This window comes from Triticum urartu, chromosome 4A (assembly GCF_056163025.1).
Source record: "Triticum urartu cultivar PI428250 chromosome 4A, HENAU_Tu73, whole genome shotgun sequence".
Lineage (NCBI taxonomy): Eukaryota > Viridiplantae > Streptophyta > Magnoliopsida > Poales > Poaceae > Triticum > Triticum urartu.
Window position 1 is genome coordinate 264418142 of NC_141876.1, and position 144179 is coordinate 264562320.

The 144179-nt window shown below is 43.7% G+C and overlaps 1 long non-coding RNA gene across 7 annotated transcripts in view; it reads right to left on the minus strand.

Annotated features, from left to right (window-relative positions):
* Window positions 1–143028: 143028 nt before the first annotated feature.
* Window positions 143029–144179, minus strand: part of LOC125551514 (uncharacterized) — a 4349-nt gene continuing 3198 nt past the window's right edge. For 5 of the 7 annotated variants that reach the window (XR_015600900.1, XR_015600901.1, XR_015600899.1 and 2 more), the window contains exon 5: window positions 143029–144179. This exon is cut by the window's right edge and continues 665 nt beyond it. This is a non-coding gene — a long non-coding RNA (uncharacterized LOC125551514). The other 2 variants (XR_007302749.2, XR_015600902.1) reach the window with 2 other exon arrangements.

A 144179-nucleotide genomic window follows, 5' to 3' on the forward strand; every position in this document is an offset into this window, starting at 1 on the left:
GATGGCAAGCGCGAGGGGAACAAGAACGGAGTTGCAAGTGATGATTTCAAGACTATGAAGCCACCATAAGGAGTGCATGAAGCCTTGGACAAAATATACAAGATGCCACTTCATAAATTTCTTCCAGAGGCTATTCTAGGTGCTGCGTCACCTTATTATTGGGCCAGGCCCATGTAATTCCGAAATACTTAAGAATAGGCTATTTTTAGAGTCCGTGTGTGTGGGGAAACAATAGTTAGGGTTGGTTTTGTACCCCTCCTCCAAGGGCCATGAAATCCCCCCCCCCTCTTCCTCCATATATAGAGCCCTTAGGGCGTCGTTTAGACTTTGGGTTTTGTTTAGATTAAAGTTCGCCATAGCTGCAACTTCGCGTACTTCGTTTGTGTTCAACGACCAGACAAAGGCATCACAGAACCCCACCTTGATCAATAAAGATTTCCTCTTATAATCACAATATCCAGATTGCAATTTTAGTTTCTTGCTCGTTCGTCGTTTGCCTGCAGGAAACAGACCTTCATGGTTAGGTTGATCGTACTCCGGCGTGGTCAACAACCTCTCGGAGTTGGATTAGCGGTTGCTAAGGCGCGACGTCCTCGCACGTTCGTAGTCGGATCATCAAAGTTGACTTCCTCCAAAATGATAGCCACCATCTCATCGAAAGACGAGACACTTTTGCCTCTATCAAGTGGTATCAGATTTCCAGGTTGCTCGGTGAGATTTTTACAGTTTTTCGTAGTTTAGATCGAGTCTGTTCTTCATACCTACAGTCCACGCAAAAGCCAAAAAAATTATGGTTAGTTCATCCTATCTGAACCCATCTGAGCCTTTGCATAATCTTTTCTATATTTGCTTTGTTGATTTTGCGGTTGTATCATCGTGTCAAGTTGCTGGTCTTAGCGTCTAGTCCTTTAGAGTTTCGAGTTCTGTTCACAGGTTGTCACGTCGCCGCTGCCATATATCACCATCGCATCATCATCATCGCTCCTGTCGTATACCACCACCGCACCAACTTCATCACCGCTGCCATATACCACCACAACATATTCATCGCCAATCCGAGTCCATATACGCCACCACATATCCGCCACCATCACGCCAATCCGAGTTCACCTGCAATATATACCCGCCACCAGTCAGAGTTCCACCAGATTCATCGCCGCCACCAGTCCAAGTTCCACCAGATTCATCTCCGCCACCATTCCTAGTCCGAATCTAGTATTTGTTGCTTTGTTTTTCAGTTCCAGATCACGCGATACTTTGAGTCGTGACAGAGTAGGACTCCCGAGATTCCGTGCTACCCACAGTAGAAAAATAGTTCCAAACTCAAAAAAAAATTCTGGCTAGGCAGTTTTTAGACCATTTGTAGACTTTTTCGAAAAAATTGTTGCGGAGCAAAAAAAAGAGGAAAAAAGTGCAAAAAAGAGAAAAAAATTCAGAGTATGCTCCTCCCTTGTTTACGTGCAGCGTCGTGATTTTGTTAGTGTTCTAGGCTCGCGTCTCTAGCACGGTCTAGCCTAGGACCAGCACAGTACCGTCGTTGAGCGTTTATTCAACTTTGCATCTCTGAATTGATTATTGCTGACCCTTTTTGCTACCATACTATAAGCCTTCCCAGCTCCACATACATCTACGTCGTGCGTTTGACTCTCCCTGGCAATCGCTCTATTCAAGCTTTTGAGAGTTTTTGACTACAACGGTTGCCGATCACCGCCTGCTGCTGGGTAAGAACTGGTAAGAATTTGAGATTTGCTTGACAGATTTGTGACACCCGCCACCACCACCACTTGTTAGTAGTCTGTAGGATCATATTCTTGTGTGTTTCTATTGCTGCTAACCATGGCAGGATCACAAGCCGACGAGACTGATTGGGAGAACATGACGAATAAGGAGTTGCATGATAAATTTCAGTAAATGATGAGTGGACAGGTGCAAGATGTGCTAAACAGATTTGAAGAAGACATGGAGAAGATAGATGGCATGGAGAAGACGTTCGAAACAAAGCTCGATAACAAGTTTAATGAATTGCTCGCGCGTCTTCCACCACCACCACCTGCTGCACCTAACGCACCTCTACAACAACAACAACAACAAAAATGACTACCTCCACGTCGCGAAACAGCCCTCCGCCGAGCGAGCCGTGTTCCTCTTGTGCCTGGCCAAAATATTGGTGCTATTGTTGATACTTCTGTGGCTCCTACTGCTGATGCGGAGGAGGATGATTATGCAGGAGAGTACGAGGATGAGGTTGATCAAAATCAGAACTACGTGCAACCAACAGCACCACAACCACTAGGTCATCCACATGCAAATAATGGCAATGGTTGGGCTCCCCCTCAGGTATGAGATCATGACCATCTCCCCAAACTGAAATTGAATATTCCACCATTTGAGGGTAGATTTGTTCCTGATATATATCTTACTTGTGAGTTAGAAACTGAACAACAATTTACATGTTTACAATATCCTAAGGAGAGACGTGTTCCGGCTGCTGTTTGTGCTTTCACTAGCTTTGCATGTGTTTGGTGGTCTGAACATTGTAGATTATATCTTATTCCAGCTACTTGGGCTTCTTTGAAAACTACTATGCGTACTAGTTGGGTTCCACCATATTATCTACATGAATTAATTCAAAAATTGCAGCGTTTAAGACAAGGAAAAAATTCTCTAGAATAATATTATCAGGAATTACGAACTGGAACGATTGGATGTGGTATTGTTGAGGAGAATGAAGCTATGCTTGCACATTTTATGGGTGGATTAAATAGAGAGATTCAGACCATTCTAGAGTATAAGGATCGATAGGCATTGGTGCGAACTAACTTTTTTGCAGGTCGATCTTCATCATGGACACCACGTGCATCCTCTACTTCCACTACACTAGCACCTCCATCAGGTGCCACCTCCAGCCGTGATACAAGAAAGCAGGCACAACCACCACTATCTGCCAAGAGCACACCTGCCGGATCTACACAGAGCTCTTCTTCTACCATGGCATCAACAAGGCACATACGTGATATTATTTGTCGTCGTTGTAAAGGAAGAGGACATTTTGTGAGAGAATGCAAATCTTAGTGTGTGACCATTGCTACTTAGGATGGTGGGTATGAGTCCGCTAGTGACTATGATGAGGAGACTTTGGCTCTTATTACACATGAAGAACACGGTGGAGCTGATTCTGATCATGAGACGCAATACATGGCTGCTGAAGATGCTGACAGGTATGAATGTTTAGTTGCTCAACGTATTTTGAGTGTGCAGGTCACACAAGCTGAGCAAAATCAGAGGCATAATTTGTTCCATACAAAGGGAGTTGTGAAGGAATGTTTTGTTCGCGTCATCATAGATTGAGGGAGTTGCAACAACTTGGCTAGCATGGAGATGGTGGAGAAGCTATCTCTCACCACAAGACCACATCCACATCCTTATTATATCCAATGGTTCAATAACAGCGGCAAGGTTAAGGTAACACGCACTGTTCGTGTGAATTTAAGTATCTCTACATATGCTGATTATGTTGATTGTGATGTGGTACCTATGCAAGCATGTTCCTTATTGCTTGGTAGACCATGGCAATTTGATAAAAATTATGTACACCACGATAGAACTAATCAGTATACTCTTGTTCATAAGGACAACAATATTACTTTGCTTCCTATGACTCCTGATTCCATTTTGAAAGATAATATTAATAGAGCTAACAAAGCAAAACATGAGCAAAATAACAGTGAAAATCATATTGTGGCAAAAGAATTTGAGCAACAAAGGAAGCCTAATAATAAACCATCTAGTGTTGCTTCTGAAATTAAATTCAAAAGTGCATGTTTACTTGCCACCCAATATGATATTGATGATCTAGATTTTAGCATATCTGTTTGCTACGCTTTTGTGTGCAAAGAGGCATTATTTTCATTCGAGGACATGCCTTCCTCTTTGCCTCCTGCTTTCAGTAGCATTTTGTAGGAGTTTGCTGACGTCTTTCCACAAGACGTGCCACCGGGATTACCACCTATTCGAGGGATTGAGCATCAAATTGACTTAATTCCCGGTGCATCATTACCCAACCGTGCGCCATACCGTACCAATCTAGAGGAGACAAAGGAGATTATGTGTCAAGTATAGGAGCTGCCCAGCAAAGGTTATATATGTGAATCCCTTAGTCCTTGTGCTATTCCTATCATTTTAGTGCCGAAAAAGGATGGTACGTCGCGTATGTGTGTTGATTGTAGAGGCATTAATAATATTACTATTCATTATCATCATCCTATTCCTAGGCTAGACGGCATGCTTCATGAATTGAGTGGCTCTACAATATTCTCCAAAGTTGATTTGCGTAGTGGATACCATCAAATTTGTATGAAATTGGGAGATGAATGGAAAATAACATTTAAAACTAAGTTTGGATAATATGAGTGGTTAGTCATGCCTTTTGGGTTAACTAATGCACCTAGTACTTTCATGAGATTAATGAACAAAGTTTTACGTGCTTTCATTGGACGATTTGTGGTAGTCTATTTTGATGATATATTGATTTATAGCAGATCTCTGGAGGAACATTTGGAACATTTACGTGTTGTTTTTATTGCTCTACGTGATGCACGTTTGTTTGGTAACCTTGGGAAGTGCATCTTCTGCAACGACCGAGTATCTTTTCTTGGCTATGTTATTACTCCACAGGGAATTGAAGTTGATAAAGCCAAGATTGAAGCTATTGAGAGTTGGCTGCAGCGCAAAACGGTCACACAAGTGAGGATTTTTCTTGGCCTTGCTGGATTCCATAGGCGTTTTGTGAGAGATTTCAGCACCATTGTTGCACCTCTCAATGAGCTTACAAAGAAGGATGTACCTTTTGTTTGGGGTACCGCACAGGAAGAAGCCTTCACGGCATTGAAAGATAAGTTGACACATGCTCCTTTACTCCAACTTCCTGATTTTAATAAGACTTTTGAGCTAGAATGTGATGCTAGAGGAATTGGATTAGGAGGTGTGTTATTACAAGATGGCAAACCTATTGCATACTTTTCTGAAAAATTGAGTGTCCCTAGTCTGAATTATTCTACTTATGATAAAGAATTATATGCTCTTGTTCAGACATTAGAAACATGGCAACATTATTTATGGCCCAAAGAATTTGTTATACATTCTGATCATGAATCTTTGAAACATATTAAAAGCCAAGCTAAACTGAATCGTAGACATGCTAAATGGGTTGAATTCATTGAGACTTTCCCTTATGTCATTAAACACAAGAAGGGTAAAGAAAATGTTATTGCTGATGCATTGTCTCGTCGCTATACTATGCTTTCGCAACTTGACTTCAAAATATTTGGTTTGGAGACCATCAAAGATCAATATGTGCATGATGCTGAATTTAAAGATGTATTGCAGAATTGTAAGGAAGGTATAACTTGGCACAAGTTCGTTCTTAACGATGGATTTGTGTTTCGTGCTAACAAGCTATGCATTCCAGCTAGCTCCGTTGGTCTTTTGTTGTTGCAGGAGGCGCATGGAGGAGGATTAATGGGACACTTTGGCGTGAAGAAGACGGAGGATATACTTGCTACACATTTCTTTTGGCCAAAGATGAGAAGGTATGTTGAGCATTTTGTTGCTCGCTGCACTACTTGTCAAAGAGCTAAGTCACGACTAAATCCTCATGGTTTATATATGCCTTTGCCTGTACCTAGTGTTCCTTGGGAGGATATATTTATGGACTTTGTTTTAGGTTTACCTCGAACAAAGAAGGGGAGGGATAGCATATTTGTTGTCGTGGATAGATTCTCGAAAATGGCACACTTTATACCATGTCATAAAAGCGATGATGCTGTTAATGTTGCTGATTTGTTTTTTCGTGAAATTATTTGCTTGCATGGTGTGCCAAATACTATTGTTTCATATTGTGATACTAAATTTCTTAGCCACTTTTGGAGATGTTTATGGGCTAAGTTGGGGACTAAACTGCTTTTTAGTACTACTTGTCACCCACAAACTGATGGACAAACGGAAGTAGTCAATAGAACATTGTCTACTATGCTTAGGGCAGTTTTGAACAATAATAAGAAAATGTGGGAAGAATGCTTGCTTCATATCGAATTTGCTTATAATCGTTCATTGCATTCTACTACTAACTTGTGTATGGTTTCCTACCTCGTGCACCTATTGATTTGTTGCCTCTTCCATCTTCGAAGAAGGTTAATTTTTATACTAAAGAACGTGCTGAATTGATTTTAAAAATGCATGAGTTAACTAAGGAAAACATTGAGTGTATGAATGCTAAATATAAACTTGCTGGAGATAAGGGTAGAAAACATGTTGTGTTTGCACCTGGAGATCTTGTTTGGTTACATTTGCGTAAGGATAGATTTCATAAGTTGCGTAAATCAAAGCTAATGCCTCGTGCTGATGGTCCTTTTAAGGTGTTAGAGAAAATAAATGATAATGCATATAAACTTGAGCTGCCTGTAGATTTTGGGGTTAGTCCCACTTTTAACATTGCAGATTTGAAGCCTTATTTGGGCGAGGAATATGAGCTTCCGTCGAGGACGACTTCATTTCAAGAAGGGGAGGATGATGAGGACATCAATACCATTGTTACACCCACAGCCCCTGCTGCTACATATACTAGACCAATTACTAGAGCTCGCGCATGCCAATTAAATTATCAGGTACTTTCGTTTCTTGGTAATGATTCTAATGTTCATGACAATATGATGCTGCCTAAATTGGATAAAAAAATTTCTTACAAATGAAGGGCCTAACATGGATAAGAGGGATGAACACTGGAGCCAGACCAAGCATGGAGATGATGGCAAGTGTGAGGGGAACAAGAACGGAGTTGCAAATGATGATTTCAGGACTTTGAAGCCACCATAAGGAGTGCATGAAGCCTTGGACAAAATATACAAGATGCCACTTCATAAATTTCGTCCAGAGGCTATTCTAGGTGCTGCGTCACCTTATTATTGGGCCAGGCCCATGTAATTCTGAAATACTTAAGTATAGGCTGTTTTTAGGGTCCGTATGTGTGGGGAAACAAGAGTTAGGGTTGGTTTCGGACCCCTCCTCCAAGGGCCACAAATCCCCCCCCCCCCCCGTCTTCCTCCATATATACAACCCTTAGGCATCGTTTAGACTTTGGGTTTCGTTTAGATTAAAGTTCACCATAGCTGCAACTTCGCGTACTTAATTTGTGTTCAACGACCATACAAAGTCATCACAGAACCCCACCTTAATCAATGAAGCTTTCCTCTTATATTCGCAATATCCATATTGCAATATTAGTTTCTTGCTCGTTCTTCGTTTGCCTGCAGGAAACAGACCTTCATGGTCAGGTTGATCGGGCTCCGGCGTGTTCAATAACCTCTCGGAGTTGGTTTTGTGATTGTTAAGGCGCGACGTCCTCGCACGTTCGTAGTCGGATCATCAAAGTCGACTTCCTCCAAAACGATAGCAACCATCTCATCGAAAGACAGGACACCTTTGCCTCTATCATTGGTTGATCACGAATTTTGAGACCCTACCCTTGACTTCTAGCCTTGTTTTGTTGTGTTCTTCCCCAAATTCGAAAATCCCCACAAAAATACCCCCCCCCAATTTTTTTCTGATTTGTTGGTGTGATGAAGTTTTGTTGGATTTGATCTGCGGATTTCGTGTGTAGCAGGTAGATCTAGCTTCTCCTAAATTTTCTCCCAATTCCATCCACAAAATCTCTCGAATTTTACCCCAGAATTTCGATTTCCCCACGAGTTCATCGAGTTCATCCACGGATCCCGAGCCCGGACATCCAGCCACATCCAGCCCCTGACAGCATCATTTCCACCCGCCGCTCCGTTTCCCGCTTAACTCTAGCCAAATTTGACCGGGCATACCACCATTACTTCCACATACCACCACCGCTTTCCGCAACCATCATCGCTTACACACTATCAACTCCAACAATTTTTCCACGTTTTATTTTGAGAATTTAGGTTGTGGTTCCCGTGTCCTATTGTGTTTCGGCTATATAGGTAAGGTTCGACATAAACATCACCACCGCTTGTCTTCTCCACGGACTCGTCATCGACAACAACCGCTCAACAATTTTGACACCCGCAACCGTAGCCCAATTTTGGTCTACTCCTTGCCACTACATTGATAACCACCATAGCCCAATTTTGCGTATCTTGCCTATCGAGACTAGCCTTTGAGTATTGCCGGCAACGTGAGTTGTGCACATTAGTGATCATAGCTCCCATAGCATACTTACCATATCATCTTGGTACATATCTTTGTGTCATCTCTTGTGCCACAAGGTTGTCATCGCATACACAATTGCTATCTTGGTTCGTGAAGTTTTGCATGAGAAAGAGCCAGACAAGCTTTTAAGCAAAAGAGAAAGATAAGCAAAGAGCTTTTAAGCAAGAACCATAGCATAATACTACATTAAGATTGTCATATTCGTTCATCTTGGATCATATCACCGGAACACCATACATATAGCATACTTGGGATAGAAGTCGTTGCATTTTTGCTTTGTAGGTTGTGCACAAGTTTCGTATCCACCTATTGTGCAATCGTGCTAGCCTCTCTCTAGAGTTGTGCAACAAGAGCATTTTCCATGGATTCCACATTTTCCGTTCATTTTTGGTTTGCACAACCCCATTTATCTATTTGCTTGTCTGTTTCTATGTACTTCAATTTTGCTATTCGTCTACTTGTTGCATTTTGCAAATTTGCAAATGTTCTCCAACATTATTGAGTCTCACTAACAATTGCATCAAATTGTGTGCCCCCATCCTAGCCGAGCTCCACTATAAGCTTCTACTTGTGTAGGTGTGAGAACCGCCAAGAATTGGTACCAATTGTGCTATTCCCTTGTTACACATTTGAGTGATCATTGATCCATCCTCAACATCGGTCAAGGTACATTCGGTATAAGTTCTTCTCCTTCTCCCACTCACATATTTGCATGGAATGATGGATAGGCCAGGTTCTTCTACCAACCCACTCTTCATCGAACAAGACGACGACCCGAACAACCACGTCACCAAGAACCACCTCTTTGGTACACAAAGAGCATTGCATCAAGAACAACAAGCATTGTGCGACCACATCGACAACCTCGCCACCTACTTGCATCTCCCCGAGCAACGTACGAGGGACTACTTCCACAAAAAGCTTGACAAACACAAACAAGAGAACGATGCAAGAATGGACAAGATTCGTGCCTTATTGGTCAACTGCTCTTCTACCACTTCCTCATACTCAAGATGGAGCCACTCAAGTTGACACTCGTCCGACAACTCAAGTACACCGATGTCGAACACTCTTCGTCAAGCCGCGCGCCAAGACCATCAAGCAAACCGCAATCCTCTACACGACAATCCTACACAAGAGCATCTTGATGAGCAAGCAAATCGGCACGCCAAATTCAAGCTAGCTTTGCGCAAGCACAAGAACGACAATGTCTACACCAAGACGAACAAGATGCCAAGGCACAACGGCGAGAAGCTCAAGCACTTGAGGCGCAATGTGCACTCCACGACACAAGTCGCGCCATTGCTGCACGCAACTGCCATAGGCGCGAGCAAGAAGAAGCACTTCGTGACTAAGTTCAAGAGAGGATTTATCAATCATGTTTGCAACAACAAGTTCCTCAAGCTCCTCCACAATCTAGACGAGCTCCCCCACAAGCTCGACAAGAATGTCAAGTTCACCAAGAGCAAGAAGACAATGGAAACCCCACATGACAAGAGAAAGTTGGGGGAGACAATCCTCCTTGTCAAGGACGTCATCACCCTTGACTCCAACACAATGAAGAGCAACACTACGGCAAGCTAAAGTTCACCATGCCCAAGCAGAAGCAATGATCCCGAAGAGTACCTTTCATGGGCATTGAAAAGGTTGACAAAATCTTCCGCTTGCACAACTATGAGGAAGAGAAGAAGATCACTATGGCATCCCTTGAGTTCCAAGATTACGTCCTCATTTGGTGGGAACAATTCATTGAGCGCTGAGAGGCAAGAGGTTAACCACCCATCACAACTTGGGCGCAAATGAAGGATGTTATGAGAGCATGTTTCGTGCCAACCTCTGCAACCGCGACCTCTTCAAGAAACTCCAACTACTCAAGCAAGGAACAAAGAGCGTTGAAGAGTACTACAAGGATATGGAGATTGCCATGATAAGAGCCAATGTCACAGAAGATGATGAGCAAACTATGACACGTTTCTTGAATGGACTCAATCATCCTGTCAGGAAGATCACCGACTTCCAACCATACTCGAACCTCATCGAGCTAGTGCACCAAGCTACCAAGGCAGAACGTCAAGTGCAAGATGACTTCAAGTTTGCCAAGTTCTCATCCAAGTCCTATGGTTCCTCCAACACCCAAGCTTCAACGACTCCAACACCTTCTACCTCAACAAAGCCTTCTACCAGCAATGGCGACAAGTCAAGCTACAAGAAAACTCCGACTACCTCAAGTCGTTCTCCTACTACAAGCATCTTCAAGCCGAGAGTGTAACATCCCAAATTTTCAATTTGGAATGTTATACACTAGATCATCATTGCATATCATATTTTATTGCATTTTGGTTGATCCTAGAAATTTCACGCAACTCAAGGACCCTCGGAGAGAGTTGGGGATTTTTTTATTTTCATATTTGAGTTGTCTCAAATTTTGAAAATAGGATCATTTGATTTTATTTATTTTATCATCAATTATTTCTATTACAAAAATTATGAGAGAGGGAATAAAATGACTTTCCCAAAATAAAGAAATATTGAGGATTTAATAAAAAATCAAATAAGATTTTATTTGGATTTATTTGCTATTTTATTTGAATTTAGAAAAAATGCGCGTTTTTCAAAATTGCATTTAGGCCCCAAATAAATGTTCATCCTGTGCGGCTTGATTTTAGAAGCCGGGGAAAATTTATTTCGGGATTTTTGGAGTCCGTTTAGTATTTCTTTTGTTTTTTTTTCGAGCGAAATTATTAAAAAAAAAGTCCGAACCAACCTTGGGCCGTAACCGACCAGGACTCTCCTGGCCGGGCCTCTTATAAGCCGCCGCCCCGCCCCATCCGAAGCCCAAGTCGCTGCCCCGCCCTAACCCTAGCGCCGCTGCCTCGCCGCGCCGCCCCGCTGCCGCACCGCCACCGCCTCGCCGCTCCGCCGCCGTCGCCGGAGTTGCCGGAGGTATTTTTCGCCTCCGGTTTTTCTGACGGTTTTGTTCGTTTTTTTTAGTTTCGATTTTTTTAAAATAGATCGGTTTTTCCAATTTATATAAATAGTGAGCGTTCGTCCGTTCGTTCGTTCTAACGAATGTTCGTCATTTTTCTTTTTCTCGGATTAAATCCGTGATTTTTCTGATCGCGATCTCTGATCCGATTTTCTTTTTGTTTAACTTTTCGCTCGTTTATCGTAATCAGGCGATTCAAGCGCCTGGAGTATTGTCTCGGAACCCTCTTTCCGTTTAACCAACTCAAACAAGTTTTTGTCACTGTAAAAATTGCCTTAGATCCAGAATAGTAACGAAGCTTATTTATTTTCCCGTTTGTCTTTCGTTGCTTCGTTCGATTTGATTCTTTTTGCCAACCAAAGTTCTTAAGTTGAATTTTCTGGTTAGATCTCTTATTTGGGTTTTACTTGTGCATTAGACGAGTACTTATTGTATGCTTGTTTGTTTGCGATAGAGTACCCGGAGTGTGCCACTTGCTACTTCGAATCGCTAGGTTTCCCGGATCATCAGCAAGGCAAGTAACACTTTGATCATGCTTTCCCTCTACCCAGTTTTATTGCATTAGATCAACCCTCACACATTGCATGATTAGGATCTAAATAAATTGTGGGTTTGGGAAGTGGTTGAGGTAGTACCTATTACCTGTTTATTATCAAACCTTTGGGAGTTACTTCTACGATTACTTATATTGCTATGATATGCTAGTAGACGTGGATTGGGTGAGTGTATCCATGACAGATGTGAGATTGTTAATTAATGGTTTATCTAAGGTGGCAACTTAAACACACATCTGGGTGGATTGAGGTACCTGGGTATTCCAGGATTGCCTGTTTTCTTTTGGACCGCCACCCAGGCTCAAAGGGATCATGAGATTATTCATGCTAGAAACTTCCGTGTGCAGCCACAAGCTATTATGGGCTCTAGCATAGTTGACTAAGTTGTGCGAACTCTTACAGTGGTAGACTAGCAGATGTAGGGGAAAGTAGGTGTAACGGTCTACCCAATCGTAAGGTGCTAGCGCTTCTGAAAGACTATATCTTGGTCATCCGTCTTCTCAAACACCATGAAGTGCGAGAAACCAAATGGAGGCGATCCAGTCTTGTGGGGAGAAGTGCGCAAACCTCTGCAGAGTGTATAAACTAATCATGATTAGCCGTGTCCCCGGTTATGGACATCTTGAGTATCTAGTACCTGGATTATCATGTGAATCTCAACATGTTACTCTAAAATTTAATTTTGCTGGGTTTTGTCTAATGATGATGCTTAATTGGGATTGAGAATGGTGTCAACCATTCTCAATGTTTAACAACTACCATGATAGTTAAATAAATTTATTCCTTTGCAGTAGGGAAAAATTGGCTTTACGCAAAACTGTAACCATAGAGCTTTCCACCAGCCAAATATGCATGTAGAATAGCTGTTTCATTCCATTACTCTCTATGTGTTACTTTGCCAGCATATTCCATGTGCTGCCCGTTTCGGGCTGCAACATTAATGTTACAGACTTTTCAGACGATGATTAAGGAGTTTTTAGGTCGTGGTTCTATACTCAGTGATGCCGTGGAGTTGATGGACTCACTTATATTCCAAGCCTTCCGCTGTTATCGTTATTAGATGGCCTTAAGCCATATCTATTGTAATAAGTTCTCTTTTGAGACATTCGATGTAATAAGTGTGTGATTGCTATTTTGTTATAAATCCTTCAAGTACTGTGTGGTGTCAGCATTACTGATCCAGGGATGACACCTGAGCACAGAGATTGGACCGTTTGAGGTCCGGTCGCTACAAGATGGTATCAGAGCACACGCTGACTGTAGGACACGACCACTAAGCTAAAGACCTAGATCACTACTCACTCTCTTCTCTTTTCTGACTTCTCATCTTTTCTACTCTTTTAGGATGGCGGATGCAAGGAACAAGTTCATGCAACCGGATGAAGATACAACCTTTGGACGTCACTTGAAGGAAGTCACTAGATACCTAAACATAGGAGTACCAAGCTTCACCGGAACCTACAATGCCACTTTACCTGAAAAAGAGCGCTGGATGATTCAAGTTCAAGTTCCAGGAAGGACGTTCATGTCAGTCACTGAGCCCATAGAGTTTTCATTTGATGCACCAACTTGGAGTCTAGGAAAGAGCATGGCAGCTCACATCGCCATGGGACGCATTGGAGAAGTCTACCGCAATGATCTCAAGGATACTATCTACCAGATTTGTGGGCGCCGAGATGAGCACTGGAAGATGATCAGCACCAGAAAGGATAGATCAGTTGAAGCTTTTATCCAGGAGTTAAACCAGCACATTCGACGTCAGGAGAACCAGATGTGCGCCGACATGATAGACCTGAAGAAGGCAAAGACAAGAATCAAGGAACTGGAGGAAGAACTTAAGGCTACACGTGAAGATTATGAAGAGGAAATAGAAGTATTAGTGGACAAGAATGCCGAACTAACAATGAAGATTGGAATATTCATGGGAGGCCCTACACCGGTAGAAGAAGACGAAGAACCCAAGGAGATTCGCCCGGAAGACTACATCATCATCGACGACACCGACTCAGATCCAGATGATAGCGATGATGACTATGTTGATGAAGCTGGAGCAGATATCATGGAGTCTGCAACCGAAGAATATTTCTAGTAGACCACCTCATCAGTAGTAGTAGTCCACCATGTAAATATAGTAGTCCAATCACTTTTGCGATAGTTAGATCATTTGTATGCCCTTGTTTGATTGGTTGAATGAAGTGAATTGTTTGCTTTTGCCTCATGAGCATATGGGTAGTGTTTTCTCTTTAGACCCCTCTCTATTCTTAAATCTCATCTTTTCTAAACCCTCGGATGCCTCCGAGACGTGACCCCGGATTTACCTTCCCACCGGAGCTCACCCAGTTGATCCTGCAACAGAACACGTTGATGTAGTTGCTAGTCAAGAATCAGAATCAGGGGAACAACAACAACAACCCACCACCACCACCACCTGTTGATCACTTAGCCCATTTTCTTAGGCTGAATCCTCCGGTGTTTTCCAGTAGCACCGAGCCGATAGTAGCAGATGATTGGCTCCGCAAAACAGCTAGAGAGTTAACCACAGTAGGATGCACGGATGCGGAAAAGGTGAAGTTTGCCGCGCATCAGCCGGAAGGACCGGTGGCATCATGGTGGGAGAATTTCAGAGCCACTTTCCCTGTCGACATTGTCACGTGGGACTAGTTTCAGCAGGCTTTTCGAACTGCCCATGTTTCAGCAGGAGCTATGGCCATAAAGAAGCGAGAGTTTCGCAACTTGCACCAAGGAGGACGGACAGTTGGCCAGTATGTGGAGGACTTTAGTAAATTAGCACGTTATGCCCCAGATGACATTGCTACGGATGCAGCTAAGCAGGAGAAGTTTCTGGAAGGACTGAATGATAAGTTGAGCATGCAGTTGATGGTAGCAACCTTCAAAAACTACCAGGAGTTGGTAGATCCTGCTCTTATGATTGAAGGGAAGCAGCAGCAGATTGAGAATCGCAAGAGGAAGTATGGACAAGGGAAGCACACTTCAGGAGCTCAGCAGAAGCCACGTTTTACCCCTAGACCGGGAGGACATTTTCAGCATACCCATGGAGGAGGTAGCTCGCACAATCACAATGGCACCAAGAATGGTAATGGGAATGGAGGAAGCAACGGCCAGAACCGCGCCAACCCATCGACCCCAGCCAAGAGAGACCTGAGCCAAGTCACTTGTTTTAAGTGCCAGAAGACCAGACATTATGCCAATGAATGTCCTAAATCATAGAATGGTAATGGCAATGCAAGCTCTGGGAAGAAGCCAAACCCTTTCAACAGGGGACAAGTGAACCACGTTAACGTGGAGGAGGTTGAAGAGCAGCCGGATGCAGTAATCGGTAAGTTTTTGGTTAAGTCATTTACTGCACTTGTTCTTTTCGATACTGGTGCATCGCATTCATACATATCAAGGGGATTTGTGGATAAGTACAACCTGCCCACCAAAGTACTTAGAACACCTATGTTAGTAAGCTCACCAGGAGCGGAGTATATGGCTAGCCAAGGATGTTTTCAAGTGCCATTAAGTATAGGTAGGCATGTGTTTCCCTCGGATTTGATAATATTGGAATCACAAGGTTTGGATGTAATTCTGGATATGGATTGGTTGTCGATGTATGGAGGAAACATCAATTGCGCCAGTAAGTCAATCTTGCTTACCACCCCAGAAGGGAGATGGATCAAGTATGTATCACGGCATGTGCCGAAGAGGACTCAAGTAAATTGTTTAACAGGAGTTGTGCAGGAGGAAGTACCAGTAGTGAAGGATTTCCCTGATGTATTTCCAGAGGAGTTGCCAGGCATGCCACCGGATAGAGATATTGAATTTTTGATTGAGCTTTTGCCAGGCACAGGGCCAATATCAAAGAGACCATATAGGATGCCTGCAAAGGATTTGGTGGAGATTAAGAAGCAAATTAAGGAGTTACTGGATGAAGGGTATATTCGCCCAAGTTCTTCGCCTTGGGGATCGCCAATACTTCTAGTGGAGAAGAAGGATGGATCATTAAGGATGTTGTTGATTATCGAGGATTGAATTAAGTAACCATCAAGAACAAGTACCCACTACCAATGATCAATGATCTGTTTGATCGATTGCAAGGAGCGAAGGTGTTTTCCAAGATTGATCTACGATCAGGATACCACCAGTTGAAGATTCGAGAATAGGATATACCCAAGACGGCTTTTACCACCAGGTATGGGCTGTACGAGTATACCGTTATGTCATTTGGTCTGACTAACGCACCTGCATATTCTATGAACATGATGAACAAAGTGTTTATGGTGTTCTTGGATAAGTTCGTCATAGTGTTCATTGATGATATCATGGTTTACTCGAAGAATGAAGAGGAGCATAAGGAGCATTTGCGTTTGGTTCTTGGAAAGCTCAGAGAACATCAATTATATGCCAAATTTAGAAAATGTGAGTTTTGGTTGAAAGAAGTTGGATTTCTTGGACACGTTATATCCGGAGAAGGTATAGCAGTAGACCCCACTAAAGTTGATACCATGACCAAGTGGGAAGCGCCAACCACAGTTGGAGAGATCCGGAGTTTTCTTGGACTCGTAGGATACTACCGTAGGTTCATTGAGAATTTCTCAAAGATTGCGAAGCCTATGACGGAGTTGTTGAAGAAGGATACCAAGTTCATATGGACTGAGGAATGTGAGGCTAGTTTTCAGGAGTTGAAGAAACATTTGGTTACCTCACAAGTGTTGATTTTACCGGATCAGACCAAGGATTATGAGGTGTATTGTGACGCTTCACGTCGAGGACTTGGAGCAGTGCTTAGGCAGGAAGGAAGAGTTGTTTCATATGCCTCGCGACAGCTTAAGCCCCATGAGTTAAATTATGCTAGGCATGATTTGGAGTTAGCAGCCGTAGTGCATGCATTGAAGACTTGGAGACATTTTCTGATTGGAAACCATTGTGAGGTGTATACGGATCACAAGAGTCTGAAGTATATTTTCACAGAGAAGGAGTTGAACCTCAGACAAAGGAGATGGTTGGAGCTCATCAAAGATTATGATATTAAATTGCATTATCACCCCGGAAAGGCTAACGTAGTAGCTGATGCATTGAGCCGCAAGAGTCATGTCAACACCCTAATGACGGGAGATTTACCAAGGGAGTTAGCCAAAAATCTTCGAGAGCTATGTTTGGAAATAGTCCCGAAAGGTTATCTAGCAGCATTGGAGATTCAATCTACGTTGATGGATAAGATCAGAGAAGCTCAAAAGACTGACAAGGAGATTTCTTCTACTAAGGAGAAAATGAGCAAAGGAAAAGCTAAGGGATTTCGTGAGGATGAGCACGACACCCTATGGTTTGAAGACCGTGTTTATGTGCCTAATGACTCGTTGATCAGGAAGTTAATTTTACAAGAGGCCCATGATTCACCATATTCGATTCACTCAGGAAATACCAAGATGTATTTGGATTTGAAGGATATTTTCTGGTGGACCCGAATGAAGAAGGATATCACGGAATATGTAGCAGTTTGCGACGTATGCCAGAGAGTAAAGGCAGAGCATCAGAAGCTAGCAGGATTGCTACAGCCATTGCCGATACCCGAATGGAAGTGGGATAAGTTAGGCATGCATTTTATCACAGGATTGCCCAGAACACGTTCAGGCTATGGCTCGATATGGGTTGTAGTCGATCATTTGACAAAGGTAGCTCATTTCATTCCAGTGAAGACTACCTATACCAGTGCAAAGTTGGCAAAGATATACATGACTAGAATCGTATGTCTGCATGGAGTTCCAAGGAGCATAGTATCAGACAGAGGAACCCAGTTTACCTCAAAGTTCCGGAATCAGTTGCATGAGACCTTGGGAACCAGACTAGAGTTTAGCACAACTTTCCACCCACAGACAAATGGACAGACTGAGAGAGTCAATCAGATTTTGGAGGATATGCTAAGAGCTTGTGCGCTAGATTACGGATCTAGTTGGAATGAGAATTTGCCATATGCAGAGTTCTCATACAACAACAGCTATCAATCCAGTTTGAAGATGGCCCCTTTCGAAGCCTTGTACGGAAGGAGGTGCAGGACCCCACTGTCCTGGGATGAAGTTGGAGACCGCCAGTTGTTTGGACCGGATCTGATAAAGGAGTCTGAACAGAAAGTGAAATTGATTCGCGATAGGCTCAAGGTAGCCCAATCCAGGCAGAAGAGCTACGCAGATTCTAAACGCAAGGAGACAGTTTATGAAGTCGGAGACCGAGTTTATCTTCGAGTATCTCCACTTCGAGGAGTTAAGTGCTTTGGAGTTAAGGGAAAGTTAGCGCCACGTTTTGTAGGCCCATACAAGGTTTTGGAACGTATGGGAGAAGTTGCCTATAAGTTGGAATTGCCCGAAGGATTGTCAGGAGTTCACGATGTGTTCCATGTTTCCCAGTTGAAGAAGTGCCACACAGAGATGGCTGATATACCAATGAGAGATACGGTACCACTGGAAGCAATTCAGTTGGACAGTGATTTGACCTATGAGGAGAAACCAGTTAAGATTCTAGAGTATGCCAGTCGAGTCACCCGCAGCAAGGTTATCAAGTTTTGCAAGGTTCAGTGGAGCCACCACATGGAGGATGAAGCCACCTGGGAACGAGAGGAAGATTTGCTGAAGGACCACCCTCACCTATTTTCTAGCCAATCCGAATCTCGAGGGCGAGATTCATCTTAAGGGGGGTAGGTTTGTAACATCCCAAATTTTCAATTTGGAATGTTATACACTAGATCATCATTGCATATCATATTTTATTGCATTTTGGTTGATCCTAGAAATTTCATGCAACTCAAGGACCCTCGGAGAGAGTTGGGGATTTCGTTATTTTCATATTTGAGTTGTCTCAAATTTTGAAAATAGGATCATTTGATTTTATTTATTTTATCATCAATTATTTCTATTACAAAAATTATGAGAGAGGGAATAAAATGACTTTCCCAAAATAAAGAAATATTGAGGATTTAATAAAAACTCAAATAAGATTTTATTTGGATTTATTTTCTATTTTATTTGAATTTAGGAAAAATACGTGTTTATCAAAATTGCATTTAGGCCCCAAATAAATGTTCATCATGTGCAGCTTGATTTTAGAAGCCGGGGAAAATTTATTTCGAGATTTTTGGAGTTCGTTTAGTATTTCTTTTGTTTTTTTCTCGAGCGAAATTATTTAAAAAAAACGTCCGAAACGACCTTGGGCCGTAACCGACCAGGACTCTCCTGGTCGGGCCTCTTACAAGCCGCCGCCCCGCCCCGGCCAAAGCCCAAGTCGCCGCCCTACCCAAACTCTAGCGCTGCCGCGCCGCCGCCGCGCCGCGCCGCCCCACCGCCGCACCGCCGCCGCCTCGCCACTCCGTCGCCGCCGCGCCGCCGCCTCCCCGCCCCGCCGCCGTCGCCGGAGTTGCCGGAGGTATTTTTCGCCTCCGTTTTTTCTCAAAAAACCGTTTGGTTTTTCCGACGGTTTTGTTCGTGTTTTTAGGTTCGGTTTTTTAAATAGATCGGTTTTTCCGGTTTATTTAAATAGTGAGCGTTCGTCTGTTCATTCGTTTTAACGATCGTTCGTCGTTTTTCTTTTTCTCGGATTAAATCCGTGATTTTTCTGATCGCGATCTATGATCCGATTTTCGTTTTAGTTTAACTTTTCGCTCGTTTATCGGAATCAGGCGATTCACGCGCCTGGAGTTTCGTCTCGAAACCCTCTTTCCGTTTAACCAACTCAAACTAGTTTTTGCCGCTGTAAAAATTGCCTTAGATAAATAATAGTAAATGAAGCTTGTTTCTTTTGCCGTTTGTCTTTAGTTGCTTCGTTCGATTTGATTCTTTTTGCCAACCGAAGTTCTTAAGTTGAATTTTCTGGTTAGATCTATTATTTGGGTTTTACCTGTGCATTAGATGAGTACTTATTGTATGCTTGTTTGTTTGTGATAGAGTACCCGGAGTGCGCCGCTTGCTACTTCAATTCGCTAGGTTTCCCGAATCATCAGCTAGGCAAGTAACACTTTGATCATGATTTCCCTCTACCCAGTTTTATTGCATTAGATCAACCCTCACACATTGCATGATTATGACCTAAATAAATTTTGGGTTTGGGAAGTAGTTGAGGTAGTACCTATTACCTGTTTATTATCAAACCTTTGGGAGTTACTTCTACGTTTGCTTATATTGCTATGCTATGCTAGTAGACGTGGATTGGGTGAGTGTATCCATGACAGATGTGATATTGTTAATTAATGGTTAATCTAAGGTGGCAACTTAAACACACATCTGGGTGGATTGAGGTACCTGGGTATTCCAGGATTGCCTGTTTTCTTTTGGACCGCCACCCAGGCTCAAAGGGATCATGAGATTGTTCATGCTAGAAACTTCCGTGTGCAGCCACAAGCTATTATGGGCTCTAGCATAGTTGACTAAGTTGTGCGAACTCTTACAGTGGTAGACTAGCAGATGTAGAGGAAAGTAGGTGTAACGGTCTACCCGATCGTAAGGTGCTAGCGCTGAAAGACTATGTCTCGGTCATCTGTCTTCTCAAACACCATGAAGTGCGAGAAACCAAACGGAGGCGATCGAGTCTTGAGGGGAAAAGTGCGCAAACCTCTGCAGAGTGTATAAACTAATCATGATTAGCCGTGTCCCCGGTTATGGACATCTTGAGTATCTAGTACCTAGATTATCATGTGATTCTCAACATGTTACTCTATAATTTAATTTTGCTGGGTTTTGTCTAATGATGATGCTTAATTGGGATTGAGAATGCTGCCAACCATTCTCAATGTTTAACAACTACCATTATAGTTAAATAAATTTATTCCTTTGCAGTAGGGAAAAATTGGCTTTACGTAAAACTGTAACCATAGAGCTTTCCACCAGCCAAATATGCATGTAGAATAGCTGTTTCATTCCATTACTCTCTATGTGTTACTTTGCCAGCATATTCCATGTGCTGGCCCGTTTCGGGCTGCAACGTTAATATTGCAGACTTTTCAGACGATGATTAAGGAGTTTTTATGTCATGGTTCTATACTCAGTGATGTTGTTGGAGTTGATGGACTCACTTATATTCCAAGCCTTCCGCTGTTATCGTTATTAGATGGCCTTAAGCCATATCTATTGCAATAAGTTCTCTTTTGAGACATTCGATGTAATAAGTGTGTGATTGCTACTCTGTTATAAATCCTTCAAGTACTGTGTGGTGTCAGCATTACTGATCCAGGGATGACACCTGAGCACAGAGATTGGACCGTTTGAGGTCTGGTCGCTACAGAGAGCTTCATCATCATCTACTCCAACCGACGAGACCATCAAGACAAGTTCAATCAAGTGCTTCACATGCGGAGGCCGAGGCCACAAGTCCTTTCAGTGTACCACCAAGTGCACCATGGTAATAGAGGCAAAGATGTCCCATCTTTCGATGAGATGGTGGCTATCGTTTTGGAGGAAGTCGTCTTTGACGATCTGACTACGAACGTGCGAGGACGCCGCGCCTTAGCAATCGCTAAACCAACTCCGAGAGGTTATTCACCATGCGGGAGCACGATACCTGACCACGAAGGTCTATTTCCTGCAGGCAATCAAAGAACAAGCAAGAAACTAAGATTGCAATCTGGATATTGTGAATATAAGAGGAAAACTTTATTGATCAAGGTGGGGTTCTGTGACGCCTTTGTCTGGTCGTTGAACACAAATGAAGTACGTGAAGTTGCTGCCATGGCGAACTTTAATATAAACAAAACCCGAAGTCTAAACGACGCCCTATGGGCTGTATATATGGAGGAAGAGGGGGGGATTTCGTGGCCGTTGGAGGAGGGATCCGAAACCAACCCTAACTCTTGTTTCCCCACACATACGGACTCTAAAAACAGCCTATACTTAAGTATTTCGAAATTACATGGGCCTGGCCCAATAATAATGTGACGCAGCACCTAGAATAGCCTCTGGACGAAATGTATGAAGTGGTATCTTGTATATTCCATCCAAGGCTTCATGCCCTCCTTATGGTGGCTTCAAAGTCCTGAAATCATCACTTGCAACTCCGTTCTTGTTCCCCTTGCGCATGCCATCATCTCCATGCTTGGTCTTGCTCCAGTGTTCATCCGTCTTATCCATGCCAGGCCCTTCATTTGTAAGCAAAACAATATATCCAATTTAGGCAGCATCATATTGTCATTAACATTAGAATCATTACCAAGAAACGTAAGTACCTGATAATTTAATTGGCGTGCACGAGCTCTAGTAATTGGTCCAGTATATGTAGTAGTAGGGGTTGTGGGTGTAACAATGGTATTGATGTCCTCATCATCCTCCCCTTCTTGAAATGAAGTCGTTCTCGATGGAAGGTCATCTCCCTCGCCCAAATAAGGCTTCAAATCTGCAATGTTAAAAGTGGGACTAACCCCAAAATCTGCAGGCAGCTCAAGTTTATATGCATTATCATTTATTTTCTCTAACACCTTAAAAGGACCATCAACACGTTGCATTAGCTTTGATTTGCACAAATTAGGAAATCTATCCTTATGCAAATGTAACCAAACAATATCTCTAGGTGTAAACACAACATGTTTTCTACCCATATCTCTAGAAAGTTTATATTTAGCATTCATACGCTCAATGTTTTCCTTAGTTAACTCATGCATTTTTAAAATAAATTCAACACGTTGTTTAGCATCAAAATTAACCTTCTCCGGAGTTGGAAGAGGCAACAAATCAATAGGAGCACGAGGTATGAAACCATACACAATTTTAAAATGGCACATCTTAGTAGTAGAATGCAATGACCGATTATAAGCAAATTCAATATGAGGCAAGCATTCTTCCCACATTTTCTTATTGATCTTCAAAACAGCCCTAAGCATAGTTGACAATGTTCTATTGCCTTCTTCAGTTTGTCCATCAGTTTGGGGGTGACAAGTAATACTAAAAAGCAGTTTAGTCCCCAACTTAGCCAATAAACATCTCCAAAAGTGGCTAAGGAATTTAGTATCACGATCTGAAACAATAGTATTTGGCACACCATGCAAGCGAATAATTTCACGAAAGAAAAAATCAGCAACATTAACAACATCATCGCTTTTATGACATGGTATAAAGTGTGCCATTTTCGAGAACCTATCCACGACAACAAATATGCTATCCCTCCCCTTCTTTGTTCGAGGTAAACCTAAAACAAAGTCCATAGATATATCCTCCCAAGGAACACTAGGTACATGCAAAGGCATATATAAACCATGAGGATTGAGTCGTGACTTAGCTTTTTGACATGTAGTGCAGCGAGCAACAAAACGCTCAACATCCCATCTCATCTTTGGCCAAAATAAATGTGTAGCGGGTACGTCCTCCGTCTTCTTCACGCCAAAGTGTCCCATTAGTCCTCCTCCATGCGCCTCCTGCAACAACAAAAGACGAACGGAGCTAGATGGAATGCATAGCTTATTAGCACGGAACACAAATCCATCATTCACGACGAACTTGTTCCATGTTCTTCCTTCTTTACAATTCTGCATTACATCTTTAAAATCAGCATCATGCACATATTGATCTTTGATGGTCTCCAAACCAAATATTTTGAAGTCAAGTTGTGAAAGCATAGTATAGCGACGAGACAATGCATCAGCAATAAAATTTTCTATACCCTTATTGTGTTTAATAACATAAGGGAAAGTCTCAATGAGTTCAACCCATTTAGCATGTCTACGATGCAGTTTTGCTTGACTTGTAATATGTTTCAAAGATTCATGACCAGAATGTATAACAAATTCTTATGGCCATAAATAATGTTGACATGTCTCTAAAGTCCGAATAAGAGCATATAATTCTTTATCATAACAAGAATAAGTTAGACTAGGCCCACTCAATTTTTCAGAAAAGTATGCAACAGGTTTGCCATCTTGTAATAACACACCTCCTAATCCAATTCCACTAGCATCACATTCAAGCTCAAAAGTCTTATTAAAATCAGGAAGTTGGAGTAAAGGAGCATGTGTCAACTTATCTTTCAATACCGTGAAGGCTTCTTCCTGTGCGGTACCCCAAACAAAAGGCACATCCTTCTTTGTAATTTCATTGAGAGGTGCAGTAATGGTGCTGAAATCCCTCACAAAACTCCAATAAAAACCAGCAAGGCCAAGGAAACTCCTCGCTGAAGTGACCGTTTTGGGCTGCGGCCAACTCTCAATAGCTTCCATCTTGGCTTTATCAACCTCAGTTCCCTGTGGAGTAACAACATAGCCGAGAAAAGATACTCGGTCGGTGCAAAAGGTGCACTTTCCAAGGTTACCAAACAAACATGCATCACGTAGAGCAATAAAAACAACACATAAATGTTCCAAATGTTCCTCCAAAGATTTACTATAAATCAGTATATCATCAAAATAGACTACCACAAATCGTCCAATGAAAGCACGTAAAACTTCGTACATTAATCTAATGAAAGTACTAGGTGCATTAGTTAACCCAAAAGGCATGACTAACCACTCATATAAACCAAACTTAGTTTTAACTGTTGTTTTCCATTCATCTCCCAATTTCATATGAATTTGATGGTATCCACTACGAAAATCAACTTTGGAGAATATTGTAGAGCCACTCAATTCATCAAGCATATCATCTAGCCTAGGAATAGGATGTCGATAACGATAGTAATATTATTAATGCCTCTACAATCAACACACATATGCGATGTACCATCCTTTTTCGGCACTAGAATAATAGGAACAACACAAGGACTAAGGGATTCGCGAATATAACCTTTGTCAAGCAGCTCCTGGACTTGATGCATGATATCCTTCGTCTCCTGTAGATTGGTACGGTATGGTGCATGGTTGGGTAGCGAAACACCGAGAATTGAGTCAATATGATGCTCAATCCCTCGAATAGGTGGTAATCCTAGTGGCTCGTCTTGTGGAAAGACGTCAGCGAACTCCTGCAAAATGTTAGTAATAGCAGGAGGCAAAGAGGAAGGCACGTCCTCGAATGAAAATAATGCCTCTTTGGACACAAAAGCATAGCAAACAGATTTGCTAAAATCTAGATCATCAATATCAGATTTGGTGGCAAGTAAACATGCACTTTTCAATTTAATTTCAGAAGCAACACTAGACGCTTTATTATTAGGCTTCATTTGTTGCTCAAATTCTTTTGCCACAATCTGATTTTCACTCTTATTTTTCTCCTGTTTTGCTTTATTAGCTCTATTAATATCATCTTTCAAAATGGAATCAGGAGTCATAGGAAGCAAAGTAATATTTTTGTCCTTATGGACAAGAGTATACTGATTGTTTCTACCATGGTGTACAGAATTTTTATCAAATTGCCATGGTCTACCAAGTAGTAAGGAACATGCTTGCATAGGTACGACATCACAATCAATATAATTAGCATATGTAGAGATACTAAAATGAACACGAACAGTCTGTGTTACCTTAAACTTCCCGCTGTTGTTGAACCATTGGATGTCATAAGGATGTGGATGTGGTCTTGTGGTGTGAGATAGCCAAGTTGTTGCAGCTCCTTCCATCTATGATGACGCGAACAGAACATTCCTTCACAACTCCCTTTGTATAGAACAAATTATGCCTCTGATTTTGCTCAGCTTGTGTAACCTGCACACTCAAAACACGTTGAGAAACTAAACATTCATACCTGTAAGCATCTTCAGCAGCCAGGTATTGCGTCTCATGATCAGAATCATCTCCACCGTGTTCTTGATGTGTAATAAGAGCCAAAGTGTCCTCATCATAGTCACTAGAGGACTCATACCCACCATCCTCAGTAGCAATCATCACACGCTGAGATTTGCATTCTCCCGCAAAATGTCCTCTTCCCTTACAACGATGACAAATAATATCACTTGTGTGCCCTGTTGATGCCATGGAAGAAGAAGAACTCTATGCGGGCTTGATAGGTGTGCTATTGGCAGATAATGGTGGTTGTGCCTACTTCCTCTTATCACGGCTGGAGGTAACAGCTGATGGAGGTGTCGGTGCAGTAGAATGTGTGGAAGTAGAGGATGTACGCGGTGTCCATGATGAAGGTTGACCTGCAGAAAACTTAGTCTGTGCCAATGCCTGTCGATCCTGCACTTCATGTTCAGCTTTACAAGCAAGATGAAATAAACGAGTGATATTATTATACTCCTTATACTCTAAAATGGTCTGAATCTCTCTATTTAATCCACCCATAAAACGTGCAAGCGTAGCTTCATTCTCCTCAACAATACCACATCTAATCATGCCAGTTTGGAATTCCTGATAATATTCTTCTACAGAATTTTTTCCTTGTCTTAAGCGCTGCAATTTTTGAAGTAATTCACGTTGATAATATGGTGGAACCCAACGAGTACACATAGCAGTTTTTGAAGCAGCCCAAGTAGTTGGATTAGGATATAATCTACAATGTTCAGACCACCAAACACATGCAAAACTAGTGAAAGCACCGACATTAGTAGGAACACGTCTCTCCTCGGGATATTGTAAACATGTAAAACGTTGCTCAGTTTATAACTCCCAAGTAAGATATATATCAGGAACATATCTACCCTCAAATGGTAGAATATTCAATTTCACTTTTGGAAAAAGGTCATGATCTCGTACATCAGGTGGTGGTGCAGCCCTACCGTTGCGATAATATACCTAAGGACGACCTGGTGGTGGTGGTGCTGGTGGTTGCACGTAGTTCTGATTTTGATCAACCTCATCCTCGTAATGGTCTCCACCAGTAGCAGCAGGAGCTACAGAAGCATCAACAGCGGCACCAGAATTTTGCCCAGGGTCAATGGGATTGCGCAGTGCTCGTCCCACTTGATTTGGAAGGCGGCGTTGTTGTTGTAGAGGTGCGACAGGTGCAGACGGCGGTGGTGGTGGAAGACGCGCTAGCAATTCATTAGACTTGTTATCGAGCATCATTTCGAACGTCTTCTCAATGTCATCTATCTTCTCCATGGCCTCTTCAAATATGTTTAGGACATCTTCTACCTGTCCACTCATCATTTGTTGAAACTTATCATGTAACTCTTTGTTCGTCATGTTCTCCCAGTCAGTCTCATCGGCTTGTGATCCTGCCATGGTTAGCAATAATAGAAACACACAAGAATATGGTCCTACAGACTACTAGGAAGTGATGGTGGTGCTATGGTGGACAGTCACAAATACGTCAAGCGAATCTCAAATTCTTACCAGTTTTTACCAAGCAGCAGGTGGTGATCGGCAACCGTTGTAGTCAAAACTCTCAAAGCTTGGATAGAGCGATTACTAGGGAGAGTCAAACGTACGACGTAGATGTATTTGGAGCTGGGAAGGCTTATAAGATGGTAGCAAAATGGGTCAGCAATAATCAATTCAGAGATACAAAGTTGAATAAGTGGTCAACGACGGTACTGTGCTGGTGCTAGGCTAGACCGTGCTAGAGACGCGAGGCTAGAACACTAACAAAATCACGACGCTACACGTAAACAAGAGAGGAGCATGCTCTGAATTTTTTTCTTTTCTTTCACTTTTTTTGCACTTTTTTCTCTTTTTTTTGCTCCGCAACAATTTTTTTCGAAAAAGTCTACAAATGGTCTAAAAACTGCCTAGCCAGAATTTTCCAGATTAGTTCTTTTCTGAGTTTGGAACTATTTTTCTACTGCGGGTAGCACGGAAGTTGGGGAGTCCGACCGTGTCACGACTCGGAGCATGGCGTGATCTCGAAATCCAAAACAAAGTAAGAAAGTATTGGACTCGAAATGGTGGCGGAGATGAATCTGGTGGAACTCGGACTGGTGGTGGCGATTAATCTGGTGGAACTCGGACTGGTGGCAGATATATGTTGCAGGTGGACTCGGATTGGCGTGATGGCGGCGGATAGGTGGTGGCGTATATGGACTCGGATTGGCGGTGAATATGTGGTGGTGGTATATGGCAGCGGCGATGGCGGCGGCATGACAACATGTGAACAGAACTGGAAACTCTAAGGGACTAGACGCTAAGACCTGCAACTAGACACGACAATGCAACCGCAAATTCAACAAAACAAAATACTGAAAAAGACTATGCAAAGGCTCAGACTGGTTCGGATATCATGAACTAACCCTAATTTTTTTGGCTTTTTGGTGGACAGTAGGTATGAAGAACAGACTCGATCTAAACTATGAAAAACTGTAAAATCTCACCAAGCAACCTGGAAATCTGATACCACTTGATAGAGGCAAAGGTGTCTCTTATTTCGATGAGATGGTGGCTTTCGTTTTGGAGGAAGTCGACTTTGATGATCCGACTACGAACGTGCGAGGACGTCGCGCCTTAGCAATCGCTAAACCAACTCCGAGAGGATATTGACCACGCCGGAGCATGATCAACCTGGCCACGAAGCTGTTTCCTGTAGGCAATCAAAGAACAAGCAAGAAACTAAGATTGCAATATGGATATTGTGAATATAATAGGAAAGCTTTATTGTTCAAGGTGGGGTTCTGTGACGCCTTTGTCTGGTCGTTGAATACAAACGAAGTACGTGAAGTTGCAGCTATGGCGAACTTTAATCTAAACAAAACCCAAAGTCTAAACCATTCCCTATGGGCTGTATATATGGAGCAAGAGGGGGGGTGGATTTCGTGGCCCTTGGAGGAGGGGTCCGAAACAAAACCTAACTCTTGTTTCCCCACACATACGGACTCTAAAAATAGCCTATACTTATGTATTTCGAAATTACATGGGCCTGGCCCAATAATAAGGTGACACAGCACCTAGAATAGCCTCTGGACGAAATTTATGAAGTGATATCTTGTATATTTCGTCCAAGGCTTCATGCCCTCCTCATGGTGGCTTCAAAGTCCTGAAATCATCACTTGCAACTCCGTTCTTGTTCCCCTTGCGCATGCCATCATCTCCACGCTTGGTCTTGCTCCAGTGTTCATCCCTCTTATCCATGCCAGACCCTTCATTTGTAAGCAAAACAAATGTATCCAATTTAGGCAGCATCACATTCTCATGAACATTAGAATCATTACCAAGAAACGTAAGTACCTGATAATTTAATTGGCGTGCGCGAGCTGTAGTAATTGGTCCAATATATGTAGAAGTAGGGGCTGTGGGTGTAACAATGGTATTGATGTCCTCATCACATGGTCTTCAACGATGATTGTACATATGACTCCATGAGTGAAGGAGAAATGGAAGCCCTTGAGAATGTGGCCATGCACCGGCAAGTGAACGAGGATGAAGATGATCAAGTCTTTTGTGACGAAGATTCGAGCCCCGCTCTTGTTGTCGCCAAGGTCTTGATTCTTCAACATCAACAAGATGAAGTCCAAAGATGCCATATCTTCCACACCAAGGCCAGCATCAATGGAAGGTCCATGAAGGTCATCATCGATGGAGGTAGTTGTCATAACTTGGCAAGTGAAGAACTATGCTCCATGCTCCAATTGGTCAAATGAAGCACCCGCATCCCTACAAGGTTCAATGGCTAAGAGACTCCAGCACTATCCAAGTCGATCATATGGTGCAAGTTTCCTTCAAGATCAGAGATTACGAAGACACTTTGGAGTGTGATGTCGTTCCAATGTCCGTTTGCCTCCTTCATGGACGGCCATGGCAATTTGACCAAGGCATAATCCACAACGGGCGTACAAATCACTATAGCTTCAAGATGAAGGGAAAGAAGTACATTCTACGACCTATGTCTCCAAGATAAGTGATCGCCAACAAGCAAGCCACCCATCGTGAAGAGAATAGTGAGAGAGCGAACCACCAAAAAGAGAGTGAGCACAACAAGCCCAAATTGAGTGCCTCCACAATGAGCGACAAGAAAAATCTAATGTTAATTGCCACCAAAAGTGAGATGAGAGAAGTGTGTGAGAACCCATCAAGTGTTATGCACTATGTCCTTTTGTGCAAGGATGAGGCACCAAAAACTAACACCTCTCACAATCTACCTTTAGTGTTATCTTCTCTATTACATGAATTGCAAGACGTTTTCCCCGACGAACTACCTTTGGGTCTACCTCCACTACGAGGCATAGAACACCGCATCGACCTCATCCCCGGAGCACCCCTTCCTAAAAAGGCTCCCTACCACGTCAATCTCGGGGAAACCAAGTGTAACGCCCCCGATTTAACATTCCATAATTGTAACTCCAACCCTTGGCATTTCCAGCTATGTGATATGCTATATCCTTCGTGGTTGGGTTTTGTCCTCATTTTTTCTTTTTGTTCGTGTCATGCATTTCATCTCATGTCATCATGTGCATCTCATTTGCATTCATGTTGGTCTCATGCATCCGGTCATTTTCCCCGTTGCCCGTTTCGGAATCCGACACTCACACATGCACCCGTTGTACACCTCAGATTTTGTTTCGTGAGCGGGAGAAAACGTTCTCGGAATGGGACGAGATTTGTCGAGTGGCCTTGGTACATCACCGGGAGGCCGCCTGTCAAATTTCGTTCCATTTGGAGGTCGTTTGATGCCCCAACGGTTAACCAGGTAACCGTAAAACCCCCCTATCTTTGCAGCCCAGCATCCCTCCACAACAGCCCACTAGCCCATCTAAACCCCCTCCATGCTCTCCGTCATTGGATCACGATCGTGTGGGCGAAAACCGCACCTCATTTGGACTCTCCTAGCTCCCCCTACCTATATATATATGCCTCCCCCTCCTCAAATTGCGGACGAAACCCTAGCTCCACACTCTTCCTCCGCACCGGACACGTCCGGACGGCGCTGGACTTGTCCGCCACCACCCCCCGACGAATCTGAAGCAGCCACGTGTCCGCCGCACTGCCGTCTCACCCGCGCCCCGCCGCCATCCCGCCGGGGCCCGTAGCCGGCCCGCCCTGGGCCGATCTGGGCTCGGGGGAGCCCACGTGCCGCCGCCCTTCATCCCGCCACCGCCATGCGCCGCCTCCCGCTCGTCGCCACCGCTGCCCGTGCACCCCACCACCGGCCGGATCCCGCCGCCTCCCTCGCCGGATCCACCTTCCCCATCATCCGTCGGCCGCCTCCCTCGGCGAAGCACCTGCTCCGACCTCGCGCGGAGCACCTCCACACGATCCACCGCGCTCGACCCGATCCCCTATGCCACCGTTGACTTTTCTCTCGAGGTCGAAATTTCTCCAAGTCCCAAAATTCCTATTTCATGTGCCCATGTTTGTCATGTCATATCTCCATGCATATAGCTCCGATTTGCGCATGTGGTATATAGAAATGTTCGTCTCGTGATTCTCTTCATGTTTGTGTCATTTGCATGCATGTTACTGTCCATATGGATGCCTTAATCTTCGTTGCAAAAGTTTATATAATGTTGTCTGCTGGAATTCATCATAACTTGTTGATTTGTCATTTTCATTGCATTTTGCGTGTGCATCCTTTGAGCATCATGTCTACATGTTTTAGGAGCATCTTCATGTCATCTTTGAAGTGGTGTATGCCTTGTATTTTTAAGAGCTCTGTGATAACTAGCACAAGCACACAAAGTAGGCCACATGCTGTTGCTGATTTCAGACACTTAGTATTTCTGCTGTCTTTTACTGTTACATTATGTTGCTATGTTGACTTGTTGCCACAAGTAGATCCATGCATATTTTGATGAAGTTCAGTAAGAGTGTTTTGAAGATATGGTTATGCTCTATCTATTCATGCATCTGGTTGTAATTATGGAGTAGTGTAGCTTTTCATTACCCTGCTCTACTTTTACTAAATATTGTTGCTGGCAGATTGTTAACATGAAGTGCATTTTTGCCATATGTTTTGCTAGTGATCCATGCACCCTATGACTATGTTATTGCCATGTTTAGCTTCATAAATGTGTCTTCTTACTGATGGTTACCTTTTGATTCCATGAAATGCCTTGTGGTGAGTGGCATGAGCTTGCAAAGTTGCTATCATGAATCTGTTTCTGCCATGCTATGTTTTTCTACTAAGCCTGAAACTGTTCATATCACTTGCCATGTTTGCATTGACGCTACCATCTTTTCTGTGCATCTTTGGCTAAAGTTCAGTTAGGTAGTTTTGTTCATTGCCTTTAGTACTAGCATGCCATCCTCTTGTACGCCATGTTATGATCCTGTAGCATGTAGTTTTACTTTTTTCTTGCTACCTGGTGCTGTTTATGCCATGTTTAGTATTTTCACCAAGTCTGTGAAACTGTTATCATTTGCATTTTTGCCATGCTCTTTTAGGCTTGTTCTAGCGTGTTCTAGCAGGAGCTCAGTGTTCATTATTTGTAGAGCTTCACTTGTAGTTTATTGTCATGTGGTTTGCTGCTATGTTGGAGTGTTGTAGCATAGTTTCATGATGCATCTTAAGTGCTATGATGCTGTTGAGAGTAGTTTTACATCGTTCTTGTTTTGTTCGTCATTTGCAAACCATGCATCCATTTTCGGCGATCCTTATATCGATTTTGACCAAAATCACTCAACCTTTCCAGCGGCATGCTTGGTTTGCCAAGTTGATGCCATGCTCACCTTTTCCCTTCTGGAGTACCCATATGCATTACACATCATACCTTGCATCACATGCTATGTCTTACATCATGTTTCTTGCGCATTGCATCGTGATTGATTGTTGTTCCGTTGCTTGTGTTCTTGCTTTGGGTAGAGCTGGAAGACAAGTTCATAAACGAGGAACCTATTGAGTACGTTTACGAGGAGAAAGCTTTTCACAACCCTGAGAACTTCGCAGGCAAGATGACCATTACCCCCGATATCACTTCTATCTTTGCTTGCTAGTTGTTCGTTCTATCGCTATGTCACGCTACCTACCACTTGTTTATCATGCCTCCCATATTTCCATGTCAAGCCTCTAACCCAACTTCCTAGCAACCGTTGTTTGGCTATGTTGCCGCTTTTGCTCAGCCCCTCTTATAGCGTTGCTAGTTGTAGGTGCCTTGCAGGTTGGTCCGTGTTGGAACATGGTTATGTTGGATATCACAATATATCTTATTTAATTAATGCATCTATATACTTGGCAAAGGGTGGAAGGCTTGGCCTTTTGCTCGGTGTTTTGTTCCACTCTTGCTGCCCTAGTTTCCGTCATACCGGTGTTATGTTCCTTGATTTTGCGTTCCTTACGCGGTTGGGGTTATGGGACCCCCTTGATAGTTCACTTTGAATAAAACTGCTCCAACAAGGCCCAACCTTGGTTTTACCATTTGCCTAATAACAACTAATTTTTTTCTAAGGAGTAATTAACCCGAGGATCATCTTAATTCAACCCCAAGGACAGTGTTCCTCTGAGTGCTGGTCCGACCTAGGCGATGTCCGGCGCCCCCGGGGCAACCAGAGTCTCAGCCAACCTGACGTCTTGCCCATACGGTGTGCCCTGAGACGAGATACGTGCGACTCCTATCAGGATCTGTCGGCACATCGGGCGGTCTTGCTGGTCTTGTTTTACCATTGTCGAAATGTCGTGTGACCGGGATTCCGAGTCTGATCGGTTGATTCAGGGAGAAGGAATATCGTTCGTTGATCGTGAGAGCTTGTGATGGGCTAAGTTGGGATACCCCTATAGGGTATAAACTTTCGAGAGCCATGCCCGCGGTTATGTGGTAGATGAGAATTTGTTAATATCCGGTTGTAGATAACTTCACACTTGACTTAATTAAAATGCATCAACCAGGTGTGCAACCATGATGGTCTCTTTTCGGTGGTGTCTGGGAAGTGAACACGGTTGGGTTATGTATGAACGTAAGTAGTTCAGGATCACTTCTAGTTTTATGACCGTTGCTTAGTTTCTCATCTTACTCTTGTACTCGTATGTTAGCCACCAGATTTGCTTAGCTCTTCCTGCAACTCCACCTCGTAACCACATCCTGCCTATAAGCTTAAATAGTCTTGATCTCGTGGGTTTTGAGATTGCTGATTCCTCGTGACTCACGGATACAACCAAAACAGTTGAAGGTGCCGATGATACCAGTGCAGGTGATGCCACCGAACTCAAGTGGGAGTTCGACGAGGACCTTGGCCCTTACTACGTGTCTTTTCCGGATGATCAGGAGTGGTGCCCAGTTGGGAGGGATTTAGCATTTCGGGTTGTCTTCTTTTCATTTGGATCTGTCTGTAGTCGGACTACGTGTGTACACCGAATGATGTATGAATTATTGGATCGCCGTGTGACGTGGCGATTGTAAGCCAACTATTTATCCTTGTTCTTGTACATGGGATTGTGTGAAGATGACCCTTCTTGCGACAAAACCAAAATGCGGTTATGCCTCTAAGTTGTGCCTCGACACGTGGGAAATATAGATGCATCTTGGGCGTCACAAGTTGGTAATCAGAGCGGTCCCCGACTTAGGATCCCCCTACTTGATCGAATCGGTGACGTTGTTGAGTCTAGAACAAAAACTGTTTTGAGTCTTAGGATTATATATATCGGAGAGTAGGATTCTTTTTACTCCTCAGCCCCCTTCGTCGCTCTTGTGAGGTCTCCTGACGTAGATGTTTTGACTTTCCTCTCCTCATTTTCACTATAAAAAATTAGGATCACGCGGGTATCTTGGGATTGTTCCGATATTCTTGTGACGAGAACATTGTTCTTGGTGCCTCCTGACATTTAGGAGTTGTGGTAGTGTCCCGGGGAGTTGAGCTCTGAGGTGTTGTCGTCACATTTTATCGTTGCAGTTCTGGAATACATGAGTTCGCCGCCATCGAATATCTCTTTTATGCAGTTAGTGGTGAGATAACCTCGACGCCACCCAGTACTTGGGAGGGAGTTCGGGAGTATTGCCACAGCTCGTATAACGGATGCTTTTCATAGGTTTTGTTACATGATTTCCGGAGTTTTCTTGGTTATGTGTTGACGGATGGATATAGTTTGAGTGTAGGGCTTGTTATATATTGTGCCTCCCTGTATCCCCAACACCAGATTGCATAATGAGAAAGTTTTGGGAGTTTATAGGTGGGAATTCAAGTATCTCTTAGTTATTCTTCTCGTAGATAATTCATATGTGATTGGGTGATCCTTACCACTTATTTGTTCCAGTCGTACCTTGTGGTTTCTTTCATCAACCTTTATCTAAGTGGCTTCTCACCTTAATGGTCATGTAATGTTAACTTTGGAATTCATTCGTTCAATCTTTGTTTGAATGTTTATTGTGAAGACTATATGTTGCAATTTCTATCCGTTGATTCAGCTTGTCAATCTGTCTATCATGGTTCTAACGGATGTCACCCTCTTCAGGATGGCTCCTCCAATGCGTCTGAATCCGGACCGCAATGATGGGGATCAGGCGAACCATCCACCTCCGCCACCTCCTCCGCCTCCGGAGGCATGGCAAGCTATCATGGTAGCCACTAATGCCAATACTCAGATACTTTTGCAACTCTTGCAAGAGCGCAACCAAGGTCAAGGAAAATTCAACAATCAGCCTTAGTTTGCTACCCTCAACCAGTTCCTTGCAAATCAACCAAAGTCTTTCAGCAACTGTGCCGAGGCCATGGACACCGATGATTGGCTCATGGACATCAGCAAGCATTTTGAATGTAGCAATGTCAGGCCTGAGAACTTTGTCAAGATCGCTTCTTTTCAGCTCAAGGGCCAAGCAGCTGATTGGTATCAGCAATACAAAGATTCCAGAGGGGCCCGACCGATTACCTGGACTGACTTCTACCGGGACTTTAAAGCTCATCACATTTCAACTAGTGTTTTTGAGAGCAAGCGTGAGGAATTCCGCAATGTCAAGCAAGGAAGCATGTCCGTGTATCAATACAACATCCAGTTTCAGAAACTTGCTCGCTTCGCAAGGCAGGACGCTCTTGATGAAAAGAGCATGATCTATCACTTCAGGGGTGGCCTCAGAGAGTATCTGCAGTTAGCTCTCATTCTTGTTGAGCCTACTCAGTTCGATCAGTTCTATAACATGGCCCTCGAGCAAGAAGGTTCTCAGCTCAAGTGTGAGGCTTCAAAGAAGAGAATCAGGGATGCAGTTCAATCGTCTTCTTCCTCACAAGTGGCAGCTAAGCAACAGAAGTTCTGGCTTCCTACGCCTCCTCCGTTTCGTCAGCCCTACCAGCAGAAGAACAAAGGTGGCCATGGATCTTCCCACCCACCCAATCCAGGTTATCAGAACAAGTCTCAGACTCAAGCTCCAAAGACAGGTCCTCCTACTCCTTATCATCGTCCGCTCTCAGAGGTTACTTGCAACAAGTGTCAGCAGAAAGGTCACTATGCAAACAAGTGCTTCAACCAAAGGCGCCTTCCGCCTCCTCCTCCTGTGAGGTCTTCAAGCAATGCAGTGGTCAAGCATAATCCCAAGTCTGTAAGGGTGAACATGATGAATGCAGCTCAAGCAGAGGATTGTTCAAAAGTGATCATGGATAATCTTCCAATTAATGATATTCTTGCAAAAGTCTTATTTGATAGTGGTGCATCTATTTGATTCATATCAAGGCCTTTTGCATCCATGCACAATTTGCATATTGTTGATCTACCTAGGCCGATATCGGTTTCCTCTTCGGGTTTGTTCATGAATACCAAAATTATGGTCCCGGATGTTGGCATCAAGATGCGCAACTATAAATTTCTGGCTTCTCCAATGGTTCTTGGCGACTCGAATATTGATCTAATTCTTGGCATGGATTGGCTTTCTCAGCACAAGGCTTCCCTTGATTGTGCTACCAGGGAGATTGAATCGACACACTCTTCTGAGGACGTGATCATCTATGCCGCTCGTGATGAAACCATTCGGTTGTTTTCTCTCAATGAGAAGGGCGAGCTAGATGCAATTTCTCAGATTCCAGTTGTTTGCGAGTACCAAGATGTCTTTCCAGAAGAGCTTTCGGGTATGCCTCCTCACCGGCATGTTGAGTTCGTTATCAATATTGAGCCCGGTACTGAACCCGTTTGCAAGCATCCATACAAGCTTGGGCCAAAGGAGCTGAAAGAATTGAAGAAACAGGTCGATGAACAAGAGCATCTGGGTCTGATCAGACCGAGTTCATCTCCGTGAGGTTGTGGTGTTCTTTTTGTCCAGAAGAAGGATGGCACGGACTGACTTTGCGTCGATTACCATCCATTGAACAAGAAAACAATCAAGAACAAGTATCCACTTCCCAACATCAATGAGCTATTCGAGCAACTCAAAGGTGCAAAGGTGTTTTCCAAGGTTGACCTCCGTATGGCTTATCATCAGATTCGCATTCGTGAAGAAGATATCCCCAAGACAGCTTTCAGAACAAGATTTGGTTCTTATGAATATATTGTCATGTCTTTTGGCCTCGTCATTGCTCCAACTTTCTCTTGTATGATGAACTTCATCTTCAACCCCTACACAAATGAATTCATCCTGGTGTATCTCGATGATATCTTCGTGTTCTCCAAGAATAAGAAGGATCAGGCCAAGCATTTGCGATTGGTGCTTGACAAGATCAGAGAGTATCTATTCTACGTGAAGTTTTCCAAATGTGAGTTTTGGTTTGATGAAGTTCTTTACCTTGTTCACATCATCTCCGCCAAGGGCATCGTTGTTAATCCGGAGAAGGTTTCTGCAATTGTCAACTAGGAACCTCCTCAGAATGTCAAGCAGCTCCGAAGTTTCCTTGGGCTTGCGAGCTATTGCCGAAGATTCGTTGGGCTTGCGAGCTATTGCCAAAGATTCGTTGAGAATTTCTCAAAGATTGTGAAGCCTCTTTCCAACCTCCTCCAGAAGCATGTCAAGTATTCCTGGACTCCTGAGTGTGACGTTGCTTTCAATACTCTCAAATATAAGCTCGTCTCAGCTCCTATCCTAGCTCCTCCTGGCGAGTCCAAGCCATTCGAAGTTTTCTGTGATGCCTCATTGCAAGGTCTCTGTGCCGTGTTAATGCAAGAGAAGAAAGTTGTGGCCTATACTTCTCGTCAGTTGAAGCCAAACGAAAGGAACTACCCCACTCACGATCTTGAGTTGGCGACAGTTCTCCATGCATTAATAACATGGAGACATCTCTTGTTGGGAAAGCAAGTGGACATTTTCAGCGATCACAAGAGCCTCAAATATATATTCACTCAACCCAACCTCAACCTCAGGCAAACTCGTTGGGTCGAAATGATTCAAGAGTACAATCCAAGTATTGAATATACTCCAGGCAAGGCCAATGTGATTGCAGATGCTTTGAGCAGAAAGGCTTATTGTAACAGCTTAATTCTCAGTCCATTCCAACCGGATCTTTGTGAAGCTTTTCAAAAGCTCAACCTCCAAGTTATTCATCAAGGTTTTCTTTCCAACCTTCAAGTCACTCCAACTTTGCAAGATCAAATTCATGAGGCACAACTCCTTGATCCCATGGTGAAGAAGGTGAAACACAGTATTGCCAAGGGCTTACCCAAATACAAGTGCTATCGCATTGATGACAAGGACACCTTATTCTTCGAGGACAGGACTGTGGTTCCTAAAGGTGATCTAAGGAAGATCATAATGAACGAAGCGCACAATTCTCTTCTTTCCATTCATTTAGGTAGTTCGAAGATGTACCGTGACCTCAAGCAGACGTATTGGTGGACTTGAATGAAGCGAGATATTGCTCAATTCGTGAATGAATGTGATGTCTGTCGAAGGGTGAAAGCAGAACATCAACGACCAGCTGGTCTCCTCCAACCTCTTGCTATTCCAGAATGGAAGTTTGATCATATCGAAATGGACTTTGTCACTGGCTTCCCAAAGTCCAAATGTGGGAATGATGCTATCTTCGTTGTCATCGACAAGCTTACAAAAGTGTTCATTTCCTTCCAATCAAAGAATCTATCACAGCAGCTCAGTTGGTAGAGCTATACACCTCCAGAATTGTCTCGTTGCATGGAATTCCACAATTGATCTCTTCAGACCGTGGAAGAATTTTCACTTCCAAGTTCTGGACTCCTTCCAGAAGGCCATGGGCACCAACATTCGCTTCCTCACGGCTTTCCATCCTCAAACAAGTGGCCAAGTCGAGCAAGTCAATCAAATCCTCGAAGACATGCTCAGAGCTTGTGTCATCTCTTTCGGTATGAAGTGGGAAGATTGTCTCCCATATGCCGAGTTCTCCTACAACAACAGCTTCCAAGCAAGTTCGGGCAAGGCCCCATTCAAAATTCTATATGGCAGAAAGTGTCGTACTCCTCTCAATTGGTCCAAGACTAGTGAATGCCAACTTGTTGGCAACGACTTGATCACAAAAGCTGAAGAAATGTGTAAAGTCATCCGTGAAAATCTCAGAGCAGCACAATCGCGCCATAAGAGTTACTATGATAGCAAGCACCGTGACTTGGCTTTTGAGATCGGAGACCATGTCTATCTCCGTGTCTGTCCAATGAAAGGCACTCAACGCTTCGGTATCAAAGGGAAGCTTGCCCGAGATACGTGGTTCCTTTCAAGATCATTGCAAAAGTGGCGACCTCGCCTATGAACTCGAGCTTCCGTCCAACTTCGCAAATGTGCATGATGTGTTTCACGTGTCACAGCTTCGCAAATGCTTCAAGACCCCCGAGCGCACTATCAACTTTGAAGAGATTGATCTCCAAGAAGACTTGTCTTATCCTGAGCATCTCGTCGCTATTCTTGAAGAAACCGAGTTCGCAACAAGTCAATCAAATTCCTGAAACTTAAGTGGTCTCACCATTCCGATCGAGAAGCCACATGGGAGCGCGAGGATCACCTCCGTTCCGAATATCCGAAGTTCTTTCAGTCCTAGATCTTGGGTCGAGATCCTCTTCTAGTGGTGGAGAGTCGTAACGCCCCGGATGTAACATTCCATAATTGTAACTCCAACTCTTGGCATTTCCGGCTATATGATATGTTACATCCTTCGTGGTTGGGTTTTGTCTTTGTTTTTGCTTTTTGTTTGTGTCATGCATTTCATCTCACGTCATCATGTGCATCTCATTCGCATTCGTGTTCCTCTCATGCATCCGGTCATTTTTCCCGTTGTCCGTTTCGGAATCCGACACTCACCCATGCACCCGTTGCACCTGTCGGATTTCGGGTTCCGGCAGACCCTTAAGGTTCGAACTCTGGGGTGCGCACGGAGATCTTTCCCCTACCGACTCGCGCTTCTATGGCTTGCAAGAAACCTAGGCTGGAAAGAAGAACACTCAAGGGACACGAGGTTTATACTGGTTCGGGCCACCGATGTGGTGTAATACCCTACTCCATTGTGTGGTGTGGTGGATTGCCTCAGGGGCTGATGATGAACAATACAGGGGAAGAACAGACTCGCAAGAGGTGTTATTGAGCTGGTGCGGTGTGTTCTACTCGGTCTGGATCTACCTCTCTCTTCCTCTTCTCTCTTTTTCTCTTTTCTTCTCTTCTCTTTTCTCTGGTGGTTAGTCCTATTTATAGAGGCCCTGGCCCTCTTCCCAAATAATGAGTGGGAAGGGCGCCAACAATTGGCCACATTGTAGGGGAGCATCTAGTACAAGTTATCCTGACCAAAGGTGGTCTTCGGCTTCCAAAAGCACTTATGATGACGCCGTCTTGGGCTCCATGGTGACCTCCATCCTGCCTCTCTGTTGGTCTTGGTCTCATTGCACCGGAATGCTAACCTTTGCCCGATGCCTTGGCCTGCGCTTGCTCCCTTTGCACCGAAGGGGAAACAAGGACACTGCGCAGGCCGGCACCCGCCTAATCTCGATCGTCATGGCTTGCGTCATGGGCTCCTCGCGAGGCACCCTTGCCTTGATCTCTCCGCCTCCCCGCGAGCCTGCCTGATGAGGTTGCTCCTGAGGAAGCCTCCTGTCGTCTGCCCCGCAAGGCCTGGCCCCTTGCGAGGGTCTTGAGCTTGAGCTGATGAAGCTGGGCCGCACTGGGCCCCCACTCGAGCCATGTTGCAGGCCGCAGGCAGGCAAGTGTGGGGACCCCCGTTCCCAGAATGCCGACAGTAGCCCCCGGGCCCAAGGCGCGCCCGGGCTTGGCTTAGCAAAGAAGCGAAGGGGCAAGCGCGAAGCGCCGTGGGCCCCAATAGCATGCGGCCTTGGGCGCCACGTGGCGATTGATTGGACGTGGGCGTCTGCGCTTCCCCACGACGCCTCGGCAACCGCTCGACTTGACAAGTCCCTACATGCAGAGAAATGGGTTATGATTACCTGCGATCGTGGTGGCCAGCGGTTGGCCTTCCCCGGCTATAAGTACGAGGCCGCGTGAACCTCGTTAGCTTATCCCTTCCTGCTACTCCTTTCCTTCTTCTTCCTCGTCCTTGCTTCTCCCTACGCCAATGGCACCAATCCGTCGGTTTTCTGCCGAAGAGAAGGGAAAGGCCCCCCGAGAAGGTCCTGACCCTCTTCCGTCGAAGAAACGGCTAGTCCCCTGCCGCCGAGATGAGGGTGCTTGGCAGGAGGCATCGAGTCCCAGGTACGAGCGGCCGCCGCCTGGGTTTCCACTTCCCTTGTACGCCCGAATCGAGGGCCCTGGGGAAGAGGGCGTCGAGCAACACCGAGGGTGCCGCCGCCGATGCCGGCGAGTCACGGTGGTGCGCATCGTTCCTCCTGGAGTCCGCACCGAAGGCTCCTCCTGTGAGATCGTGCTTCACGACACCATGCCCCCATGCTCTTGGATCTGCCTTCCTCCCTCCTTCGCCTTCGAGATGCCGCCGAGCGGTCTCTGGAGCTCTGGCTGCAGCACGCCGACTGCAGCACCCTCGCGACCGGAGCGGAAGTCGCGGTCATCGCTCCGGGCAAGGTCTACATGACCCGGGGCTGGGGTGAGATCGCCCAGGTCTGTCGGACAGAGGGTGCCCTCGTAATTCATCTTGAATACGACTGCGCCTCACTGATGTTCTTCAAGGTCTTCGATGCTGAAGGACGCCGATTGGAGTGCTGCCCCAAGGGAAGCGGCAGGGGCATCGAACTGGCGAGGACCTGGCCTACCCATCGGCCCTCCAGCAGCCCTTCAGGCGGCAGCGGGGGAGCTGGGGAATCCAGTGGCTCCCCCGAGCTTCTCATGACTCCGGAGACGAGCGACGACAGCTACGAGCCTTCGAGCTCGCGTCGTGCTCAGAGTAGGGCAACTACATCGGGCCGCCGACGCCACTGATCTGGGTGGGGTTGGCGCCGGTGCCGGGCAGTCCACTATTGATGATGGCGTCGCTTGCGGAGGCGCGGGCAATTAGCGTTCCTTAGGATTAGCACCTTTTGTTCCCTGCGACGAATCGAAGCAACACCCCGCGGGGGTATGTAAGGCGCCTGCCATGTCTTTTGCGAACATTATATCCCTAATATGAATCGATGCCAGATGCTTGTCCTATCCCGGCTCGGCTCCTCCTTTCTATCCTCACGAGGACTTAGCGCTCTACGCTGACAGGTCCCAGTCCCCAGGCAGGCTTCAGCCGTCGCTGGTATGCCAGGTCGCGATGTCGTGGTCAAGGCCAGGAGGTGAGCGGCCCGAGGTCCGGTAAGAGCCCACGAGTCGGGATGCTCGGGAGGTCCCCTTTAGCGCTCGAGCAGCACTCGCTGGGCAAGAAAGGAAGGCAACGTCATCGTGACAGAGCTGCACTAGGCGAGGGTTTGGTGCTGCGTTGGTCCAGCTCCTGTAAGGGCGTGACTTATCTTGAGTTTGGAGTAGTTCTTCGACGGGGCGCCCGGCCCGAGTGGCGGTAGCTGAGGTGCTGCTGGGTTAGGTCCTCGCGAGCTTCTTCCCACTTCCCCACACTTTCCTTAATGCTCTACATCCTCAGGTCCCGGCCCTCGAGCGAGCTTAGCCGCTGCTGGTATGACAGGTCGCGATGCCGTGGGTCAAAGCCAGGGGGTGAGGGCTGGAGAGCCAGTAGGAGCCCATGAGTCGCGATGCTCAGGCGTCGCCCTTTTAACGTCCAAGCGGTCTGTGCCGGAGAGAGAGGGAGAGATAGCCCGCGATGTCCCCAACATTGCTCCTAGAGTGGGTCCTGCATACCAATCATAAGGAGAGACAAGATCTGTCGCTACGGTTGCCAGCCAACCATTGGTCGCTCCGAGGGAGTGATTGGGGCACTGAGGGCCTGGTGAGGTGGCGCCTTGCGAGGCTGCCGCGGCCGGAGCTCGACCACTTAGATTTATCGGCGTTGCAGGGACAGACCCGTACGCAGACATCGTGCCAAGGCGAGCGGCTCCATGGGTAGATGTCAATCGAGCAGGCGATTAGGTCAGGTATGTTAAGTATGAAGGAGCAAATCCGTTTAAGGTAGATGCGGGGAAAGTAGACGCCGCTGGGCCAGGCCCGAGCAGCTTGGGGATGATGCAGCCCGAGGGGCGCCCCCAGCAAGGTAGGTAAAGAGCGTAAGCAAAACGGATACATGCCGCAGGGACGGACCCACGCGACATGAGAACGACGCGGCCCTGTGGGCTCTCCCAGCTAAAAATGGAACTTGAAAGATGTCACCTGATGCCATTGAAGATGAAGTGATGCCAAAGAAGTGCGCGACGCGCGGTGAAGACGTTGACCCTCACGAGCCCCCAGGCCCAGGAGCCTCGGGAGGCTCCGGGGGCACGGGTAGGTCTTCGAGGGCCATCTCCACCTCCACCAGGACCGCACAATGCCTGACCTCCTGAGCCTCCAGAATGCTCCTGAGCAAGCGCTGATGAGCGGCGACCGCGTTCGGCAGGCCTAAAGGCATGCGAATGTAGCCGTGAGGTGGACCCTCGCAATGCCCCACGCGCGAAGGCCAGAGGCGCTCCTGAGACGCGGCTCGGTTGAGCCCTGGCACGTCGATGCAGGTGCGCAGCCCACCATCCTCGCCTGGATGTGGGGCCATGGCGGGCAAGCAGCGGCTGTCGCGCATGACTCTTGACTCCTGTAGCTCCTGGGTGTTTCCTGCGATGAACTCCTGAGGGTTTGGTCTTCCTTGCCTCGTACCTTCCTAAGGGAAACATGCCTGGAAGCACCCCTCCAAGTGGTGCCCGAATGCCTCCCTCGTGACCTTGGCAAAGTCGGTGGTTCTCCAAGAAAGAGCCCCCAAGCCCTGCCTGAGGAGGGCGCCAGGCGCGCTTCCCTATGCGACAAAGGGTGGCGCTCCCTGAACGGGCGCAAATCCTGACGCAACGCCTCCGGAGGTGCCTGCCTCCTTATGGCTTGGGCCAGGCGAAGCCTTCTTCTTCTTAAGGGCCGCCTTGGGAAGTCTTCCGCTCCTGTGATCTGGGTCTTCGATTGCTGCGGCTTGGAACGCACGCTCAAGTGAACACACCACGTCCCTTTCCTCATAGGGTACGGTGATGACTCCACCGCTTCCTGGCATCTTGAGGACATTGTAGCCATGGTGAGTCACCACCATGAACTTGGCTAGGGCTGGGTACCCGAGGATGGCGTTGTATGGCAGGAGAATGTGGGCGAGGTCGAAGTCGATGAGCTCGGTGTGGTAGTTGTTGCGATGCCCGAAGGTGACTGGCAGGCGAACTTGCCCTATCGGAATAGTGGTACCATCAGTGACTCCTGAGAAAGGCTCGGTCGGCTGGAGCTGATCATACGACACTTGGAGATTGTCGAACATCTCGACGGACAGGACATTGAGTCCTGCTCCGCCATCAACGAGGGTCCTGGTGACCTGCACATTGTTGATGACTGGGAGCAAAGCATCGGGAGGACTCCGGCCGTCGCCGCGCACTTGAGCTGATCCGCTGAGCTGAACATGATGGCGCACGCAGACCACCTGAGAGGGCGCGTGGCCTCAAGCTTGGGGAGGACTGCATTCACCTCGCGAACAAACTGCTTGAAGATGCGCTGTGATGCTGGGGCCTGGGTGCCACCCAAGATGCAAGCGATTGCACGCGGCTCCTGGAAGCCCCTAGCCCCCTCGTCTTGATGTTGGTATTCGTTCCTTCTTGGTGGTGGCGGTTGAGGAGGGAGGCCTGCGTTGCCGTGCAGACGATCCTCACGAGGCTGATCCCTCCAACGTCCCTCGCGAGGCTGGTCCTGCCAGTGATCCTTGCGAGGTCGGTCACGCCACCCTTGGCAAGGGCCACGGTCTTCCCATAGTCCTCCACCTCTTCCTCCTCCTCGTCCATAGCCCCTGTCGTTGCGCTCGGGGCATCGGCCGATACGCCCATCTCGCACGGCCCTGAGCTGTATCCAATTTAGGCAGCATCATATTCTCATGAACATTAGAATCGTTACCAAGAAACAGAAGTACCGGGTAATTTAATTGGTGTGCGCGAGCTCTAGTAATTGGTCCAGTATGTATAGCAGCAGGGGTTGTGGGTGTAACAATGGTATTGATGTCCTCATCAGCCTCCCTCGCCGGAGCACCTGCTCCGACCTCGTAGGACCATCCCCACCCGATCCACCGCGCTCGACCCGATCCCCTGCGCCGCCATTGACTTTTCTCTCGAGGTCGAAATTCCTCTTAAGTCGCGAAATTCCTATTTCATGTGCCCATGTTTGTCATGTTATATCTCCATGCATATAGCTCCGATTTGCGCATATGATATATCGAAATGTTCGTCTCGTGATGCTCTTCATGTTAGTCTCGTTTGCATGCATGTTACTGTGAATATTGATGGCTTAATCTTAGTTGCAAAAGTGCTATATGATGTTGTCTGCTGGAATTCATCATAATTTGTTGATTTGTCATTTTCATTGCATTTTGTGTGTGCGTCCTTTGAGCATCATGTCTACATGTTTTAGGAGCATCTTCATGCCATCTTTGTAGTGGTGCAAGCTTTGTATTTTCATGAGCTCTGTGGAGAACAAGCCTGCAAAGTAGGCCACATGATGTTGCTGATTTCAGACACTTAGTATTTCTGCTGTCTTTTCCTATTACATTATGTTGCTATGTTGACTTGTTTCCATAAGTAGATCCATGCATATTTTGATGAAGTTCAGTAAGAGTGTTTTGAAGATATGGTTATGCTCTATCCATTCATGCCTCTTGTTGTAATTATGGAGTAGAATAGCTTGTAATTACCTTGCTCTACTTTTACTAAATATTGTTGCTGGCAGATTGTTAACATGAATGCATTTTTGCTGTGTGTTTTGGTAGTGATCCATGCACCCTATGACTATCCTATTACCATGTTTAGCTTCATAAATGTGTCTTCTTACTATTGGTTACCTTGTGATGCCATGAAATGCCTTGTGGTGAGTGGCATGAGCTTGCAAATTTGCTATCATGAATCAGTTTCTGCCATGCTATGTTTTTCTACTAGGCGTGAAACTGTTCATATCACTTGCCATGTTTGCATTGATGGTACCATCTTTTCTGTGCATCTTTCGCTAAAGTTCAGCAAGGGAGTTTTGTTCATTGCCTTTAGTACTAGCATGCCATGCTCTTGTTTGCCATGTTATGATCCTGTAGCATGTAGTTTACTATCTCTAAACATTGCTACCAGATGATGTTTATGCCATGTTTAGTATTTTCACCAAGTCTGTGAAGCTATTATCATTTGCATTTTGGTCGTGCTGTTTGAGGCTTATTCTAGTGGGGTCTAGCAGGAGCTCAATGTTCATGATTTGTAGAGCTTCACTTGTACTTTACTGCAATGTGCTTTGTTGCTATGTTGGAGTACTGTAGCATAGTTTCATGATGCATCTTAGGTGATATGATGTTATTGAGCGCAGTTTTGCATCGTTCTTGTTTTGTTCGTCATTTGCAAACCGTGCATCCGTTTCCGGTTATCCTTATATCGATTTCGACCGAAATCACTCGAGCTTTCCAGTGGCATGCTTGGTTTTCCAACTTGATACCATGATCATCTTTTCCCTTCTGGAGTACCCATATTTATTGCACATCATACCTTGCATCACATGCCATGTCTTGCATCATGTTTCTTGCGCATTGCACCATGATTGACTGTTGTTCCGTTGCTTGTGTTCTTGCTTTGGGTAGAGCCGGGAGATGAGTTCATGAATGAGGAACCTGTTGAGTACGTTTACGAGGAGCAAGCTTTCGACAACCCTGATAACTTTGCAGGCAAGATGACCATTACCCCCGATATCACTTCTATCTTTGCCTGCTAGTTGTTTGATCTATCGCTACGTCGCGCTACCTACCACTTGTTTATCATGCCTTCCATATTGACATGTCAAGCCTCTAACCCACCTTCCTAGCAAACCGTTGTTTGGCTATGTTACCGCTTTTGCTCAACACCTCTTATAGCGTTGTTAGTTGCAGGTGCCTTGCAGGTTGTTCCATGTTAGAACATGGTTATGTTGCGATATCACAATATCTCTTATTTAATTAATGCATATATATACTTTTCCAAATAGTGGAAGGCTTGGCCTTTTGCTAGGTGTTTTGGTCAACTCTTGCCGCCCTAGTTACCGTCATACCGGTGTTATGTTCCTTGATTTTGTGGTCCTTAAGCGGTTGGGGTTATGGGACCCCTTGACAGTTCGCTTTGAATAAAATTCCTCTAGAAAGACCCAACCTTGGTTTTACCATTTGCCTAATAATAATTAAAATTTTGCCTAGGGAGTAATTAACCCAAGGATCATCTTAATTCAACCCCCGGGCTAGTCTTCCTCTAAGTGCTGGTCCAACCTGGGCGATGTCCGGCACCCCCTGGGCAACCAGGGTCTCAGCCAACCCGACGTCTTGCCCATCTGGTGTGCCCTGAGAATGAGATACATGCGACTCCTATTGGGACTTGTCGGCACATCCGGCGGTCTTGCTGGTCTTGTTTTACCATTGTGGAAATGTTTGTAACCGGGATTCCGAGTCTGATCGGGTGATTCCGGGAGAAGGAATATCCATCATTGATTGTGAGAGCTTGTGATGGGCTAAGTTGGGACACCCCTACAGGGTATAAACTATCGAGAGTTGTGCCCGCGGTTATGTGGCAGATGGGAATTTGTTAATATCCAGTTGTAGAGAACTTGACACTTGACTTAATTAAAATGCATCAACCGTGTGTGTAATCGTGATGGTCTCTTTTCGGCGCTGTCCCAGAAGTGAACACGGTTGGGTTATGTATGAACGTATGTTGCTCAGGATCACTTATTGATCACTTCTAGTTTTATGACCCTTGCGTAGTTTCTTATCATACTCTTGTACTCGTATGTTATCAACCATATTTGCTTAGCGCTTGCTGCAACTCCACCTCATAATCACATCCTGCCTAGAAGCTTAAATAGTCTTGATCTCGTGGGTTTTGAGGTTGCCGAGTCCTCGTGTCTCACGGATACTACCAAAAAAGTTGCAGGTGCCGATGATACCAGTGCAGGTGATGCCACCAAACTCAGGTGGGAGTTCGATAAGGACCTTGGTTGTTACTATGTGTATTTTCCAGATGATCATTAGTGGTGCCCAGTTGCGACGATCGGGATTTAGCATTTGGGGTTGTCTTCTTTTCATTTGGATCTGTCCGTAGTCGGACTATGTGTATACTCCGAATGATGTATGAATTATTTGATCATCATGTGACGTGGCGATTTTAAGCCAACTATTTATCCTTGTTCTTGTACATGGGATTGTGTGAAGATGACCCTTCTTGCGACAAAACTAAAATGCGGTTATGCCTCTAAGTCATGCCTTGACACGTGGGAGATATAGCCGCATCTTGGCCATTACACCAAGGAGATCCAATGACAAGTACAACAACTCATCAAGAACGGCCATGTATGAATAAGTTTGAGCCCTTGTGCCATCCCAGTAATCCTTGTTCCCAAGAAAGATGGTACATATCACATGTGTTCCGCTTGTCGCCCTATCAATGCTATTAGTGTGTTTTATCATTCCCCCATTCCATGCCTAGATCAAGAAAATGTCAAATAGATATAAAAGAAAATAAAAGCATAATCACAAACCCAAAATAAGAACAGAGAGTGTTGGGGATATAACTACCAGGTATGACCCGCCCAGGAGGGGCCGGGTCAATCTTAATGGCGGGTTACTCAAAGAAGCCCGACGAGTATACAAGGCGACGGTTCATTATAAGACTTGTAGCAGGCCCAAGCCCAGAGGCGGATTAAGGCCCATAATTGTAAGCCACCATGTATGAGTAAGACTTGTAAAGTAAGACATGTAAAAGAAGTTACCGAGCCGGACACGTTGTATGAGCCAGCCGGGACTCTGTAGGCCGCCAGGCGTTAACCCGTGTATATAAGTGGACGACCCGGTGGCGGCTTAGGGCAAGAAACAACAGAACGAGAGCCAAGCTAGCGTATTTCGCTCCTTGCTCATCGAAACCTAGCAATACCACAACAACTGGACTAGGCTTTACCTTCACCGCAAGGGGCCGAACCAGTATAAACCTCTCGTGTCCTTTGTCCTGATTAACCCCTTTAAGCTTCCTAGTTGCGATGGCTCCACGACTAAGTCCTTCCACTAGGACATCTGTCGTGACAATTCCACGACAGCTGGCGCCCACCGTGGGGCCAGCGCACAGTGGATTTGAGTTCTTGAAGGGCAGCTTCAAAGGGCTCAAGGGATACGCTGTGGGCCGAATGACCAAGAGTCGTCGCGACAAGCACTACGTCGACGATGCCGGCTTGGGCCCTGAGGCCGGCTCAATTGAGTACGGGTACCGGGTCCCCTTCGGCGCAGTCCATGTCTTCATCGGCCAGATCGGCGAGCCGGGCCCTGAGCCGGACATCTGCACCGACCTCATCAAGACGACTCAGCGTGCGAAACCTGCCCGGACTCATCCGGCCATAAGGCGTTCCTTCGTGGGTTGCGTCCACAGAGGGGAGTTTTCTGAAGGATCTGTTGATGGCGGAGAGACGGCTGTCCACTCTAACGCCGAGTCGTCCACAGGTGAGACGGATTCATTGTATCAACTACAAGATGGCGGGGTTGGGGGCTCTTCCGATGGCAGCAGTATTCCGGACCCCTTTGAGCCGCCGAATCGAGCCCGGGTATTCATGGCTGGCACTCAACCCGGTCAGAACTCTACGGCCGCATCAGCGGTAACCACCAAATTGGCAGCAGCCGAGTCAGGAGACCCCGTGCGCCCACCAGCTCAGGTGCTGATGGATCTCATGGATAGGATGATGACCTTGTTGACCGCCGTGGTTGAACCGACAGACAAGGCTCAGCATGATGCAGAGGTGGCATGGTTACGTGGGGAGGTAACACAAGCCAAGGAGAATTTAGCAGCGGAGGACGTAAGGATGGTTGCAGAGTGGGCGGCTCTGGATGCTCGTGCTCAGAAACTTCAAGCAGAGACTTTCCGGCTCTCGGTGGATCTAAATGCATCAAACGAGGTCATGAGGAGAAGGCACCAAAAGGCTCAATCACGTCTCCCTCTGACTTATGATCCTAGGAACATCTTCCACACACCTGGGGCTGGTCCCAGTAACCCGCCGGAGGCGAACAGGATCACAACACCCGGGACTGGGGCACCAGTTCAGTCGCGGGCCATGGAACACCCTCGTGTGAATACTACTCCGCCTCATTACGCACCAATACCACCGGGTCACATTTCTAACCCTTTGGAGAATTTGATCGCTGCGTCGGCTCATTTGGCGGCTCTCCTAATGGAAGGAGACTCTCCAACAGTGATCGAAACACGAAGGGTCCGAGAACTTCTTCAGACGGCTCTGGCACAGCAGGATGCATACTCTTATAGTCGAGATAGAATCCATTCAACCCGTCGCCCAAGCCGGAGCCCGAGCTATAGTAGGCATATGGACTCAGCGGCCATGTCAAGCAACGCCCAACGCCGTAACCAACCACACATGCATGACCCGGCACAGGATGGAGCTCTTAACTTGGGGACCACGAGAGGATCCGTCAAGAGGTTGAGCGGGCGGTTCAACAGGCAGCTGAGCTGGCGGCTCACCAGGCTTTCCCAGTTTATCCAGCAACCTTTGTTGAAGCGGGTGTGGCCACAAGGACAGGAGGTGTCCCTTGTGTGGTGTCGGCCCTGCGTAATGAGCGTTTTCCAAAGGACTTTAAGGGGCCTCGTAAGGTACCTACTTACACAGCCGACCTGCAGCCCGGGGCATGGATTCAAAGTTACGAGATGGCCATCGAGTAATTGGAGGTCAGTGACGCAGCAATGGCCAAGTAATTCACTATGATGCTAGATGGAACATCTCGCACTTGGTTGAAGGGGTTGGCACCCAATTCCATTGGCTCATGGGCGGAGTTAAAAGCCCGGTTCATTCAGAACTTCAAGATACATGTAAGCAACCCATGTCGATCGTGGACTTGACTAACTGTAAGCAAGAGGAAGGTGAATCCATGACCCATTGGGTGCGCCGGGTCAAGGAAATAATACATTCATCTGATAAGATGGATGCCGGCTCCGCAATCTTAACATTGGAGAAAAATTGCCGTTTTGAACCTCTGAAACAGAAGCTGGGGCGGCTCAAGCGTGATTGTAATGACATTGGCCAGCTGATGGCGGCTCTAGTCAAGTACGCCGATTCTGACAGTACCAAGGATCCCACGTTTGACGAAGAGAAGACAGGGAAGGGAAAGAATAACGGCAACGACAAAGGTCACCAGCACAACCCAGCGAATCAAGGAGGTAACAAACGTAAGGCTGACGGTAGTCTGGAGTTTGTGGCCAACGCCAATACACAGGGCAACAATCAACGGTGCAAGGGGAGGCCACCTCCTCGGTCAGGCGAGTCAGGTCCCACCCTCGAGGAGCTGCTAAATGAACATTGTCCAAGGCACGGCACCCGGGAGAAGCCAGCTACCCATCTATGGAAAGATTGTACGATCATGAAGGCTTTTAAGAATTCCAACATGTTTGGTGGTAACCACGGACCTAGGGGCGGCACAGGCTGTAGCAGCTTTCATGGCCCGGGCGCCGGCTCAGGCGGTTGCGGTTTTCACGGCCAAGGCCCTCAAGGCAGTCAGGGCAGCTATAATCAGCAATCTGGCCAAGGTAATCAGCACCAACAGCAGTCAGGGTATCAGAGTAACCCAAAGCAGTTGAACAGTGGGTAGTATCACGTATTCACCACTAGTTTGTGCAAAAGGGAATAGAAACTTCATAAGAGGGCTGTGAATGCTGTTGAACCGGCGGTTCCATGTTATTTGAGATGGTCTGAGCAGCCTATCGTATGGAGTAGGGAAGACCACCCACCCTCCCCGGGTTGATAATCCGGGTCATCTGTGATGCGGAGCATCACGGGATGATCCCCATGGACGCACCTACACCTCCAACGACACCACTTGGACCAATGACACGAGCCCGAGCCAAGGCTATCGAAGATAAGGTGAACTCACTCCTCTCCGAACTCCACTTTCTATGCATCAGACATGGCTACTACGTAAGTCCGAGGTGTTGTGCATGATTAGGCACCAAGAGGACCCTCCCAAAGATGCGCACGAAGATGTACAAGTCCCCAAGTCCACGGATGAGGAGAACCAACGGAGGGAGCCAAGAACATCTCCCAGGCCCCCGACATTCGTCCATGACACAGGACATCCGGCCCCTGGAGCGTCATCCACTACAACAGCACAGCCGCCAGAAGCTACAGGCCCCGGACATCCGGCCTCTCCCGAGCCCCCGGACATCCGGCCACCACCCCTAAATTCCAGCCCCTCCAAACCCGAGAGCAACAAATGCCACCACCCCAGCCAGGACATCTGGCCTCCCCAGCCCGGACATCCGGCATCGTCTCAAAGCCCGGACATCCAGCCCGACCGGCCCGGACGTCTGGCCTCCCCTGTCTGCGCACAGTGAAGAGCCGAGGCCCGTGTATCCCTTCTCCCCGCTAGACTATATATACTCCCCCTCGCCCAACTTTCTAGGGTTAGCGTTGTGATAGCTCATTTGAGAGATAGAGCTACGCTCATCCATATCGGATCACCTTCTTGCGAGAGACCGCTGCCTCTTCGGAGAAGATCCCTTTGGATTCAAGCCCCCTTTCTAAGGGAAGATCCCCCCGTGGATTCAAGACCTCCTCACGGAGAAGACCGGTTACCGTGTATCGCCCCTAGTTGATCGCGCACCATGTATCGTTCCATGTACTCGAGGATCTAGCATATGTGTGACTATTTCTTGTTGGTTTAGTGTTTCCTCCCGTGTTTCCCTTTGTGTTTTCCCCTGTTTTCCCCTCTTTTTCCTCGTGTTCTTCGCGGGATCCGCTCCTTTCGTGAAAGATCGGGCGATTAGGGTTCTACCCTACATCATCTTGGTATCATGAGCCACGTTGATGACGACTTCGGAGCCTCCCCGTTGTGTTTTCTAGCCTAATTTTGTTGATTCCGTTCTAAATTCGAAAATTGCCCCACAAAAATAGCCCCAAAATATTTTGTGATTTGTTGGTGTGTTGAGATTTTGTTGGTTTGGATCCGTGGATTTGCTTTGTTTTGAGTGGATCTAGCTTCCCATCCATTTTCCCCCAATTTCCATCCATAAATTCCTCTGAATTTCGCCCGGATTTGACCTCTCCAAGCGGTGCTCATCCCGTTCGTCCCCGGATCCAGAGCCCGGACATCCGTCCCTCGGACATCCGGCCTTCCACCCAGACATCCGACCCCTGGCAGCAACATCTCCATCCACCGCCCCGTTTTCCATCCATTTTTCACCAAATTTTGTTCAGTGCCCACCGTATACCACATATACTTCCGCATAACTCCACCACTTCCTCATAGCCCAACCATTTTGGACCATTTCACTCCCTGACACTTTTGCTACTTTGAGGTTTGAGCATTTGAGTTGCGGTACTATATCCTTTTGTGTTTCGGCTATCTAGGTACGGTTCGACATCGACATCACCGCCGTCCTACATCATCATCGCCGTCCTACATCGTCATCAACAACGACCACCTCGACTACACCTTGGTATTCGTGCCACCATTTTGACACCATACCGAAGGCAAGACCGGTAGCCTCATCTTCGTATTGGACATATCAATCTTGCCATTACATTGATAGCCATCATAGCCTTACTCCTTTGCATTGCTTACCCTTTGAGACTAGCCATTGAGTATTGCCGGCAACGAGACTTGTGCACATTAGTGATCATACTTCCCATAGCATACATACATCATTGTTGCATATATTGCTATCATCTCTTGTGTCACAAAGTTGTCATCGCATACACAATTGCTATCTTGGTTCATCAAGCATCGCATACAAAAAGAGCACCAACATCATAGAGCCAAACAAGCTTTTAAGCAAAGAGGAAAGATAAGCAAAGAGCTTTTAAGCAAGAACACATAGCATCATACAACATTAAGATTTTCATACTCGATCATCTTGGATCATATCATAGCAACACCTTGCATAGAGCATACTTGGGATAGAAGTCGTTGCATTTTTGCTAAGTAGGTTGTGCACAAGTTCTTGTATCCGCCTATTGTGCAATCGTGCTAGCGTCTCTCTAGTGTTGTGCAACAAGAGCATTTTTGTGGATTCCACATTTTGGCTCACCCTTGGTTGCACGACTCCACTTATCTTTTTGCGTGTGTGTTTCCGTGTACCTTATATGCTTGGTCTACTTGTTACATTGCATCTTGCGAATCTTTTCCAACATTATGGAATCTCACTTACAATTGCATCAAATTTTGTGCCACCATCCTAACCAAGCTCCACCAAAAGATTTTACTTGTGTAGGTGTGAGAAACCGACAAGAGCTAGTACCAATTATGATATTTCCTTGTCCTACATTGGAGTGATCCTCGATCCACTTTCAACTTCGGTCAAGGTACATTTGGTATTCGTTCTTCTCTTTCTACCACTGACATTTGTCTGGAATGATGGATAGGCCAAGTACTTCTACCAACCCACTCTTCATGGAGCAAGATGACGACATGAACTCCTTCGTCACCAAGAGTCACCTCTTTGGTGAACAACGTGCTTTGCATCAAGAGCAACAAGCTATGAGTGAACGCATCGACAACCTTGCCGCCGACTTGCGACTTTCCGAGCAACGTACAAGGGACTACTTCGACCACAAGCTCGACGATCACAAGCAAGAGAACGACGCAAGGATGGATGAGATTCACGCTTTGTTGCTCAACCGCTCTTCTTCCACTTCAAGAAGGAGCCGTTCAAGCCAACACTCTGACTTCACACTCTCCGGCTCAAGTACACCGACATCGAACACTCTTCGCCGAGCCGCACACCACGATCATCAAGCAAGCCTCAATCCCCTATGCGACACCGACTCTCAAGAGCGCCGACGACGTCAAACTCAAGAGGCCTTTGCGCTAGCACGAGAACGGCAACGACAACGCCAACATGAAGAGGAAGAGCGAACGCGTCTACACCAAAATGCTCAAGATGCCGAGGCACAACGCCAAGAAGAACAACTCCGTGAAGCTCAAGCACTTGCGGCGCAACAAGCCCTCCAAGATTCAAGTCGAGCCGTAGCCGACCGGGGCCGACAAGTGCGAGAACAGGAAGAAGCATTTGATGAGGAAATTCAAGAACGGAGATTTCAATCTCGCGTGCATCATCAAGTTCCTCAAGCTCCTCTTCGAGCTCGACAAGCTCCTCCAGAAGCACATCAAGAACAACAAGTTCCTCAACATCATGAAGACAATGGAGATCCTCCACGACAAGAGCAACATGAGGTTGACAACCCTCCATGTCAAGAGCACCACGAGTTGAACAATCATCAACAACATGGGCGTCATCATCCCCGACCCCAACACAATGAAGAAGACCAAGTCTTTTGTGATGAAGACTCAAGTCCCGCACTTGTTGTCTCCAAAGTCTTGACTTTCCAACATCACCAAGAGGAAGACCAAAGATGCCACATATTCCACACCAAGGCCGGCATCAATGGACGATCCGTCAAGGTCATCATCGATGGAGGGAGTTTTCATAATCTCGCAAGTGAAGAACTTTGCTCCAAGCTCCAATTGCCCAAGACAAAGCATCGACATCCATACAAAGTGCAATTGCTTAGCGACTCCGGCACCATCCAAGTCAAGCACCGAGTACAAGTATCCTTCAAAATTGGCGCCCACGAAGACACCTTGGAGTGCGACGTCGTTCCAATGACCGTTTGCCATCTTCTCCTTGGACGCCCATGGCAATTCGATAGAGGAGTCATCCACAACGGCCGAACGAACCACTACATCTTCAAGATGAAGGGCAAGGAGTACGTTCTCCATTCAATGTCGCCAAGTCAAGTGATCGCCGACAAGCAAGCGACCCATCGTGGAGATCATAGTGAGAGAGCGAGCCATCAAAAAGAGAGTGAGCGCCACAAGCCCAAATCGAGTGCCTCCACGATGAGCGAAAAGAAGAACCTAGTTCTATTTGCCACCAAACATGAGATAAGAGAAGTGTGTGAGAACCCATCTAGTGTGATACACTATGTCCTCTTGTGCAAGGAAATGCACCAAAAGCTAACACCTCTCACTCTCTACCTTTAGTCTTGTCCTCTCTTTTGCAGGAATTTCAAGATGTTTTCCCCGATGAGCTACCTCCGGGCCTACCTCCTCTACGAGGCATTGAGCACCGAATCGACCTCATCCCCGGAGCACCTCTTCCGAACAAAGCTCCATACCGCGTCAACCCCGAAGAAACCAAAGAAATACAAAGGCAAGTAAAACATCTCATAGACCATGGACATGTGCGTGAAAGTTTGAGTCCTTGTGCCGTCCCGGTCATTCTTGTGCCAAAACGTGATGGTAGCTTTCGCATGTGCTCCGATTGTAGACCTATCAATGCTATCACCGTTCGATATAGGTACCCCATTCCACGCCTAGACGATATGCTTGATGAGCTTAGCGGTGCCACTATCTTTTCCAAAATTGATCTTAAGAGTGGTTACTATCAAATCCGCATACAAGAGGGTGATGAATGGAAAACCGCCTTCAAAACCAAGTTTAGTTCATATGAGTGGTTAGTCATGCCTATGGGTCTCTCGGAGGCACCGGCCACTTTTATGCGCCTTATGAATCATGTCTTTCGCCCTTACATTGGTATATTTGTTGTGGTTTACTTTGATGACATTCTTGTGTTTAGCAAATCTCTCAAAGAGCATGTCACCCATGTCTGCACCGTTTTGCAAACTCTTAGAAAAGGGCGCCTCTATGCTAATATGGAGAAATGCCTTTTTGGTGTTGATAAGCTTGTTTTCTTGGATTTTGTTGTTTCCTCTAAGGTTGTTCATGTTGATGAGTCCAAGATCAATGCTATTAAGACTTGGCCACAACCGACCAACTTGCATCAAGTGCATAGTTTTCTTGGCCTTGCGGGTTTCTATCGTCGATTTGTGAAGGATTTTAGCACCATTGCGTCTCCTTTACATGCTTTGAGCAAGAAGAATGCGCCTTTTGTTTGGAGACCATACCAAGATACCGCATTCAATGAGCTTAAGAATTTGCTTACTCATGCTCCCGTGCTTGCTTTACCCAACTTCGACAAGCCTTTTGAGATTCATTGTGATGCTAGTGGTAATGGCATAGGAGGTGTATTAATGCAAGAGAAGCACCCCATAGCTTACTTTAGTGAGAAACTTTCCGGAGCGCAACTCAATTACCCCATCTATGACAAAGAGCTATATGCTTTAGTCCGCATTTTGCATGAATGGGAACATTACCTTCGTCCACATGAGTTTATCATTCATACCGATCATGAGACTCTCAAGTATCTTAAGGGTCAAACCAAGTTGAACAAGCGTCATGCTAAATGGAGTGAATTTATTGAGTCTTTTCCTTATGTCATCAAATACATCAAAGGTAAGGAAAAATTGTAGCGGATGCTCTTTCCCGCATATGCATGCTTGTTACACAACTTGAGTTAGATGTCATTGGCTTCGAGCATATCAAAGACTTGTATGAGCATGATGCAACTTTTGCTACTCCTTATGCCAAGTGTTTGTCGCATACATCTTGGGAACGCTATTACATCAAAGATGGATATCTTATGAGAGCTAAGAAACTTTGCATCCTCAAGTCTTCTCTTCGTTTGTTGCTTTTATAGGAATCTCATGGAGGAGGCTTAATGGGACATTTCGGACGTGACAAGACGTTCGCCATGCTCTCGAAGAACTACTTTTGGCCCAAGATGTTTCGGGACGTCAATCGCTTAACCAACTGGTGCTCTACATGTCGCAAAGCTAAGTCCAAAGCTCAATCTCATGGCCTCTATATGCCTCTACCAATTCCATACCAACCATGGGAAGACATTAGCATGGACTTTGTACTTGGTTTTCCTAGGACTCGAAATGGGAAAGATTCAATATTTGTCGTTGTGGACCGTTTCTCAAAAATGGCACATTTTATTCCTTGCAACAAGATAGACGATGCTTCACATGTTGCTACTCTCTTTTGTAGGGAAATATTGCGTCTACATGGAGTGCCAAAGACTATCGTCTCGGACCGCGACATCAAGTTCCTTAGCTACTTTTGGAAGACCCTATGCGCCAAGCTCGAAATCAAGCTACTCTTCTCCATGGCTTACCATCCTCAAACCGACGGCCAAACGAAGGTGAAAAACCGCACACTCTCAGCTCTACTTCGAGTACTCATCAAGAAGAACATCAAGGAGTGGGAGGAGTGCGTACCTATCACCGAGTTCGCCTACAACCGAGCAAGACACTCAACAATCGGCAAGTCCCCCTTCGAGGTCGTCTACGGTTTCAACCCGTTGTCACCATTGGATATTCTCCCTCTACCACTCCAAGAGCGCATCAATTTGGACACAAGGGCACGAGCGACCCATCTCAAGAAGGTGCATGAAGATACAAGAAACACAATCGAGCGCCAAGTACAATGACTTGCGACCAAGCTCAACATCAACAAGCACCCTATGATATTCAACAGTGGAGACCTCGTGTGGCTACACCTTCGCAAGGACCGCTTTTCCCAAGAACGCAAGTCCAAACTTCGACCACGCGTGGATGGACCATTCAAGGTGCTTGCACGCTACAACAACAACGCATACAAGATCGACATCCCTTGTGACAAGTACTTCGTAAGCGACATCTTCAACATCAAAGATCTCTCGCCCTACCATGGTGATGAGGATTTCGATCCGAGGACGAATCTTCCCCAAGGGAGGGGAGATGATGCGGAGCATCCCAAGATCATCCCCAAGGACGCACCTACACCTCCAATGACACCACTTGGACCAATGACACGAGCCCGAGCCAAGGCTATCGAAGATAAGGTGAACTCACTCCTCTCCAAACTTCCACTTTCTATGCATGAGACATGGCTACTACCTAAGTCCGAGGTGTTGTGCATGATTAGGCACCAAGAGGACCCTCCCGAAGATGCGCATGAAGATGTACAAGTCCCCAAGTCCACGGATGAGGAGAACCAACGGAGGGAGCCAAGAACATCTCCCAGGCCCCGGACATCCGGCCCCTGGAGCATCATCCACTACAGCAGCACAGCCGCCAGAAGCTACAGGCCCCGGTCATTCGGCCTCTCCCGAGCCCCCGGACATCCGGCCACCAGCCCGGAAATCCGGCCCCTCTGAACCCGAGAGCAAAAAATGCCACCACCCCAGCCCAGACATCTGGCCTCCCCAGCCCGGACATCTGGCATCGTCTGAAAGCCCGACCATCTGGCCCGACCGGCCCGGACGTCCGGCCTCCCCTGTCTGTGCACAGTGAAGGCCCGAGGCCCGTGTATCCCTTCTCACCCTCGCCCAACTTTCTAGGGTTAGCATTGTGATAGCTCATTTGAGAGATAGAGCTATGGTCATCCATATCGGATCTCCTCCTTGTGAGAGACCGTGGCCTCTTCGGAGAAGATCCCTTTGGATTCAAGCCCCCTTTATAAGGCAAGACCCCCCCCCCCCGTGGATTCAAGACCTCCTCACGGAGAAGACCGGTTACCGTGTATCGTCCCTAGTTGATCGTGCACCGTGTATCGTTCCATGTACTCGAAGATCTAGCATATGTGTGGCTATTTCTTGTTTGTTTAGTGTTTCCTCCTGTGTTTCCCCTTGTGTTTTCCCCTCGTGTTCCTCGTGTTCTTCGTGGGATCCGCTCCTTTCGTGAAAGATCGGGCGATTAGGGTTCTACCCTACATCAATCTAGCTCTGGTGGTGGCGCCTCAGGTTGGTGGATATAAATTCACTAAAGTGCTCATGGACGAAGGCAGTAGCATCAACATCCTCTATTATGAGACGTTCCATCGCATGGGGTTGACTGACAAAAGTCTTCAGACGTCCATTACTGTTTTTCATGGAGTTGTTCCTGGTAAGTCGGCATACCCAGTTGGTAAGACTGAGCTGGAAGTAGCCTTTGGGGATGAGTACGATTCTAGGGCTGAGAAGTTAACCTTTGAAGTGGTTAATATCAAAAGCCTGTATCACACTCTGTTTGGACGGCCGGCTTATGCTAATTCATGGCATGGCCGTGTTATGTTTATCTGCAACTCAAAATGCCGGGTTATAAGGGCACCATCATAGTGCATGGAAGCCGGAAGATAGCCCTGGAATGTGAAGAAGGTGATCCTGCTTACGCCAAGTCTGTATGCACAACAGAAGAATTGAACTTTTATAAGGATAATGTTGACCCGACGGACATGACATCTTTGAAAAAGCCAACCACGGAGCATGAGCCGGCGCTGAAGTTTAAGTCAGCTGACGATACTAAGATGATTGATTTTGTGCCTGGTGACTCATCCAAACAATTCATTATCAGTGCTAACTTGGATCCCAAATAGGAAAGCGCGTTCATTGAGTTCATCCATGAGAATCGAGACATCTTTGCATGGAAACCTTCGGACATGCCGGGTGTATCGAGAGAACTCGCTGAGCACACTCTCAATATTGATCCCAAGTTTAAGCCGGTCAGGCAGTTTCTTCGGCGGAGGAAAGGCGCAAGGCTATTGGAGAAGAGGTGCCCCGGATCTTGGTTGCCGGGTTTATAGTTGAAGTTTTTCACCTAGAGTGGTTGGCTAACCCGGTGCTTGTGCTAAAAAAGAACGGCACTTGGTGTATGTGTGTGGATTACACGGATTTAAACAAAGCGTGTCCAGCTGATCCTTTTGCTCTCCCTCGTATTGATAAAATCATTGATGCTACGGCGAGTTGTAAGCGTTTGAGCTTTTTGGATGCTTATTCTAGCTATCATCAGATCAAAATGGCAGTTAAGGACCAGGAGAAGACGACTTTCATTACTCCGTTTGGAGCCTTCTGCTATGTGTCTATGCCTTTTGGGCTTAAGAGTGCCTAGGCGACTTATCAGCGGTGTGTACAGAATTGCCTTCATGATCAGATTGGGCATAATGTTCATGCTTACGTGGATGATATAGTGGTAAAATCCAGAGAGAAGGAAACCTTGGTAGCTGATCTGAAGGAAACCTTTGATAACCTCTGGGTTTAGAAGATGATGCTTAACCCGGCCAAGTGCGTTTTTGGAGTCCCAGCTGGTAAGCTTTTGGGCTTTTTGGTGTCTAACAGAGCCATTGAGGCTAACCTGGAAAAAATTAAGGCGATTACATCTTTGGCTAAACCGGCGTGCATCAATGACGTTCAGCGGCTGGCGGGTCGAGTTACAGCTTTGAGCTGGTTCATAAGCCGGTTGGGTGAGAAGGCTATGCCGTTGTATCAAATGATGAAAAAGACGGATGACTTTGTCTAGAGTGACGCTACCAACTCCGCCTTTGAAGATTTGAAAAGACAGCTTGCTGAGCCGCCGGTTCTTGCTGCCCCATTGAGAAGGAGCCGTTGTTGTTATATGTGGCTACTAACTCATGTGCCGTCAGTGTGGCCATTGTTGTGGAGCGCAAGGAGGCTGGCAAGGAATATCCGATTCAGCGGCCGGTTTACTACGTCAGTGAGGTGCTCATTGAATCCAAGCAAAGATACCCACATTGGGAGAAGCTTGTTTATGGGGTGTTCATGGCAAGTCGGAAGCTTAAGCATTACTTCGAGGGTCATCCTATCACTGTGGTTAGCTCTGCTCCTTTAGGAGATATTATTCAAAATAGAGAAGCCACAGGACGAGTCACCAAGTGGGCCATTGAGCTTGGGTCTCATAATTTAAAGTATGTGCCACGTACGTCCATTAAGTCTCAAGCACTGGTGGATATCATTAACGATTGGATGGAGTTGCAGATACCTGAAGAAAAGCCAGACAACACATATTGGACGATTCATTTCGATGGGTCCAGACAGTTGGAAGGCTCGGGAGCTGGAGTGGTTTTAACTTCTCCTAGAGGTGACAAGTTCTGTTATGTGTTACGATTGATGTTTCCTTGTACTAACAACGCAGCAGAATATGAAGCCTTACTCCATGGTCTTCAAATGGCTAAAGAGATGAGTTTAAGTCGGGTACGGTGTCTTGGCGACTTAGATTTGGTGGCTCGGCAGGTATCGGGCAAGTGGGACTCCAAGGACCCTCTCATGGCGGCTTATCGCCATGAGGTTGACGCTGTTGCTGGACACTTCAAGGGTTATCAAGTGGAGCACATTGACCGCAGAAAAAACAAAGCGGCTGATTCTTTAAGCCGGTGCCACCTAACACTTCTCTAGATGTTCTGCATAACCCTTCTGTCAAGTTGCCTACAGAGGAGGATTTGGCCGTTCCAGAGCCGGAGGCACAATTGGTGGCAGCTCTTCATGTCATTCCTGATTGGACAGTACCGTATTTGGCTTATATGACCTGGGGTGGAGGATGAGACCTTGGCTCAACAGATAACCTGGCGGTCTAAGTCCATGACAATTTCCAATGGTGAGTTGTATCATCGCAGCGTCACTGGAGCGGTTCAACATTGTGTCTCTCCCGAAGAAGGTCAAGAAATTCTTCATGAGATCCATGAAGGGGATTGTGGCCATCATGTTGGTTCAAAGTCTCTTGTGGCCAAAACTTTTCATCATGGCTTTTACTGGCTAATGGCTCACGCTGATGCAGAGGATCTGGTCAGTAGGTGCGATGGGTGTCAAAAATTTGCACGACGAGTGCCCATGCTGGCTCAAGAATTGCGGATGATTCCAATCACTTGGCCGTTTGCAGTCTGGGGGCTTGACATGGTTGGACCTTTCAAAAGATACAAGGATAAAAAGACACATCTCTTGGAGGCAGTTGACAAGTTCACAAATGGGTTGAGGCAGAGCCGGTTAGTAAGTGTGATGCAGCCACGGCGGTTTAGTTCATGAAAAAGGTGATCTTTCGTTTTGGCTTTCCACACAGCATTATAACTGACAATGGTACTAATCTATCCAAAGGGGCTATGGAGGAGTTTTGTCAACGTGAGCATATCCGGCTTGATGTTTCGTCAGTAGCTCACCCCCAATCCAATGGTCAAGCTGAGAGAGCAAATCAGGAAATCTTAAAAGGTCTCAAGCCTCGGCTTATGGTTCCTTTACAACGGACGCCGGCTTGTTGGGTAGAGGAGTTTCCCTCAGTGCTATGGAGCATCAATACCACTCCTAACAGGTCTACGGGTTATACGCCTTTCTTCATGGTTTATGGAGCAGAAGCAGTCATGCCTAGTGATATTCGTCATGACTCGCCCCGCGTGGTGGCTTACGTTGAAGTTAATAATGAACAAGCCCGACAAGATGCACTTGACTTGTTAGATGAGGAGCAAGATTTGGCACCAGCCCGATCAGCAATCTATCAACAGGACCTGCGCTGTTATCACAGCCGCCGAGTTAGGTCCAGAACCTTTCAAGAAGATGACATGGTACTTCGGCTCATCTAGGATCAGTCTGATGCACACAAGCTATCCCCACCTTGGGAAGGACCCTTTGTGGTCAGCAAGAACTTGAACAATGGGTCATATTACCTTATCGATGTTCGAGAGCAGAAAGACTCACATAAGTCGGAAGAGGAGACCCGCCGGCCGTGGAATATTGCTCATCTTTGGCCGTACTATACTTGAGCCACTGGCTCTCATAATGTACATACTGTGACATTGTATATGTTATGATAAGTAATAAAGCAGGACCTCTGTCCTTTTAATTTTCAATGATCATATATCTTTATTCAAACGACCAGTAGGGGGCCGATCGTATTCGAATCTAGCTTAACCCTTTTGGTCCGGCTCATGATCATATTTGAATCTAGCCTTAAAACTCATGGTCGCTAGGGGGCTTCCTGTTCAAACATAGGCCGTATTCAAACCAAAGAGAACATAGCTGTCGTAACCCTCTTGATCGGTGCAAAGTCAAACTCACTAGGGGGCTTCTTGATCATATCTGAATCACAGCTTAACCCCTTTTGGGTCCGACTTGGATCGTATTCCAATCAGGGTCGTTAAAAACCTCTCAAGGTCATTTGTGGTCTTCCTGTTCAAACATAGGTCGTATTCGAACCAAAGAGTACCCTCTTGATCGGCGCAACGCCAAAGCCACTAGGGGCTCCATGATCATATTCGAATCCTAGCTTAACCCCTTTGGTCCGGTTTACTGATCGTATTTGAATCATAAGCTTCCAAATTACTCTTAATGCTTGATTTACATCGTCTGAAACATACTATTTTGTTTTACTGGTTTTTTGTTGTCTCAAATCTAACTGCACGTATGGTTTCAATTTAAACTAGCTCGGTTATTTGACAATGAGTTGCCAAGCTATAACAATCATCAGGCATATCAAGGTATTGACTTCTACAAAGATTAGGGTCGTCAACCTTATTGTCCAGGTCATATAAGCTGGCAGTTCAGAATCAAAGAACATAGGTATGACATTATCGTTCATAAACAGACTTATCTGTATCTTTTCGTTAATCAAAGGTTTTTGCAGCCTTGTTTATCTTACATCTGGTCCTGTTTTTTCCACTATGATGATTTCATAGTTATGTATCGGGTCTTTTGACCCGTCGAGCGATAAACCGCCAGGACAGTTTTTTCATCTTCTGCATACAGGAACAGATTTAAACACTGCAGATGTGATCATGGATATAATGCATATATTGACATCACGGGTAAAAAGTCATATGCAACATCCTATCCAAGACGGCATAGGCAAAACATGCGGTTTTCAAACTAACCTATTACAAGGCATTGAGAGCCCAAAAGGTTAGACTGTTTTCTCTGTTAAGCAGATCTTAAGCTAAAGGCTGGATTATTCAGACGGTTATGACTCCTCCCTCGCCGGTTCACCTCCCTCCACTAGTTGGAAGATGGGATTGGACAAGTCAAAGCCGTTTAGAGCAATGAACTCATCTTCATCGTCAATTAGGCCGGCCGGGTCAATTTTCGAGGCAAAAGTGTGTTGGCAAACTGGCAGGATAAGATCTGTCACTTTATAAGAGGGAGTCGCCATCTTCTTATTTTCAACATCAAAACCCGACTGATATTTATCAATGTTGGTTTCCTCGCCAAGGATGGTAGCGTGAGGACGAACTTCCCTCACACAAGCAACGAAATCGTCTTGATCAAACAGAGTCCCATCTTCTTTCAAAGGGGGATACCCCTTGGCTACATCCGCCGGGTCAAGTTCCGGCACCCAGGCTTTGGAATGGCTCAGTGTGGTTAGGGCTCCGGCTCTTGTGCAAGACCGCTTGACCTTTTGGAATCTGGCGGGTAAAATTGACAATTTCTTCAAGATGTCACTTAAGAGGTTTGGTCCTTGGTTGGCTGGGGATATAATGGCAAGCGCCCGTTGAGCTCCAGTGTACAGCTGCTCCACCAGGGTGTAAACCGCCTTGAGTTTTATTAAACTGTTTTGGCTCAGATTGTTGCTCCAGGCACCTGCGAGTGTTTTAAAAGGTTAAGAAGGCGTCTTATACTTCTGGCAAAAATAGAGTGTAAGTAACTAAAGGCAAATAACTCACCAAAGATTGCGGAGACCATTTGGGACACACGGTTTTTTAAGCCGGTGAGCTCCGTGGCAACCTCCTTGAGAGCCGCCTCCGCTGTCTCAGCATGCTGTGTTAACAAGGTTTTCTCGTCGGCCCAGGATTTCTTTTCCGCGTCAAAACTGGTTTTCAGTTTTCCAGCTTCAGAAAGGCTCAACTGGAGTTTGGAGTCAGCGTTCTTTATCTCTGCCTCTTAATCCGCCAGCCGGGTCTTTGCATCAGTCAATTGAGACCCCAATTCAGTCAAGGCGGTCTACAAACGTGCACAGGTATGTTAAAATGTATTTCAATAACGGTTATCATGATTAAAAGTCCGAAGTGCTTTGCAATGCAACATCACTCGGCACTTGGGGTCTAATGTCTGCCAAAGAATTTTTTTAATGCGAAATGGCTCTTCTATTATTAAAGCCCAAGTGTTTTACAAGTAACAACGCTTGGCACTTGGGGGCTAATGCATGATATTAAGAAGGTGTTTTCATGTTGAGCCAGATCACACTATTTGTTTCGACTAACTCAAGACAGTTATGAAGTTAAGTACCTTCTCATTTGTGATAAACTGAGCCGGCCCTTGGGGACTACAGGTGAAATTTAGGCTGAATTTAAGGAAAATCTATGACAGAGCATTATCCTATATCATAAGTCTACAGATCATTCAGGTTCATCATAATCCGGAGACTTGGGGGCTGGCAGAGCATATAAAGATGGTGAAAGCCGGCGAACGTACCTCATATTTCAGCTGCAGTTGCTTGACCATCTGAATTTCCGAGTCACGGCTGGAATGCACATGACTAAGGTAGCCAGACAGCACGTCACTAACGTTCAGGTGAGCGTAATGAGAGACATCAAACTGCACCTTCTGCCTCTCTAAAGCCTCTTGCTTAGCAGAGTGCCGGGCCAGTACAGTTGGGTTGCCCGGCTCAACGAATCGACTACCAGTAATTAAGAGATCATTGTCAGAAGTCGTCGGCGGGTTAGCTGAGCTAGATGGTTTAGTGGTAGCTGGATTAAGAATGGTCTCATCAACTAACGGCTTAGGAGGGTCCGATTGAACATGGACAGCTAGATCTTGTGGTGCTTCAGATTGATCAGGAGGAGTTGGTATTGCTGGTTCAGGTGCAGGATTTTTTGGGTCATCTACCGGTTTAGTCACCTTGGCTTTCTTGGACTTTGCTTGACCGCCAAGAAAGATTTTATGAGACAATTAGTATAATGATGCAGTTTTAAAGATGCAGAAGAAAGATGATTTTCCTTACCCGGGGGCAGTCTTGAAAGCCGGAAATTGAGTTTGTGACGAGTCGCCAGAAGAGCCAGAAACCTACTGCAAAGGTAAAATGAAGTTAAGAGAGTAAGGAAATAGGTTCATGGATAAAAGCAAAAGACAAAGGTGAAAGAAACCTCATTCTGGCATTTTCGAGGATTTTTTTGTAAGTTGGAGGGCGGTTCATTGTCGTCATTAGTCCGGGCCTGACGGCGGCTCTCATGTTGCTGCTTTTTCGAAAGAAAATGAGGGTCCAAATAAGCCAAAGGGTGCGAAAACCTTACTTTCCGGGTTACCAGTCAAAGTTTCTGTCCTGGCAAAGGCGCTGAGTTGGAGGAAATAGTTACCTCTTCTTCTATGGCCTGGCTGGCTCCCGTGTCGTCCTGGCAATAGTTAGTGTCAATAAGGTTGTTAAAAAACTGGCCAAGGGAGTCAAGGGCTACCTCCGACTCAGAAATATCATCCAGCTGGAACATGTCAGATGCAGTCTTCTTCTTCTTGGGCTTCCGGGTCATTCTCCTAGCGGCTATGGCAATGACTCTAGCCTTCTTGGCAGCTTCATGATCATATTTGGCCTTCCAGAAATTAGATTTGGCCTGTAAGCAAATAACAGGTTAAAAAGCCATGCAAGTATTTAACTACTGAAGAAAACAAAAAAGGAGGTCAAGGGGGTTCACCTCTGGTGCCGGGTTAAGTTTGCAAAAGGGGTTTAATCCAACCTTACTGCAGTCCTCATATTTTTCATTCACAAGGATAGTTGACATTGCAACAATGTCTTCTTCAGTTAGTTGAATAGAGCTGTGACGCAGAGAATCATCTAGGCCTCCGCCATATTTATACATCAACTTGCATCGGCGGCTTAGAGGGATGATCCGCCATGTGATCCAGCAATGGATCAGACCAACTCCAGTTAAGCCATTTCCCAATAAGGCTTGAATCCTTTTGATAGATGGGATAAGCTTCTTGCGTTCAGCAGCAGTAAGCTTGTCAGGGAGCACAAACTCAGAATCAAGACGTTCTGCGCAATAACCCGGAAGTGCTTTTTAATCAGCCGGTGATATGTCTTGGCAATAGAACCAAGTTTGGTTCCAATCTTTGGGATGGCTTGGTAAGACTACAAAAGGAAAGACAGCACCCTGCCGGCGCTGGATCGAGATTCCGCCAAGTTCAAATCTAGGGCCGTTGGTGCATTCATTCTGGTAGTTCAAATAAAAGTACTCTCTGAAGAGCTCCATAGTCGGTTCTTCTTGAAGATATACCTCATAGCGAACTTGAAAATTACAGATATTGGATATGGAGTTGGGTCCAAGATCTTGTGGATGAAGCTTGAAAAAATGCAGAACTTCTCGGAAGAACTTTGAGCTGGGTGGTGAGAAGCCCCGATTCATGTGGTCAGTGAAAATGATAACTTCACCGTCAGGAGCACGATAAGACATAATAGTCTTCACCGGCAAATATCCGATCGTGACAAAATCTTTCAAGGTGTCTTCAATGACTATGGAAGGAACCCAGTTGCAGACCGTTGGCGCTTTTGACGGCATGATGAGAAAAGGGAAAACTGAAAAGAAAGTAATGTGCCGGTTCAATTTATTGGTGGAGTTACAGGTTAAATGATGATAGTATAGATCCGTAATGGCGGCTTAAGTAAGGGCTAATGACATATAAAGGAAAAGTGAGCCGGCGTGATAAGCCTCCATGACTAAAGATATTCGAAGGTTGCCAGAAACTGAATTGGCTAAGTGCTGAGACAAACAAGTTTCCTGAGCTATTGCTATTATTCTAGATCAAGATGGTTCAGAAAAGGAAAATAAATTCAGACCTAAAAAACCAGCGCAGAGGAGTTCGTCAGCTCTAAAGAGGCATTTGTACAAGAGAAAGGGATTTGCTAGCATCTAAAATGGATGTAAAACAACTACCGTATAGGATCTACACTTCTTTTAGATCAAAAGAGGGTGAAGTGGAGAAGTTGCAAGGGATCTATGATGAATAGCGAAGAACACGAGAAAGAGAACTCATGAACCCTAAGGCAGATCTAAGGGGTGAAAAAAGCAAGAGCTTACGGATGCGGAGCTGCTGCGGAGGATCGCCGCCGTTTTTCTAGACGAGCTCAGGGTGATGCAGCGGCCAACATTGAAGACGACGGTGAGTGCTGCGGCGGCGGAGCTCGAGAGGCAGAGAGGTGGCGAGAGAAGGAAGAAGAAGAAAGAAGAAGGACCGGCCATGCCTATTTATAAGGAAATAGGTGAATGGGCAGGTGCGGAAATCAGAGGAGACCAAAGTTATGAGTATCCAGCTAAATGGACGCCTTGATTCTCGGAAATCATTTAAAGATAAGGATCCGTTAAAGGTGACGTCAAGGCAGATTTCCAAATTTTCGGAAGATGAGGTCATGGCGGGTTACAGAGCTTTTACAAACAGTGGAATATGGATTTTGTCTAAGTGTTAGAGATTGATAAGAACAAAGTTCAAATCAACCTGGGGCCTAATGTTGGGGATATAACTACCAGGTATGACCCGCCCAGGAGGGGCCGGGTCAATCTTAATGGCGGGTTACTCAAAGAAGCCCGACGAGTATACAAGGCAACGGTTCATTATAAGACTTGTAGCAGGCCCAAGCCCAGAGGCAGATTAAGGCCCATAATTGTAAACCACCATGTATGAGTAAGACTTGTAAAGTAAGACATGTAAAAGAAGTTACCGAGCCGGACACGTTGTATGAGCCGGCCAGGACTCTGTAGGCCGCCAGGCATTAACCCGTGTATATAAGGGGACGACCCGGCGGTGGCTTAGGGCAAGAAACAACAGATCGAGAGCCAAGCTAGCGTATTTCGCTCCTTTCTCATTGAAACCTAGCAATACCACAACAACTGGACTAGGATTTACCTTCACCGCAAGGGGCCGAACCAATATAAACCTCTCGTGTCCTTTGTCCCGATTAACCCCTTTAAGCTTCCTAGTTGCGATGGTTCTACGACTAAGTCCTTTCACTAGAACATCTGCCGTGACAATTCCACGACAGAGAGGGAGTTAGGATCGGTCGCGGGGTTGCAAAAGATGACGGGGCCTTGTCCAGAAGCAACACCGTTGGTGCAGAGTTGGGGTTTTCTTGACTCACCTTTCCTTCTTTGGGAGAGGAGAACAATGGCAGACGCGTTGGGGTTTTCTTGAATAAATGAGGAACAAGATGAGGGAGAAGTGAGTTGGGGTTTTCTTCAAGAGAGGAAGATGAGGGAGAAGAGTAAAATGATGGTTGCTTCGTCCGTCCAACTTATAGTTGCAAAGGTGGGGTTTTGTGATTTGATGACTCATTGGGCATTACTGCAGCGCTTCGACCGGGGTAGTCTACCGTGAAGTTGGGGACTCTAGTATGGAGTAATTTAGTGCATGGCAAGTGGACCCCGATGCTGGCTGTCCCATGCATCGGCGAAAGTGAGTAGCAAGTTTCCCTACGACCGTGGAGGAGGATCCGTGCGTTAGAGCATGTCCACTATTTCTTAAAAAAATTATTACAGCAAGTGTTTCCACTCTTATGATGGAGGAGCGCGAAACATGGTAGCCACTCGAACTTACACTACCAGTTCTCCTACTACTAGGCATATGAAGTGGTTCATACATCCGTACTATAATCGTGTTGCTAGTGTAGTAAGATATGACAATAAAAAATGATGTCTAGTACTCTAACTGATTAGAAACAAATATGTGGTGAGGGATATTGTTGCGAGTGTTTCAACAGATTTTTGGTTCACATAGCGGCTACTATTCGTTAATATGGTCCTTGGTGGGCCCCTGCATGTCGTCTCCCATCCTGTGCTACCTCGGCGTACACGCGTACTGTGGTGTATTATTTTTAGCAGACAAGGCAACCGAAGAAGTAGAATCAAGGTATGGAGACGACAACCGCTCCGGAAGGGTGTCCCTAGAGGATTGACATCTGTTGAAATGTTGTGCGGATGTCAACTATGAATAGTAGTGTAACATGCCCCCTTTTTTGACTGTCCGATCGAGAATGAACAGTGAGATCAATGTTAACCTAACTAGGTCTACAGTGCACGGAGAGTATGGTGCTACAGTACTCCATCGAACAGGGAAACTATGAAGCACGAATCTGTGTTAGGTAGGGTGTATGAAGGGTGCATGGGAGAAAAAGTTGCCTTCTCGACCCACTTTTTGGGGTTTGAAAGGGTGCATGAAGGGTGCATGAGTCCACACTAGTTTAACACAAATACACTAGGAGCATGCACGAAGAGGGAACAACTATGTTGAGATGAGAATGCAACCAAACACACCTGCATGCTTTGTGCTACAATGACTGATCTACACGGTGTGAGTTTGATCCAACGGTCATGTTACACCAAGACATGCCCATGCAGAGGACGCCTAAACACCACTGAAGTCCCTCTGCTTCTCCAGGCGCGCGACGGTGGTGATGCCTTGCACCCGGTCGATGGGAGCCAGATCGTCAAAGACTGCGTCCAATGGCATGAATGGATTCCGGTGACGAAGCCCTGAGAGGATTCGCCCAGCAACGGTGACGGTTGCCCGCACCCCCTCCTTGTCCAGCTCGGCCCCCACCACCGTGCGAAGAAGGCTCAGCTCCTCAGAGATATAGGTGAAGAAGGAGACCAGGCCAGTAAGCCGCAACTCATTGAAGTCAACGGGGTGGTCGAATGGGTTTAGCCCGACGGCCGGCATGGTCGCGTTGGCACAATGGTAGGCATCGCGGAACAGCAACACGTTCGTGGAAACATGGTCCAACAAGTGGTTGAGGCGATCATGGACCTCGTCATGATCGGCCCGCTCGTGCTCCAGACGGCTTACCTAACCGCCTATCGTATCTCCCCCTTTGTGCAACAACACGGCCGACGCCTCAAGCATCTTTTTGGTGGGCTCCTTCCACTTTTGAAGCTTTGTGAACTCCTGCACATAAAGGAGGAGCAGGGCACTGCTCTCCTCCTTGAGCTCACAGAGCTCCACGTCCTTGTCCCTAAGCTCCGCATCCTTGGTCTAGAGCTCCTTTGTCCAACGCCTCACCTCAGACTCTATGATCTAGTGCGTCGCCATGGAACTAGGTAGCAGCAATGGGGAGAGGAAGAAAAGGGGTGAAACGGTTGAAAGGCAATGCTATCTATGGGAAGGCGGAGGGAGCCAGCCGAGGAGTGGGGTGAATCTTTTGGTTTTCACCACGGGAAAACCCAGTTGATGCCTTGTCACATTAGGGAGCAGTGATTACAGGAAGAATCATCATGACTAATTGTTGCCGCGCCTGCTCCCATCATAGAAAAAAAATCTTGCCGCACCAGCCACACCCAAAGACCAAAGCAACACAGTAGTGGATATTTCAATTTACCTACTGTCAAGGAGAGAAAAAGGGGAGAAAAAACAAATGTGGTGACGGCCTAGCTGATCGGTCACACTAGCCCAACTAGCAAGCCACTGTGCTTCACTCATGTACTCGGCAGGAAAGGTGGGATTTTGTGATTTGACGAATCATTTACTTGGTTCGATGCTACGACCGAGGAGGACCCAGAAACCACGCTGTAGGGTGTCCCGTGTCTCAGCAAGGAAGAAAATATGCGTGCACCACTTGAGAGGACCCAGAAACCACACGGTAGGGTGTGCCACGTCTCAGCACGGAGGAAAAATATGCGTGTAAAAATATATTGTATCAGACGTACCTATGGTTCGAACTCGGGACCCAGCTAGTAGGTCGAAAACACCCCACTAGCCACACAACTTCATCATGCTAACGTGGCACGGAGGATAGGTGTGGTTAGCTCCGTCTCGACCAGCCACAATGTCTCTTCTTCTAGGTGATTCGTCTATTTTCCAAGCATTTCTCTTAGTTATAATAACACCACGACCAGCTCGGGCAGCTCTTCGTGTTTTCTCATGCGTCCAAAGGTTGTAGATGGAGAAGAGAGAGAGATCACTGGCATGGGACCCACCAGTAAGTGAGTCAATGTTCATGCACGTGTTGACAAGCCACTCCCTCTACTCTACTCAACATAATACTATATAAAATCAAGTTATGTGACAAAGCCAACAACCGTTGTTGTTTCAGGCTATCGACGTACGCTTTGTAGTCCAGGTTGCCGGTTCGAAACTCATCCTTCTGATTTGTTATTTTTAGGTCCAAATTTGATTAATGATAAGTGGGACCCCCATGTGTTGTTCCGATCTTTCAGTGTAGGAGGTTTTTTTGCACAATCACTTTGCGCGGTTAGACAAGCTACGGCACTAGTTACAAGTATTTTGCAAGTTTAGGAACAAAAGTGATAGTGGCGGAGAATATCACGTGCTCCACGCTGCTTAGACGCTATGGTGATACGAGATTCTACGTCATTGGATGTGAGATCCAATGGCTTGGGAGTAGTCTTTGTAAAAATGCGCAATTTCCAAACTCTTCAAGGGTTTTTTACGAAAAAACATTCAGGCCTCCCGTGAGCCGCTGGATCTTGGATTCGACGGCTCCCCATAGCTCATATCAGGTTCTCCCCGTAGGTTAATTAGCCGCTATGCTGATACAAGCATCTAGGTCATTGGATCTGAGATCCAATGCCATGTGTGTAGTATTTGTACTTCTGCACAATTCCGAAAATCTTTAAGGCCTATATTGCAAAAACATTCAAACCTCCGACTGGGAGCCGTTAGATCTCCCGGGAGCTCATATCACCATAGAATCTATGGTGTGGGAGCACCTCATATTCTCCCATGCGAGAAAACATCAGGTGCTCTCGCAGCTTGGATGCTATGGTGATAGGAGCTTTGAGGTTGTTCGATCTCAGATGCAATGGCATCTGAGTAGTCTTTTTACTTGTGAGCAGTTCCCAAACTCTTTGAGGGATTTTTTGCAAAAAACATTCGAACCACCAAGCAGCTGTTAGATCTCAGATCCAACGGCTCCGAGGATCTTGTATCACCACAGCATCTAAGGTGTGGTAGCACATGATATTCTTACAAACAAGAGAATATGAGGTCCTCCCGTGTCTTAGATGCTACGGTGATACGAGCTTCGAGGCTGTTAGATATGCAATCCAAGGGCATCTGAGTAGTTTTTGTACTAATTATGTGCAATTCCCAAACTCATTAAGGTTTTTTGTAAAAATATTAAGACCTCATAAGCCGCTAGATCTCGGATCTACCAGCTCCAAGGAACTCGTATTACATATAGCATCTAAGGTGTGGGGGCACATGATATTCTACCACGAGGGTGCACATCCCATCGGTGTTTGGGAGGGTGGAGCAAAATATAATGTTCAAAAAATATAATCTAAACAATCCTAATAAGAGCTTCACAATTTATTCTAAGGTCGGGGGGTTACCCCCCGGCAATTTACATAGCTCCACCTATGCAAGAGGCGTAGTGGGAGCTTCTACGTGTGAGAGAGAAGACACGAGAAAGCGAGGTAAATCGAGTCATATATAGAGGGAGAGATCGAATGAGTGTCCTAGCATACACTCGAATGTTAAAGACGGTCCACCGAGATATCATGCGGCAAAGCTGGAGTGCGGGCTGGAGGGAGATAGTTAGCGAGAGAGTGGCCTGGATAGGCTTTGTGTGTGCGCGCATTGTGAAGGTGTTTTACAGAGGCAATGTATGTGTCTTGAGAGAGGGAGGGAGAGGGAGAGAGGGAGAGCTTGTCATGGAGGGCACGACGAGGTTGTGTGTGAGAAATACATTTGTTGAGAGTAAGGGTGGGTGTGACATAAATGGAGATCAAAACATGAAGAGAAATAATGAGCGTGCGTGTGTCGGATACCAATGGTTGTATTAACAAAGAGATGAAGATTGATTGATACATGAAGTATGTGTGGTGAGGGGGGGTCGATGGAGAGAACTAAACACAACATTTGCATGTACATAGTACATGACATAATATTCACATTCCAGTTTACTGTGCATTTCAAATATTGAATTAAGGACCATGCATGGCTTACATTTTGTTTTTGAATTCATGTCATGCATGCATGGTCTGAAAAAATAGATGCATTATCCTTACTGGATTGTTGTTGTATTTGTGTGTGTGGTCATATGCTTGAATAAATACACAGTTTTCTCACTTCCATACCATTAATCTTTTAAATTTGAATTTGTAATGAAAAACTTACTATGGACACCATGAAATGTGAAATCCACGTTGAGATCACTATATAACAAACTCAGTCTAATTCAATAACTCATCATAAATCAATTATTGTGCCTTTTGGAATGACTAGTTATTTGCAAGGAAAATATGGGCAGTGTAATACATATAGATTCGTTCGGATTTTAAAAAAGATTCCTTTCGCATTCTTGCATGGTAGCACCCGGCAGCGTACCAACCTGACCGGGCTCATGTCCTGCTGGTGTCGTGCATGGTACGCACATTAGCCAATCCCAACCAAAAGAACCGTGATATTAAACTTCGCGCCTCCACTCGAGCCTCCGTGTTTGGAGTCGAAATATCTAGCAGGCAGAATTCCAGCCCTAGGGAATTCCCCTCATGTCCCCGGTCCATAATAACTACCGATGAACAATGGAGGGGTGCTTTAGTAACTAGCCCATGTTACCTACCGTGTCAAGAACGGTTCAATTCATTCAATCGCCGCTACCCAAGGTCACCCATCAACTCCATTGCCTACTATGTACTAATAGTACTACACTAGGATGAGTACAGAATGGAGCTCTGTTTGTTCGTCCCTACTAGAGTACTATATCACGCAATGCACTAGTACGGAGGGATTATCCTTTTAATCTTCATATACAACTTGTTTGAAGTCTACCTAAGCATAATGTTTGACCAAATTCTTTCTTAAGAAATATTAACATCTACAACAGTAAAGATGTATCGCTTGAAAATTTATTTCATGATGCAGGTAATGATATTGTTTCGAATCTTGGATTTTAAATTCAAAAAAATCCAAAACTCACCTGAAATTCATGAAACTGAGCATGGTCTCGGGATATGCCCAAATAGACTGTCTTAATCTTTTTGTTCAATTTGAGACAAGCTGCTTATGAAAAGTTGCACACATGAAGAGCCCAGGTATTTTGGAACAAAGACATGTCACGTTAACGCGAACAGTTTCACTATTCAAAACATGGGTGGTTTTCAAACGCGTCGCCACGCGACCCGCTCTCATCGGCAGGTGCCGTCCGAGCAAGCGTGTGAGTCAACAGGAGGCGTGCGAGCAAGCTTCTACCTCTTGATCATGTGTTGGTTTTTCCCTTGACGATCAAAGGGTAATGCAGCAAACTAGAGATAAGTATTCCCTCAGTTAAGAACCAAGGTATCAATCCAGTAGGAGGAACACACAAGTCTCCAATAGTAGTACCTGCACAAACAAACAAATACTTGCACCCATCGCGACAAAGGGGTTGTCAATCTCTTCAGGGTTACTTGCAAGGATGAGATCCGATAGTGATGGATATAAAAGATAAGTAAAAGTGCAAAATAAAATAAAAGTAAATAAATTACAGCAAGGTATTTTTGTGTTTTTTATTTTGGAGATCTGGAAATAAGATGATATAAGATGGTCCCCGGGGCCATAGTTTTCACTAGAGGCTTCTCTCTTGAAAGAATGCATAAAGTGGGTAAACAAATTACTGTTGAGCAATTGATAGAAAAGCGCATAGTTATGAAGATATCCAAGGTAATGATCATGTATATAGGCATGATGTGGCTTGAACTATGTCGGTACTTCCCCAAAGAGGAAGGTATGATGCAGCACAACTATGGTAGGTATTTCCCTCAGTGATGAGACCAAGGTTATCGAACCAGTAGGAGAACCACACAACACTATGTAAATGGTACCTACACACAACAAACAAATACTTGCAACCCGACGTGTAAGAGGGATTGTCAGTCCCTCCCGGGTAAAATATAGATAAATTTATAATAGATTGGATAAATAGATCTCGCTGGAACACAAAATAAAATAAATAATAAAAAATGCAGCAAGGTATTTTTGGGTTTTTGGATTAATAGATCTGAAAATAAAAGCAAATAAAAATAGATCTCGAAGACAGATATGATAAAGAAGAGACCCGGGGGCCATAGGTTTCACTAGTGGCTTCTCTCGAGAAAAATAACATACGGCGGGTAAAACAAATTACTGTTGGGAAATTGATAGAACTTCAAATAATTATGACGATATCCAGGTAATGATCATTATATAGGCATCACGTCCAAGATTAGTAGACCGACTCCTGCTTGCATCTACTACTATTACTCCACACATCGACTGGTATCCAGCATGCATCTGCTGTATTAAATTCATGGAAAAATGGAGTAATGTAATAAGAACGATTATATGATGTAGACAAGATCTATTCATGTAGTAATAGACCCCATCTTATTATCCTTAATATCAACGATACATACATGTCATGTCCCCTTCTGTCACTGGGATTGAGCACCGTAACATCGAACCCATCACAAAGCACCTCTTCCCCTGGCAAGAAAAAGCGATCTAGTTGGCCTAACTAAACCAAAGATTCGAAGAAGAAATATCAGGCTATAAGCAATCATGCATATAAGAGACCAAACTCAAATAACTTTCATGGATAAAATAGATCTGATCATAAACTCAAAGTTCATCGGATCCCAACAAACACTCCGCAGAAAGAGTTGCATCAAATAGATCTCCAAGAGACCATTGTATTGAGAATCAAAAGAGAGAGAGGAAGCCATCGAGCTACTGCATACGGACCCATAGGTCTACAATGAACTACTCACTCATCATCGGAGAGGCACCAATGAGGATGATGAACCCCTCTGTGATGGTGTCTAGATTGGATCAGTGGTATCTGGAACTTGCGGTGGCTGGAATTGTGTTTCGTCGACTCCCCTAGGTTTTTTGGATTTTTCGGGTATTTATAGAGCGAACAGGCGGTGCGGGAGGTGGCCGAGGTGGGCACAACCCACCAGGGCGCGCCTGGGCCCCCAGGCGCGCCCAAGTGGGTTGTGCTCTCCTCGAAGCCCCCCTCTGGTACTTCCTTGGCCCATCATGTGTGTTCTGGTCCAGAAAAAATCTCCAAAAAGTTTCTCTGCGTTTGGACTCCATTTGGTATTGATTTTTTGTCAAGTGAAAAACAAGCAAAAAACAACAACTGGCATTGGGCACTATGTCAATAGGTTAGTACCAAAAAATGATATAAAGTTGCTATAAAATGATTGTAAAACATCCAAGAATGATTATATAGCAGCATGGAACAATAAAAAATTATAGATACATTGGAGACATATCAGCATCCCCAAGCTTAATTGCTGCTCTCCTCGAGTAGGTAAATGATAAAAACAGAATTTTGATTTGTTATGTTGCCTATCATGTTCATCACATATTCTTTTTGTTTTTAGCATGGACATTTGGACTTTTATATAATTGAAAGCAATAGTCTAGTTTTGACATGAAGATTTCAATACTCAAGCATATCAACAAGCAACCATGTCTTTCAAAATATCAACACTAAGGCAAGTTATCCCTAGCCCATTATGCTCAATCATTAATCCATTCATGAAACACGCTCACATATTAGCTACATATAATGCTCAAGTACGATCAAAGTGCCCCATAGTTGGTGCTTTATAAGATAAGATGGAGACTCAAATAAAAATAAAAAATGCATAAAGTAAAATAGAAAGGCCCTTCGTAGAGGGAAGTAGGGATTTGTAGAGGTGCCAGAGCTCAAAGCGAAAAGATAAGAGATAAAACATTTTGGGTGGAATGCCTCTCCTGTCAATGAAAATGATAGAATAGTTCCCAATACTTTCCATGCTAGATATATCATAGGCGGTTCCCAGATGGAAAATAAAGTTTATTCCTTTTTCCGCCATATTTTCACATTCCATGGCTAATCGAATCCATGGGTACCATCCATACCAACACTTTCCAAGGAATTTATTATTGGACATCATCAAGTAAATTAACTTTTCATTTCGAGACTGGGCATCCCTAATACCTTTGCCATACTCTCGTGCAATGACAAGTGAATAAACACTCATCTTGAGAATAACATATCTAGCATGGAAAAATATCAGCCACCCCCTACCATTTCATGAGCGGTACGAGCACACAAAAAGAAATTTATTTTAAAGATTAGAGATGGCACATACAAATTTGCTTAGAACGACACGAAAATACCGCATATAGGTAGGTATAGTAGACTCATATGGCAAAAACTGGGTTTAAAGATTTTGGATGCACAAGTAGTAATCCCACTTAGTACAAGTGAAGGCTAGCAAAATATTGAGAAGCATCCAACCAAGAAACGAAAAGTCTCATAAGCGAGCATTAAGTATAACTAACACCGAATAATGCACCACAAGTAGGATGTAATTTAATTGCATAACTATTGACTTTCATGCTTGCATAGGGAATCACAAACCTTAACACCAATATTCTTACTAAAGCATAATTACTCATCAACATGACTCACATATTATATCAACATATCACAAAACTATTACAAAGAATCAAGTTTATTTTGTCCAATGATCTTCATGGAAGTTTTTATTATATCCATCTTGATTATCTATCACTTTGGGACCAATTTCATATGTTGCTTTTGATAGCTCATACAAGTCTAAATGAAGAACACGAGCATAAAAAATTTCTTCTCTCAAAATAATTTAAGTGCAGCATGGAAGGATTTCTTAAAAAATTACTAACTCTCAAATAAATCTTACCGAAGCATGAGAGGATTTCTTCAAAAATATTAAAGCACACCGTGCTCAAAAAGATATAAGTGAAGCACTAGAACAATTCCATAGCTCAAATGAATTAAGTGAAGCACATAGAGCAATTCTAAAAATCATAGCATAATTTTGGCTCTCTTAAATATGTGTGCTCAGCAAGGATACTTGACTCAAAACAAAAAGCAAAACAAGCAAAGACTCAAATAATACAAGACGCTCCAAGCTAAACTCATGATATATGACAAATAAATATATAGCTCCAAGTAAAATACCAATGGTCGTTAGAAGAAAGAGGGGATACCACTCAGGGCATCACCAAGATTAGTTGCTTGTTCTTCTTTGGATAATAACTTGGGGGTGCCGTGGGCATCCCCAAGCTTAGGATCTTCTTACTCCTTATTCCTTCATCCATCGTGATCTCACCCAAAACTTGAAAACTTTAATCACACAAAACTCAACAAAACCTTCGTGAGATCCGTTAGTATAACAAAGGAAATTACTACTCTAAGTACTGTTGCAAACCCATTCATATTTTAATTTTGCATTATGTCTACTGTATTCCAACTTTATTATAGCTTATAGCCTCCAATACAAACCACAGATTCATCAAAATAAGCACACAACGCAAAGAAAACAGAATCTGTCAAAAATAGAATAGTTTGTAGTAATCTGAAAACTTCGTATACTTATGTAACTCCAATTTTTTTGAAAAATTGTGACAGTGTGGGCAATTTGTATATTAATCTTTTGTATAAAAATCAGTATTTTGTCGCGTTTCTGTGAAAAAATAAAATTATTTTACTAGGCGCAGAAGTTTCTATTTTTCAACAAACATGATCCCAAAGGCTTTGCTTGGCACAAACACTAATTAAAACACACAAAAAACACAATCATAATAGTTGTATAATTGTGCAAACACACAAGAATGGAAAGAAAAGGGAAAATAAATAAATTTTATTCATTGGGTTGCCTCCCAACAAGCGTTATCGTTTTATGCCCCTAGCTAGGCATAATGCGTAGATCTAAGTGTTGTCATCTTTCTTCTTATTCTTCATAGATGTGTTCTTATCAGGTGGTTTTGCAAAAATAACTTGGAACACATTATCCATGGAAATTTTAGCATTATCAAGTTGACCGTCTACGTATATCCTTTGATTTCCAGCAACAATCCAAGGATAGTGTTGATTGACATCATTAAAAACTTGTTGGATTGTATCTAAAACATGGATTTCCTTTTTAAGATTGTCATCAAAAAATTGATTATTTCCAAGAAAATGTCTCAACATATAATCACTATTATAAATGATCTCATTTATCACCAGTTTTTCATGGCTCATCCCGTAAAATTCAAAGATTTCCCTTGCTTCTCGTACTATATAATCAAATTCATTCATAAGAACAAGGGTAGCTAGATTTTAAGCCTTAGGATCCTTTATAACGGGTAGCCCGTAAAACAATCTTTGCAAGGTAGGATGGGTACGGATAAATCAATTTTCAAGTTTCAAAACTAGTGCTGAAATAGCCTCCGCATAAGATTTAGTTCATTTAAGTTTTGGAGCATCAACAAGAGTCAAATTTCAAACACAATTCACAAATTCTTGTATAAGTTCTTTTCCCATGATGTTCCCTTGCCCTAAAACAAAAGTTTTGGCATCTAGATTGCCAGATCATCCAATTTTAGGAGTTAGGCCATCATCTATTTCAGCCATACCAAAGTCACTCATGATGACAAGTTCAAGCAAATAAACAAATCCTTCGTGAGATCCATTAGTATTACAAAGCAGCTGTTGCAAACCCATTCACATTTTATTTTTGCACTATATCTACTCTAGCCAACTTTACTATGGCTTATACCCTCCAATACAAACCATAGATTCATCAAAATAAGCACACAACGCAAAGAAAACAAAATCTGTGAAAAATAGAACAGTTTGTAGTAATCTAAAAACTTCGTATACTTATGTAATTCCAAAAATTATGACAACATGGACAATTTGTTTATCAATCGTGTGTACAAAAATCAGTATTTATCGCGTTTCTGTGAAAAATTAAGATTGTTTTACTGGGCGCAAAAGTTTCTATTTTTCAACAAGATCAAATCAACTATCACCCAACATGATCCCAAAGGCTTTGCTTGCCACAAACACTAATTAAAAAACACAAAAAACACAATCATAATAGTAGCATAATTGTGCAAACACTCAAGAACAGAAAGAAAAAGGAAAAAATATTTTTTATTCATTGGGTTGCCTCCCAACATGCGCTATCATTTTACACCCCTAGCTAGGCATAACGCATAGATCTAAGTGTTGTCATCTTTCTTCTTATTCTTCATAAATGTGTTGTTATCATGTGGTTTTGCAAAAATACCTTGGAACACATTATCCATGGAAATTTTAGCATTATCAAGTTGCCCGTCTATGTATCTCCTTTGATTTCCAGCAACAATCCAAGAATAGTGTTGATTGACATCATTAAAAACTTGTTGGATTATATCTAAAACGAGAATTTCCTTTTTAAGATTGTCATAAAAAAATGATTGTTTCCAAGCAAATGTCTCAACATATAATCACTATTATAAAGGATCTCATTTACCACCGCTTTTTCACGGCTCATCCCATAAAATTCAAAGATTTCCCCAACTTCCCGTACTATATAATCAAATTCATCATAGGAACAAGGGTAGCTAGCTTTTTAGCCCTAGGATCCTTTATAACGGGTATCTCATAAAATAATCTTTGCTAGGTAGGATGGGTATGGATAAATCTATTTTCAAGTTTCAAAACTAGTGCTGAAATAGCCTCCGCATAAGATTTAGTTCTTTTAAGTTTGGGAGCATCATCAAGAGTCAAATTTCCAACACAACTAAAAAATTCTTGTATAAGTTCTTTTCCCATAATGTTCCCTTGCCCTAAAACAAAAGTTTTGGCATCAGATTGTCAGGTCGTCCAATTTTAGGAGTTAGGCCATCATCTATTTCAGCCATACCAAAGTCACTCATGATGACAAGTTCAAGCAAATAAGAGATCTGACGAGAAAACGGCGAACGAAAAAGAGGGCGAATAAAACGTCAAATTTTTGTGAAGTGGGGGGATGAAAACAAGAGGCAAATGGAAAATAATGTTAATTGCAAGGAGAGGAGATTTGTGATTAGGAACCTGATAGATGTTGATGATGTCTCCCCGGCAACGGCGCCAGAAATTGGCGATTTGTTGGGAGACTATCTTGACTTGATCCTCACCGGCAATGGCGCCAGAAGTTCCTTTTGATGTGGCTTGAACTACGTTGGTATGAGGAAGGGATGATGCAGCACAGCTACGGTAGGTATTTCCCTCAGTGATGAGACCAAGGTTATCGAAATGGTAGGAGAACCAAGCAACACTATGTAAACGATACCTGCACACAAAGAACAAATACTTGCAACCCGATGTGTAAGACGTGTTCTCAATCCCGCCCGGTTAAAAAGATAGGTAAATTTGTAATAGATTGGATAAATAGATCTTGCGGGAACGCGAAATAAAATAAATAATAAAAATTACAGCAAGATATTTTGGGTTTTTGGATTAATAGACCTGAAAATTAAACCAAATAAAAATAGATCTTGAAGGCAAATATGAAAAAGAAGAGACCCGGGGGCCAACTTGTTCCTTGAAGAGAGGGTTTGCTGAAGAAGAAGGGCTATCCATGATGTGGAAGTGGTGGTTAGTAGGAAAATGACAGAAGAAAACTAAAGTTACCTTTTTTGAAGATTGTAGATGTAACAAGTACAATCCCACGTGATGCTATAATAGTAGAATTGTTACCAGGTATTGTTTCTCACACCTACAAGTAAAAGGCTTATGGAGGATCTCAGTTAGGAAGTGGCACAAATAATTCAAGAAAATGTTAGTCAAGATGTTGAAAAACTTGAAAAGATGCACAAATCAAGTAAGACAAATAGATAATACCCAAGGATATCACTAGGAACACACACACGGAAGACAAATGGGATCCGCACAACCAAGGAGTGAGCTCTAGGAGGTGGAACTACGGAAATGCTCTTGTTGTACGGATACTAGAGAGACACTAGCTCGATTGCTCTACTGGGTTAGATATGCTGGTGCACCAACCTAATAGAGAAACGGGTTGTCTCAACTATCCCAAGTATGATTATGTATGTATGAACCAAGATGATGAACTAGGCAAAGTGGCTCAATGATATTGCTTACGAGCTCTTGGTTCTCTTTTGTTTTGCTTAAAAGCTTTTTGCTTCTTTTTTTGACTATGCCACAATGCTTGATATGCGAGCCACAATGCGAGGTAACAAGTAGTATATGGACAGGAGAGATGTAACACTAATGGAGCACTAACGGCGTGGCCCGGCAATACTCAACAAGCTAGTCCCGATGGGTAAGCTACACAAAAGAGGCTCGAAGCTATCAAGGCACTGGCAAGGGTAATGCAAAGGTGTCATCGAGGTTACCGTCCTTGCTTACGGTAGGTATGAAGATGGAGTTGTCAAAGCTGATGTGGAATCCAAGTCGATGGTCGAGTGGCGGTGATGATGACATCGAGTCATGCCTAAGTAGTCGAAACACCTTAGGACACGAGAGAAACCGCAACCCAAAACTCAAACAACCACGAGAAATATTGCGGAAGGTCGAAAGTGGTGGTGGGAAATCAAAATGGAAGAAAATAGGAAATGGCCGAAAGTCTCTAGATGGTCTGTGTACACGGGGTAAGTGAGGCCCGTGTGCACGGGGTCCTCTGAAAGCGGACGAAAAGCTTCAGATCCGTGGGTATTTTCAATTTTGCGGTCAAAATCGATGGATGGATGTTGGGGAAAGGTGGTAAGGGGGTAGATCCACTTGCCAAACACCAAATTCGTGGATCAAATAAACGAAATCTCACAAGATCCAACAAATTGCAAGAAAAATTTTGGGGCTATTTTTGGTGGGGATTTTCAAATTAGGGACGAAAAAACAAAATCAAGCTAGAAAGTGGAGGGTAGGGACTCCAACATGTGAATCAACCTTGCTCATGATACCAAGATGATGTAGGGTGGAACCCTAAGACGGATATTTTCACACTTGGAGGGGAAAAGGGAGATGAACACCAAGAACACAAAGAGTAAATCACTCCAACAATACCCAATTACACATCCACTAGAATATCAAACACAGGATCCACAAGTTCACAAACACAATCAAAGGAAAGATATAATGATAGAGTTCTTCCCACTCCTAGGAGATGAGGTCTTGAAGATAGTCTTCTCCTTATGGAGGTCTTGAAATCCACAAGGATTCTTCCCTAAAGGGGTCTTGATCCACAAGAGGGAAGGTAGAAGGAGCAAAGCTCACAAATATCTCACATATACTTTGCTAACCCTAACATATTGTCTAGGCTTGGGGAGGTAGGATACGAAGTGGGTGCGAAGTGGTGGCCCAACAGCAATCTCAGCCGCTCATCCTGTAGGGCCCGTGCTGTGATGCCCCAAGACCGGCACTCCAGATGCCTTCCATGGATTTCGAGATTCATTGTGTGTTTTGTTTGGTTCGTTGCATTCATCTTTGCATCAAGTGCATGGCATCATGTCATCATGCAACCTTTTTTAATAACTCAACTAAATAAATCATATGGATCTTCGGTCCATTTAAATCGAGGGATATTCACAATGGTGATTTCTCTTTAGAACATACACTCCCAATATTATTAGGGAGCTATATAAAATATTCAATTTTTTTGGAATTAACTGGAACACACTTGCAAAATGAATCCCAATGCCTTTGTTATCACAATTGTTGGTCCCTAACTTTGCCATACATCCTTTCATCTCTTTCCGGAGCTCCATAAAAAATCTCAACATTTCTGGACCTTCCTTTTACCAAGTCCTAGTTAAAACCTATTTGAATTAAATTCAAATTAGTTTGAATTTAATTCCTGCAATCTTGCCACTTCTAATTTTCTGTGGACATGCATATTTTTATGAGTCCGGGAAAATTAACCGCTTGCCCAAATTCTTCTTCCAACCTTCTCTTCTCTCCTTTTCCTTTCTTCTAGTTCTCTGTTTTTGAAAAGACAAGGGAGGGAAGAGAGAAGGCCAGCGGACAGCCGGCCCAATAGGCCATCCGCAGTCAGGCCTCCCTAGGCCCAACACCCCCCAAAGGCCTACCTAACCCTCTAACCCTAGCCCGCGCCCAGCACCCTAACCTCTCACGATCCAATCCCTTCCCCCGCGTCCATCCTCCAGCGCCACCAGCGCTCGACCGCGCTCCCCTTCTCGATTCCCCTCGTTCTCCTCCCGATAGCGCTCGCGCCCGATGCCCCTTCACGCGAGCCTCCTCTGCGCTGCCGTATCGCCATGATGCACCCACGCCACCGGGCTCCTCCTCTCAGACCTTGACCTTGGCCTTCGGCCATGGCGCCGCGCCGATGACCACCAGCAGGATGCCGGCCTGCGTGCGCGACCACGCCGGCCTCTCCTTCCTCTTGCTCGCGTCCCTCTGCTGCCCGGATCCTGCCTCGACCTCGCCGTCGGCAGCAGCAGCAGCAGCTGTTGCACCCTTACACCATGCCCAGCTGCCGCTGCCTTCGCCCGCGCCGGTGACCTCCACCACATCTTCGCCTGCGTCCTCCTCGCATGTGCCCCTGCCATCCTCAACCTCCTCCCAGCGCCGACCTCCTCTGCTCTTCCTCCTGCTAGGCACCAAGCGCCGCCATGCCTCGCCTACAGCTACTCCGGCGAGCTCTAATAGCTCCGCCACATTCCGGTGCCGCCGGCTAACCTTGTCTTCCTTCTGCCCTGCTACTGCCTTCGAGCACCATCGATGCATCTATGTGTGGAACCTACCAAGTCCCGCACAAACCTGGATTCGCCAAGTTTGACTACCGATGACATCCTCTGGATTCGTCAAGTACATCGCCGGCAAGACCAAGGATGCCCGAACGAGTGCTCCCGACCGAGACATTTGTGCCGCTACGTTTTGGACATGCCAAGTCCCTCGAAAACATCATATGCGTCATGACCACCCCGATTGTTGCCAAGTACCACGACGCCCGGAGCCCTCGAAGCCGCCAAGTTCCACTATGAGATGTGCAACTACCGTCGACCCTGAAGACCTCAGATTCATCAAGTTCCCACGACGACTTAAGTGTACCCCGTCGAATCGCCAAGTTCGGTTACCGTCGCAACCATGTACAACTACTTCCACGACGATACGAGAACAACTAACGTCGCTGAAGGCCGTTGAGTGAAAAACTACCGTCGACGTGTACGACTACTTTGTGAATGTGTACCCGACGACCCCGGAGACCTTTGTTGCGCCAAGTACCCCCTCGTTGACCTGAACATCTACAGCAAAACGTGTACCACTACCGTCGACGACCAATAGTACCACTACTTCTACTACCGACTACTTCCTCTACTTCCCTCGACGAACTCGAACCGCCCCAAAAATGCACGATTCAAAGGTATAACACCGAGACGACGTCGTGGACCGTATGCATGTGGGTTGTATGAGATGCTCGTGTTTGCACCGTGTCCGAGAGGTCCTTACACGTTCCTCCTCGTTTGCCACGCTGTCGAACCGTGGGTACTCGGTATCCAGAATCACCCCACCATCCTTGCATGACACGCTCCTGTCGCATTTCCTTTTGCACCGGTATCTCCATGAGCTACCGGAACTGGTATGTTGCCGTGGCTTCATTTTCGGATTCGTTGTTGTGGCACCCCTTTTGTTTCCACCACGATGACAAATGCTTCATAACATGCTCTTATCAACATTTTCATAAATATTGCATACAACTTGCAAATGTCATCCGCATCATGATAACAACATTAAGAATGTTTAAATTGTTGTTTGCTTCAATTGCTACATGGCATGTGGGGATTTACCAAAATGGTTATTTGTTGTTTCCGGCCTCACTTAAAATTGCCTAAAATGTGTAGTTTACTTTTGCCTCACCTCTTGCCAAGTTTAATAACATTTAATATTGTTGGGTACATAACCGGGAGTGAACTAAATAATCGAATGTGGTGTTTCGTCAATATGCAGCTCGTTGCATATTGAGCTCCACTTAATTTGTAGTGTTGTTTGTTGCACTTTGCCATGCCATGAATCATTAAACCGAACATGCATCATACTTGGTTGTGCATCATGCCATGTTTATGCTTGTGTGTTTACAATGTTGCTTGCTTCTTTCTGGTTTGCTTCTCTCGTTAGCTTCGGTTTCGTTCTGGAGTTGTGAGGATTCATTCAACTACGTTGGGTCGTCTACCTCTTGGACTCATTCTTCTTCCTTGCGGGATCTCAGACAAGATGGCCATACCCTCGAAATCACTTCTATCTTTGCTTGCTAGTTGTCCGTTCTATCGCTATGTCGTGCTACCTACCACTTGTTTATCATGCCTCCCATATAGCCATGTCCAGCCTCTAACCCACATTCCTAGCAAACCGTTGTTTGACTAAGTTACCGCTTTTGATCAGCCCCTCTTATAGCGTTGCTAGTTGCAGGTGAAGTTGAAATTTGTTCCATGTTGGGATATCACAATATCTCTTATTTTAATTAATGCAACTATATACTTGGTAAATGGTGGAAGGCTCGGCCTTATGCCTGGTGTTTTGTTCCACTCTTGCCGCCCTAGTTTCCGTCATACCGGTGTTATGTTCCTTGATTTTGCATTCCTTACGCGGTTGGGGTTATGGGACCCCCTTGACAGTTCGCTTTGAATAAAACTCCTCCAGCAAGGGCCAACCTTGGTTTTAACATTTGCCACCTAAGCCTTTTTCCCTTGGGTTCTGCAGACTCAAGGGTCATCTTCATTTTAACCCCCCCACCCCGGGCCAGTGCTCCTTTGAGTGTTGGTCCAAACTAGAGCCCTTTGCAGCGCCACCTCGGGGAAACTTGAGGGCTGGTTTTAGTTGTACGGATTGCTCATCTGGTGTGCCCTGAGAACGAGATATGTGCAGCTCCTATCGGCATTTCTCAGCATGTTCGAGCAGCTTTGCTGGTCTTCTTTTACCATTGTCGAAATGTCTTGTAACCAAGATTCTGAGACTGGTCGGGTCTTTCCGGGAGAAGGAATATCCTTCGTTGACTGTGGGAGCTTGTGATGGGCTAAGTTGGGACACCCCTGCAGGGTATAAGCTTTCGAGAGTCGTTGCCGTGGTTATGTGGCAGATGGGAATTTGTTAATATCCAGTTGTAGAGAACTTGGCACTTGACTTAATTAAAATGCATCAATGGCGTGTGTTGTCGTGATGGTCTCTTTTCGGCGGAGTACAGGAAGTGAACACGGTTTGGGTTATCTATGAACGTAAGTAGTTTCAGGATGACTTCTTGATCACTTCTAGCTTCTCGACCATTGCATTGCTTCTCTTCTCGCTCTTATTTGCGTATGTTAGCCACCATATTTGCTTAGCTCTTGCTACAACTCCACCTCATTACCACATCCTACCCATAAGCTTAAATAGTCTTGATCTCGCGGGTGTGAGATTGCTGAGTCCTCGTGACTCACAGATACTTCCAAACAGTTGCAGGTGCTGATGATACCAGTACAGGTGATGCTACCGAACTCAAGTGGTAGTTCGATGAGGACCTTGGTCGTTGCTATGTTTTGTTTCCTATTGATCAGTAGTGGAGCCTAGTTGGGACGACCGGGGATCTAGCATTTGGGGTTGTCTTCTTTCATTTTGGTTCCATAGCCGGACCTTGATTGTACTCTGGATGATGTATGTTTAACTTCTTATTTGTGTGATGTGGCAGTTGTAAGACAACTCATTATCCCTCTCTTATTCAGTACATGGGATTGTGTGAAGATTACCCCTCTTGCAACAAAACCACCATGCGGTTATGCCTCTAAGTCGTGCCTCGATACGTGGGAGACATAGGCGCATCGTGGGAGTTACAAGTTGGTATCAGAGCCATCCCTGACTTAGGAGCCCCCTGCTTGATCGAATCGCTGACATTGTTGAGTCTAGAACAAAAATGTTTTGAGTCTTAGGTTATATATATATATCAGAGAGTAGGATTCTTTTTACTCCTCGGTCCCTTCGTCGCTCTGGTGAGGTCTCCTGACGTAGATGTTTTGACTTCCTCTCCTCAAATTTCATGAAAATATTTTTTAGGATCACGCGGGTATCTTGGAATCGTTCCGATATTGTTGTGATGAGAACATTGTTCTTGGTGCCTCTTGACATTTAGGGGTCGTGGCAGTGCCCCGGGGAGTTGAGCTCCGAGGTGTTGTCGTCACAATTTTATCATTTCAGTTCTGGAATACTTGAGTTCCCCGACATCGAAAATCTCTTTTATACAGTTGTTGGTGACATAACCTCGACGCCACCTAGTACTGGGGCGGGAGTTCGGGAGTATTGCCATAACTCGTATAATGGATGCTTTTTGAAGGTTGGGATACATGATTTCCGAAGGTTTCTTGGTTATGTGTTGAAGGATGGATACAGCTGGATGTTGGGATTGTTAGTTTGGGTGAGATATTATGCTTCCCCTGTATCCCGAACACCTGATTGCATAACCAGAAAGTTTCGGGAGTTTTTAGGTGGGAATTCAAGTATCACGTAGGATATCTTTCCAACAGACACATGATACGATATGGGATCTATCATATGTTTGTTTCCGGCTTATTCTGCAAGCCAATCCTTTGTTTTGTTTTGGTTTGTGGTATTCGAGTTGTTTCAGTGTCAAATGTGGATTCCATGCCTTTTTAAATAGTGTTCTCATATTTCTATGGGAGTGCTAATCCTTTTTGATCGTCGAGTTTGTCTTGTCAATCCTTTTCAAACGGTGTTTTCATCTTCAAGTTATTCCATCCACTTCATCCTTGTAAGATCAACTCTCATGTTCTCAACGTCGTCGTCTCCCCATCCCCATTTATTTTTCTTTCCTACCCTCCGGCCCTTTTTGTTCACGGAGTCTGAAGTCGCTAATCGAGTATCCTTTTATTCGTGCCGAGTGGTCATGCCAATTCTTTTTCAACCGTCATGCTTCTGTTCAAGTGGATCCGATCATTTTCAACATCCGCAAGATCAACTCTAAGTTTTCTCAACGGTGTTTGTTTCATCCGTCCCAAGTTGCCTTTGTTTTTCCCGCCCTCCCACCCTTTCCTTCAAGGAATCATATATCTTGATCAAGTATCCATTTTATTCATGTGAACTTTCTTCATTCCTTTCTTCAATGTTCTTAACCTTTGATTTCTCATGGAGATGCTCATGAGCTTCAAGTTCAACATTAGTCATTCTCTTTTTTTCTCTCCGGTGGATTCAATGCAATATTTTGGTGTTGATCATATCCCTTTCCTTGTTTCAAATGTTTTCTCACGCCGGTGCACCTCTTAATCATTCACCTCTCACTATTCATTTGTTCTAGAGTACTGAAGATACCTCAGGAGATTCGTGTTATCATTCCTAATCCGTTCAAGATATCTCGAGGTTGTTATCTCTTTTGAGCCATTTAATTCAATCGGTGCAATCTTTCTTTTAAATCGTTCAACGGTGTATCTTTTGAGTGGGCCTTAACCCATAGGTCTTTTCCCAGGATCTTACCCGACTCTTCTAATTTTCCGGAGTTATTTTTGAATTCCTTACAAAGTATGACGTAACTATGAATTGTCATCAGTCATATGTCTTTCTCTAAGATCTCTCAAATTCTTTTCGTCATTGGTTCAACCTTTCCATTCTTCATTCCGGAGTGCCTCAACAATTCATGATGGTGTTTGTCATCGCCATTATCGGACTTGAAGACTGAAGAAGAGTTTCTCTTCAATCATATCTATTCTCTTGAAGATGCGTAGTTCAAGCTTGTTGCCACCCTCTCATAATTGTTTTCGATTGTGAGAATTCTTTTCACCCATCCGGAGCATTTCAGGAGTTGTTTTCGTTTGTTTCTTGATCATCCAAAGGCCATCATTTTAGGAGACTTATTCATTCTCAGCTTTCAACTCTCGTTCTTGAATTCTTCCGGTGCATCACTCAAGTATTCGCTAGTCAGTTCCTGATCTATTCATTCTCATGTTTGTAAATTCTCTCAAGTATCTTCCTTCATTTTCCAATTCTTCCTCCTCATGTGTGCTCTTTCCTTCATGTGTTTCAAGTTCTTACGGTGGTTCGTTCGAGACTCCTCTTCCTATGTCTCATATTTAATTTATTCACTGTTTCAATCCTACTGGTGGTTCATTGAAGACCTTCCCAAGTTTGCGCTATATCTCTCTTAATCCTTTCTACGAGAATAAGTAGTATGCCAAATCCGTTGCTTGTCATCAATTTAAATTGGTGAAGGATGCGCATAACGCAATTCTTATTATTGTTCATCCAAGTGATCTAGTTTCTTCGTTCCAGAGTTGTTCATCATGTCACATTTCTCGGTTCGAGATGCTTCATCTTTTCTTTTTTGGAGTTCCAAGTTTTCCGCTTTATCTTGTCACGAAGCTCCATCTAAATCATTGCAAGGCTTCTTTTTATTCTTTTCAAGCTTCCTTTCTTTGCGACCATCTTTTTATCTTACCGGAGTTCTCCATGGAGGTTCTACTTGGTGGTTCGTCAAGGATTCTTTTCATTCTTCAATTGTTATTCAAGATTTTCTCTCGAAGTTACGATCCGCCAAGCTATACTCTACGATAAACATGGTGTTCAACACATGCTTTGTTTTGAGGAGTTCAAGTATTCTTCATCATGCATTCCAAAGTGTGATTCTTTCAACCTTATCTTTTGAGGTGGTGCTATATCATTTCTTGAAAATTTCCATTCTTGTTTTGCGATTCACATGTTGTCAAGAATGAGGTATTTTAAATCCATCAATCTCTTCATTGGAGTTATCTTGGGTTGTATTTCACCTAAAGCCTTCCCTAAGGAATGTTGCTAGTGTGGTGCATATCAATAATCCATGTTTCCTCCTATTCTCGCGGTGAAGAAACTATTTCCATCTCTTCGTTCCTCTCAGCTAATCAATCTTTTGTAGTGGCTGGTTGTCACCCCATAATTTTGAGAGGTTTCCCATAAGCCCACAACAATCTTACTCTTTTCGTATGGATCTTCCAACAACTCCGTTCAATCCTTCTTTTTAAGGATGCTATCTTAAATTCATTTCAGGTAGAACGTGTTGTTTTCTTCTCTGTTCTTTTGATTCCATTCTTACATTCGTTCCAGAGGCATTGTGATGTTACTCTCTTCGACCCATCATCCCGTTTTATAATATCATGTTCTTTTCTTTGCTTATCCATTTAGCAGGAATGTTGTGTCCTCTGATTAAGTTCTTTTCAACTTATCAAGTTTTCCTTCTCTTTTCCACCGGAGTGCTCTCAATTTCGTTCAACTCTGTTGTGTTCTTTCTTTCAAGTTTTCATCCTCTCAAGGTTCATTGGTTTCACTCATTTGTCAAAGAAGAAACTTTGTCTTACCTCTCCCTCTTCCGTTCCTCCCCGGTGCCATCCTTAGATCTTGGGTCGAGATCTCTTGTAAGTGGAGGAGAGTTGTGACGCCCCAAGACCGGCACTCCAGATGCCTTCCATGGATTCCGAGATTCGTTGTGTGTTTTGTTTGGTTCATTGCATTCATCTTTGCATCAGGTGCATGGCATCATGTCATCATGCAACCTTTTTTAATAACTCAACTAAATAAATCGTATGGATCTTCGGTCCATTTAAATCGAGGGGCATTCACAATGGTAATTTCTCTTTAGAACATACACTCCCAATTTTATTAGGGAACTATATAAAATATTCCATTTGTTTGGAATTAACCGGAACACACTTGCAAAATAAATCCCAATGCCTTTGTTATCACAATTCTTGGTCTCTAACTTTGCCATACATCCTTTCATCTCTTTCGGGAGCTCCATAAAAAATCTCAACATTTTTGGACCTTCCTTTTACCAAGTCATCGTCCAAACCTATTTGAATTAAATTCAAATTAGTTTGAATTTAATTCCTGCAATCTTGCCACTTCTAATTTTCTGTGAACATGCATATTTTTATGAGGCCGGGAAAATTAACCGCTTGCCCAAATTCTTCTTCCAACATTCTCTTTTCTCCTTTTCCTTTCTTCTAGTTCTCTGTTTTTGAAAAGAGAAGGGAGGGAAGAGAGACGACCAGTGGATATCCGGCCCAATAGGCCATCCGCAGCTAGGCCTCCCTAGGCCCAACACCCCCCTAAGGCCCACCTAACCCTCTAACCCTAGACCGCACCCAGCACCCTAACCTCTCCGGATCCAATCTCTTCCCCCGCGTCCATCCTCCAGCGCCGCCAGCGCTCGACCCCGCTCCCCTTCTCGATTCCCCTCGTCCTCCTCCCGATAGAGCCCGCGCCCGATGCCCCTTCACGCGAGCCTCCTCTACGCTGCCATATCGCCATGACGCACCCACGCCACCGGGCTCCTCCTCTCAGACCCTGACCTTGGCCTTCGGCCATGGCGCCGCGCCGACGACCACCAGCAGGATGCCGGCCTGCATGCGTGACCACACCGGCCTCTCCTTCCTCCTGCCCGCATCCCTTTACTGCCCAGATCCTGCCTCGACCTCGCCGCTGGCAGCAGTAGCTGTTGCACCCTCACGTCGTGCCTTGCTGCCGCTGCCTTCGCCCGCGCCGGCGACCTCCACCACATCTTTGCCCGTTTCCTACTTGCGCGCGCCCCTGCCATCCTCAACCTCCTCCCAGCGCCGACCTCCCATGCTCTTCCTCCTACTGGCCATCGAGTGCCACCATGCCTCCCCTGCAGCTACTCCGGCGAGCTCCAGCAGCTCCGCCATGTTCCTTTGCCGCCGCCTGACCTCGTCTTCCTTCTGCCTTGCTGCTGCCTTCGAGCACCATCGATGCATCTATGTGTGAAACCTATCAAGTCCCGCACAGACCTAGATTCGCCAAGTTCGACTACCAATGACCGCCTCTGGATTCGCCAAGTACATCGCCGGCAAGACCAAGGACGCCCGAATGAGTGCTCCCGACCGAGACATTTGTGCTGCTACGTTTTGGACATGCCAAGTCCCTCAAAAACATCGGATGTGTCAAGACCGCCCCGGTTGTTGCCAAGTACCACGACGCCTGGAGCCCTCGAATCCGTCAAGTTCCTCTATGAGATGTGCAACTACCGTCGACCCTGAAGACCTCGGATTCATCAAGTTCCCATGACGACTTAAGTGTACCCCGTCGAATCGCTAAGTTCGGTTACCTTCACAACCATGTACAACTACTTCCACGACGATACGAGAACAAATACCATCGCTGAAGGCCGTTGAGTGAACAACTACCGTCGACGTGTACGGCTGCTTTGTGAACGTGTACCCGACGACCCTGGAGACCTTTGTTACGCCAAGTACCCCCTCGTTGACCCGAACATCTACAGGAAAACGTGTACCACTACCGTCGAGGACCGATAGTACCACTACTTCTACAACCTTCGCGAAACGACTACTTCCTCTACTTCCCTCGACGAACGCGAACCGCCCCGGAAATGCACGCTTCCAAGGTATAACCCTGAGACGACGCCATGGACCGTATGCATGTGTGTTGTACGAGATGCTCATGTTTGCACCGTGTCCGAGATGTCCTTGCGTTCCTCCTTGTTTGCCACGCTGTCAATCCGTGGGAACCCGGTATCCGGGATCACCCCACCGTCCTTGCATGACATGTTGGGTTTCGTAGTAATTTCAAAAAATTTCCTACGCACACGCAAGATCATGTGATGCATAGCAACGAGAGGGGAGAGTGTTGTCTACGTACCCACGCAGACCGACTGCGGAAGCGTTGACGCAACGTAGAGGAAGTAGTCGTACGTCTTCACGATCCAACCGATCAAGTACCGAAACTACAGTACCTCCGAGTTCGAGCACACGTTCAACTCGATGACGATCCCCGGACTCCGATCCAGCAAAGTGTCGGGGAAGAGTTCCGTCAGCACGACGGCGTGGTGACGATCTTGATGCACTACAGCAGCAGGGCTTCGCCTAAACTCCGCTACAGTATTATCGAGGAATATGGTGGCTGGGGGCACCGCACATGGCTAAGGAATAGATCACGTGGATCAACTTGTTGTTTCTTGATCTGTCTTTGGTGCTAGCCCTGCCCCTCTATTTATATCTTGAGCCCTGGGGTCGAAACTTGGAGTTAAAGCCTTCACAAAGCCGGTTTCACCCGATAGGCAAGAGTCCTTCTCGGACTCCAGGGCCAGACGCCAGGGACCCTGGCGTCTGGCCCTGGACTCCGCAAAACTTCCTTTTGCGCTCTCCAAAAACCTTGTGGGCTTTCCCCTTTGGCCCAAATAAAGTGTTCTCGTACCCAAACATTTCGGGAAACATCCGGAACCCCTTCCGGTGATCTCCGGAACCCTTCCGGTGACCAAACACTATTATCATATATATCAAACTTTATCTCCGGACCATTCCGGAGTTCCTCGTCATGTCCGTGATCTCATCTCGGACTCCGAACAACATTCAGTACATCAAAATGCATAAAACTCATAACAACTGTCATCGTAACCTTAAGCGTGCGGACCCTACGGGTTCGAGAACAATGTAGACATGACCGAGACACGTCTCCGGTCAATAACCAATAGCGGGACCTGGATGCCCATATTGGCTCCTACATATTCTACGAAGATCTTTATCGGTCAGACCGCATAACAACATACGTTGTTCCCTTTGTCATCGGTATGTTACTTGCTCGAGATTTGATCGTCGGTATCCAATACCTAGTTCAATCTCGTTACCGGCAAGTCTCTTTACTCGTTCTGTAATACATCATCCCGCAACTAACTCATTTAGTTGCAATGCTTGCAAGGCTTAAGTGATGTGCATTACCAAGAGGGCCCAGAGATACCTCTCCGACAATCGGAGTGACAAAACCTAATCTCGAAATACGCCAACCCAACATGTACCTTTGGAGACACCTGTAGTACTCCTTTATAATCACCCAGTTACGTTGTGACGTTTGGTAGTACCCAAAGTGTTCCTCCGGTAAACGGGAGTTGCATAATCTCATAGTTATAGGAACATGTATAAGTCATGAAGAAAGCAATAGCAACATACTAAACGATCGGGTGCTAAGCTAATGGAATGGGTCATGTCAATCAGATCATTCTCTTAATGATGTGATCTCGTTAATCAAATAACTACTCATTTGTTCATGGTTAGGAAACATAACGATCTTTGATTAACGAGCTAGTCAAGTAGAGGCATACTAGTGACACTTTGTTTTGTCTATGTATTCACACATGTATTATGTTTCCGGTTAATACAATTCTAGCATGAATAATAAACATTTATCATGATTATAAGGAAATAAATAATAACTTTATTATTGCCTCTAGGGCATATTTCCTTCAGTCTCCCACTTGCACTAGAGTCAATAATCTAGTTCACATCGCCATGTGATTTAACAGCAATAGTTCACATCACCATGTGATTAACACCCATAGTTCACATCGATATGTGATAAACACCCAAAGGGTTTACTAGAGTCAATAATCTAGTTCACATCGCTATGTGATTAACACCCAAAGAGTACTAAGGTGTGATCATGTTTTGCTTGTGAGATAATTTTAGTCAACGGGTTTGTCACATTCAGATCCGTAAGTATTTTGCGAATTTCTATGTCAACAATGCTCTGCACGGAGCTACTCTAGCTTATTGCTCCCACTTTCAATATGTATCTAGATCGAGACTTAGAGTCATCCAGATCTGTGTCAAAACTTGCATCGACGTAACTTTTTACGACGAACCTTTTTGTCACCTCCATAATTGAGAAATATTTCCTTATTCCACTAAGGATAATTTTGACCGTTGTCTAGTGATCTACTCTTAGATCACTATTGTACTCCCTTGCTTAACACAGTGTAGGGTATACAATAGATCTGGTACACAGCATGGCATACTTTATAGAACCTATGGCTAAGGCATAGGGAATGACTTTCATTCTCTTTCTATCTTCTGCCGTGGTCAGGATTTGAGTCTTACTCAACTTCACACCTTGTAACACAGGCAAGAAACTTTTTCTTTGACTGTTCCATTTTGAACTACTTCAAAATCTTGTCAAGGTATGTACTCATTGAAAAACTCAATATGTAAGCAGCTTTACTGAGGTCTTTCTTTGAAAAAAACTCCTTTCAAACACTCCTTTATGCTTTGCAGAATAATTCTACATTATTTCCGATCAACAATATGTCATACACATATACTTATCAGAAATGATGTAGTGCTCCCACTCACTTTCTTGTAAATACAGGCTTCACCGCAAGTCTGTATAAAACTTATATGCTTTGATCAACTTATCAAAGCGTATATTCCAACTCCGAGATGCTTGCACCAGTCCATAGATGGATCGCTGGAGTTTGCATATTTTGTTAGCACTTTTAGGATTGACAAAACCTTCTGGTTGTATCATATACAACTCTTCTTTAATAAATCTATTAAGGAATGCAGTTTTGTTTATCCATTTGCCAGATTTCATAAAATGCGGCAATTGCTAACATGATTCGGACAGACTTAAGCATAGATACGAGAGAGAAACTCTCATCGTAGTCAACACCTTGAACTTGTCGAAAACCTTTTGCGACAATTCTAGCTTTGTAGATAGTAACACTACTATCAATGTCCGTCTTCCTCTTGAAGATCCATTTATTTTCTATGGCTTGCCGGTCATCGGGCAAGTCAACCAAAGTCCACACTTTGTTCTCATATATGGATCCCATCTCAGATTTCATGGCCTCAAACCATTTCGCGGAATCTGGGCTCACCATCGCTTCTTCATAGTTCATAGGTCCGTCATGGTCTAGTAACATAACCTCCAGAACAGGATTACCGTACCACTCTGGTGCGGATCTCACTCTGGTTTACCTACGAGATTCGGTAGTAACTTGATCCGAAGTTTCATGATCATTATCATTAGCTTCCTCACTAATTGGTGTAGGTGTCGCAGAAACAGTTTTCTGTGATGTACTACTTTCCAATAAGGGAGCAGGTACGGTTACCTCGTCAAGTTCTACTTTCCTCCCACTCACTTCTTTCGAGAGAAACTCCTTCTCTAGAAAGTTTCCAAATTTAGCAAAAAATCTTGCCTTCAGATCTGTGATAGAAGGTGTACCCAACAGTAACTTTTGGGTATCCTATGAAGACACATTTCTCCGATTTGGGTTCGAGCTTATCAGGTTGAAGCTTTTTCACATAAGCATCGCAGCCCCAAACTTTCAGAAACGACAACTTTGGTTTCTTGCCAAACCACAATTCATAAGGCATCGTCTCAACGGATTTTGATGGTGCCCTATTTAACGTGAATGCAGCTGTCTCTAATGCATAACCCCAAAACGATAGTGGTAGATCGGTAAGATACATCATAGATTGCACTATATCCAATAAAGTACGGTTATGACGTTCGGACACACCATTACATTGTGGTGTTCCAGGTGGCATGAGTAGTGAAACTATTTCACATTGTTTTTAACTGAAGGCCAAACTCGTAACTCAAATACTCTTCTCTACGATCATATTGTAGAAACTTTATTTTCTTGTTACGATGATTTTTCACTTCACTCTGAAATTCTTTAAACTTTTCAAATGTTTCAGACTTATGTTTCATCAAGTAGATATACTCATATCTGCTCAAATCATCTGTGAAGATCAGAAAATAATGATACTTGTCGCGAGCCTCAATATTCATCGGACCACATACATCAGTATGTATGATATCCAACAAATCTTGTTGCTCGCTCCATTGTTCCAAAGAACAAAGTCTTAGTCATCTTACCCATGAGGCATGGTTCACAAGCATCAACTGATTCATAATCAAGTGATTCCAAAAGCCCATCAGCATGGAGTTTCTTCATGCGCTTTACACCAATATGACCTAAACGGCAGTGCTACAAATAAGTTGCACTATCATTATTAACTTTGCATCTTTTGGTTTCAATATTATGATTATGTGTATCACTACGATCGAGATCCTACGAACTATTTTCATTGGGTGTGTAACCATATAAGGTTTTATTCATATAAACAGAACAACAATTTATTCTCTTTAAATGAATAACCGTATTACAAGAAACATGATCAAATCATATTCATGCTCAACGCAAACACCAAATAACACTTATTTAGGTTCAACACTAATCTCGAAATTATAGGGAGTGTGCGATGATGATCATATCAATCTTGGAACCACTTCCAACACACATCATCACTTCACCCTTAACTAGTCTCTGTTTATTCTGCAACTCCCGTTTCGAGTTACTAATCTTAGCAACTGAACTAGTATCAAATACTGAGGGTTTGCTATAAACACTAGTAAAGTACACATCAATAACATGTATATCAAATATACTTATGTTCACTTTGCCATCCTTCTTATCCGCCAATCACTTGGGGTAGTTCCGCTTCCAGTGACCAGTCCCTTTGCACTAGAAGCACTTAGTCTTAGGCTTAGGACCAGACTTGGGCTTCTTCACTTGAGCAGCAACTTGCTTGCCGTTCTTCTTGAAGTTCCCCTTCTTCCCTATGCCCTTTTCTTGAAACTAGTGATCTTGTCAACCATCAACACTTGATGTTTTCCTTGATTTCTACCTTCGTTGATTTCAGCATCACGAAGAGCTTGGGAGTTGTTTCCGTTATCCCTTGCATATTATAGTTCATCACGAAGTTCTACTAACTTGGTGATGGTGACTAGAGAATTCTGTCAATCACTATCTTATCTGAAAGATTAACTCCCACTTGATTCAAGCGATTGTAGTACCCAGACAATCTGGGCACATGCTCACTAGTTGAGCGATTCTCCTCCATCTTTTAGCTATAGAACTTGTTAGAGACTTCATATCTCTCAACTCGGGTATTTGCTTGAAATATTAACTTCAACTCCTGGAACATCTCATATGCTCCATGACGTTCAAAACGTCTTTGAAGTCCCGATTCTAAACCATTAAGCATGGTGCACTAAACTATCAAGTAGTCATCATATTGAGCTAGCCAAACGTTCATAACGTCTGCATCTGCTCCTGCAATAGGTCCGTCACCTAGCGATGCATCAAGGACATAATTCTTCTGTGCAACAATGAGGATAAACCTCAGATCATGGATCCAATCCGCATCATTGCTACTAACATCTTTCAACACAATTTTCTCTAGGAACATATCAAAATAAACATATGAAAGCAACAAAGCGAGTTATTGATCTACAACATAGATATGCTAATACTACCAGGACTAAGTTCATGATAAATTTAAGTTCAATTAATCATATTACTGAAGAACTCCCACTTAGATAGACATCCCTCTAATCTTCTAAGTGATCACGTGATCCAAATCAACTAAACCATAACCGATCATCACGTGAGATGGAGTAGTTTTCAATGGTGAACATTGTTATGTTGATCATATCTACCATATGATTCACGCTCGACCTTTCGGTCTCCGTGTTCCGAGGCCATATCTGTATATGCTTGGCTCGTCAAGTATAACCTGAGTATTCTGCGTGTGCAACTGTTTTGCACCCGTTGTATTTGAACGTAGAACCTATCACACCCGATCATCACGTGGTGTCTCAGCACGAAGAACTTTCGCAACGGTGCATACTCAGGGAGAACACTTCTTGATAATTTAGTGAGAGATCATCTTATAATGCTACCGTCAATCAAAGCAAGATAAGATGCATAAAAGGATAAACAACACATGCAATCAATATAAGTGATATGATATGGCCATCATCATCTTGTGCTTGTGATCTCCATCTCCGAAGCACCGTCGTGATCACCATCGTCACCGGCGTGACACCTTGATCTCCATCGTAGCATCGTTGTCGTCTCGCCAAGCTTGTGCTTCCACGACTATCACTACCGCTTAGTAATAAAGTAAAGCATTACATCGCGATTTCATTGCATACAATAAAACGACAACCATAAGGCTCCTGCCAGTTGCCGATAACTCGGTTACAAAACATGATCATCTCATACAATAAAATTCAGCATCATGTCTTGACCATATCACATCACAACATGCCCTGCAAAAACAAGTTAGACGTCCTCTACTTTGTTGTTGCAAGTTTTACGTGGCTGCTATGGGCTTAAGCAAGAACCAATCTCACCTACGCATCAAAACCACAACGATAGTTTGTCAAATAGACTCCGTTTTAACCTTCACAAGGACCGGGCATAGCCATACTTGGTTCAACTAAAGTTGGAGAGACAGTCGCCCGCAAGCCACCTATGTGCAAAGCACGTTGGGGGAACCGGTCTCGCGTAAGTGTACGCGTAATGTTGGTCTGGGTCGTCTCGTCCAACAATGCCGCCGAGCCAAAGTATGACATGCTGGTAGGCAGTATGACTTATATCGCCCACAACTCATTTGTGTTCTACTCGTGCATATAACATCAACATAAATAACCTAGGCTCGGATGCCACTGTTGGATTTCGTAGTAATTTCAAAAAAATTCCTACGCACACGCAAGATCATGTGATGCATAGCAACGAGAGGGGAGAGTGCTGTCTACATACCCACGCAGACCGACTGCGGAAGCGTTGACGCAACGTAGAGGAAGTAGTCGTACGTCTTCACGATCCAACCAATCAAGTACCGAAACTACGGTACCTCCGAGTTCGAGCACACGTTCAGCTCGATGACGATCCCCGGACTCCGATCCAGCAAAGTGTCGGGGAAGAGTTCCGTCAGCACGGCGGCGTGGTGACGATCTTGATGCACTACAGCAGCAGGGCTTCGCCTAAACTCCGCTACAGTATTATCGAGGAATATGGTGGCTGGGGGCACCGCACACGGCTAAGGAATAGATCACGTGGATCAACTTGTTGTTTCTTGATCTGTCTTTGGTGCTAGCCCTGCCCCTCTATTTATATCTTGAGCCCTGGGGTCGAAACTTGGAGTTAAAGCCTTCACAAAGTCGGTTTCACCCGATAGGCAAGAGTCCTTCTCGGACTCCAGGGCCAAACGCCAGGGATCCCAGCGTCTGGACCCAGACGCCAGGGACCCTGGTGTCTGGCCCCTGGCCTCCGCAAAACTTCCTTTTGCGCTCTCCAAAAACCTTGTGGGCTTTCCCCTTTGGCCCAAATAAAGTGTTCTCGTACCCAAACATTTCGAGAAACATCCGGAACCCCTTCCGGTGATCTCCGGAACCCTTCCGGTGACCAAACACTATTATCATATATATCAAACTTTATCTCTGGACCATTCCGGAGTTCCTCGTCATGTCCGTGATCTCATCTCGGACTCCGAACAACATTCGGTACATCAAAATGCATAAAACTCATAACAACTGTCATCGTAACCTTAAGCGTGCGGACCCTACAGGTTCGAGAACAATGTAGACATGACCGAGACACGTCTCCGGTCAATAACCAATAGCGGGACCTGGATGCCCATATTGGCTCCTACATATTCTACGAAGATCTTTATCGGTCAGACCGCATAACAACATACGTTGTTCCCTTTGTCATCGGTATGTTACTTGCCCGAGATTTGATCGTCGGTATCCAATACCTAGTTCAATCTCGTTACCGGCAAGTCTCTTTACTCGTTCTGTAATACATCATCCCGCAACTAACTCATTTAGTTGCAATGCTTGCAAGGCTTAAGTGATGTGCATTACCGAGAGGGCCCAGAGTACCTCTCCGACAATTGGAGTGAAAAAACCTAATCTCGAAATACGCCAACCCAACATGTACCTTTGGAGACACCTATAGTACTCCTTTATAATCACCCAGTTACGTTGTGACGTTTGGTAGTACCCAAAGTGTTCCTCCGGTAAACGGGAGTTGCATAATCTCATAGTTATAGGAACATGTATAAGTCATGAAGAAAGCAATAGCAACATACTAAACGATCGGGTGCTAAGCTAATGGAATGGGTCATGTCAATCAGATCATTCTCTTAATGATGTGATCCCGTTAATCAAATAACAACTCATTTGTTCATGGTTAGGAAACATAACCATCTTTGATTAACGAGCTAGTCAAGTAGAGGCATACTAGTGACACTTTGTTTTGTCTATGTATTCACACATGTATTATGTTTCCGGTTAATACAATTCTAGCATGAATAATAAACATTTATCATGATTATAAGGAAATAAATAATAACTTTATTATTGCCTCTAGGGCATATTTCCTTCATGACATGCTCCCGTCACATTTCCTTTTGCACTGGTATCTCCATGAGCTACCAGAACCGATATGTTGCCGTGGCATCATTCTCGGATTCGTTGTCATGGCACCCCTTTCATTTCTGCCACGATGACAAATGCTTCATAACATGCTCTTATCAACATTTTCATAAATATTGCATAAAACTTCCAAATGTCATCCGCATCATGATAACAACATCAAGAATGTTTAAATTGTTGTTTGCTTCAATTGCTAAATGACATGTGGGGATTTCCTGGAATGGTTATTTGTTGTTTCCGGCCTCACTTAAAATTTCCTAAAATGTGTAGTTTACTTTTGCCTCACCTCTTGCCATGTTTAATAACATTTAATATTGTTGGGTACATAACCGGGAGTGAACTAAATAATCGAATGTGGTGTTTCGTCAATATGCAGCTCGTTGCATATTGAGCTCCAATTAATTTGTAGTGTTGTTTGTTGCACTTGGCCATGCCATGAATCATTAAACCGTACATGCATCATCCTTGGTTGTGCATCATGCCATGTTTATGCTCATGTGTTTACCATGTTGCTTGCTTCTTTCTGGTTTGCTTCTCTCATTAGCTTCGGTTTTGTTCCGGAGTTGTGAGGATTCGTTCGACTATGTTGGGTCGTCTACTTCTTGGACTCGTTCTTCTTCCTTGCGGGATCTCAGGCAAGATGACCATACCCTCGAAATCACTTCTATCTTTGCTTCCTAGTTGTCCATTCTATCGCTATGTCGCGCTACCTACCACTTGTTTATCATGCCTCCCATATTGCCATGTCAAGCCTCTAACCCACATTCCTAGCAAGCTGTTTTTTGGCTAAGTTACCGTGTTTGCTCAGCCCCTCTAATAGCGTTACTAGTTGCTGGTGAAGTTGAAATTTGTTCCATGTTGGGACATGGATATGTTGGGATATCACAATATCTCTTATTTTAATTAATGCAACTATATACTTGGTAAAGGGTGTAAGGCTCATCCTTATGCCTGGTGTTTTGTTCCACTCTTTCTGCCCTAGTTTCCGTCATACCGGTGTTATGTTCCTTGATATTGTGTTCCTTACGCGATTGGGGTTATGGGACCCCCTCGATAGTTCGCTTTGAATAAAACTCCTCCAGCAAGGCCCGACCTTGGTTTTAACATTTGCCACCTAAGCCTTTTTCCCTTGGGTTCTGCAGACTCAAGGGTCATCTTTATTTTAGCCCCCCCCCCCGGGGGGGGTAGTGCTCCTCTGAGTGTTGGTCCAAACTAGTGCCCTTTGCAGCGCCACCTCTGGGAAACTTGTGGGCTGGTTTTAGTTGTACAGATTGCTCATCCGGTGTACCCTGAGAACGAGATATGTGCAGCTCCTATCGGGATTTGTCGGCAGATTCGGGCGGCTTTGCTGGTCTTCTTTTACCATTGTCGAAATGTCTTGTAACCGGGATTCTGGGACTGATCGGGTCTTTCCGGGAGAAGGAATATCCTTCGTTGACCGTGAGAGCTTGTGATGGGCTAGGTTGGGACACCCCTGCAAGGTATAAACTTTCGAGAGTCGTGCCCGCGGTTATGTGGCAGATGGGAATTTGTTAATATCTGGTTGTAGAGTACTTGACACTTGACTTGATTAAAATGCATCAACCGCGTGTGTAGCCGTGATGGTCTCTTTTTGGCGGAGTCCGGGAAGTGAACACAGTTTGGGTTATGTATGAATGTAAGTTGTTTCAGGATCACTTCTTGATCACTTTTAGCTTCTAGACCGTTGCGTTGCTTCTCTTCTCGCTCTTATTTGCGTATGTTAGCCACCATATTTTCTTAGCGCTTGCTGCAGCTCCACCTCATTACCACATCCTACCCATAAGCTTAAATAGTCTTGATCTCGCGGGTGTGAGATTGCTGAGTCCTCGTGACTCACGAATACTTCCAAATAGTTGCAGGCGCCGATGATACTAGTGCAGGTGATGCTGCCGAACTCAAGTGGGAGTTCGATGAGGACCTTGGTCATTGCTATGTTTTGTTTCCTGTTGATCGGTAGTGGAGATCAGTTGGGACGATCGGGGATCTAGCATTTGGGGTTCTCTTCTTTTATTTTGGTTCCACAGCTGGACCTTGATTATACTCTGGATGATGTATGTTTAACTTGTTATTTGTGTGAAGTGGCGATTGTAAGCTAACTCTTTATCCCTCTCTTATTCAGTACATGGGATTGTGTGAAGATTACCCCTCTTGCGACAAAACCTCCATGCGGTTATGCGTCTAAGTCGTGCCTCGACACGTGGGAGATATAGCCGCATCATGGGAGTTACACGTGCGCACGAGGTAAATTGGGCTCATGCACATGGGGTAAGTTGGTCCCGTGCGCACGGGGTCCCATGCACACGGTACACGCCCGTGCGCATGGGGTGCTACAGCCCTAACTCCCTGTGTAGCCCGTGGACACAGGGTCTTGGGGGATCGTCCGCACGGGGTCGCCTGGGACCTTATGTCTAGATTCTTATGGACTCCTTCTTCCTCCTTGACGACTAGGGGCACTTCTCCTTGGACTTTGTGATGCTCCTTAGCTGCTTAGAACTGTTCCTCTTCGTACGTAAGTACACACAAACATTTTGATGAGGTAGCACCCAAGTCTTGTTTGTGTTCATAGGCATGTCAAGTAGGAAAGAGTTCACCTCGGTTTCTATTGCGTGTGCTCTAGCGCTTGGCATGGGTCCACGAGGTGCTTGATGTGTTGGTGTAGAATCAATGGGGGTGATGGAAGGATGCTCCACATAAGTACTTCCCGGGCCCATCTTGTGTCTTCTGGTCCAGAAAAAATCTCCAAAAAGTTTCGCTGCGTTTGGACTCCGTTTGGTATTGATTTTCTGGGAAGTAAAAAAACAAGCAAAAAACAACAACTAACATTGGGAACTATGTCAATAGGTTAGTCCCAAAAAATGATATAAACTTGCTATAAAATGATTGTAGAACATCCAAGAATGATTATATAAAAGCATGGAACAATCAAAAATTATAGATACGTTGGAGATGTATCAAGGCATCATGTCCGAAACAAGTAGAATGACTCCTGCCTGCATCTACTACTATTATTCCACACATTGATGACCCACAAGTATAGGGGATCTATCGTAGTCCTTTCGATAAGTAAGAGTGTAGAACCCAACGAGGAGCAGAAGGAAATGATAAGCGGTTTCCAGCAAGGTATTCTCTGCAAGTACTGAAATAAGTGGTAACAGATAGTTTTGTGATAGGATAATTTGTAATGAGCAACAAGTAACAAAAGTAAATAAAGTGCAGCAAGATGGCCCAATACTTTTTGTAGCAAAGGACAAGCCTGGACAAACTCTTATATAGAGAAAAGTGCTCCCGAGGACACATGGGAATATCGTCAAGCTAGTCTTCATCATGTTCGTATGATTCGCGTTCGGTACTTTGATAATTCGGTATGTGGGTGGACCGGTGCTTGGGTACTGTCCTTACATGGACAAGCATCCCACTTATGATTAACCTCTATTGCAAGCATCCGCAACTACAACAAAAGTATTAAGGTAGACCTAACCATAGCATGAAACATATGGATCCAAATCAGCCCCTTACGAAGCAACGCATAAACTAGGGTTTAAGCTTCTGTCACTCTAGCAGCCCATCATCTACTTATTACTTCCCAATGCCTTCCTCTAGGCCCAAATAATGGTGAAGTGTCATGTAGTCGACGTTCACATAACACCACTAGAGGAGAGACAACATACATCTCATCAAAATATTGAACTAATACCAAATTCACATGACTACTAATAGCAAGACTTCTCCCGTGTCCTTAGGAACAAACGTAACTACTCACAAAGCATATTCATGTTCATAATCAGAGGGGTATTAATATGCATATAGGATATGAACATATGATCTTCCACCAAATAAACCAACTAGCATCAACTACAAGGAGTAATTAACACTACTAGCAACCTACTAGCACCAATCCTGGACTTGAAGACAAGAATTGGGTACAAGAGATGAACTAGGGTTTTGAGAGGAGATGGTGCTGATGAAGATGTTGATGGAGATTGCCCTCTCCCGATGAGAGGAGCATTGGTGATGACGATGCGATGATTTCCCCCTCCCGGAGGGAAGTTTCCCCGGCAGAACAGCTCCGCCAGAGCCCTAGATTGGTTCTGCCAAGGTTCCGCCTCGTGGTGGCGGAGTTTCGTCTGAGAAGATGGCTTATGGTTTTTTTCTCATCAAAAGACTTCATATAGCAGAAGATGGCCACCGGAGGGCCACCAGGGGGCCCATGAGGTAGGGGGCGCACCCAGGGGGTAGGGCAAGCCCCCCACCCTCGTGGGTAGGGTGTGGCCCCGCGGTGAACTTCTTCCGCTGAGTATTTTTTATATATTCTGAAAACGTCTTCCTTGAAGTTTCAGGACTTTTGGAGCTGTGCAGAATAGGTCTCTAATATTTGCTCCTTTTCCAGCCCAGAATCCCAGCTGCCGGCATTCTCCCTCTTTATGCAAACTTTGTAAAATAAGAGAGAATAGGCATAAGTATTGTGACATAATTGTGTAATAACATCCCATAATGCAAATAATATCAATATAAAAGCATGATGCAAAATGGACGTATCAACTCCCCCAAGCTTAGACCTCTCTTATCCTCAAGCGAAAGCCGAAATCGAAAAATATGTCCACATGTTTAGAGATAGAGGTGTCAATAAAAATAAAATACGGATATGAGGGCATCATGATCATTCTTAGACCAGCAACTTACTTAATTCTTGTCATATGATTTCTTATGCTAGAGTAATAATTCAATCACAATTTCAAGTATGAATCGTAAACTACATTGAAAACTAACAAACTATAATCTCAGTCATTGGAGCAATTGCAATTTATCATAACATAGGAAAGAGTCAATATATAAGAGCTTTTCAACAAGTCCACATACTCAACTATCATATAGTCTTTCACAATTGCTGACACTCACGCAATACTTATGGGTATGGAGTTTCAATCGGACATAGAGAAAGATAGGGGCTTATAGTTTTGCCTCCCAACGTTTTACCTCGAGGGTAATGTCAACAATAATAGTTCATGAAAACTCACATCCAATTAGACATATATACCAGGATCTTTCCAACATACTGTGCTTGCCAAAGGATAAAGTGTAAAAAGGAAGGGTGAAGATCACCATGACTCTTATGCAATGTAGGAGATAGAAGTAAAAGATAGGCCCTTCGCAGAGGGAAGCAGAGGTTTTCATGTGCTTTTATAGTTGGATGCACAAAATCTTAATGCGAAAGAATGTCACTTTATATTGCCACTTGTGATATGGACCTTTATTATGCAGTCTGTCGCTTTTATTTCATCCATATCACACGATCGTATAAAGCTTATTTTCTCCCACACTAATAAGTCATACATATTTAGAGAGCAATTTTTATTGCTTGCACCGATGACAACTTACTTGGAGGATCTTACTCAATCCATAGGTAGGTATGGTGGACTGTCATGGCAAAACTGGTTTAAGGGTATTTGGAAGCACAAGTAGTATCTCTACTTGGTGCGATGAATTTGGCTAGCATGAGGGGGAAAGGCAAGCTCAACCATGTTGGATGATCCATGACAATATAATTTATCTCAGATGTAAGAAAACATAACCCATTACGTTGTCTTCCTTGTCCAACGTCAACTCTTTAGCATGTCATATTTTAATGAGTGCTCACAATCATAAAAGATGTCCAAGATAGTATATTTATATGTGAAGACCTCTCTTTTTTTATTACTTCCTATTAATTGCAACGATGACCAAAACTATGCTTGTCAACTCTCAACAACTTTTATTCATCATGCTTTTTCTATGTGGGCTCATTACTCTCGATAAGATTCACATGATCTCTTTGTTTCTTTTTATTTCTTTCTCTTTTCTTTTATTCCCTTAGGATCATGGCAAAATAATCAAGCCCTTGACTCAACACTAATCTTTATTATATAGCTCACGGACTCGATTACATAGAGGAATTATAAAGCAAAACTCACAACTAGATCATACTAAGAACTTTTATTCTAATAGATCAAGATATTACCAAAAGGATCGAATTAAGAAAAACGGTAAAGATAAAAGTGATGGTGATACGATATCGGGGAACTCCCCCAAGCTTGGCAGTTGCCAAGGGGAGTGCCCATACCCATGTTATTATGTCTCCTTTGTTGGTGAAGAAGGTGGAGTTGTTGATGATGGGTAGTCGCACATCGAGCGTAGGAGGTCTTCTAACTTGCGGATAATGGCTTTGAGTGCGATGATATGCTCCTTCAACAAAATATTTTCACGTGTGAGATACTTATTTTTTATACGAGCTAACTCGATCATCGTGAAAGCTTTGATCTCAGTTGGGGTAAGGAGATTGTGATCAAGTTGAAGGATGTCTTCTGTTGCCGGAACTTGGTCCTCCGTGGCCTTCTTGATCCCTTCATCTTTGTTGGTCTCCATGGGTTCCTCTCTTCAACTCTATCTTCATTAGCCAAGCATCGTTGCCCTCATTGTTGGAGGAGGAGGAAGACGACATGATGCTTAGCTTCGACAACCCTGGCAGAAAACAGCTCGAAACACAAACAGAGGATAATTGCATGATACGGGAGTCAAAACCCCCGGGAGATTATATAATGAATTTTTACCGACCAAAATATGTGTCGTGTATGAAAACGGAGTCCGGAGAGCGCACGAGCTGCCCACGAGGTAGGGGGTGCGCCCAGGGGGGTAGGGCGCGCCCTCCACCCTCGTGGAGCCCTTGTGTCCTTCCCGGACTGCTTCTTATTTTTCTATTTTTCTAAATATTCCAAAATGGAGAAATATTGCCTTAAAACTGTTTTGGAGTCGGTTTACTTACCGTACCATATACATATTCCTTTTCGGAGTCTGAAACGTTCCGGAAAGTGTCCCTTATGTATTCCTCCGGGGTTACGGTTTCAATAACATTGGCTTCAACATTTATGGGATTACTTGAGATATAATGTTTGATTCTTTGACCGTTCACCACCTTCGGATTTGTGCCTTCAAAGTTATTGATTTTTATGGCACCAGAACGATAGACCTCCTCGATAACGTAAGGACCTTCCCATTTAGAGAGAAGTTTTCCTGCAAAAAATCTTAAACGAGAGTTGTATAGCAATACATAATCACCTACATTAAACTCACACTTTTGTTCAATAGACCTTTGTCAATGGAAATACAATGGTAAGAAAACAAATTAGATAGAAAAAGTAAATAAAATAGGGGCTTATGTTGGATTGGCATGATATAATATAAATCCAAATAGGATTAAAAAAGAGGTAAATTGTGTCTCAATAATTAGACAACTAGGAATACTAATAATCTTATCCTGTCCTACTTTTTGATTCATTTAGTTCTTCGATTAACTCAAAGTTCTTTCTTTTTCTTTAAGAATTTCGACTTCCTTAAAATATCATAAACAGTTCTTGTTGGTTGAGCACCCTTTTCAAGGAAATAGAGAATAGCTGGAACATTTAAACAAGTTTGATTCTTTATCGGGTCGTAAAAACCTACTTTTTGAAGATCTCTTCCTTCTCTTCGAGATCAAACATCAATTACAACGATTCGATAGACAGCTTATTGGGATAGATGTAGATAAACAACGCCCCCCTAGAAACGTATAGGAGGTTTTCTCCTCATACGGCTCGAGAAAATGATTCGAATTTTTGTCGATAATAATAGAAATTAGGCTATGACGTGCATTAATTTCCTTACAGAAAAAACAAATTTCATTTATATCATGACTCAAGTGGGCTAATTTTTCCTGACGAACTTTGAAGGCAAAATCCTTCCAAAATTTCTGAGTCATCTTTAAACTCTTTTCTTTGTCTCATTTCGAACGAATTGACTTTTATTCCTTATTCTGATCCAACTCTGTTGTTGAGACAATTGAAAATTGTGTTTACTTGTTCTAGAATCATTTATCTTTGATTTGTGAAATCCTTGGGTTTAGACATTACTTCGGGAATACCTATTTTTTTCTTTCAAAAGAGTAGCAACATACCCTTTTTTCTTATTTCCTTCAATAAAGCATTTATCTCTTCTATAGAAATCTAATAAGAGGGATTGATTCAGATATACTTTTATTGGACTTTCTTCTTATTTTAACCTTTCGATTTATTTCTATATTAAGGATAGACTGACAAAGTTGGCCTAATTTATCACTAACCCTAGATTCTTTCCCTTGATAAAAAAATTCTGTCCTCTCGAGCTCCATCGTGTACTATGTTACTTAAACCCAGCGCAAATTTGGTTCGGAACGAATAGAACATGCTATGTCGAGCCAAGAGCATTTTCATTACAATGGAAAATGATGGATAGAAAAATCCACAATTGATCGTGTCCTTCAAGTCGCACATTGCTTTCTTCCACATCGTTTTAAATGAAGTTTTACCATAACAAACATTCCTCTTTTCATTGCAAAGTGGTATAGAGAATTGAGCCAATATGGATGGAATCATGAATAGTCATTGGTTTAGTTTTTCTATACTAATTAAAACTTGCTATCTATGGAGCAATATGGATAAAAGAAAGAAAGTATTTATCCGAGAAGCCTCCGCCAAGATCCAATTTATTTAAACCCATAGTAAAATTCTATTATATGAATGAAACATAGTTTGAAAAAGACGACTAAACAAGTTTGCTTAAAACTTATTTATTCTTAAATTTCCACCCTCAACGGATGGCTCGAGATGATCAATCTTGAAGTGAGAAAAGAAGGATTGACTCTTCCTCAATAAATAAACTATCAACCTCCAAAAAAATTTAATTAAATTAATTACTAGAAATTAGAATTCTAGTAGTAATATATTTTTTCAGTACCAAAAACAATTAACTATAATAACTAAATAAACTATTCCAATGAAAAGATTGAAAGTTTTTGGTAGTTATAGAATTCTCATACTTTTTCAACTCGAATACCAAAAGGAAGAAAAAAAATATGACTAAGTGATTTTATAGTAGAGGCATATCCTGAATGTGCTTGATAGATCCCATTTTTTCATGAAAATAAAGATAGTCAATTTGACTGGACTTAAGACTTTATTATGTTTCCTGAGAAAGAATAAGATATCATTAGTCTTTTTAATAAACTTTTTCTCGTATGGAATACTATATGATTTCACCATTTGTTTCATCAGAAACAATCTGGGACGGAAGGATTCGAACATCCGAGTAACGGGACCAAAACCCACTGCCTTACCACTTGGCCACGCCCCATTTTGGGTTTTATGCGACACTAATAAACACTAGTATGTTTATTTGTTATTCGTCAATACCATTTCAATTACATAAAAAAGGAGGGATATTCTCTTGCTAGTATTCTACACACGCGGATAATATAGAGTCAAAAATGCATTGATTACTACATGGAATTCTATTAAGAGATTATATGGAAGTCGAATTTATTCCACTCTCATTTGAGAGTGCGAATACAACGAGGTATTTTGTGTTTGGGAAAGTACGAAGAAAAAAGATTTTGAATCTGCCTTTTCCTTCTTTCCCTTAAAAAATAACTGAAGAAAAATCCAATTATTTACTCTACAAGAATGAAATGCTTGTTATGCCTAATATACTTAGTTTAACATGTATCTGTTTTAATTCTGTTCTTTATTCTACTAGTTTTTTCTTTGCCAAATTACCCGAAGCTTATGCTATTTTCAATCCAATCGTGGATATTATGCCTGTTATACCTCTATTCTTTTTTCTATAAGCCTTTGTTTGGCAAGCTGCTCTAAGTTTTCCATGAAATCTTTAGTACTCTGTATGCTAAATTGAATGATGTGTTCATTCCAAAAAAATTTAAAAATGGGTAAAAGCTGAGAAGTTTTATATTTTTATATTATGAACCTTTGATTCTAAAATTTAACTTTTTTCTACATTGAATGGGTAGCTACAGCAATAAATTTGGATCGGCCTTTCTACTCCCCTGCACCTAGGTTGAGCAGGTACCTAAAGGTACCTACACAATACCTAACCACCTAACCCTATTTTTGCTATTGATAAGAGTGCTTATTATAAAAAAATTCTTGCAATTTTTTTCAAGAATTCTTTTTTGCATTTTTAGGTATAAAAAAACCAGCCTAGTGGATCCGTGTGGAAGGAAAAACTGGTAATCTATTCCTTAAAAAAATCTTGCAGATTATGTAATGCTTACTCTCAAACTTTTTGTTTATACAGTAGTGATATTCTTTGTTTCACTCTTTATATTTGGATTCTTATCTAATGACCCAGGACGAAATCCTGGACGCGAGGAGTAAAAATTTAGTTTTTTTTCTTATTGGATTTGTTTCGTACATTTATCTATGAGAAAATCTGGGGGTCAGAATTCTTTCTAATTCGAAAGTCCCAAATGATCCAAGGGAGCGGAATGAGAGGGATTCGAACCCTCGGTACAAAAAAAATGTACAATGGATTAGCAATCCGCCGCCTTAGTCCACTCAGCCATCTCTCCACGTTCCAAAGCGAAAGGTTTCCGTGATATGATATAGGCAAGAAATAAGAAATAACGGTTGCAAAAAAACCCCCTTTTTTTCTTTCAAAATTCTATAAAAACTATATTGCCAATTCCATTTTAATTATATTCTTTTTTCTTAATGTTAATAAAAAAGAAGAAAATTCTTGTTTTTTCTTTCTAAAAATCGATATTGGCCGAGAGACAATCAAATAGATTTTCTCTTTAGCGGGCATTTCCATATAGGACTTGTTATAATTATAAGAAAACAAGGAGGTTATATAAAAAAGCTTTTTTGTCGATTATTTATCAAGAAAGCAAAAAGGGTTCTTATCAAATCAACCATAAAATTGGAAAGAAGCATAAAGTAAGTAGACCTGACTCCTTTAATGATGCCTCTATCCGCTATTCTGATATATAAATTCGATGTAGATGAAATTGTATAAGCGATTTTTTTATTTCCTTAGACTTAGACCGCGCAAGACAAGAATTTTTCGCTATTTCCGATTTCATATTCTTGTTACTAGATGTTCTATAGGAATAAGAAGAAATCGCAACTCCTTTACGCTACACATAAAATTGGATTTCGAAGGTCCATTTTTCTTTCCGAATCCTCTATTTTAGTTCTTCCACCCATGCAACACAGAGGGAATGGGAAAAGAAGGGTTACTTTTATTTTCATTTTTCCCTTAAAAGATAGACTTTGAAATAGGAGTCTTGGAATAATGCTGAATTTAAAGGTTTATTTCTTTCTATAGTATAAGAAAAACAAATCGAATCAAATTCATGGATTTACCACGACCTCGGTTGTGACTGTGACTCCATAGATAAAAATGGGAAATTTCTATCTTTGAGACCATTGAAAAAGGGCATTGAACGACAAAGAAATCGTCCACAGATAATAAAACTGTCATATGCCTTGGAAAGTGATATGAGGTGCTCGGAAATGGTTGAAGTAATTGAATAGGAGGATCACTATGACTATAGCCCTTGGTAGAATTCCTAAAGAAGAAAATGATCTATTTGATACTATGGATGACTAGTTACGAAGGGACCGTTTCATTTTTCTAGGATGGTCTGGCCTATTGCTCTTTCCTTGTGCTTATTTCGCTTTAGGGGGTTGGTTTACAGGGACAACTTTTGTAACTTCTTGGTATACCCATGGATTGGCTAGTTCCTATTTGGAAGGTTGTAATTCCTTAACCGCAGCAGTTTCTACCCCTGCCAATAGTTTAGCACACTCTTTGTTGCTACTATGGGGGCCTGAAGCACAAGGAGATTTTACTCGTTGGTGTCAATTAGGCGGTCTATGGACTTTTGTAGCTCTCCAGGGGGCTTTTGCACTAATAGGTTTCATGTTATGCCAATTTGAACTTGCTCAGTCTGTTCAATTGCTGCCTTATAATGCAATCTCATTCTCTGGTCCAATTGCTGTTTTTGTTTCTATATTCCTTATTTATCCACTAGGGCAATCCGGTTGGTTCTTTGCACCGAGTTTTGGCATAGCAGCGATATTTCGATTCATCCTTTTCTTCCAAGGATTTCATAATTGGACGTTGAACCCATTTCATATGATGGGAGTTGCCGTAGTATTAGGTGCGGCTCTGCTATGCGCTATTCATGGAGCGACCATAGAAATCACTCTATTTGAGGACGGTGATGGTGCAAATACCTTTCGTGCTTTTAACCCAACTCAAGCTGAAGAAACTTATTCCATGGTCACTGCTAACCGCTTTTGGTCCCAAATCTTTGGTGTTGCTTTTTCCAATAATCTCTGGTCCATTTCTTTATGCTATTTGTACCCGTCACCGGTTTATGGATGAGTGCTATTGGCGTAGTTGGCTTGGCTCTGAACTCACGTGCCTATGACTTTGTTTCCTAGGAAATTCGTGTAGTGGAAGATCCTGAATTTGAGACTTTCTACACCAAAATATTCTTTTAAACGAGGGTATTCGTGCGTGGATGGCAGCTTAGGATCAGCCTCATGAAAATTGTTGGGGATATTACTACCAGTATGACCCGCCCAAGAGGGGCCAGGTCAGCCCTAATGGCGGGTTACATAAGAACCCCGATAAACATTCAAGATGATAGTTTACTAAACGTATAGAAGGCCCAAAGGCCTGGGGGCCGGTTTAAAGCCTGATACTGTAAACCGTCGTATGTAAGGAAAGACTTGTAAATAAAGGCATGTAAAGGAAGTCACTGAGCCGGACACGATTATGAGCCGGCCAGGACTCTGTAGGCCACCAGGCGTCAACCCGTGTATATAAGGGGACGACCCGGTGGCGGTTTAGGACAAGAAACAACCAAGTCGATAACAAAGCCGGCGAGTTAAGCCTCTTGGAGATCGAAACTTCAGCAATACCAATCCCAACTAGACGTAGGCTTTTACCTTCATCGTAAGGGGCCGAACTAGTATAAAAACTCTCTCGTGTGTCCTTTGTCCCGATTAACCCCTTTAAGCTTCCTAGTGTGATGGCCCTACGACTAAGTCCTTGCTCTAGGACATCTGCCGTGTCAACTCCACAACAGTTGGCGCCCACCATGGGGCCGGCGCACGGTGGATTTGAGTTCTTGAAGGGCAACTTCGAAGGGCTCAAGGGATACGCTGTGGGCCGGATGACCAAGAGTCGTCGCGGCAAACTCTACATCGATGACGAAGGCTGGGGCCCCGAGGCCGGCTCGATCGAGTACGGGTACCGGGTCCCCTTCGGCGGAATTCACGTCTTCATCGGCCAGTTCGGCGAGTCAGGCCCTGAGCCGGACGTCCACACCAACCTCATCGAAATGGCTCAGCGTGCCGGGTCCACCCGTGTTCAATCTATCGTGAAACATGCCTTCGTGGGCTGCGTCCATGGCGATGAATACTCCGAAGGATCAATGGAAGGCGGGGAGACGGCCATCTGCTCTGATACGGCATCATCAACAGGTGAGACGGACTCGTTGTACCAGCTGCAAGACGGCATGCTCGGGGGTTGTTCCGATGGCAGCAGTATTCCGGACCCCCTTGAGCCGCCGAATTGGGCCGAAGTCTTCATGGCGGGGACGCAACCCGGGCAGAACTCCACCACAGCAGCAGCAGCAGCTACCGGGTCGGCAGCAGCCGGGTTAGGAGACCCCGCGCGCCCCCCGGCTCAGGTTCTAATGGACCTCATGGATAGGCTGACAACTCTGTTAACCGCTATGGTAGAACCGGCGGATAAAGCCTAGCATGACACAGAAGTGGCACGCGTGCAGGAGGAGATGGTGCAAGCTAAGTAAAATCTAGCCGCGAGGAAACCCGAATGGTAGCGTAACGAGCAGCTCTGGATGCTCGTGCTCAGCAGCTTCAAGCAGAAACTTTCTGGCTCTCGGTGGATCTTAATGCATCGAACAAGGTCATGAGGAGGAGGCATCAGAAAACTCAATCGCGACTGCCTCTAACGCTGGATCCGAGGAACCTGTTCCATACACCCGGGGCTGGGGGGAGCAACCCGCCGGAGGCGAACCGGGTCACGACACCCGGTGCACCAGATCAGCCACGCGCCATGGAGCTACCCCGCCTGAATACAGCTCCTCCTCGTTATGTATCAACACCTCCGGGTCACTTCTCTAACCCTATGGAAAATCTCATCGCAGCGTCGGCTCGTTTGGCAGCTCTCCCAATGGAAGGCGACTCGCCAGCAGCAATTGAAACTCGGAGGGTAAGAGAACTACTTCAGACAGCTTTGGCCCAGCAGGATGCATACTCCTACAGTCGAGACAGGATTCATTCAACTCCTCGCCCAAGCCAGAGCCCGAGTTACAGTAGGCACATGGAGTCCGCAGAGATGTCAAGTAATGCTCAACGCCACAACCGGTCATATAGGCATGAGCCGGTACGGGCTGGAGCCCTTAACTTGGCGGATCAGGAAAGGATTCGTCATGAGGCGGAACGGGCGGCTCAGATAGCGGCAGAGCAGGCAGCTCACCAAACCTTTCCGGTTTATCCAGCAACCTCGGTTGAGGTAGGAGTGGCCACAAGAACCGGAGGCGTGCCTTGCCTGGTCCCAGCCAAACGCAATGAACGGTTGCCCAAGGATTTCAAGGGGCCTCGTAAGGTGCCTAATTACACGGCTGACCTACAGTCGGGGGCTTGGATTGAGAGTTATGAGATGGCTATGGAGCTGTTGGAGGTTAGCGATGCTGCGATGGCCAAGTATTTTACCATGATGTTGGATGGAACGGCTCGGACCTGGTTGAAGGGATTGCCACCCAATTCTATCGGCTCATGGGCAGAGTTGAAAGCACGGTTCATCCAGAACTTTAAGGACACGTGTAAGCAGCCAATGTCGATTGTGGACCTGACCAATTGCAAGTAAGAGGATGGTGAATCTACAACCCATTGGGTGCGCCGGGTCAAGGAGATAATACATTCATCTAATAAGATGGATGCCGGCTCAGCAGTTTTGATGTTGGAGAAAAATTGTCACTTTGAACCTCTGAAGCAGAAGTTGGGGCAGCTTAAACGTGATTGTAATGACATGGGAACGTTGATGGCAGCTCTTGTCAAGTATGCCGATTCTGATACCGCCAAGGACCCGGTGTCTGACAAAGAAAAGGCAACGAAGGGAAATAAGAACGGCAATGGCAAGGGTCACCAACATAACCTGGCGAATCAGGGAGGTAATAAACGTAAGGCTGATGAGTTTGTTGCCAATACTAATGCGCAGGGTGGTAATCAGCGGCGCAAGGGCAGACAACCCCCTCGATCGGGCGGGTCAGGCCCCACCCTTGAGTAGTTGTTGAATGAACCTTATCCAAAACACGGCACCCGGGAGAAACCAGCCACCCACTTGTGGAAGGATTGCACGATCATGAAGGCATTTAAAAATTCAAACGCATTTGATGGGGGTCACGGCCCAGGTGGTGGCTCAGGTGGAGGCGGCTTTCAGGGCCCGGGCGCCGGTTCAAGCGGAGGAGGTTTTCACGGTTAGGGTTATCCTGGTCACCAAGGAGGATATAATCAGCAACATGGCCAAGGGAATCAGCAGCAGCAATCTGGCTATCAGAGCAACCCAAAGTAGTTGAGTAGCAGACAGTATCATGTCTTTACTACCAGTTTATGTAAGAGGGACCAGAAACTCCACAAGAGGGCCATCAATGCCGTTGAGCCGGCAATTCCACGTTATCTACGTTGTTCGGAGTAGCCTATTGTGTGGAGCAGAGAGGATCACCCGCCCCGGGTTGATAATCCGGGTCACTTGGCTTTGGTAGTGGCACCTCAGGTTGGTGGGTACAAGTTTACTAACGTACTCATGGATGGAGGCGGCAGCATCAACATCCTCTACTATGAGACGTTCCGCCGGATGGGATTGACGGATAAAAATCTTAAACAATCCAACACTGTTTTTCACGGTGTGGTACCTGGTAAATCGGCATACCCAGTTGGGAAGATTGAGCTGGAAGTAGCCTTTGGGGATGAGTATGACTCCAGAGCAGAAAAATTAACCTTTGAAGTGGTTAAGATCAAAAGCCCATATCATGCTCTGTTTGGGCGGCCGGCTTATGCCAAATTCATGGCTCGGCCGTGTTACATATATTTGCAGCTCAAGATGTCGGGTCATAAGGGCACCATTACAGTACATGAGAGCCAGAAGATAGCGTTGGAATATGAAGAGGGTGATGCCGCCTATGCTGAATCTGTTTGTGCAACAGAGGAGTTAAAATTCTACAAGGATCATGTTGACCCGGCGGACATGACGTCATTAAAGAAAACAACAATAGAGCATGAGCCAGAGTTGAAATTCAAATCAGCTGATGACACTAAGATGGTTGACTTTGTACCTGGCGACTCATCCAAACAGTTCATCATCAGCGCAAACTTGGATCCAAAATAGGAAAGCACGCTCATCGAGTTCATCCGTGAGAACCGGGACATCTTTGCATGGAAACCTTCAGACATGCTGGGTGTCCCGAGGGAACTCGCTGAGCACACTCTTAATATCGATCCAAAGTTCAAACCTGTCAGACAGTTTCTCCGACGGTTCAATGAAGAAAGGCGCAAGGCCATCGAAGAAGAGGTGGCCCGGCTCTTGGCAGCCAGGTTCATTGTGGAGGTCTTTCACCCAGAATGGTTAGCTAACCCGGTGCTTGTACTAAAAAAGAATGGCACCCGGCGTATGTGTGTGGATTACACAGATTTAAACAAGGCTTGTTCGGCTGATCATTTTTCTCTCCCCCGTATTGATCAGATCATTGATGCTAGGGCGAGTTGCGCACATTTGAGTTTCTTAGATGCTTATTCCGGTTATCATCAGATTAAGATGGCAGTCAAGGATCAAGAGAAGGCAGCTTTTATAACTCCTTTTGGAGCTTTCTGCTATGTGTCTATGCCTTTTGGTCTTAAGAGTGCCCGGGCGACTTACCAGCGGTGTGTGCAGAATTGTCTTCATGATCAAATTGGGCGCAATGTTCATGCTTATGTGGATGATATAGTAGTGAAATCCAGGGAAGAGGAAACCTTGGTCACAGACCTGAAAGAGACTTTTGATAATCTTCGGGTTTACAAGATGATGCTTAACCCAGCCAAGTGTGTTTTTGGAGTGCTAGCCGGTAAACTTTTGGGTTTTTTAGTGTCTAACCGAGGTATTGAAGCTAACCCGGAGAAAATCAAGGCAATCACATCTCTAGCCAAACCAACCTGCGTCAATGATGTTCATCGACTCACGGGTCATGTGGCTGCTTTGAGCCGGTTCATAAGCCGGTTAGGGGAAAAGGCTATGCCTCTGTATCAGTTGATGAAGAAAACGGATGTTTTTGTTTGGAGCGATGCTGCGAACGCTGCTTTTGAGGATCTAAAGGCACAGCTGGCTGAGCCACTGGTCCTGGCTGCTCCAATTGAGAAAGAGCCGCTATTGTTATACGTAGCTGCCAACTCATGGGCTGTTAGTGTGGCTATTGTGGTAGAGTGCGAGGAGGCTGGCAAAGAGCACCCGGTTCAGCGGTCGGTGTATTATGTCAGTGAAGTGCTAATTGAGTCTAAACAACGATATCCACATTGGCAGAAGCTTGTTTACGGGGTGTTCATGGCGAGCCGGAAGCTTAAGCATTACTTTCAGGGACATCCAATCACTGTGGTTAGCTCTGCTCCTTTGGGAGACATTATTCAAAACAGAGAAGCCACGGGGCAAGTCGCCAAGTGGGCAATTGAGCTTGGGTCTCATGGGTTGAAGTATGTTCCACGTACTGCAATTAAGTCTCAAGCCCTGGTTGACTTCATCAATGACTGGACAGAGATGCAGATGCCGGAAGAGAAGCCGGACAACACATATTGGACTATTCATTTTGATGGATCCAGGCAATTGGAAGGCTCGGGGGCTGGAGTTTTGTTAACTTTGCCACGAGGTGATGAATTTTGTTATGTGTTACGGTTGATGTTTCCATGCACTAACAACGTAGCAGAGTATGAAGCCTTGCTCCATGGTCTTCGAGTGGCAAAGGAGATGAGCTTGAGCCGGGTCAGATGTCTTGGTGATTCAAATCTAGTGGCTCAACAGGTATCTGGCAAGTGGGATTCCAAAGACCCTCTCATGGCGGCTTATCGCCGAGAGGTCGATGCTGTTGCAGGATATTTTAAAGGTTATCAGGTGGAACACATTGACCGTCGAAAGAACGAAGCGGCTGATGCTTTAAGCCGGCTAGGGTCTCAGCGTAAGCCAGTGCCACCCAACACCTTTTTGGATGTTTTGCATAACCCCTCTGTCAAGTTGCCCACAGAAGAAGATTTAGCTGTTCCTGACCCAGAGGCGCAGTTGGTAGCGGCTCTTCATGTCATCCAAGATTGGACGATACCATTCTTGGCTTACATGACCCGGGGAGAGTTGCTAGCGGATGAGACCCTGGCTCAGCAGATAACCCGGCGATCTAAGTCCATGACGATTTCGGATGGAGAGTTGTTTCATCGCAGTGTTTCCGGAGCATTTCAACGGTGTGTTTCCCCCGAAGAAGGTCAAGAAATCCTTCATGAGATCCATGAAGGCGATTGCGGTCATTACGCCGGGTCAAAATCTTTTGTGGCCAAAGCATTTCGTCACAGTTTTTACTGGTTGACGGCTCATGCTGATGCAGAAGATCTGGTCAGTAGATGTGATGGATGTCAAAAATTTGCACGACGAGCGCATGTGCCGGCTCAAGAGCTCCGGATGATTCCAATCACTTGGCCGTTTGCGGTCTGGGGGCTTGACATGGTGGGACCTTTCAAAAGGTCCAAGGATAAAAAGACACATCTCTTGGTGCCAGTTGAGAAGTTCACCAAATGGGTTGAGGCGGAGCCTGTGAGTAAGTGTGATGCAGCCACGGCGGTTCAGTTCATCAAAAAAGTAATCTTCCATTTCGGTTTTCCACACAGTATTATCACAGATAATGGCACTAATCTGTCCCAAGGGGCTATGGAAGAGTTTTGTCAGCGACAGCACATCCGGCTTGATGTTTCTTATGTAGCTCATCCTCAATCCAATGGTCAAGCGGAGAGAGCCAATTAGGAAATTCTGAAAGGGCTAAAACCCCAGCTTATGGTTCCTTTATAGCGAATGCCGGGTTGTTGGGTAGAGGAATTACCCTCAGTGTTATGGAGCATCAATACTACACCCAACAGGTCTACGGGTTACACACCCTTCTTCATGGTTTACGGAGCAGAAGCAGTGTTGCCTAGTGACATCTGTCATGACTCGCCCCGTGTGGCAGCTTATGTTGAAGCTAACAATGAAAAAGCTAGACAGGATGCACTTGACTTGCTGGATGAAGAAAGGGACTTAGCAGTGACACGGTCAGCAATTTATCAACAGGACCTGCGTCGTTATCACAGCCACCGGGTTAAGTCCAGGACTTTTCAGGAAGGCGACTTGGTGCTCCGGCTCATCCAGGATCTTTCAGATGCACACAAGTTATCCCCACCTTGGGAGGGACCCTTTGTGGTCAGTAAAAATTTAAACAATGGGTCATACTACCTCATTGACGTTCGAGAGCATGCAGACTCACGTAAGTCGGAAGAGGGGACCCGCCGGCCATGGAACATTGCTCAACTTCGGCCATATTACACCTGAGCCACCGGCTCTCAACATGTACATACGTTCACGTTGTATATACTATGATAAGAAATAAAGTAAGACCATCGGTCTCTTTTCTTTTCATAGACTATACATCTTTATTATTTCTTACTTACAAATGACTATTAAGGAGCTGATCATATCTGAATCAAGTTTAACCTTTTTGGTCCGGCTTATGATCGTATCCGAATCTAGCTGCAAATCTCAAGGTCACTTGGGGGCTTCCTGTTCAAACATAGGTCGTATTCGAACCAAAGAGAACATAGCTATCGTAACCCTCTTGATCGGCTCAAGGCCAAACTCACTTGGGGGCTTCTTGATCGTATCTGAATCACAGCTTAACCCCTTTTGAGTCCGACTTGGATCGTATTCGAATTAGGGTCGTTAAAAACCTCTCAAGGTCATTTGGGGGCTTCCTGTTCAAACATAGGTCGTATTCGAACCAAAGAGAACATAGTTGTCGGTACCCTCTTGATCGGCGCAACGCCAAAGCCACTGGGGGCTATATGGTCGTATTTGAACCTTAGCTTAACCCCTTTGGTCCGGTTTACTAGTCGTATTTGAATCAGAAACCCCAGCCTTTTGAATACAGAGTTAAAATTATGTTTATTATCTGTTGCTTGCCTTTTAGCTTTTGTTGTTTCAATATTACAAATAAGATAGCCTAGTTTTCTTCACCGGCTCAATTATTGAACAACACAGCCACCCGGGTTATTCAAGCCGGTGGCTCAAGGATCCAACGGTACGAGCTACTAAGATATGATGATCATTGAGTATTCAAGAAGTATTAACGTTACATACATATTGAATTATCAAGTTCACCACCCGGATTATTAAAACCGGCGATCTAAGGATCAACAAGGACAAGGTATGGTTCTTACTTATACGCGCTTACCCGCTGCGTTAACTCAAGAATTGGTTTTAACCCTTATCCTTTCTTTATATTTGTCTCTGTTTGTTTATTGAGGTAAATATATTGGTTGTAAATTAGGGATTTAAACCCGTTTGGTTCTAAACCGCCTTGCAAGTCTTTTTCTTGTATTCACAGGAATAGAGTTCAAATATCACAGAGACAAACATTAAACGATGCATAGATTGACATCTGGAAGCAGATTCACATAGAAGTATTTTATGCACGACGGCATAAGCAAACATGCGGTGTTTTAGCAACTAAGTTATTACAAGGCTTTATAAGCCTATGAAGATGATCATCGTCCCTCCCTCGCCGGTTCACCACCTTCTGTTTGCTAGAAGTTGGATTTTGACCAATCAAAGCTGTTCATGGCGACAAATTCGGCTTCGTCGTCAATCAGGCCGACTGGGTCAATTTCCGGGGCAAAGGTATCTTCTCTCACTGGTGGGATTATACTACTACTTTGTATGAAGGACTGGCCATCTTCTTATTTTCACTATCAAAACCCGGTTGGTACTTGTCAACATTGGTGTCATCTCCAAGACTAGTCGCCTGAGGCCGGACTTCGCGTACACACGCTATGAAATCATCCTGATCAAACGGAGACCCGTCCTCCTTCACAGTAGGGTAACCTCTTGCTACGTCCGCCGGGTCTAAGTCTGGCACCCAAGCCTTGGAGCGGCTTAGGGCAATCAAAGCTCCGGCTCGCGCGCAGGAGCATTTTACTTCTTGGAATCTAACAGGAAGGATGGACAACTTCTTCAGGACATCGCTAAGCCGGTTGGGTCCTTGATTTGCAGGAGAGATAGCGGCCAGAGCCTGCTGTGCACCAATATACAATTGTTCAACCAAGGTGTATACTGCCTTCAGTTTAATCAACGGGTCTTTGCTTAGATTTTTACTTCGTGGACCTGCATATATTTTTAACAGAGTAAGTTGGCGGATTATACTCCGGTTTGGCAAAAATTATGCGAAAGGTCAAATCAGGCAGCTTACCAAAGATAGCAGCGACCATCTGAGACACCTGGCCCTTTAAACCGTTCAGCTATGTTGAAATTTCTTTCAGAGCTGTTTCGGCCGTCTCAGCTCGTCGGGTCAGAAGTGTTTTCTCATTTTCCCAAACCTTCTCCTTGGCAGCAAAGCTGATCTTCAAATTTTCCATTGCAGAAAGGCTCATTTGCAGTTTGGAAGTGGAAGATTTGATTTCGGACTCCTGACTTGCTAGTCGGGTCTTTGCGTCCGACAATTGAGAGTTCAATTCAGACAAGGCATTCTGTGAAACGTTCAGATAAGTCAAGACTTGGTTTCAAATTCAAATATTCAAATTCAAGATTCAAGTCTCAAAGTACTTTATGAGTAAACCACTTGACACTTGGGGGCTAATGTATGCCAAATCATTTTTTTACGACTCTGCTAACATATTTAAAGTCCCAAGTCCCTTATAAAGTAACATCACTTGGCACTTGGGGGCTAATGCACGCAGTTCAGCAAAGTTATCAAGGTTAAACCGGAGGATTAAGTATTTTGAAGACGGTTTTAAATTATAAAGTATCGATTCATTGATGGTCAAAATAAACCGGTCCTTGGGGACTATAGGTGAAGTCTTTGTTTCTATCAATATCAGGCAAAGATTCAGAGGTAAAAGTCTTGGACTGTACTTTAAGCCTACAGGTTATTCTGTTTCTCTCATAACTAAAGACTTGAGGGCTGAAGGAATATTAGTAAACCAGAAACAACGTACCTCATACTTCAACTGAAGCTGCTTGACCATCTCGATCTCAGACTCACGACTGGAGTGTACATGACTAAGATAGCCGGATAAGATATCACTGGCATTGAGACGGTCATAATTGGCAACATCAAAGTGAACCTTATGCCTTTCCAATGCTTCTTGCTTTGCTGTGCACCGAGCCAACACCGTTGGGTTCCCCGGCTCAACAAAGCGACTCCCAGTAATTTGAACATCTTGAACACGTGGAGACGGCGGGTCGGTTGAGCTTGATGGTCCAGCTCTAGAAGGATTCATAGTGGCTTTGTCAAGGGACGGCTCCGGAGGATTTGCTTCATTGACAATAGGCGGGTCTTTTGGGGCGTCAGTTAATGGAGAAGGCGGCCTAGCCGGGTCAGATGCTAGTACTGGCGGGTCTTCCGCCGGTTTTGCTGCCTTCGCCTTCTTGGATTTAGCCTTGCCGCTAAGGAAAAAACATTGCAGGGTAGTCAGCATCAAGATACAATTGATCAACTCGGAAGAAAAGAGGATTTCTTATTACCCAGGAGCAGTCTTGAAAGCCGGAAATTGTGTTTGTGATGAGTCGCCTGAGGAACGAGACACCTCCTGAAAAGGTAAAAGAAAGGAGTTAAAAGAAATACAAGGAGCAGGATTCATTAAAACAAGTTAAGGACAGTAATAAGTAAACCTCGTTCGGGCGTTTCCGAGGGGTCTGTTGAAGGACGACAGCCGGTTCATCTTCAATCTCAACTTCACGGCGGCTTTCATGTTGCTGCTTTTTCAAATGAAAGTTGGGATCCAAGTGAGCTAAGGGGTTAGAAAACCTTAATTTACGGATCACTCGTCGAACTTTGTGTCTTGGTAAGGGCTTTGAGTTGGAGGAAATGATAGTTACCTCTGCTTCCCCGGCCTGACTGGCTCCAGTGTCATCCTGGTAAGGATCAGTGTCAATAAGATTGTTAAAAAGTTGGCCAAGGGAATCAAGGGCTACCTCCGAGTCAGACGTGTCATCAAGTTTCATTAAATCTTCAACAGTGGCTTTCTTCTTCTTCTTAGTTCTCCGGGTCGTCTTCTTGGTGTTCATGGCGGCGGCTTTCGCCTTCTTGGCAGCCTCGTGGTCATATTTCACCTTCCAAAAGCCAGAATTGGCCTGCAAAGACAAGAAGAAAGATTAGTGCTAAAGTAGTATAGCTGAGCAAAACACAAAGGAAAAGAGATCAGAATATACTTACTTCTGGTACCGGGTTAAGCTTGCAGAAGGGATTTAACCCAACAATGTTGCAGTCCTCATATTTCCCATTCACCAAAAGGTTTGACATTGAAACAATGTCTTCTTCGGTGAGTTCAACTGGGCTGTGACGAAGAGAGTCGTCCGGGCCTCCACCGTATTCATACATCAGTTTTGATCGATGGCTTAATGGAATAACCCACCATGAGATCCAACAGCGGGTCAGATCTACTCTGGTTAAACCATTCCCCAACAAAGCGTTGATTCTTCTGATGGATGGAAGCAGCCTCTTGCGTTCAGCAATGGTGAGTTTATCTGGAAGGGTGAACTTGGAGTCAAGACGACCGGGGCGGTAACCCGGCAGCAGCTTCTCGTTTGCTGGAGAGATATCCTGACAGTAAAACCAAGTTTGGTTCCAGTCCTTTGGTTGACTTGGTAAAACTGTGAGAGGGAAGATAGCACCCTGACGACGCTGAATTGAGATGCCTCCAAGTTCTAAGCTAGGACCGTTGGTGCATTCGTTCTGCCGGTTCAGATAAAAGTACTCTCTAAACAGCTCTATGGTCGGCTCTTGCTGAAGATACACCTCACAAAGCACTTGGAAATTACAAATATTAGATATGGAATTGGGTCCAAGGTCCTGAGGATGGAGTTTGAAAAAAATGAAGGACCTCTCTGAAGAATTTTGAACCGGGCGGTGAAAAGCCACGGTTAATGTGGTCAGTGAAGACAATCACTTCTCCGTCTTTTAGATTGGGGCGTTCTTCCTCCGGGTCAGGAGCACGATAAGACATGATAGTTTTTGAAGGCAGAAACCCAATGAGGAAGAACTCTTTTAACCGTTCCTCGGTTATGGATGAGGGGACCCAGTTACAGACGGTGGGTGTCTTTGACGGCATGGCGTGTAAGGGACTGAAAAAGGAAAAACAACATGCCGGTTCAATTTACAGCTAAAGGTTGAGGTTGTAAAACAAGTAACAGCGGCTTAAACTAAGGGCTAATGACATATAAGGAAAAGAAAGCCAGAGTGGTAAGCCGCCATGACTATAGATTTTCTCAGAAAACAGATTCAGCTAAGTGTTGGCATAAACAAGTTTCACCAAGCTCTCATTACTATTTTGGATCAAATGGCTGTCCCAAAAAGAAAATATTCTAGACCTAAAACTCCAGTACAGATGAGTTTATCAGCTAACAAAGCATCTATACAGGAGAAAGAGATCTACTGCTATCTAAAATGAATGCCAAACAGATACCGCAGAAGTTCTACACTATCGGACGATCAGGAAAGGGCATCGGAGGTGAAATCTACCAAGAGTCTGTGACGAACACCGACGAACACCGACGAACTCGAGAAGCCGTAATGCAGATCTAAGGCAGAGAAGGAAAGGGACTTACATATGCAGGGCTACTGCGGAGGTTCGTCGCGTTTCTTTGGTCAAATCAGGTCGATGCAGCGGCCTGAGGTGAAGAAGACGAGGAGATCTGTGGTGGCGGCGGCAGAGCTCGAGCGACAGTGAAACAGCGAGAGGAGGAAGACGACCGAAGGAGGAGAATGAACAAGACCTAAGTCGTACCTATTTATAAGGGAGTGCGCGAACAGGTGGGCGCGAAAATCAAGGAGACCCGAATAATGTATCCAAATAAACGGACGCCTCGATTCTCGGAAGGCATTAAAAAATGAAAGATCCATTGGAAGATGACGTCATGAAAGTTTTTTGTGTTTTCAGAAGATGACGTCACGGCGGGTTACAAAAGTTTTCAGACAGGGGATGGATTCCACCTAAGTATTAAAGATTGACAGAGAACAAAGTTCAAAGTCAACCTGGGCCTAATGTTGGGGATACTACTACCAGTATGACCCGCCCAGGAGGGGTCGGGTCAGCCCTAATGGCGGGTTACATAAGAAGCCCGATAAACATTCAAGATGATAGTTTACTAAACGTATAGAAGGCCCAAAGGCCTGGGGCCGGTTTAAAGCCTGATACTGTAAACCGCCGTATGTAAGGAAAGACTTGTAAAGAAAGGCATGTAAAGGAAGTCACCGAGCCGGACATGATTATGAGCCGGCCGGGACTCTGTAGGCCACCAGGCGTCAACCCGTGTATATAAGGGGACGACCCGGTGGCGGTTTAGGACAAGAAACAACCAAGTCGATAACCAAGCCGGCGAGTTAAGCCTCTTGGAGATCAAAACTTCAGCAATACCAATCCCAACTAGACGTAGGCTTTTACCTTCATCGTAAGGGGCCGAACTAGTATAAAAACTCTCTCGTGTGTCCTTTGTCCTGATTAACCCCTTTAAGCTTCCTAGTGTGATGTCCCTACGACTAAGTCCTTGCTCTAGGACATTTGCCGTGTCAACTCCACGACAAAAATCATATATTCCCTGAGGAGGTTCTACCATGTGGAAATGCTCTTTAATGGAACTTTCGTTTTAGCTGGTCGTGACCAAGAAACCATCGGCTTTGCTTGGTGGGCTGGGAATGCCAGACTTATCAATTTGTTTGGTAAACTACTTGGAGCTCATGTAGCCCATGTTGGATTAATCGTATTCTGGGCCGGAGCAATGAACCTATTTGAAGTGGCCCATTTCGTACCAGAAAAGCCCATGTATGAACAAGGGTTGATTTTACTTCCACACTTAGCTACTCTAGGTTGGGGAGTAGGGCCAGGGGGAAGTTCTAAATACTTTTCCGTACTTTGTATCTGGCATACTTCACCTAATTTCCTCCGCAGTCTTAGGCTTCGGTGGCATTTATCACACGCTTCTGGGACCCGAGACTCTTGAGGAATCTTTTCCATTCTTTGGTTATGTCTGGAAAGATAGAAATAAAATGACTACAATTTTGGGGATTCACTTAATTTTGCTAGGTCTAGGTGCTTTTCTTCTAGTACTCAAGGCTCTTTATTTTGGAGGTGTATATGATACCTTGGCCCCTGGGGGAGATGTAAGAAAAATTACCAATTTGACCCTTAGTCCCAGTGTTATATTTGGTTATTTTACTAAAATCTCCTTTTGGTGGAGAAGGGTGGATTGTTAGTGTAGATGATTTAGAAGATATAATTGGTGGGCATGTATGGTTGGGTTTTATTTGTGTATTTGGTAGAATTTGGCATATTTTAACCAAACCCTTCGCATGGGCTCGCCGTGCATTTGTATGGTCTGGAGAAGGTTACTTGTCTTATAGTTTAGCTGCTTTATCTGTCTTTGGTTTTATCGCTTGTTGTTTTGTATGGTTCAATAATACAGCTTATCCAAATGAGTTTTATGGACCCACCCGGCCAGAAGCTTCTCAAGCTCAAGCATTTACTTTTCTAGTTAGAGACCAGCGTCTTGGAGCTAATGTGGGATCCGCTCAAGGACCCACATGTTTAGGTAAATATCTAAGGCATTCCCCAACCGGGGAGGTTATCTTTGAAGGGGAAACTATGCGTTTTGGGACCTTCATGCTCCATGGTTAGAACCTCTAAGGGGCCCCAATAGTTTGGACTTGCGTATGTTGAAAAAAGACATACAACCTTGGCAAGAACGAAGCTCAGCAGAATATATGACCCACGCTCCTTTGGGCTCTTTAAATTCCGTGGGTGGCGTAGCTACCGAGATCAATGCAGTTAATTATGTCTCTCCTAGAAGTTGGTTATCAACTTCTCATTTTGTTCTAGGATTCTTCTTTTTTGTGGGCCATTTATGGCATGCAGGAAGAGCCCGAGCTGCTGTAGCAGGTTTTGAAAAGGGAATCGATCGTTATTTGGAACATATTCTTTACATGAACCCTCTTAACTAAGATTTTCTTATGTATACATGTTCTACTTTTTTATGTTCTGGCTCGGTTATTCCATCTAGCCGAGCCATTCATTCCTTTTTATGAAAGAAAGATAAGGGACAGAAAAAATGAAAGAAACAAACGTATTCAATAAGCAAAAGGAGAGAGAGGGATTCGAACCCTCGATAGTTCCTACAACTATACCGGTTTTCAAGACCGGAGCTATCAACCACTCATCCATCTCTCCACAGCCTAATCCTTTTTTTACTCCTACAAATAGAACATAGCCATATAAAAAATAAAAAGATTTATTAGCCTCTAGAAAGATATCAGATACAAGTTCCTTTTCGATATATCTCTGTATATTGTATACACGGATACAGGATCTGCTATACCCGCTTGTGAAATAAAGAGTAAATAATCTCTTCTCACCCCCATATCCAAATAAAAAAGCGGTTTAAGTAATAAATTTGAATTAAAGAGAAGAATCAATGGATTCATGATTAAACCCCTCCTACTTCTTGTATTTTTTTACAATTTTAGTTTAAGTGAGGGATCAAATATGTAGTCAACTTTATTTGATGGTAGCTTGGAGGATTAGAAATATGACTATTGCTTTCTAATTAGCTATTTTTGCATTAATTGTGACTTCCTCAGTCTTAGTAATTAGTGTACCCCTTGTATTTGCTTCTCCCGATGGTTGGTCAAATAATTAAAATGGTGTATTTTCCGGTACATCATTATGGATTGGACTAGTCTTTCTCGTAGCTATTCCGAATTCTCTCATTTCTTAAATTAAATTTGGTTAATATTTATTAACCCCATAAAAAAGAAATAATAAAGGCCATTTCTTCTAAAAAAATTAGAATAGTGAGACGTATTAAAACGCAATTTGCGTTTCGAATTGCTAGCTCTTCTCTTTCAGTATTATGAAATTCCATTCCCATTAGAATATTCATTGACAGATAATAAAAAAAGGAAAACTCTAATATAATAGAAAATGAAATGAAACGGTCGACCCAGGCGGATATACGCTATAAAATATATACCGTAGCGAGCGTAGTTAAATGGTAAAATATCTCCTTGCCAAGGAGAAGATACGGGTTCGATTCCCGCCGCTCGCCCGCTTAATTTATCGAAGTACAATGATAAAAAGTTTAGTCTAGTTAACTGTTTAACTACTTATATTAAATTAAGTATTAATCAGGTGTTAGTCTAGTGCCGTATCCCTTACTATCTTACCCTTCCTTTGCATCCCACTCAAAAAAGAGGGCGCTCCGGAGGCAGAAATAGAACTCGCCAACAGAGCTCCAAAAATTGGGTATTAACTGAGGCAAACAACAGGCAAACTCTTTTTAAAGGGAAGGGAGAGGTAGACTATCCCTTTCATTTCATTTTTATTTTCTGCAGGATAGGGAGAAACATTGCGCCTTCTTTTTTTTAAAGGCAAGTGACTTCGCAAACTGCTCAATTTTGCCCTCTAGGGCCGAGAACTAATGAATAAAAAAGGTTTGGATACGCCCCTCTACCATATCTAGAGAAATAGAATAGTCCTTTTATATAGACTGCTAAGTGCGGAGACGAGAATCGAACCCGTGAACTCAAGGTTATGAGCCTCGTGAGCTACCAAACTACTCTACTCCGCTCTGGAGTACCAGAAACTGGTGGACAAAAAAGGCTTGAACACAAGCCTCTAACATGTCTAGACAAATAGAATACTCCTTTTATACAGAATGGAGCGGGTAGCGGGAATCGAACCCGCATCGTTAGCTTGGAAGGCTAGGGGTTATAGTCGATGGTGGTTGATTATTTTTAATCTCTCTAATTCAAAACCGAACATGAAATTTTGATTTCATTCGGCTCCTTTATGGATATTCTCACCACTTAACATCTATGTCAGCTTTTCTATTTGAATGGAACCAAAGCTCTCCGCTTTCTAGATGATCCTTATAGAGTAGGAGATAGAAATTCTATCTAAATCCATCTAATATACTTACTTCGTTACCTAATTTCATTCAAGAGATCCTGAGGAACAGAATTGGGTTTCCACCAAGCTGAAACAATATGCGGATGGTTCTAGTAAACCAAAACTATCGTTTTTTAGCTATTTGGCTTCCTTATTCCTTATTTTAAGAAGATTTAGTTACGATTGGAAATCAACTTTTTTGTATCTTCATCCATAGATCCTTTACTCATATTTTAAAAATTGGAATAGTTAATCCAATGCAAAATGATGCTTCGCGACTCTGTACTCATAATCCTATTTTTATTTTGGATGCAATTTAAATTAGTCTTTGGATACAAATCGCCAGAATGTATATTCTTCCTCAATATGCTATTGAGAGGAAAATGATTTAATCCTTTATAAGAACTAAAGTTTTCATCGGAATATAAAAATAAAAAACTTAAGGATGCCTTAAGTATATCATTTCAAATTCAGTTATTAATAGAACGAATCACACTTTTACCACTAAACTATACCCGCTACATTGTAGATTATGGTATAAATGGTACCCTTTGTCAAGGATAGCCATTTGACAAGAAGGCTAATTCCCCCTTATTGAATCAGATGGAGAAGGTTCATGACATTGAGCCGTTGGTACTTCTACTTCGATCGCTCGCCTTTACTTTAGGATTTAGATGGCCCCTCTGGTCTGTAAAAAAAATCTTTTCTTACCATGCTAATAGCGCCTGAACCAAATGTATTTATTTTGATTAGGATCCTATTCTACGGTTACGACTACAATAATAATTATTTACTTTGCAAGGATGTAAGTGTGTCCGACTGCTAAATTTTTTTATTATTCCTACAATATAAACTAGGGGACATAGTGGGTAACGTTGTCCCTATAAATTCCTTTTTTCCTTTTCTTTTTTGTCCAGAATTGAACAAAAAAGAAATTATGGAAGATTTTTTCTTCCCCCATTAAGTCCGAGCCATAGAGTAAGAGTGACATGAGTTTTCCAAATTCATCATAGACTTTCCCTATGGCTAGATAGAAGTAAGCAGAAAAGAGTTGTAACTTAAAGAAAAAACGGAAAGGGCCGACAGATTTACCTTATGTAAAGAAGATCCTAAAAGTCTCTGATTAGTCGACTCTCTGCATTTAAAACTTTCCTCTCTCTCCTTTTTTCCACTGACTCAATTCTAGTTTATTAGATTCTTGTTCAAAAGAATGAAAAAAGTTCAATAGAACTAAGAACACATAAAAAATAGCATAGAGGATCAAGGCCATTACCAAAAGTTCCTCCCAAGGATCATATATCCTATTGGGTATCTGTTCCCCGCCTTTTCCCGCTAGGATCGGAAATCTTATATTTTCCATATCCATATACCGTTGAATCCTTGGGGATCCAGAATCCGCCTATTTTACTAGTCTTCGGAAACGGAAAACCCTGAACCAAGAAGAGTTGGATATGTTATGTAGGGTATGTTTTTTATTAATTTTATTTTGTGCTCTCAAGATATCGATATATACATATACAATCTCTACATAATGTCTCTCTCTATCTCTATATTATATATATATATAATATGTACGTTATGCAGTAGACCCATAATGGGAAATCCAAGTGGCTAATTTTTGAATTAAATAAAAAGCCCTTTTAACTTAGTGGTAGAGTAATGCCATGGTAAGGCATAAGTCATCGGTTCAAATTCGATAAAGAGCTTTTTAAATTAGTGGTAGAGTAATCTCGTGCTAAGACGTAAGTCGTTGGTTCGAATCTGATAGAGTACTTTTCTACTAAATTGATTCACTTTTTTTCTTTGTTTTTGAAACTTTCTCTATATTTATAGAGAATTTTATGACTTAGTGCGGGATGGATGCATTTTTGGTCTGAACACTAAATGAAGCACGGAGAATTAATCTATAACGATCAACTAAAAAAATCCTAGATGAAAACATAACAGAAAATTTGGAAAAACTCTTTGCTTTGGATCTATTTATACTTTTTGAGTATATTGACAATTCCAAAAAACTGCTCATACTATGATTATAGTATAATCACGAGCGGTTGTATATGGCCCTATCGTCTAGTGATGCCCCTATTGTCGAGTGGTTCAGGACATCTCTCTTTCAAGGAGGCATCGGGGATTCGACTTCCCCTAGGGGTAGGGAGTATTATGAAAGGAGGTTAATCATAGATTAGCAAAAACCCTAGAATAAATTCTTCCTGGGTCGATGCCCGAGTGGTTAATGGGGACGGACTGTAAATTCGTTGACAATGTCTACGCCGGTTCAAATCCAGCTCGGCCCAAACCAAAAATCTAGGGCTTCGTGAGTATGAACTAAATCCTTTTGTTTTTCTTCCATAAAATAAAATGTCTGATCTATAGAAATAAAAGATAAAGAAAAAAGGATTTTTTTTCTAATCCATATCTCTCTCATTCCTTCCTTACAAACAAAAGAGTTTTTCTTATTGAAGGCTGGATTATTATCCATTTTTAGTGATAAAAAATCACGACATACTAGTTATGTCACTCTCACTATACCCACATATAATATAATATGTGGGTATGTAGTATATGATTCGTCTATTTCTTAGAGTACGAAAGACGAATCGAATCTTCTTACAGTTCTATTTAAGAACGGGTATGCCATACACCCCACGGGGATTGTAGTTCAATTGGTTAGAGCACCGCCCTGTCAAGGCGGAAGCTGCGGGTTCGAGCCCCGTCAGTCCCGAACTAGGGTTCAATGAATGGAGAAATTGATATTTCCTTTTACCATCCTCATCTTAATTTCCTATTCCACTCTTATGGAATAGAGTACCGGTATTTTACCGGAATCCATACATAAATCGTATTCCCTTTTTATTTCAGACCTCTTTTCCCCATCTCACTTCTACTGCTTATTTGGATGTCTATGTGACCCATAGAAAGTTGGTCATATAATACATACATAATTGTATGTATAACTATAAGAAAAAAGAAGGGAAATTGTATAAGATTAAGAAAGTATAAGATTAAGAAAGCTCGTGGGTTAGAGATATAGAAAAGAAAAAGTAGAAAAGGATTAAAAAAGAGGGAATTCCTAATCCAATCAAAAAACCCATTTTGGTCTTAGTGTGGATAGAGGATCTTCCTATGTTATACTATATAACTCTCATCCATGAATTGATTGATAGATCCGATATTCATAATATTGAATTGATTCAGTATTATCAGAATGCAAGCCCTACCCTTGAATTTACAAGATACCCCTTTTCCCTCTCCATGGGATTACATCCTGAGTTATTGTGAAAATAAAAAATAAAGAGGTTATGGAAGTCATTATTCTCGCATTTATTGCTACTGCACTGTTCATTCTAGTTCCTGCTTCTTTTTTACTTATTATTTATGTAAAAACAGTCAGCCAAAATAATTAATTGGAATTCCAATTAATAACTGAAGAAATTAAAAAGGGATTAAATAAAAAATCCAAGTCTTAAATGAAAGGATCTGGTTGGAATCTTAAAGTGTGGTAGAAAGAACTACATATAGTTTTTTCTACGGCACTTTAGATTCTTTCTATTATATTATCTTTGAATCTACATAGAATAGATTAGTAGATTGAAATAGTTAAGTAGTCTAATTCAATTTCTTTTTTCATTGCATCCACTTAATTTCAATCAGGTCAAAATAAAAAATCTAAGACAATTCTTGACCAAAGAATCCATGGAAGGAAAGAAAAATAATATTAAAAATAGACTATAGTAAATAGTAAAAGGAAATGGAAAATGTGTGATATGCCGTGAATAGTTCCGTGGAAGAAAGTCTAATTTTCTTATGTATGGAACTTTTTTTAACCATTCGTCATTTCTAGTAGAAATTCTGAATTGGTATAATGTCTCTTTCTTACATTACAACTTACAATACAAGAGTTTCTTACAGGAGTGAAACAAAACTAAAGAAAAAGATTAAAGAATAACGTTTGACAAAATGATTAATGCAAAATGATCCATTAAAGAAAAGAATTGATACAACAATTTGATTACTTAATCAATTAGTAGTATCCCTAGAGTCCACTCCTTCCCCATACTACTAGTGAAAGAGAAAATGTAAAGACTACCATTAAAGCAGCCCAAGCGAGACTTACTATATCCATCTAAATTATGTCTCCTATTTCTATGAAGGGATTATTCTACTATTGATCAATAATCATAGTGGAATCAAGGGTACAGAGTCAAAAAGGGATTCTGCCCTAAGGCCATGGATCAATCAGTTCAAGGAATTTACTCCTAACAAATTCTTATAGGAATTCTGGTAGAATTAGAGAGCATTAAAAATAGGATACTATAGCCCTTTTTTCCTTAAAAAAGAAAGAGTACGGGAATGATGTCCTGAATAGAAGAAGCGGGGATATGAAGATTTTTTATTCCTTTTGTTACTCTTTTTTTAAGCAAAGGACGCCCGAATATACCATAAAATTATCGATAGATAAGTATTTATTGGATACCTACCTTACCTAATGTTTATTTTTGACCTAAACCCTGCAGCCTTGCTTTGTACCATTCTATGAAAGAATGAAGAGATTTTATCCATAACACAACTCCTAAATTGATTTTTGATCGACCTATTTAATCTGATTCTTGTTAGAATTAAGTAGTCCTTACTTTAGTGTATGTAGGTAACATAAGATGTACGAGAAAAAAATGTATAATAATTAGTAAGTCTAGATATTCTTTTGTGGAGTCCCTTCTTGAATCTTAGATTGAAAAAAAAGAATACCCCTTAGAGACCCTTCTTTGGATACCAAGATTTCTGACATCTTATCCTCGTATTTTAAAATTATCAAATCAAATCTCAATTAATAACCAATTCAAATTCATATAATAAAAGAATAAGGAAACACTACCTCGCCCCTATTGATAACCATTTTGTCCACTACCATCAAAACAAACCCTAACCCTAGTTTGAGGATAGAACTATGGTATGGTTTCTCTAAACCCAATATCGGCAGGCCCAGTTACTCTCTTGCCCGAACTTATGCAAAGTAAAAATTTATCGAATTCGATCAGCACTATAAAAAAACCCTAAGTATTTTATTGATCAGGCGGCACCCAGATTTGAACTGGGGATAAAGGATTTGGAGTCCCCTGCCTTGCCGCTTGGCCATGCCGCCAAAAAATCCGATCAAAAATCTAGAAAACAACAAATATTCTTCCACATTTTCTTACGAAAAGCCCCTTTTATTTTGAATATAATTCTACTTACTTTTTTCGAATCTTTTTCAAAAAATCTATTCCTGCTTTTTTTGATCCAGTTTCTATTATTCTCCTCGATAGATTCTATCTTAAAAAATACATTGTTAACACAATAAAACTTCCCATTTCTTTCTATTGAGATGAAAAAGAAGAAAAAGTGGATTTCTATTCACAGGCTGCAAAATTCAGAATAAATTGGAACCGTTAACTAGAATTCTCTTTTTTTATTGCAGTAGTGAACTACTCTTAAATCGGTATTATCTCCCCCCCTTCAATGGCATAATGAAATATTATGGCTTTATGCTTAGTCTGTTTATAGGTAAACTTTAGGTCCGAACAACATTATTATCCAAAGATCCCCTTTATGTACATATCTCTATGGGGAATCATGCTTTAATTTTTCAAAGTATTAAATTAAATATCTTGAATAAAAAAAGGGAATTTGCTCTGATATAGAGTATAACCTGACTATCTTGGCCTACCCAAATGAAATTACGATAAAAGAAAAGCATGGATATGGGGAGAGGTGGATAACTAGATTGGCATGTACTTAAAAAAGGGACTTACTTTATTTTAGAATTCCACATTGAAATACTGAATTTTCTAGTAATTATACTACTCCGATCCGAAATAAAAAAGAACCCTCAAATTATTTTGAGAAATTAAAGTAAGCACGCTATTCTAAATCGAAGTAAAGTCAAACTTTCTAGTATATTATATTATGACTTTATTACATTCATAGAAAGGAGATAAAATGAGAAATCTTTGCCATCCAATCTGATTAGAATATCATAACATAAAGTATAAGTGGCAGAATTTTTTTAGGAATGTTTTATCAATTCATTTTCATTTCATTTGTACCCCTGGCAAACTCGAACTTTCGTCCAAATGGTCTCTATTCATATGTATGAAATACATATATGAAATACGTATGTGGAGTTCCCTAGAATTTCATGTGATTCAGTAAACAGAATATAGATTGCATGATTGCTAGATCGATCCAGAGGGATTGATGAAGAGTGAGCTGATAATGGAATTTTTCTTTGATAAACAGGAAACTTAAGATTAAGATGCTCCGGAATGGAAATGAGGGAATGTCCACAATACCCGGATTTAGTCAGATCCAGTTCGAGGGATTTTGTAGGTTCATTAATCAAGCCTTGGCAGAAGAACTTGACAAGTTTCCAACAATTAAAGATCCAGATCACGAAATTGCATTTCAATTATTTGCGAAAGGATATCAATTGCTAGAACCCTCGATAAAAGAAAGAGATGTTGTGTATGAATCACTCACCTATTCTTCCGAATTATATGTATCTGCGAGATTAATTTTTGGTTTCGATGTGCAAAAGCAAACCATTTCTATCGGAAACATTCCTATAATGAATTCCTTAGGAACCTTTATTATAAATGGAATATATCGAATTGTGATCAATCAAATATTGCTAAGTCCTGGTATTTACTACCGCTCGGAATTAGATCATAAGGGAATTTCTATCTACACTGGCACTATAATATCAGATTGGGGGGAGATCGGAATTAGCAATTGATAAAAAAGAAAGGATATGGGCTCGCGTGAGTAGAAAACAAAAGATATCTATTCTAGTTTTATCATCAGCTATGGGTTCGAATCTAAGAGAAATTCTAGATAATGTTTCCTACCCTGAAATTTTCTTGTCTTTCCCGAATGCTAAGGAGAAGAAGAGGATTGAGTCAAAATAAAAAGCTATTTTGGAGTTTTATCAACAATTTGCTTGTGTAGGTGGGGACCTGCTATTTTCGGAGTCCTTATGCAAGGAATTACAAAAGAAGTTTTTTCAACAAAAATGTGAATTAGGAAGGATTGGTCGACGAAATATGAATCGGAGACTTAATCTTGATATACCTCCGAACAATACATTCTTGTTACCACGAGATGTATTGGCCGCTACGGATCATTTGATTGGAATGAAATTTGGAACAGGTATACTTGACGATGACGATATGAATCACTTGAAAAATAAACGTATTCGTTTGGTTGCGGATCTGTTACAAGATCAATTTGGATTGGCTCTTCGTCGTATACAACATGCAGTTCAAAATACTATTTCATATGTCAATCGAAACCGACTCCCCAAACTTTGGTAACTCCAACTTCAACTTCAATTTTATTAATAACTACTTATGAGACCTTTTTTGGCACATACCCGTTATCTCAAGTTTTTGATCAAACGAATCCATTGACACAAACTGTTCATGGGCTAAAAGTGAGTTGTTTAGATCCTGGAGGGTTGACGGGGAGAACCGCAAGTTTACGGAGCCGACATATTCATCCGAGTCACTATGGGCATATTTGTCCAATTGACACGTCTGAAGGAATCATTGTTGGACTTACTGGATCCTTAGCAATTCATGCGAGAATTGATCACTTGTGGGGATCCATATAGAGTCCGTTTTATGAAATATCTGCTGAGAAAGAAAAAGAAAAAAAAGAGAGACAGGTGGTTTATCTATCACCAAATAGAGATGAATATTATATGATAGCAGCAGGAAATTCTTTGTCTCGAATCAAGGTATTCAGGAAGAACATGTTGTTCCGGCTAGATACCGTCAGGAATTCTTGACTATTGCATGGGAACAGATTCATGTTAGATGTATTTTTCCTTTCCAATATTTTTCTACTGGGGGTTCTCTCATTCCTTTTATTGAGCACAATGATGCGAATAGGGCTTTAATGAGTTCTAATATGCAGCGCCAAGCAATTGTGCTTTCTCGGTCCGAGAAATGCATTGTTGGAACTGGATTGCAACGCCAAACAGCTCTAGATTCGAGGTTTCCATTATAGCTGAACGCGAGGGAAAGATCATTTCTACTGATAGTCATAAGATACTTTTATCAAGTAGTGGGAAGACTATAATTATTCCTTTAGTTAACCACCGCTGCTCTAACAAAAATACTTGTATGCACCAAAAACCCCGGGTTCCACGGGGTAAATCCATTAAAAAGGACAAATTTTAGCAGAAGGAGCTGCTACAGTTGGGGGCGAACATGCTTTAGGAAAGAACATATTAGTAGCTTATATGCCATGGGAAGGTTACAATTTTGAAGACGCGGTACTAATTAGTGAACGTTTGGTATATGAAGATATTTATACCTCTTTTCACATCCAGAAATATGAAATTCAGACGGATACGACAAGCCAGGGCTCCGCTGAAAAAATCACTAAAGAAATACCACATCTAGAAGAACATTTACTCCGCAATTTGGACAGAAATGGAGTTGTTAGGTTGGGATTCTGGGTAGAAACTGGTGATATTTTAGTAGGTAAATTAACGCCTCAGATAGCGAGCGAATCATCTTATATCACGGAAGCTGGATTATTACGGGCCATATTTGGCCTTGAGGTTTCCACTTCAAAAGAAACTTCTCTGAAATTACCTATAGGTGGAAGAGGGTGCGTTATCGATGTGAAATGGATCCAAAGGGACCCAATCGACATAATGGTTCGTGTATATATTTTATAGAAACGTGAAATCAAAGTTGGGGATAAAGTAGCCGGAAGACATGGGAATAAAGGGATCATTTCCAAAATTTTGCGTAGGCAAGATATGCCCTATTTGCAAGATGGAACACCCGTTGATATGGTCTCCAATCCCTTAGGAGTACCCTCCCGAATGAATGTGGGACAAATATTTGAAAGCTCGCTCGGATTAGCGGGGATCTGCTAAAGAAACGTTATAGAATAGCACCCTTTGATGAGAGATATGAGCAAGAGGCTTCAAGAAAACTTGTGTTTTCAGAATTATATGAAGCCAGTAAAGAAACAAAAAATCCATGGATATTTGAACCCGAGTACCCGGGAAAAATCAGAATATTTGATGGAAGAACAGGCGACCCCTTTGAGCAACCTGTTCTAATAGGGAAGTCCTATATCTTAAAATTAATTCATCAAGTTGATGAGAAAATTCATGGGTGTTCTACTGGTTCCTACTCACTTGTTACACCACAACCGGTTAGAGGAAGAGCCAAGCAAGGGGGACAACGAGTAGGAGAAATGGAAGTTTGGGCTTTAGAAGGATTTGGTGTTACTCATATTTTACAAGAGATACTTACTTACAAATCTGACCATCTTATAGCTCGCCAAGAAATACTTAATGCTACGATCCGGGGGAAAAGAATACCTAATCATGAGGATCCTCCAGAATCTTTTCGAGTGCTCGTTCGAGAACTACGATCTTTGGCTCTAGAACTAAATCATTTCCTTATATCTGAAAAGAACTTCCAGGTTAATAGGGAGGAAGTTTGATCGGAATAAATATAAATTATTTTCTTATTTCTATTTTATGATTGACCAATATAAACATCAACAACTTCAAATTGGACTCATTTCCCCTCAACAAATAAAGGCTCGGGCTAACAAAAACCTACCTAATGGAGAAGTCGTTGGCGAAGTCACAAGGCCCTCTACTTTTCATTATAAAACCGATAAACCAGAAAAAGATGTATTGTTTTGCGAAAGAATCTTTGGACCCATAAAAAGCGGGATTTGTGCTTGTGGCAATTCTCGAGCGAGCGGAGATGAAAACAAAGACGAAATATTTTGCCAAAAATGCGGGGTAGAATTTGTGGATTCTCGGATACGGAGATACCAAATGGGATACATCAAACTCGCATGTCCCGTGACTCATGTGTGGTATTTGAAAGGTCTTCCTAGTTATATCGCGAATCTTTTAGATAAACCTCTTAAGAAGTTGGAGGGCCTAGTATATGGCGATTTCTCTTTTGCTAGGCCCAACACTAAAAAACCCACTTTTTTACGATTACGAGGTTTATTCGAAGAGGAAATTGCATCCTGTAACCACAACATTTCTCCCTTTTTTTTCTACCCCAGGCTTTGCAACATTTCGAAATCGGGAAATTGCGACAGGGGCAGGTGCTATTAGAGAACAATTAGCAGATTTGGATTTGTGAATTACTAGCACAAATGCTCGTACGTTGCAACGGGAAAAAATAGAACACTACGACATGACGGGCATATTCGCGACGGCATAGACATGGGCATATCATCCATGACATAATCATCACATAAGCAGACATCACTGGTATCTTTTCCAAAAATAATAGCGCACACCCTTACCCTAATAAGCATGGCTCAAGGACCCTCTCCACTCAATTTCAACATGCCGCTTATCCCCAAACGATGGCTATCAGATGTTAAAAAACAACTATGATAAAATTATTTATAGACCTGTATTTACAACCCATCTCACATCAAAATGATATAGGAAGATGTAAAAAACATCCTTCGGAAAATATTTTCTAGATTATTATGTTGTTTAATTATTATTAAAGAGTTTATAAAAATAAGTAAAATTGAATCAGTAAGTTGGATGGAAATTGTACACTGTAATTTCATGTCCAATAGTCTAACTTAGACAGCTCCATCAAATATATATGTAGTGTCCAAACAAATCATACACTGTAATTTGAAGTACAGATTAGACTGATGCATCAAATATAATGTACATCTAAAGTCTGAACTGTTCTCCTTTTAAGATATCCATGAACATTTAATAGACATTTTAGTTCATTGCCCACGACCAATTGCCAATCATGAACCCTAAGAAACGGGATCAAGGAGTCAATATTGAACGTCAAAATCGACAGATGAAACAATTCGGTACATACATGTAGTTCTGGGGACCTGTACCTCTCCGTAGTGCACTGCAGCGTCACATGAAGCCACACAGCAGCCAACAAACTAGATTGATCTATCAAAAGTAGATTCCAGACGAATCAGCATCACCTGTAAATCAAACAGGGGTTTCTTCCACAGAGTATATATGTCACAGCACCGCAACAGTACACACTCCCCAATGTTTGTAGCAGAATCCCATGCATTCGTATTTTGCGGAGGCTAGTCGTCGATGGCATCCAGTGCATGGCCACGTCCACGGCAAGTCGTTCCGACGACCGCGCGACAGCAACATCCTTTTCTCCTTCCATCACTTATCTTGGGCACCATCATCGGTGGACGGTGAGAAGGACCAACACATTCACAGCCTAGCTGCAGAACTTGAGGTCATGGCCGAAAGAGCTTGCAGGGAACCGACAGAGCACACATATTATAGACATGGGAACACAAAATCCATAACTTAGTTCTTATAGCATGTAAAATATCTTTGCTTGGTTGTAGATTTGACCAAATCACCAGAAGAATGGGCACCAGATTGCAGCGTGAGTGCAGATTAGCATTTATTTTAAGTGCCATTATGCTGGCCTCTAAAGGTATGGTTTGTTCGGATTTCATTGTGAGCATTCGACAAAAAAAACTATCTTAAATACCATTGTTATCCCTAAAAAAATCTCAGTGTAATGAAAATCTATATAAGAAAAGCTATGCATCTAGGAACATGCAGCGTCCCTTCTGAATACTCATTAGATCACTAAACTGTTAACAGAAGGATGCAAGTGCACAGAGAGGACATGATCAGCAATGGGAAAAAAAAAAGCAAATTTGCAGATAGTAAATAATCTTCTATAGTTAGACTATATACACTAAGAGAATCTAGAACAAAACGATTCGCAAAATGTA